Raw genomic sequence first — 116,603 nt, 5'->3', positions numbered from 1 at the left:
TGAAGCAACAGAAAACTCCTCCCTAGGTCCATCTAAGTCACCCCCTATAACCCCCCCCCAGTGTCCCCGGTAAATTGTGCAGCTGCGATCCCTCCTTCTCCTCCTTCTCAAAAGATGCTGACCGCATGCGCAGCCTGGGGTGCCCTCCGTTTTGGATCACCAGCCAAGGTGAAGCTGCCAGCTGTGGTCTGTAGGCTGCAGCCGTCTGCTTTACCCTAGCTGGTTACCAAAAAAAGGGGAGACTCCACGTCTTTTTTATTCATTTATTTTTGGGCTAAGTACAAGGCTAAGCACCCTTTCGTGCCACATTAAAGTCACAAATGAATGCAAAATTACAAAATGCAAAGATGATTAGTTCAGTTTTAGCCACAATGAGCTTTAGGAAGCGGGAGAAGGAGGATATGGCCTATAGACACTGGGATTCTGGAGAGTAGAGATGTGACATCTGGGCCAGAGAGGTAGATCTGAGTGTCACCAGCACATAGGTGGTACTGAAAGCCATGGGACGTTATGAGTTGTCCCAGGCCAAATGTATAGATGGAGAAGAGTAATTGTCCCAGGACAGGACCACTACTGTTATAATGTAGTGTACCCTTATAGTCACCAATGGGTGTATCCTATAAAAAGGGGGATTATTCCTTCCAGAGATGTCACTTTTTACGCTCTGTGCTGTTTCAATACAATGAGTGTTTTATCAGCAGGAGATTGTTACTGCCTGGACTAGGTCCTCAGTGAGCCCTGGTCTACCCTCACCTCCAGCCCTGATTAGCAGCTTATGCTCAATAGACAATGTATACAGAAAGCTGCAGTTGGTCGGGGTAGCTTTCTGAGCCCTGTTACATCTAAGAACTCTGATAGCTTACTGGGTGCAGCAGTAGTAGCACAAAGTGACACATCGCTGGAATCGGGGTCGCTTTCCATACATTATTCTGCTCTCAGATGAGGTAACAGGTAGTTTGTCACCAGGCTTTACCAGTAACAGATCTGTAAAAGCTGGCTGCTATATGGGCACCATCCAGATGGCTTCCAGTTTTTACCGATTCATTACGTTTTTTAATGTAGGAGTGTCACGAACAGGCGGGGAAGTCCCTCAGAAATCCGCAGCTGTTCACTGATTTGTTACACTCGACTACTCTCTAGCGCCCCCCTTGTCTGCAGGCCACTTTTGGTACTGCAGGACAATGCATAAGATGAGGCTGCTGAGCTGATAATGCCAAATATTGGAGGTCTCACAGCAAGGGTAAATGTATATCTCTGATTCCTGCTAATGGAATATTTATATACCTCGGTACCCTTACTGATAGCACTCCAATAATTCTATGCAATAACAATTACGCTGCCACCACCCAGACTTTCTACAGGTAGCTGGGGACCCGTTTCAGATAGCATAAGGCCCTTCGGGGTTTTGGATTCGTATATAAAGCATAAGGAAAGAAACTCTTAAATTTTTTATATATTTAATCCGAAAATAGGCAGTGTTTAAAGAATATACAAGAATTTACAAAAGGGAACAATACACATTACGGCATAACAGTTACATAAAATAAAAGGTATAAACGTGAAACTTACTAAGCTTGTGCCATAGAAGTGACGTCTGCTTAGGGAGTAGGAGGGGAACTCCAAGAGATGTTAGAATCGGCCAGCATCACCCTTCATGATGCCCTCCACGTGCTGACTGCCCCCCAGAACGAAGCTGTTCCTATTATACATTAGGTAGCCCCCCTTTCTCTGTGACATCATTTTATGGTCTCTGGTGGGCTGTGCTCTGATGTTCACAAAGTTCCATAATTCTAGGGTTTGTCATATCTTTGCTCCTGGGTCACACAGGTGAAAGATATTAGCGTCATATTTAATATCTCGAACGCCTCTAGCACAATTTTACTGGCCAATACTAATTTGTCGTGATTCTGACGATCTCCCCGTCAGGTGAGACGGTGCGCTGGGTTCCGCACGACGCAGGGATTCTGGCAATGTGTTTTTCATCTTTCTAGCATTAAAGTTGCACTTCAAAACCTGCTTTGGGAGTTTTCCCGCCAATATTACAAAGAATTGTCTTTCTCTGCAGCTTTTTGGCTTTAGTTCTACCATCACCCAAAGTCATAAATACCTTAAGCTTCCAGGCCGATCAGATAATCGCCATTACGACCTGTGGCTGGTGAAGAAGAGGGGGATGAAGACCCTTCAACAGTTCTACATGACACCTCCCCCTTTTTGAGGTAGCATGGGAGATTGATTTGCCAATCGTCTCCTAAGCCTACCTCGCTGGCATCCCCCTGTCGGGACAGCCCATCAGCGTTGCCATGCTCAACACCCTTCCTGTGTTGAATGGTAAAGTCATACTGCTGTAGTGCCAAGCTCCACCGCAGTAGCTTACCATTGTCGCCGGCCACCCGATGTAGCCAGCTGAGAGGGTTGTGGTCTGTCACTATGGTGAAGTTGCGTCCATATAGGTAGGGCTGCAGTTTCCGCAGGGCCCACACTATAGAGAGGCACTCCTTCTCCACAGTGGCGTAGGCCACTTCCCGGGATAAGAGCTTGCGGCTGAGAAACATCACCGGATGCTCTTCTCCCTTCCCATTTACCTGGCTGAGTACTGCACCAAGGCCAAACGCACTGGCATCTGTCTGAACTATGAACCGTCGGGTGAAGTCCGGGGCTTGTAGGATTGGGGAACTGGCGAGGGCAGCTTTCAGTGCCCTGAAGGACCGTTCACAGTCATCTGTCCAGGTGACTACTTGCGGTAGCTTCTTTTTGGTGAGGTCCGTCAACGGCTTAGCAAGAGCACTATAGTTAGGAACGAACTTCCTATAGTACCCTGCCGTACCCAAGAAGGACATCACCTGCTTCTTTGACTTGGGGGTAGGCCAGGAGGTGATGGCATCAACCTTCCCTGGCTCTGGTTTCAGGGTCCCGCCACCCACTCTGTGTCCAAGGTACTGTACCTCAGTCATGCCGATCTGACACTTCCCTGGCTTTATAGTCAGACCAGCGCTTTGGATCCGCCTGAGCACCTGCTCCAGGTGCCCCAGGTGTTCCTCCCAAGTGGGACTAAAGATGGCAATGTCATCCAGGTAAGCTACTGCAAACCCTCCTAGTCCCTCGAGCAGCTGGTCGACCAATCGCTGGAAAGTGGCAGGAGCATTTCTCATGCCAAAGGGCATGACAAGGGATTCATACAGCCCGAATGGGGTGATGAAGGCGGACCTTTCCTGTGCTTCCTTGGACATAGGAATCTGCCAGTACCCTCGACTCAGGTCCATGATGGTCAGGTACCGGGCCCCGGCTAAGCAATCCAGTAACTCATCGATGCGTGGCATTGGGTACGCATCGAGTGCTGTGATTGCATTTAGCCTCCTGTAGTCCACACAAAACCGGGTTGTCCGGTCCTTTTTTTGGAACCAAGACTACAGGCGAGGCCCATGCACTTTTGGACCTCTGGATCACTCCCAGGACTAGCATTTCATCGATCTCCCTTTTTATGTCTTTTTGTACCTCTAGGGAGACACGGTATGGGGGTTGACGAACTGGGGAATGACTCCCTGTGTCCACCTGGTGGGTGGCTAGGGATGTCTTCCCTGGGACATTCGTGAAGGTCATCAGGTAGGGCCGGAATACCTCCCGCAGCTGGGACTTTTGGTCCAAGGATAGCTGTGGGTTGAATGCCGCCTCCTCGATAGACCCTCCATCCCGGGCCGAGGCGAGCAAGTCCACCAAGACTTCACTTTCGCCTTCCTCGGGAAGACTACACACAGGAAGAGCAAAGGCTTCCCTGTCATGATGAGCTTTCATCATGTTGACATGGAAGACCTTTTGCCTCTTCCTGGCATGGTCGATGGTGACCACATAGTTTACGTCATTGAGGCGCTGATGCACCAGGTATGGACCCTCCCAGGCCGCCTGAAGCTTGTTCTGGGTCATTGGGACTAGGACCCACACCTTCTGACCCACTTCGTACACCCGCTCTCGAGCGTGTTGGTCGTACCATCGCTTCTGGCTGGCCTGGGCTTGCGCCATATTCTCATGCACCATCTGCGTCATTGACTGCATTTTGTCACGGAGCCGAATGACATACTCCACAACGGACACTTCTGGGGAGTTCAGTTCCTCTTCCCAGGATTCCCTTACCAGACCAAGAGGCCCCCGGACTCGTCTGCCATACAGGAGCTCGAAGGGGGAAAATCCCGTTGAGGCCTGTGGTACCTCTCTGTAGGCAAACAGCAGGTGTGAGAGATACCGCTCCCAGTCGCGTCCATGTGACTCAACCAGCATCTTAAGCATCTGCTTAAGGGTACCATTAAATCGCTCACACAAACCATTGGTCTGTGGGTGATAAGCGCTTGATATCAGATGCCGCACCTGCATTTTCTTACAGAGAGCCTCCATTAGACGAGACATGAACTGAGTCCCCTGGTCGGTAAGCATCTCCCTGGGAAATCCTACTCGGGAGAATATGGTCAAGAGGGCATCTGCCACCTTATCGGCTCCAACTGAGGACAGAGCCACTGCCTCCGGATACCGGGTAGCATAGTCTACCACAGTAAGGACGAACCGTTTTCCAGAGCTGCTGGGGACGGCCAGAGGCCCGACAATGTCCACAGCGACCCTCTGGAAAGGCTCTTCTATCACCGGCAAAGAGATCAGGGGAGCTTTGGGAGCAGGCCCTGACTTTCCCACTCTTTGACATGTGATACAGGAGCGGCAGTAGTTGGCAACATCTGTCCCCATTTTGGGCCAATAGAAGTGGTGAGACAGCCGGGCCTTGGTTTTGCTGACCCCCAAGTGTCCGGCAAGTGGGATCTCATGGGCAATCCGCAGCAACTCACTCCTAAAGCGGTGAGGCACCACCAGCTGTCTTTCCTTCAGCCACTCTTGTTGGGGGTTACAGGGAATTGTCTCCCGGTACAACTTTCCCTGGTCCCAGAACACCCTCTCCTTATCGGTCTCGGAGGAGGGCTTCTCTGCGAGGTCCCTTAACGTCTCTAGACTGGCATCAGTTCGTAGAGCCACCTGGAACTCTTGGCTAGAGGCAGCCAAAAGTGACGTTAAGGTTCCAACCTCACCGGGACCCTCTGGGTCCATAACCAGTTCCGTTATCCCTCTGGGTGAAGAGGTGTCAGAAGGCAAGGTTTCATTTGCGTTCTGGGCACTCTGACTGCGGGTGACAGCACCAATGAAGGCTGTCTCCCCGGGGAATAACCACTCTTCCCCATCAGCCTGACAGGTACTACTGGCTGTGTCACTGTCCGCTGTGACACTGCTCAGCTGCATTTGACCACTGTCCTCGTGGTTCTCATGTCTGCCTCCATCTCTGTCAGCACAGACACTTGCTACCTTGGGGTTGTCCTCAGCCACGTCACCCTGCCGCGTGGCATGGCTGAGTTCCCCTGTACAAATCTCCACTTTATTACCATGCACAACATTTGTAATTACGTTCTGGGTATCCGCATTCGGGTCGCATGACTTATCAACAACATTTGCATCACATGATTTAACAACACTTGCATCACATGACTGATCAACAACATTTGTATCACATGACTTTTTGGATTCGGGAGGATCATCAGGGAGAAATTGTGCAACTAATCGCCCCAGATCAGTCCCCAATAAAACATTGGTTGGTAGATGTTCATCCACCCCCACTTCCCTCCACCCTCTCCCAGCACCCCAGTCGAGGGGAATCAGGGCCATTGGGAAGGATTGGTGGACACCCCCCGCCAAGGCGACAGTCAGGAGTTTTCCCGGGATAAAGTTTTCAGGGGGTACCAGTTCAGGGCGGACCAGTGTTCTGTCGGCCCCAGTGTCCTTGAGCCCCACAGTGGGGGTTCCGCCTACGGTGACGGGGTGTAGGTTTTCGCAGGCCCTACCACCCGCCTTCCTTGCCAAAAGGACAGTTCCAGTAGGCCCTTGGGCCTTGGATGTGGGGTTCCTCTTCTGCCTCTCTGGGCAAACAGAGCTGAGGTGTCCAGGCTGGTTGCAGGAAAAACACCTGCGAGTGTCAGAGGTGGGCCGGGCACTGGTGGATGAAACAGGACCTATGGGAGGTCGGCTGGTAGGGGCAGGGGTGGTTGTAGTTGTCATCTTACCCCCTTTCCAGCTGGTGGTGGACGGCTTCCGCACCTCCGTTGCACGGTTAGCCACATAGGCGTCGGCAATCTGGGCTGCTTTTGAGGCCTCCTTGGGCTCTCGGTCCATAACAAACTGTCGAACCTCCACAGGACAGACATGTAGGAGTTGGTCCTTCACCATGAGATCCTTTAACTCCTCAAAGGTTGTAACGGACAGTCCTTGGATCCACTGGTCAAAGGTGCTCTGGAGCCCACCCTCCAAATCGCTGTAGCTGTCATGAGGTCCGAGCTGGAGGGTCCGGAATTTTTTTCGGTACACCTCTGGAGTCAGCTGATACTTCCGTACTAGGGCCTGCTTGATGGCCCCATAGTCTCCACTCTGCTCTTGAGGGAGACTGGCAAACGCGTCCAGGGCCTTGCCTCGCAGCCCTGGGGTTAAGTATCGTGCCCATTGTGTTGAGGGCAACTGGTACTGCAAGCAAGTCTTTTCAAATCCCCTCAGAAAGGTGTCCAAATCCCCGTCCTTTTCCATCACAGGAAAGTGCTCCGGTCGGGGCTTAAAGCTGCTGGCATTATTGGACTCACCGTTTAGTGAGGAAGATGTCTGCTGCCGGGCTTTGAGGATATTCAATTCATGGTCTCTCTGGGCTTGGCGCTCTCGCTCGGCTCTCTCAGCCTCTCGCTCGGCCTGAGCCTGGCGCTCGGCTCTCTCAGCCTCTCGCTCGGCCTGAGCCTGGCGCTCGGCTCGCTCGGCTCTCTCAGCCTCTCGATATTGCTGAATGAGGTTTAGCCGTCCCTGCCGGTCATCTGCAGCGAATTGTTGTAGAGCCATCTTCAGGAAAGAGTCCATGTTGCCCCGGTCACTGCTCTGGCTTGCAGTTGATGATGGGGACTCTGCAGAAGCACTATCCTGGGCTTGGCTTGCCTCCTCTTCTCCAGCACTGGGGGAATGAACGTGCTCTGCGTCCCATTGTAAAAGTTCTTTAATTAGGTCCTGCCTCGTTTTGCCATGGCCATCAATCAACTTGGATCTGCAGAGTGCAGCAAGAACCTCCTTCTTCTGCTGATTATACCAGGCTTCTGACACAGCATCCATAATTGCCAAATAAAAGATAGGATAGAAAACAAGAGAGAAAGGGAGGGGGTAACTGCTACACGTACAGTATTGTTCCAGGTATATTTAAACACTGAGTTCGATCCTCAAAACCTTTGCAAGTTTTTAGTGACAGGGATGATTGCTCAAACCAGATCACTAATGCTTTATATATCCCACCGCTGCCAGCAATTTGTCACAAACAGGCGGGGAAGTCCCTCAGAAATCCGCAGCTGTTCACTGATTTGTTACACTCGACTACTCTCTAGCGCCCCCCTTGTCTGCAGGCCACTTTTGGTACTGCAGGACAATGCATAAGATGAGGCTGCTGAGCTGATAATGCCAAATATTGGAGGTCTCACAGCAAGGGTAAATGTATATCTCTGATTCCTGCTAATGGAATATTTATATACCTCGGTACCCTTACTGATAGCACTCCAATAATTCTATGCAATAACAATTACGCTGCCACCACCCAGACTTTCTACAGGTAGCTGGGGACCCGTTTCAGATAGCATAAGGCCCTTCGGGGTTTTGGATTCGTATATAAAGCATAAGGAAAGAAACTCTTAAATTTTTTATATATTTAATCCGAAAATAGGCAGTGTTTAAAGAATATACAAGAATTTACAAAAGGGAACAATACACATTACGGCATAACAGTTACATAAAATAAAAGGTATAAACGTGAAACTTACTAAGCTTGTGCCATAGAAGTGACGTCTGCTTAGGGAGTAGGAGGGGAACTCCAAGAGATGTTAGAATCGGCCAGCATCACCCTTCATGATGCCCTCCACGTGCTGACTGCCCCCCAGAACGAAGCTGTTCCTATTATACATTAGGTAGCCCCCCTTTCTCTGTGACATCATTTTATGGTCTCTGGTGGGCTGTGCTATGATGTTCACAAAGTTCCATAATTCTAGGGTTTTTCATATCTTTGCTCCTGGGTCACACAGGTGAAAGATATTAGTGTCATATTTAATATCTCGATTTTACAGTTACATTGATACCAAACACAACGCCTCTAGCACAATTTTACTGGCCAATACTAATTTGTCGTGATTCTGACGATCTCCCCGTCAGGTGAGACGGTGCACTGGGTTCCGCACGACGCAGGGATTCTGGCAATGTGTTTTTCATCTTTCTAGCATTAAAGTTGCACTTCAAAACCTGCTTTGGGAGTTTTCCCGCCAATATTACAAAGAATTGTCTTTCTCTGCAGCTTTTTGGCTTTCGTTCTACCATCACCCAAAGTCATAAATACCTTAAGCTTCCAGGCCGATCAGATAATCGCCATGACGACCTGTGGCTGAAGAAGAGGGGGATGAAGACCCTTCAACAGTTCTACATGACAAGGAGTTTGATCCAAAACAACTAATTATAGGTCATGCTGCATTTTTTATGTGAACGGTTGTCTCCACACATACTGTTCTGTGTAATCGGATATTACCCCAGTAATCCCACTACTCAGCCAGAGGTCTCCCTGTATACCGGGGCTTCTGGTCAGCAGCAGGTGGGGGGCTCCCTATATACCGAGGCTCCATGTATACCGGGGCTCCTGGTCAGCGGCAGGTGAGGGGCTCCCTGTATACCCGGGCTCCTGGTCAGCAACAGGTGGGGGCTCCCTGTATACCAAGGCTCATGGTCAGCAGCAGGTTGGGGGCTCCCTGTATACCAGGGGTCCTGGTCAGCAGCAGGTGGGGGGCTCCCTGTATACCAGGGGTCCTGGTCCGCAGCAAGTGGGGGGCTCCCTGTATACCAGGGCTCATGGTCAGCAGCAGGTTGGGGGCTCCCTGTATACCAGGGGTCCTGGTCAGCAGCAGGTGGGGGGCTCCCTGTATACCAGGGGTCCTGGTCAGCAGCAAGTGGGGGGCTCCCTGTATACCGGGGCTCATGGTCAGCAGCAGGTGGGGGGCTCCCTGTATACCAGGGGTCCTGGTCAGCAGCAAGTGGGGGGCTCCCTGTATACCGGGGCTCATGGTCAGCAGCAGGTGAAAGGGGGACAAGTACAATAATCATAAATAATACAAGACATAGACTGGGACAGGAGGAGAGAGGTCCCTGCCCGCGAGGGCTCACAGTCTACAAGGGATAGGTGAGGATACAGTAGGTGAGGGTAGAGCTGGTTGTGCGGCGCTATATCAGACTGAGGGTTACGGCAGGTTGTAGGCTTGTCGGAAGAGGTGGGTCTTCAGGTTCCTTTTCAAGCTTGTCAAGGTAGGTGAGAGTCTGATGTGTTGTGGCAGAACATTCCAGAGTATGAGGGAGGCACGGGAAAATCTTGGAGTACCAGGAGACTAGGTCACAGATGTAGGGAGGAGACAGCTTGTGGATGGCCTTGTAGTTCATGGTTAGGGTTTTGAACTGGAGTCGTTGGACAATGGGAAGCCAGTGAAGGGATTTGCAGAGAGGAGAGGTCAGGGAGTAACGGGGGACAGATGGATTAGTTGGGCAGCATAGTTTAGAATTGATTGAGACTGCACTGAGCAGGAGGTTGCAATAATCCAGGCGGGAGATAATAAGGGCATGCACTAGGGTTTTTGCAGCTTCTTGGGAAAGGAATGTACAGATCCGGGAAATATTTTTCAGTTGGGGAGGCAGGAGGTGAAGAGGACTTGGATGTGTGGCTTGAACCGGCTCTCCAGGTCAGCGGCGGGTGAAAAGCTCCTGGTTGGCAGCAGGTGGGGGGGGCTTCCTATATACCGGGGATCCTGGTCAGCAGCAGGTGGAGGGCTTCCTATATACCGGGGATCCTGGTCAGCAGCAGGTGGGGGGGGGCTTCCTATATACCGGGGATCCTGGTTAGCAGCAGGTGGGGGGGCTTCCTATATATTGGGGATCCTGGTCAGTGGCAGGTGGGGGGGCTCTCTGTATATCGGGGCTGCTGGTCAGCGGCAGGTGGGGGGGCTCCCTGTATATCGGGGCTGCTGGTCAGCGGCAGGTGGGGGAGGGCTCCCTGTATATCGGGGCTGCTGGTCAGCGGCAGGTGGGGGGCGGCTCCCTGTATATCGGGGCTGCTGGTCAGCGGCAGGTGGGGGGGGCCCCCTGTATATCGGGGCTGCTGGTCAGCGGCAGGTGGGGGGCGGCTCCCTGTATATCGGGGCTGCTGGTCAGCGGCAGGTGGGGGGCGGCTCCCTGTATATCGGGGCTGCTGGTCAGCGGCAGGTGGGGGGCTCCCTGTATATCGGGGCTCCTGGTCAGTGGCAGGTGGGGGGCTCCCTGTATATCGGGGCTGCTGGTCAGCGGCAGGTGGGGGGCTCCCTGTATATCGGGGCTGCTGGTCAGCGGCAGGTGGGGGGCGGCTCCCTGTATATCGGGGCTGCTGGTCAGCGGCAGGTGGGGGGCTCCCTGTATATCGGGGCTCCTGGTCAGTGGCAGGTGGGGGGCTCCCTGTATATCGGGGCTGCTGGTCAGCGGCAGGTGGGGGGCTCCCTGTATATCGGGGCTCCTGGTCAGTGGCAGGTGGGGGGCTCCCTGTATATCGGGGCTCCTGGTCAGTGGCAGGTGGGGGGCTCCCTGTATATCGGGGCTGCTGGTCAGTGGCAGGTGGGGGGCTCCCTGTATATCGGGGCTCCTGGTCAGTGGCAGGTGGGGGGCTCCCTGTATATCGGGGCTCCTGGTCAGTGGCAGGTGGGGGGCTCCCTGTATGTCGGGGCTGCTGGTCAGCAGCAGGTGGGGGGCTCCCTGTATATCGGGGCTCCTGGTCAGCGGCAGGTGGGGGGCTCCCTGTATATCGGGGCTCCTGGTCAGTGGCAGGTGGGGGGCTCCCTGTATATCGGGGCTCCTGGTCAGCGGCAGGTGGGGGGGCTCCCTGTATATCGGGGCTCCTGGTCAGCGGCAGGTGGGGGGCTCCCTGTATATCGGGGCTCCTGGTCAGTGGCAGGTGGGGGGCTCCCTGTATATCGGGGCTCCTGGTCAGCGGCAGGTGGGGGGCTCCCTGTATATCGGGGCTCCTGGTCAGCGGCAGGTGGGGGGCTCCCTGTATATCGGGGCTCCTGGTCAGCGGCAGGTGGGGGGCTCCCTGTATGCCCGGGCTCCTGGTCAATGGCAGGTGGGGGGCTCCCTGTATATCGGATCTGCTGGTCAGCGGCAGGTGGGGGGCTCCCTGTATATCGGGGCTCCTGGTCAGCGGCAGGTGGGGGGCTCCCTGTATATCGGGGCTCCTGGTCAGCGGCAGGTGGGGGGCTCCCTGTATGCCCGGGCTCCTGGTCAATGGCAGGTGGGGGACTCCCTGTATGCCCGGGCTCCTGGTCAATGGCAGGTGGGGGGCTCCCTGTATATCGGATCTGCTGGTCAGCGGCAGGTGGGGGGCTCCCTGTATATCGGGGCTCCTGGTCAGCGGCAGGTGGGGGGCTCCCTGTATATCGGGGCTCCTGGTCAGCGGCAGGTGGGGGGCTCCCTGTATGCCCGGGCTCCTGGTCAATGGCAGGTGGGGGGCTCCCTGTATATCGGATCTGCTGGTCAGCGGCAGGTGGGGGGCTCCCTGTATGCCGGGGCTCCAAGGCGCCATCTCCACGGCTGGGTAGACAATGTGTCTGTGCTGCAGAGGCTTATGACAGAACACTGATTGTCAGGAGGGACAGAGACAGCAGCTAGTGAATGTGCGAAGGAGGACACTACACTAGGGGGTCTGGAGGCGAGAGGCGGAAGCTGCCATAGTGTTACTATGGAAACGCTATGCCTGACACCAGCAATGTCGTGGGACAGAGGCCATTAGTGCCGCCGGCAGCAGCGCAACATAACATGGCTCCGGCTGGAGAGTGGAGACACGAAGTCAGCGGCTACCTCGCTCTAGACACAGACTCGGTTTCCTTAGGAAGTGACGTAAGGCACACCCCCAGCTCTGATTGGCTGCGGCGGTTCAGCAGGGTCATCACGCCGGTCAGGGAGGACTGCAGCCCCGGGCAGCGGAGACCAGGTAGTGACGTGGGAGCGCAGCACGCTCGTGAGCCGGTCACCGGCGGGGCCTACTCGGTGAGAGCCGGCTGTGCTGCTGTCATAGATCAGTGCAGCGCCCCCGTGTGTCACAGTGCTGCCGTGCGGGGTCTGGGCACGCTGGGAGTTGTAGTTTCTCTTCAGCTGCTAGTTGCAGACTGCTCCTGTGCCGGAGGCTCCGCACTAGTGAGTGATCAGGTTACCCCTCCCCCGTCCTCTCCGCCATTGACCTTTCACCCTTCCATTTTCCTACCTCATTCTGTCCGGGTTCTCAGGAGTTTGTGTTCTAGAATCCACAATAGGAGAACATGGCGAATCCTGAGTCCTCTGCAATGACCAGTCCTAGTGCCGGTCCCCGCTGTTCCCGGAGTCGGTAGAAGGGGCTCGCACTTATACACTGGTGTGCGCTTATATGCATTGCGTTTCTATTAGAGGGGGTTTCCATCCACCGCGTCCTATAACGTTATGTGGGGGTCTGACTGCTGTGCGCTATGTGGGGGTCTGACTGCTGTGCGCTATGTGGGGGTCTGACTGCTGTGCGCTATGTGGGGGTCTGACTGCTGTGCGCTATGTGGGGGTCTGACTGCTGTGCGCTATGTGGGGGTCTGACTGCTGTGCGCTATGTGGGGGTCTGACTGCTGTGCGCTATGTGGGGCCGCTCATCTTGGTTTTTCCCTGTGCAGTAATAATCCCAACCTCTGAAAAAGAGGTTCTGCAGGAGCTGCAGTGTGTTATACATTCCTGTGCCCCGGTTGCAGGAGGATAGAACAGCCAGTGCGAGGTGTTTTCCCTGCAGCACAATTCTCTATGGGTATGTACACACATCGCAGAGTAGCTGCAGAAATATTCTTCACTGAAAAACGCACCAAATATGCATGTGTTTTCCGTGCATTATTTTGGGGTGCGTTTTTTTTGTGAAATCAATGTCTGGAAGGGCAAAAAAATGCACCAACAACTGACATGCTGTAGATTTTTTTTTTTTCTGCCCCCAAAACCAAGGAAAAAAGAAGCAACGTGTGCACAGCACTTACGAATTCTCATTGAGATAAGGATAGACATGCAGATTTGGGCAACAAACAGCACGGTAAATTGCACCAAAAAACTCAGCGTGTGAACAAGACCTATGATTGCATATTGGGCACCATCTTGTGTCCCTCCACACAATTGTGCCATGCCTGCCTGTGGCCCCCGCAGGCGGGGTGTGTCGTGGCCTGCCTGTGGCCCCCGCAGGCGGGGTGTGTCGTGGCCTGCCTGTGGCCCCCGCAGGCGGGGTGTGTCGTGGCCTGCCTGTGGCCCCCGCAGGCGGGGTGTGTCGTGGCCTGCCTGTGGCCCCCGCAGGCGGGGTGTGTCGTGGCCTGCCTGTGGCCCCCGCAGGCGGGGTGTGTCGTGGCCTGCCTGTGGCCCCCGCAGGCGGGGTGTGTCGTGGCCTGCCTGTGGCCCCCGCAGGCGGGGTGTGTCGTGGCCTGCCTGTGGCCCCCGCAGGCGGGGTGTGTCGTGGCCTGCCTGTGGCCCCCGCAGGCGGGGTGTGTCGTGGCCTGCCTGTGGCCCCCGCAGGCGGGGTGTGTCGTGGCCTGCCTGTGGCCCCCGCAGGCGGGGTGTGTCGTGGCTGCCTCTGCCACTGCTTTCATTTTCTGTTACTATTTCAATTTGTGATAAAGTGAAACTGAGACCTTCCTCTACAGAGCTCCTGCGTTGTCTGGAGTCATAGCTGACACAAAGGAGAGGTCATCAATATGCACCAGCTCATAATTATGGCCGATCTGTGTATAATTAGATATCACCACTGGGCTCAGATTGGCTGCAGTGGTCACGTGTGTTGTAGAGTATTGAAGTCACTACTATCAACAAAGTCCAGCGTGCAGGGGATGGTATGGAAGACTTTGTTATTTTTAACCCATGGAAGTGTTTGGGGTTTCAATGTAATTTTTCTCTGAAAACCCCCTATAATGGTGAGTGTTTAAGACCACGTTCACATTTTCCAATCGCCATGCGTTTTATTATGGTAACTTTACTGTGCTTTGGAAAAATTTCAGTAAAGAACATTTGTAATGTGTTAACATGGCCTGTCGGTAAGCACCGTGCACTCTGATGGGGTCTTCCTGGGATCGGCCACAACCCAGATTTGGTCATCAGACAGCCAGATGGTAGACTGTGGCCCGTCTGATAAAGCCCGGAGGCAGCATGCTTTACACTTGGCAGTGCCTGAGGTTCTGGACCAGGACACCCTGTATGAAGCTGTCACTGTGCCGGTCTTGTGCTGACGTCACTGGTCACACTGGGTGTAGTGGTAGGTTATAATACCCCATTGCTTGGGCACTCGGGCCGCTGCTCTCCTGCTTGGTAGCTCAGCACTGGTTACTCCATGATTACATGTACAAGTGACCGGTATGAACTGACATGACAAATGTGGCATCCTGTGACTGTGGCACATTTATCAACCCAATCTACCACTGATTTCTTTGTGTTCCTGGACATTGTTACCAGAGGTGATAAGCTTTCTGCTGGATTCTAGTAGAACATCGGTAAACTGCCCATTTATGTTCAGTATGCCCAGTTGTCAGGACATGATCCCAGTCTACAAGACTAAGCTCTTCCCTTAATCCTGAGGATTTAGCTTTTCTAAAGTTCCAGGTTTTTGTGTTTCTCCTTTTGTAATGTTTTGTCCCATATTACATTGAAGTCCTGTGGTCGCGGCTGCCCAACTGTTCCCGGACCTGTAGAGCTCATTTTATTTGCTCCATTTGACAGGACCAGTCTTCATGACGTGGCACACATGGATAACAATTCATTGCACAATGTGCTCCCCCCTATTAGCCTTCGCTTATTAGTGGCCTGCAGTCACATCTCTGTTTTAGAACCGTACTTTGGCTGCTCAGAGGGACCTAACAGCTTGCCCAGGTCCTCCAAACTGCCCCATGCATTTTATAGCTAGGGCCAGAAAAATGTGGACAGTGACACAAGTTTAGGCATTTTAGCTGTTTACCACAATGTATAAAATATATAGTAAAATAAATTAAAGGGTTTAAAGTGCATATTTTCAGTTTTAATTTTTGGGTACAGTATTCACATTTTAGTTGGAATAAGGGTTTAGGAGTTACATCTCTTTAAGGCCTCCTTCACGTCCGTGTTTCTGGTACATGTGAGGTCCATTTTCACAGGTATCAGAGACAGACACACGTAGACCCATTAAAGGGAACCTGTCACTAGATTTGGCGACTATAAGCTGCGGCCACCACTAGTGAGACCTTATATACAGCATTTTAACATGATGTATATAAGAGCCCTGGCCGCTGTGTAGAACGTAAAAATCCCTTTATAATATTCACCTGAATGGGCGGTGCGGTGCAGATGGGTGTCTGGCGCCTCCTCATTCGGCCAACCTTGTCCTCCTTCCTCTGAAGCCTGGGTACATGACACATCCTACGTCATGCACACAGGCCGGTATTGAGGTCCTGCACAGGGGCACATTCATCTGCCCTGAGCAGGGCAGAACAAAGTACTGTAGTGCGCATGAGCGGGACCTCAATACTGGCCTGTGTGCATGATGTAGGCCACAGCTTATAGTCACCAAATCTGGTGACAGGTTCCCTTTACAATTAATGGATCTGCGCAAACCTCCATGTTTTCACACAGACCATATGTCCATGTGGAGCACACACGTGCTACACACGGCGACATATCTGTTTATCACATGGACCACACATTGATGTGATCAGTGTGACGTATCCCGGAGAAAACACGTGTCTCTGAAATAAAATGGTTTTCCATACTCGCCTGTCTCAAGCGCTGCCGTCTTCAGCGCTGCTGTCACTTGTTTCCAGACCCGCTCAGTATGCTCATGAATATTTGCTGCACTGCAGACCAGGAAGCAACAGCAGTGCCGGGGACAGATGAGTATAGAAGTTCATGCTGTCCGTGTGCTATGCAGATGTCACACGGATAGCACACTATAAAAACTGAAATGACAAAGGCGCAGATGGTGTCTTACCAGATAAAAAAATTCCCAGATATACTCACTTGATGTGGTTGTGTGAGACACAACCACTGTAGGGCACATGGTCAGTGCCGGCTCCTGCAGATCCCAGGGAAAATGCTGATAATACCAAGAAGATAGAAGGGTTAATGTGCACTCAGTGGAGGAGATAATCACTGAAGGTCAATTTAATTAAAACATGCGATTTTATTATTGTTCGAGTTTCGGAGTCAATCATACTCCTTCCTAAGGAACAAAAATCGTCAATGGCCAGTAAAACGTCTGCTTTTTTGCGCCCAAGCTCCTAAGCTTTCACATTGCAGCTCCATGGTCTGTATCTCTGCATCTGGTGATCCATGGACTGGTTATTGTAAAATAAAAATCTGTCTTACACCGGGCATCCATGTTCAGTCTGAGACTATAATAGATTAGAAATGCAGCGCAGTTCCTGGGATATTACACAGTGCGATGATCCACTTACATTCTCTGTCATCCGTCAGCACTAAAGGGTAACACTTATTGTAGAGGGTGTCAAGATGGCGTAAGGAGACTTGTATGCCTTGCAATGTTCCTATAGGAATTGAAATGTGCAACTGGCCCCTTTAGAGTGCAGGAGCTCTAGCACCATGTGTTAGATGTAATAATCTTAGGAGCCTTTCTACATGACTTAGGAGAAGAAACCAAACCAGAAACTATATTTTCAGACACATGCTTCGGGTGTTTGCCCCTCATGAGTGCAAAGCAGGATTACAATGTATAGCAGTCAGTATGACGTTCACTAGAAAGCTTCCCAGATAACTCCAGAGACATCCGAGTGAGATCTGTAGCTGTTAGCCTGTGGTACTGTGCTATGAATGCATGGAAAGCCTGTTCTTCCATACAGAAATGCTGACTACCTTGTAGTATGTGACTGTTCGGATTACTCTCCTCCTCGCTGAGGTTCTTGGGCGTCTGTATGGATCAGTTGTAGTTTTAGCTGTAGTAGTACAGGTCTACATCTTGGATGTCCCCGCGCTGTAAACGGCCCAGTAATGTACAGCAGCGGGTGATCAGGAATTTCCGACACTGTGTGACCTTCATTCTCAGGGACAGAAAGGCTCTATGTAAGTAGTAAACAGTGTCATGTGTCAGAGCCATCGCAGAACCCAGATGTCAGTGACGTGGAAATCTAACGGTGTGCTTGGAAGACTTGTCATTCTGTGAGACGCCAAACCTCATAACTGTTACATAAACCTTCCCAGCACAACTCGATCATGTCAGTGTATGTACAATACAAGGACGGTTTTCAATGATTTTAAGTAATTTCTTTTTTTTCTTGCTTTGCATTAAAGACATGGAAGAAAAGGGCGTCTCTCCTTTAAAGCACTTTGTGCAAGCGAAGAAAGCGATCACATCGATCTTTGACCAGCTGGTAGAGTACATCAGTGACGGCGTGATATTCGTAGAAGGTGAGAGGATCTTCTAATACCTGATTTAAAGGGAATCTTTCAGCAGGTTTTTGCTCCCCCATCTGAGAGCAGCATAATGTAAGGACAGAGACTCGAATTCCAGCGATATGTCACTTACTGAGCTGTTTGCTGTCATTTTCAGAAAATCAATGTTTTCTCTGCTGCAAATCTAGCAGTTATACAGAGCGCATGAATATGCTAGTGCACTTTGAATTCCAGAGCCAAGCGAAGACCCTCAGAACCTGCCTTAGGCCTCTTTCACATGTCAGTGAAAAAAACACAGACGTTTCTCACTGACGTGTTAACTGTACGTATGTCCCTCCGTGTGCCATGATTTTGGCTCACGTGATCTCCGTGTGCTATTTGTGATAATACACGGAGATCTACTCACCTGTCCATGCCACTGCTGTCCGTGGTGCTATTATCTCCAACGATGCTGCCTCCGGCTGCTGAATCTCACTGCTGCAGCTACTTCCGGGTCAACTGTGCAGTGTATAACTGCATATGCATGAGCATAATTAGCCGGCCTGGAAGCAGCGGCCAGAGACAGCAGTGGCTGGAGACAGCATCGCTGGAGACAGGTGAGTTTAAAAAGCTTTTTATTTTCAATGTGCGTGATTTTTCTGGTAAGTGTTTCACGGATCATGTCTTCTGTGGGACATCAGTGATGCCAGAAAAAAACAAACTTGTCTCCTTGAGGAGCACACGGACATGCATGTACGCCACACGGAGACATCACTGATGTGTGCGCAGACCCATTGATTTTAATGGGTCTGCGTATCTCCTTGATTCTGGTACATGAAAAAAACCCAGTACCATGTATCACAATCACGGAGTCTAAAGGAGGCCTTACACATAATACAGTTGATTAGCTTTGGTAAGGGGAGGGTGGTTCCTTTAAGTTGGTCATATTAGTTCTAATCATCCACTCTTTAAATTAGAGAAAGTCTGGCCTGCATCTCTTGATATTAACTAACAAAGCAGTGCTCCCGTCTGTGTCCTTCCGTCTGTGTCCTTCCGTCTGTGTCCTTCCGTCTGTGTCCTTCCGTCTGTGTCCTTCCGTCTGTGTCCTTCCGTCTGTGTCCTTCCGTCTGTGTCCGATCTGTGTGGGGTTTTTTTTTTTTGTGCAGTTTCCCAATCTGCAACAATTTTTATATTTTTTTTTTTTTATTTATTTTTTTTTTTTCTGCCATAGGAACGTATCGAAACCCAGAATTAAGAAACATAACAACTGAAGATGACCTAAAGGAGATACAGAGCTATAAAAGAAAGCTGGCTGGAATTGGCGAAGTTCTGTCACGGCGGCACATGAAAGTGGCCTTCTTTGGCAGGTATTCCTGAAATGTTTAAATATTCTTATACTGAAGCTTTGCATAAAAAAAAAAAATCAAGACACCCTTTGGCATTTTTTTTATGCATATACAGTGGGAATGGAAAGTATTCAGACCCCTTTAAATGTTTCACTCTTTGTTTCATTGCAGCTATTTGGTAAATTCAAAAAAGTTCATTTTTTTTCTCATTAATGTCCACTCTACACCCCTTCTTGACAGAAGAAAACAGAAATGTAGAAATTTTTGCAAATTTATTAAACAAGAAAAACTGATATCACATGGTCATAAATATTCAGACCCTTCGCTCAGACACTCATATTTAAGTCACATGCTGTCTATTTCCTTGTGGTCCTCCTCGAGATAGTTCTACTCCTTCATTGGAGTCCAGCTGTGTTGGATTAAACTGATAGGACTTGATTTGGAAAGGCACACACCTGTCTGTATAAGACCTCAGCTCACAGGGCTTGTCAGACCAAATGAGAAGCACGAGGTCAAAGGAACTGCCCAAGGAGCTCAGAGACAGAATACTTTCCGTACCCACTGGGCAAACAAGGATTATCCAGCAACTCATCCGGTGTTTTTCTTTAAAATTAGAATCCAGTGGAAATGGAGCATAAGGCTATGTGCCCACGGGGAAAGTGTCCTGCGGTTATATCCGCAGGACATTCCGCAGGAGCTCCCAGAAAACCGCAGCACAACTTTGTCTGTTTCCATGCTGCGGTTGTATTGCGGAATGTCCTGCATTGATGATACAGTACCTTGGCTTGGGCACTGCATCCTCAATGCAGAACAAGTGCTGGAGTGATTGGGAGTTCATACTTACCTCCATCACACAGCACTTCACTCTCCGGCCGTGTCTGTCTGCACATTGCCGGAGAAGGTGGGCGGGCCTGAACTAGCTCCGGCTGTCACATGACCGGAGCTCGTGCAGGCCCCGCCCACCTCCTGCTCCTGGCTCCACTGCGCTCCTCCAGGTGTCTTCTATCAAGGCAGGTAAGTATGGGATCGTGCGGAAAAATCCGCAGGAATAATGACATGCTGCCGATTTTTCTGCAGGGAAATCCGCATTATTTCCGATGCGGAAAAAAACGCAGCATGGGCACAGCACTCCCCAAATGCCATAGAAATGGCTGGGGACTCGCTGTACTGCAGATTTTTGAAAAATCTGTGGAATTTCCACAAAAAAATCGCAGCAAATTCTGCGAATTTTCCGCAGCGTGGGTACATAGCCTTAGGGTGAGCTGAAATCTTTTTTGTTTGTTTGGGGTTTTTTTCCGTACGCACTGTATATTTGCAAAAATGACTTTTACTCAATTGGATTTCATCCAATAGTGTAACAGTTTGGCTCTTTACAGACTTTTTTTTGCCAGCTGCTAAATCTGCTTGTTCTGAATTTGTAAATCTCATCTATCTTTTTAGTGCGCTTTTCTCATCTGATGTGAAACCACAAAGTTCGGCTCAACTTTGGTGTGGTGTGTGGTCAGAAATCATTAATAAGGAGCTCAGAGAAAGAGATGAGAATTGCAAACTCCGGGTCAGAACTAGTTCCCTACATTGCCGCCCAACATATATCATACCAAGTCATCATATGTCAGAAAGGTGTTAAACAATATGGACACATTTTGGGGTGTTTTTTCTTTTTTTCTTTTTTCTTTCTTTCTAAAAAGGTGGCTCAGTGGTTAGCACTGCAGTCTTGCAGCGCTGAGGTCCTGGGTTCAAATCTCACCAAGGACACCATCTGCAAGGAGTTTGTATGTTCTCCCCGTGTTTGCGTGGGTTTCCTCCGGGTTCTCCGGTTTCCTCCCACACTCCAAAAAAACATAGTTAGGGACCTTAGATTGTGAACCCCAATGGGGACAGTGTTGCCAATGTATGTAAAGTGCTATGGAATTAATAGCGCTATATAAATGAATAAATTATTATTAATTAAAATTACGTATTTTGCGCTAAATAAATTGTTGAAAGTGGTTTAATTGAAAATTGACACGTTTTGGCTTTTTTTGGTGCATAACTCCGCTCTGCTGTATCTCTCTCTACACAGTAGCTGCAGAGATCAGTGAGAAGAGGAGGGCGTGTTCATTTCTCCTCTGTATGTTGCTGCTTGTTTGATTGGTCAACTTCATGCAGGCGAAGAACTACACGCCTCCAGTGACCATTCTTTGGTAACGCCCAGTTGCTCTTTAAAATAAATCATAATATTAACATTACAAGCTATTGTCTCCACAACGCAGAGGAGAAATCCCAAAATAAAACTCAGGTCTGCAGCCACTGTGCCATGATATGGCCAGTTTGATATGCTCAGACTCTTGTAAGGTCCTTTTTAACTCCCAGACTGCAATGAGCAGGGAAATAAAGAGCCTATGAAAGACGAAAGGTGCAACATTTTTAACAAACTAATTTTTTATATAATTTCTTCATCGTTCCTTATGGGAGACCCAAACCATGGGTGTATAGCTTCTGCCTCCGGAGGACACACAAAGTACTACACTCAAACGTGTAGCTCCTCCCTCCGGGCCATATACACTCCCTGGATGACAATCTACCCAGTTCAATGCTTTGTGTCAGGAGGATCACACACACACATGCATTCTCTGATTTTTTCATTTTTATTTTGATTTTAAAGATATGGAAGAAAAGCGGGTCCAGTCTTGACTCCCGGCATGTCCCTTCTCACCCCACTGTGTCGGCGGTGCTGTTAAGGTTGACTTTACAAGGCTGGAGCCTTCACATGCCGCGCTCCTTCACATCCTCTGAGAGGCTCTGGTTTGAAGTGGGAGCCGTCTCGGTCCTCTCTGCTTGCAGGAGACCGGTCTCCATCCGCAGCCCTGTCTGGTTCCTGCTGGAAGGAGCGTATAACCCCCCCCTCAGGGACTGGCCCTGCGTCTCAGAAGCTAAGTATTGAGACGTTTTTCAGGGGTCCCGGGTACTTTTATTAAGGGGAAAGAGTGTTTTTTATCTTTACTGTAAATTCCGGCCGGTTCTGGGGGTTTCCCCTGAGAACCGCGCCGAAGGTGCCTGCTCGTCGGCCGCATGTTAAAATCTGGGCCCCGGCTTCTGTTTGGGCCTAGTTTCGGTTTCACCTCTGCACGTCATTCAGGCAGGGGAATAGAGTGGCGCCGCCCACAGGCCAGCCAGCAGAGGGGAGGACACTCCTCTCTGAGGAGATGTTCCCCTCCCCTGCATCTCTCTTAGCCCTCCGGTTTCCCGCTCTTGGGCTAATCCCCGCCCCCCCTCCTCCTCCCAGCGCCATTTTCTCAGCGTTTATCACACTGATCGGCGCTGGATGCTGCAGCTGCTGCTGTTTAGGAAGGCTGACGCTTCACTGGGGGTCTGAGCTGTGGAATCCGGAGGGCACACAGAGAGCGGTCTGGTAAGCCACAACCTCTGGTTGTGGGCTTTATTATACACTCTCAGGACATTCTACAGGAGTGTATTTTGGCTGCAGAGCTTCCTCCTCAGCAGCATGTCTGTCACCCGGAGCAAGGCTGCAAACATGTACGCTATATGCACTGCATGTAAGCTCATTCTGCCAGAGCCAAGCACATACCCACATTGTGATGCCTGTGCTAACATGGTTGTGTCTCAGCCTGGAGCCTCCTCAGGGGTCCCTCCGGCTGCTCCGGCCCCGGTGGCTGAACCCCCGGCCTGGGTAGCATCCTTTTCACAAGCTATTTCCCAGTCTTTTGCCGACTCCATGGGGCAGCTGTCCCGGACACTGCTGACCATGCATCAGCCCTCTTCTCAGGGTGCCTCTGCTGCTCCGAGCTCTGCAGAGCCCTCAGAGCATGTCCTAGGACCCCGTCCCCCTAAACGGAGACGCAGGGATCCTTCTCCTTCCTCTTCCCACGGCTCTGATTCACGTGCCGAGGTGCAGGGCGAGGAGGATTCGTTTACTGTGGGCTCAGACGCTACCTCTATGTACCCCATTGACTTGTCTGAGGGTGATGCGGATGTTAGTGACTTGATTGCGTCCATTAACTCCGTACTGAACCTCAACCCACCAGAGTCAGAGGAACAAGCCTCTCTGGTAGAGATACACCAGTTTACCTCACCTAAGAGACCTAGGAGCATGTTTTTTAACCACTCCAGTTTTCAGACCACTGTTAACAAGCCCAGGGCCTGTCCTCACAAACGTTTTCCGAAACGTAGTTCTGATGACCGTTTTCCTTTTCCACCAGAGGTGGTTAAGGAATGGGCCCAGTCCCCAAAGGTAGACCCTCCGGTGTCCAGAATCTCAGCCCGCACAGTCGTTGCTGTGGCTGATGGCACTTCTCTTAAGGATCCCACTGACCGCCAGGTTGACCTTCTGGCCAAGTCTGTATATGAGGCGGCAGGAGCCTCGTTCTCCCCGTCTTTTGCGGCAGTGTGGGCTCTTAAGGCAGTCTCTGCCTCTCTGGCGGAGATACATTCCCTCACCAGGGACTCTATTCCTGAGATGGATGCCTTAACTTCTCAAGCTTCGGCTTTTGCATCCTACGCCATGTCTGCCATCCTGGAGGCTTCTCACCGCACGGCGGTGGCCTCCGCTAACTCCCTCGCGATCCGCAGGATCTTATGGCTTCGAGAGTGGAAAGCAGACGCTTCCTCTAAGAAGTACCTTGCGAGTCTTCCTTTTGCTGGGTCCCGGCTGTTTGGTGAACAACTGGATGAAATAATTAAGGAAGCTACTGGCGGGAAGAGTACTTCCTTGCCACAAACTAAAGCCAAGAAACCTGTCCAGGGAAGGAACCAATCGAGGTTTCGTTCCTTTCGTTCCTCTAACTGGTCATCCTCTAAACCCTCGACCTCGTCCACTACCGCAGCCAAGGATCGTAAATCCAACTGGCGCGCGAAGCCGCGTCCTCAAAAGACCGGAGGAGCCGCTGCCACTAAGGCAGCCTCCTCTTGACTATCTGGCTGCGCCAGCAACGTCCTTGGTCGGTGGCAGGCTCTCCCACTTTGGCGACGTGTGGCTTCAACACGTCTCCGATCAGTGGGTGCGGGATATCATCTCCCACGGCTACAGGATAGAATTTTCTTCCAGCCCGCCAAACAGATTTTTTCTGTCCACCCCCCCCTGCTCCAAAGCCACCGCCTTCTCTCAGGCCGTGGCATCCCTGCAGGCCAACGGTGTAATTGTTCCGGTTCCCGCCCGGGAACGGTTCAGCGGTTTCTACTCAAACCTCTTTCTAGTCCCCAAGAAGGACGGTTCCTTCCGGCCCATCCTGGATCTCAAGCTTCTCAACAAGCATGTCCAGGTACGGCACTTTCGCATGGAATCTCTGAGATAGGTCATTGCTTCAATGACCCAAGGAGATTTTCTGGCATCCATCGACATCAGAGATGCCTATCTGCATGTGCCTATTGCGGTTTCACACCAGCGTTGGCTACGCTTTGCAATCGGAGAGGAACATTTCCAATTCGTGGCTCTCCCCTTCGGCTTAGCCACGGCCCCTCGAGTATTCACCAAGGTCATGGCAGCAGTGGTCGCGGTCCTGCACCTCCAGGGGTTGGCAGTGATCCCTTACCTGGACGACCTTCTAGTCAAGGCCTCATCCAGTGCAGACTGCCAGCGGAGTGGCTCGCTCACTCTCGCCACGCTCGTTCAGTTCGGGTGGCTTGTCAACCTGCCCAAGTCCACTCTGTCCCCGACCCAGGTGCTTATGTACCTAGGGATGCAATTCGAGACTCTGCCGGCACTTGTCAAGTTGCCCTTAGTCAAACAGCAGTCCCTTCGTCTGGCGGTGCGCTCTCTGCTGAGGCACCGCCGTCATTCCATCAGACACCTCATGCAGGTGCTGGGTCAGATGGTGGCGTCAATAGAAGCGGTTCCCTTTGCCCAGTTCCATCTGCGTCCCCTGCAGCTGGACATTCTCCGCTGTTGGGACAAGCGAATCTCTTCCTTGCACAGGCTGGTGGCTCTGTCGTCACAGACCAGGAGCTCCCTTCAGTGGTGGCTTCGGCCCCTCTCTCTGTCACAGGGACGCTCCTTCCTGACTCCGTCCTGGGTGATCCTCACCACGGATGCCAGCCTCTCCGGTTGGGGAGCAGTATTTCTCCATCACCGAGCACAGGGCACTTGGACTCCGTCCGAATCAGCCCTCTCGATCAATGTGCTGGAGATCAGAGCTGTGTTTCTAGCTCTCCTAGCCTTTCACCACCTGTTGGCGGGCAGGCACATTCGAGTTCAGTCGGACAACGCGACAGCGGTTGCCTACATCAATCACCAGGGCGGGACTCACAGCCGTCTGGCGATGTTGGAGGTTCAACGAATCCTCCAGTGGACGGAGGACTCCAAGTCCGCCATATCTGCAGTCCACATCCCAGGCGTGGAAAACTGGGAGGCCGATTATCTCAGCCGTTGAACCGTGGACAGCGGCGAGTGGGCCCTGCATCCGTCAGTGTTCAGATCAATCTGCCGCAAGTGGGGCACTCCGGAAGTGGATCTAATGGCATCCCGGCACAACAACAAGGTTCTGGTTTACGTGGCTCGCTCCCACGATCCTCAAGCCTTCGCAGCGGACGCACTGGTTCACGATTGGTCTCAGTTCCGTCTGGCCTATGTGTTTCCCCCTCTAGCTCTCTTGCCCAGAGTTCTGTGCAAGATCAGAATGGAGGGCCGTCGAGTCATAATCATTGCTCCGGACTGGCCCAGGCGAGCTTGGTACCCAGACCTGCTCCGTCTGTCCGTAGGGGTGCCGTGGCATCTCCCGGACCGCCCAGACCTTCTCTCTCAAGGTCCGTTCTTCCGCCAGAATTCTGCGGCTCTCAGATTGACGGCGTGGCTCTTGAGTCCTGGATCCTGACGGCTTCAGGCATTCCCTCTGAGGTCATCTCCACTATGACTCAGGCTCGGAAGTCTTCCTCGGCCAGGATTTACCACAGGACTTGGAGGATTTTCCTGTCCTGGTGTCGCTCTTCCGACCATGCTCCTTGGCCGTTCTCCTTGCCGACCATCCTGTCTTTTCTACAGTCCGGTCTACAGCTAGGACTGTCCCTCAATTCCCTCAAGGGACAGGTGTCGGCTCTGTATTGTTCCAGCGGCGTATCGCCCGACTGGCTCAGGTGCGCACCTTCATGCAGGGCGCATCTCACATCATTTCTCCTTACCGGCGGCCCTTGGATCCCTGGGACCTTAATCTGGTCCTCACGGCCTTACAGAAACCCCCCTTTGAGCCTCTCAGGGAGGTTCCTCTGTTCAGACTTTCACAGAAAGTTGTTTTTCTAGTAGCCATAACTTCTCTCAGGAGAGTTTCTGATTTGGCTGCGCTCTCTTCGGAATCCCCCTTTTTGGTGTTTCACAAAGACAAGGTGGTTCTTCGTCCGACTCCGGACTTTCTCCCTAAGGTGGTGTCTCCTTTCCACCTTAACCAGGACATTTCATTGCCTTCTCTTTGTCCGGCCCCTGTGCATCGCTTTGAGAAGGCGTTGCATTCCTTAGATTTGGTGCGGGTGCTCCGAATCTATGTGTCACGCACCGCCGGTTTTAGGCGGTGCACCTCACTTTTTGTGCTAACCACTGGTCAGCGCAAGGGTCTCGCTGCTTCTAAACCGACCCTAGCTCGTTGGATCAGGTCGGCTATCACCGATGCCTACCAGTGTTCTCAGGTGCCTCCTCCGCCAGGGATTAAGGCGCACTCGACCAGAGCTGTCGGTGCCTCCTGGGCTTTCAGGCACCAGGCTACGGCTCAGCAGGTTTGTCAGGCTGCCACGTGGTCCAGTCTGCACACTTTTTCGAAGCACTACCAAGTGCATGCTCTTGCTTCGGCAGATGCGAGCTTGGGCAGACGCATCCTTCAGGCGGCTGTCGCCCATTTGTGAAGTTAGGTTTTGCCTACTTCTCAGTTTGGTTTATTTCCCACCCATGGACTGCTTTGGAACGTCCCATGGTTTGGGTCTCCCATAAGGAACGATGAAGAAAAAGAGAATTTTGTTTACTTACCGTAAATTCTTTTTCTTATAGTTCCGACATGGGAGACCCAGCACCCTCCCTGTTGCCTGTTGGCAGTTTTTTTGTTCCGTGTGTTTCACCGGCTGTTGTTAGTAGACAGAGTTCCGGTCTTTCCGAGTTTTACTCTATCTCTACTTATGGGTGGATGTCCTCCTTCAGCTTTTGCACTGAACTGGGTAGATTGTCATCCAGGGAGTGTATATAGCCCGGAGGGAGGAGCTACACGTTTGAGTGTAGTACTTTGTGTGTCCTCCGGAGGCAGAAGCTATACACCCATGGTTTGGGTCTCCCATGTCGGAACTATAAGAAAAAGAATTTACGGTAAGTAAACAAAATTCTCTTTTTTTTTTTAAGCCCAAAATGAATACATTTAGTTTAAGGTTTGGTTTTTTGTTTTGTTACTGATGTATTTATATCATTTAACCCTTTCCCAACACATGTACTGGAATGTTATACAGTATGTTGGGTGGCAATGTATGGACAAGCTCAAACCATACCTGGAAGATGTTGACTGTGTAGACATTAAATTATTATTTATTATTATTATTATTATTATTATTATTATTATTATTATAGCGCCATTTATTCCATGGCGCTTTACAAGTGAAAGAGGGTATACATACAACAATCCTTAACAGTACAAAACAGACTGGTATAGGAGGAGAGAGGACCCTGCCCGCGAGGGCTCACAGTCTACAGGGAATGGGTGATGGTACAATAGGTGAGCACAGAGCCAGTTGCGCAGTGGTCTACTGGACTGAGGGTTATTGTTGGTTGTAGGCTTGTTGGAAGAGGTGGGTCTTGAGCTTCCTCTTGAAGCTTTCCACGGTAAGGGAGAGTCTGATGTGCTGAGGTAGATCTCAATGTCTTGTCACTGACAGCGCCATTTAAATAGCAGGAATGACAGTGCACCCCCAACAATGCCATTGTGAGGTGCCAATGTGTTGTCATTGCAGCTGTGGGCTTGCTTAAAACCCCAATGTCTGCAATGTCTCTCCTGTAAAACCCAGCTTGTGGCTAGGCTTACTAAAATGTCATTGTGTATATACTACAGTACTGTTGTATTGCAGTATATAGAAGAAATCATTACAGGGTCAAGACCTTTAAAGATATAAAAAGTTCTTAACCCCCTTCACCCCAGCCGATTTATTCCCCCCAATTTTTTCGGGGTTTTTTTTTTTCCTCACCTTCTAAAATCTATAGTTGTGGGTTTTTTTTTTTTCTTTTTTTCCATCAATATAGCCATATTAAGGCTTGTTTTTTGCTTGACAAGTTATACTTTTGAATAACATTTGTTCTGCCACTTATTGTACTGGAAAACATTCCAAGTGTGGTGAAACTGCAAAAAAAGTGCAATTCCACAATTGTTTGTTTTTTATTTGCCATGTTTAGTATATGGTGAAACTGATCTGACAATCTGATTCCACAGGCCAGTACGAGTAAGCAGATAACAAACTTGTATATTTACTTCAAGCGGTGAAAAAATACTGACATTTGTCATTTTTTTTTTTAGACAAATATATTTTTGTCGCCATTATCTAAGACCCATAACATTATATTTCGGGATCTGGGGCTGTGTGACAGCTTATTTTTTTGTGCCCTGAGCTGTCATTTTTACTAATACCATTTTTGGGGGTAGATATGATATTTTGATCGCCTAATTTGAGAGAAGCATAATATAGGGCAGAGATTCTGATTTCAGCAGGGTGTCACTTACTGGGCTGCTTAGTGTAATTTTGATAAAAATAAGTGTTTAATCATCAGTAGATTATCATTACAGGACTACTTGGCGTGATGTGCGTAGTCCAGCATATTCATGAGCTCTGTATAATTGCTAGATTTGCAGCAGAGAAAAAGTTGATTTTATCAAAATGACAGCAAACTGACTTGAATCTGCGATTGTCCTTTCGCCTGTGCTATGCAGATCACTGCTCTGTATAGCAGAAATCGTGATCTCCTATGAATGCCAGCCACGAGCAAGCATTCACAGGAGGATAATGATGACACGGGAGTTCCTCAGCAGGCCGCGATCACATGACTTGTGTGCTGGTGGGAGGGACAGTGATGCTCTTTCTCTCTGTGCATGTTACATCCTGTTGTCAGTGATTGACAGCAGCATTTAACTGGTTAACAGCCGTAGGTGCAACTTGGATCCTCTGCGGCTGTTGGTGGCACTTGATAGCTGATTAATCAGCCATCAAGTGCGGGGAAAGGCAGAGACAAGAGCAATGACGTAAATATAAGTCATCAGTCGTGAAGGGGTTAAGAATATTAAAATTCAAATCAAACCCCCACTAATAAAGAAATAGAAGCATATTTGGTACCACCAAGTCCACAAATTGCACTTTATCAAAACAAGGGTAGAAAAAACAGCAGTGCAAGAAGATAAAATTATTGATCATGCAAATGTCAGCGACGCATAGAGTGTGGGCAGCGTGCCGAAGGCTTTCTACCACAGGAACAATGCCTCTATGGGGGAATATCTCATGTATAAAGCACCTGATGGAGCGTGCCACCATTTTTTATCTTTCATTTCATATAAATAGGCTCAATTCTATTACAAGTGGCTGGTTTACAGTGAAGCTGCAGAACCTTAATGCTCTGGATGATGCCATATTATTAATGCTGTTTGCATGAAGCCATCTGATGATGGGCAGGGTGATCTTGTGTTACTGGGCCTAAAATAACATTCTCGCAGTCCTCTTGTATATAACATGGTATATCTGTCAGTGTTCCGATATGAGAATTGCTTCATTGTTGCCTCATTTCAGAACGAGCAGCGGGAAGAGCACAGTGATCAACTCCATGTTGTGGGACAAGGTCTTGCCCAGCGGGATAGGGCACACCACTAACTGCTTCCTGAGTGTGGAGGGCACGGACGGGGACAAGGCTTATCTGATGACGGAGGGCTCCGAGGAGAAAAAGAGCGTGAAGGTGACTGTGCAATAAGATTTTGAGAAAAACCCCACTACACCCAACACAACCTGATTCTGACCACTGTCATTTCAGGAAACCTATTTTATCTGAAACAAATCACCAGCCAAAGTATCCAGTGATATGGATTAGTGATGCACTACCTGCAATTTGAGAAGATTTTATTATTTTTCTTAAATAAGTCTGTTTAGTCATAAAGTGAGAAAAGAACGTGTAACCTACAATGTAATAATTTTACACATAATGTATGTTGGAATTGTTAAAGGAGTTATCCACTGCTTGGACAACTCCTTCTCGTTACCTATGATCGCCACCATAAAGATAAAAAAAAAACCCTATACTCGCCGCCGGTGTGATTTCAGCAATGTCGGAACTTCCGTTCCCAGGGCTGCCATTCACTTCCTTTTAGTAACTTAAAGGGGTATTCCCATCTCCAAGATCATTTCCCAATATGTAGTAGGTGTAATAATATTGGCAAATCCCTCCAATCAGAAATGTAGTATAGTTCTCCTAATTCACTGTCACTTACCTCCTGTTCAGGGCATTGCAGGACCTTAGGTATCCATGGTTAAAACGACTCATATAGTCAGTCAGTTGGTAGTGATCGTAACCATGGATACCTAAGATCCTGCAATGCCCTGAACATGAGGTAAACGACATAGTGAATCAGGGGAGCTATATCACGTTTCTAATTGGAGGTATTTACCTACTACATTTTGGGATAAGATCTTGGAGAGGGGGAATACCCCTTTTAGCATACAAAGGCAGGAAAACAGAAGCCAATGCTGATTGGTCACTGGGCTCGCATGTCATAACGTCAAGTGGGCCCCGGGAATGCAAGTTCTAACATCTCTGGCACCAGGTGGAGTATAGGCTTATTTATTTTTATGGGGGCAATCATGGGGAATGAGAAAGGGGAGTCCAAGTATTGGACCTTCCCTTTAAGTTTAGTAAGAAGTGATTATACGTATCTATCCTTGATGTAGCAGAATAGGAAGCTCCATGAGTGACACCAGTGGTGCCCAGTGGACCTCATTGACTATAAATGTGTGGTCAGGTTTCCACTATGGTGTCCATTCTCTAACATCAATGCATACAACACAATTTTTTTTTTACTAAACTCTTTACCGTATTTTTCGCTTTATAAGACGCACTTTTCCTCCCCAAATTTTGGGAGGAAAATGGGGGGTGCGTCTTATAAAGCGGTAGCGGGGGGGGGGGGGTCCTGTCTGAAGCGATCGGGCGGGTGCCTGTGGCTGCATGCAAGCGGCCGGGTACCTGTACTTGCATGCAGCGGCAGCCGGGTACCCGTGGCTGTGTGCGGGCGGCAGCGGGTGCTGTGTGGGGTCGGCAGCCAGGTACCTGTGCTTGCATGCGGTGGCAGACGGGTACCCATGGCTGTGTGCGGGCGGCAGCCGGGTGCTGTGTGCGAGCGGCAGTCGGGTGACCGTGCAGGTACCCGGCTGCCGCCCTCACACAGTCACCCATCTGCCGCCCGCACACAGCCATGGGTACCCGGCTGCCACCGCACGCAAGCACAGGTACCCGGCGGCTTGTACGCAGAGTGGGCGGGCAGCCTGCTGGCTGCCACTCTGTGCATGCGGGGCGGGCGGCTGTGCAGCTTACCAGTTGTCCGCGGTCCCACTTTCAAATGATGGCGCCGGTGGAGCTCTTGGATGAGAGCTCCATCTGCGCACGCGCTGCTCCGGGAGTCAGCGCGTGCGCAGATGGAGCCCTTGGATGAGAGCTCCATCTGCGCATGCGTCGCTCCGGGCGCCATTACTTGAATCGGGACCGCGGACACACTCCACCACTGAGCCGTCGCCGCCGCTCCCACCACTGAGCCGCCGCCGCCGCCGCTGCCACCACTGAACCGGGACCGCGGACACACGCCACCACTGAGCAGTCCCTGCCGCTGCCACCACTGAGCAGTTGCCGCCGCTCCCACCACTGAGCCGCCGCCGCCGCCGCTGCCACCACTGAACCGGGACCGCGGACACTCACTGCACCGGCCTGCTGCACGGCTCTCATGCCACGGCTGCTGCCGCCACCACGGACCCCACGGATCCTGCCACCGCGGACACCACCGCGCCTGCAACCACGGACGCCACGGCACCTGCAACCACGGACCCCGCTGCCACTGACCTGCCGCGCCTGCCAGCACAACCTGTGCCTCCTGTGACCCCGCTTCACCACCACTGCTGCCCCCCTCCGGTAAGAGAACATCGGAGTATAAGACGGACCCCATTTTTCTTTTTTTTACCTTTTTTTATGTCTAAGTTTGGGGTGCGTCTTATATTCCGGTGCGTCTTATAAAGCGAAAAATACGGTAAATCTTTTAAAACAAACTATAAATTTATAAGGATGTTTGTGAATTTGATATTTTTTGTTGGGATTTTGAGCCCTTGATGTGACTTCCTTACAGTGAATTGACTCAAAGTAGCCACCCCATGTTACAATAAGTCCATAAATGTGCTTTTCTTAGTATTTCTTGTGCATAGCGCTAGCAGTGCTTTCTTTGTGTAGACTGTGAATCAGCTGGCTCATGCCCTGCATATGGATAAAGATCTGGAGGCTGGTTGTCTTGTACACGTCTTCTGGCCCAAGGCAAAATGTGCACTCCTTAGAGATGACTTGGTTCTTGTGGACAGGTGAGTCTTGATGATGTGGTTTTGGATTTGGAACTATTCTGTTGCACAATCATTGAAAACTCAAAGTATATTGGGTTGTGTAGCCACAGTAGGAATATAGCAGTTGCATACAGGTGGCGTTACCGGTCTGATTTTACTTGTACGGAGTGCCTGGCATTTCGGTGTGTGGCGTTATATGTCAGCGGGTGTGCTGTACAAGCTGCCGCGTCTCTCCTATTACATGCGTTACATGGCACCGTGTACATATAATATCGGGATCGGTTCTGCGTTCTCAGTGGACTCTGCCATTTTGTTGCAGCCCAGGAACAGATGTGACTACAGAGCTGGACAGCTGGATCGACAAGTTTTGCCTTGATGCTGATGTCTTTGTTCTGGTGGCCAATTCAGAGTCTACACTGATGAACACGGTAAGACACGAGTGTACATCTACAAATTTAGAAAAATCTCTGCAATTAACTGGGGATGTTATCTGCATTGGTACACAGCTCACCTTTTTTTTTTTTTTTTTAAATGGCAACAAAGATTGGTCACACATATTAGATGTCAGTCAATGTGTATGGGGAGTATCGTATCTAATGTGAAAGGGGAGTTTAACACTCTCAATGGCAAATCTAAGGAAAAAAGGATCTACCGTGTTTTTCCAAAAATAAGACAGTCTTTTATACTTTTTATGCCCCCCAAAAAGCAGTAGGCTTGTTTTTGGAGGAGGTCTTATTCTTGGAGAAACACGGTTAGGGGGTAAGTTTACCACCCCCCCCCACTTCCCAGGAGACTCATGCTTATCAGACCCGGACATCTCCATGGCTCCCTGGTCATAATAATAATAATAATAATTTTATTCATTTATATAGCGCTATTAATTCCACAGCGCTTTACATACATTGGCAACACTGTCCCCATTGGGGCTCACAATCTCGAGTCCCTATCAGTATGTCTTTGGAGTGTGGGAGGAAACCGGAGTACCCGGAGGAAACCCACGCAAACACGGGGAGAACATACAAACTCCTTGCAGATAGTGTCCTTGGTGGGATTTGAACCCAGGACCCCAGCGCTGCAAGACTGCAGTGCTAACCACTGAGCCACCGTGCTGCCCACGTCATCCCTGTGATCTCCGGTGGGTGCTGCATGCCGTCCTCCCCTGCTTCTGGCTGACACACTCACACACAGCAGATCACTGACACACTCACAGCAGATCGCAGATCACACACACACATACACACACTCATTCATCACATCCATTGTTACAGAATGCATCCGGTCGCAGGGAATGATGGAAGGAAGTCACGAGTCCACAGGTCCTGTAAGCTAGCATTGTGGCAGGTCCTTATGCTCCACTTCACAGCATCTCAGGATTCTGCCGACGAGAAGAAATCAGTGTTGCTGGATGTGGTGTGTGTGTGTGAGCTGATCGGATGGGAGTGTGAGCTGATCGGATGGGAGTGTGAGCTGATCGGATGGGAGTGTGAGCTGATCGGATGGGAGTGTGAGCCGATCGGGTGGGAGTGTGAGCCGATCGGGTGGGAGTGTGAGCCGATCGGGTGGGAGTGTGAGCCGATCGGGTGGGAGTGTGAGCCGATCGGGTGGGAGTGTGAGCCGATCGGGTGGGAGTGTGAGCCGATCGGGTGGGAGTGTGAGCCGATCGGGTGGGAGTGTGAGCCGATCGGGTGGGAGTGTGAGCCGATCGGGTGGGAGTGTGAGCCGATCGGGTGGGAGTGTGAGCCGATCGGGTGGGAGTGTGAGCCGATCGGGTGGGATTGTGTGGGAGGTGCCCGCTGTATATAATGGATTGTCCTGAAGTATCTGTATCTTTTTTTTTTTTTTTAGCTGCATGGACACTTCATTATTGAACCGCGACTACGGCTTATTTTCGGGGGAGGGCTTATATTTAAGCCTTGCTCCGAAAATGCTGAAAATCCCCGCAATAGCTTATTTTTGGGGGGAGGTCTTATTTTTGGAAAATCGGGGTAGCAGGTGGATTGAAAAATGACAGACAAGTGTGGGTGTCTCGTCAGTAATGAGGGGAGTAGGCCACTGCTAGTCCTTCCAAATTCCAACGACCACCTTTTTAAATGGGTTTTCCGTTTTCAGGAAACTCGTGTTCCATGAGCATTTTGCTGTGAAACAACAAAACAAAAAAACCTGTGCTTTACTCGCCCTCCTTCAGTCTATTGCCAAGTTTGTCACTGCTCAGAGTGTTTGGCTGCAGCGTTATTGAAGTGACAGAGGTTAGCGGCTGACTGTGTATACAGAACAAGGCTGTGAACTCGCTGTGTGCCGCACTAAAGTCACCTCAGCATAACAGACACTGGACCTGGGGAGGGTGACTAAGGTGTGTAAAGTGTGTGTGTGGGTTTTTTTTTTTTTTTTTTTTTAAAATATTATTTCTTTTTCGCTCCTAATTGGGAGACCCAGACAATTGGGGTGTATAGCTATTGCCTCCGGAGGCCACACAAAGTATTACACTTAAAAGTGTAAGGCCCCTCCCCTTCTGGCTATACACCCCCAGTGGGATCACTGGCTCACCAGTTTTGTGCTTTGTGCGAAGGAGGCAACACATCCACGCATAGCTCCACTGTTTAGTCAGCAGCAGCTGCTGACTATGTCGGATGGAAGAAAAGAGGGCCCATACAGGGCTCCCAGCATGCTCCCTTCTCACCCCACTTCATGTCGGAGGTGTTTGTTAAGGTTGAGGTACCCATTGCGGGTACGGAGGCTGGAGCCCACATGCTGCTTCCTTCCCCATCCCTTTTTACAGGGCTCTGGGTGAAGTGGGATTCTATCGGTCTCCAGGCACTGAGACCGTGCTCCATCCACAGCCCCTGGTATCTGCTGGACATGGAGCGGAGTATCTTCAGGGACATGGCCCTGCTACATGGAGGTACTCTGTGTCCCTGTGGGGACCGCGCAGACACACGGCAGCACTGCTGGGTGTGTTAGTGCGCCAGGGACAGCGGCGCTGTCCGCACTAGTGCCATCGCACACCACAGCGTTGCTGGGTGTGTTAGTGTATTGGGTGACTACTGCGCTAACCGCCGCTGCCACTTTTATTTAAGGCGCCGCTGGGATTTGTGGTGCGCCGGGGACTTCCGCGCCGGCCAGCACTGATATGCCGGCCGCGCTTATTAACTCGAGTCCCCGGCTTCTGGGCCTAGTCTCCCTTCGTTACCGCCCACAGGCCTGACAGTCAGGGTAGGGGCGTGACGCTGCATAGCACAGCAGCGCTGAGAGCTGGAGTATGTTTTGCATACTCCACCCCTCTCACTGTGTGCACTGTGTAACCGGATTCCCGCACTTTCTCAGGCACGCCCACGGCTTCCTTCTCTACAAGGACGCCGGCAGCCATTAGTGTCAGTTTCTGCACGATACAGAGACAAGTGTGGAAGACCCTGGCATTCTGATAGTCACACAATCGCTGCAACAGGCGTTAAGCAGCACCTGTGGTGCTAACCCCACTAGTGCAGAAGTGCACTTATAGATATGCTTGTACTATATACATTGCACTGTTTGGTCGCACGTTGTATATACCCTCCTGGATTGTGCGGAGGAGTTATCAGCATATTCTCTGTGTAAAACAAAGGTGCAGAACCACATGTTTTTCTATGCAGCTGGTACAGCATGTACGGCTATACGGCCGGCAGGTTACATAGACCCCCATTATGTCTAACTCAGCCGGAGTCTCTGCTAATGGCCAGAGGATGAGGACGGTGTCTGCAGTATTTACTGACAGATTTTCTGAGACTATGGCTATGATACTAGAAGCCTAGCAGTCCGGACATGTCTCTCACAACATGGGCACTGTTGAATCATTGATCCATGGCCCCCCTCAGTGTGAACAACTAACAGCTCCGGGAATGTCACACGCATCCCAGAGTCACGGCTCTGCACAGACGTCAGTCCCAGACAGCCTAAGCGGGCTCACTATGAGCGGCCCTCGGTTTCATCAGGGTCCTAGCAGAAGGACTCTCTGTGTAATGAGGCGGAAGTAGCGGCTCAGGATTCTGATCCTGAGACCGCTCTCAATCTGGATACACCTAATGGTGACGCCATAGTGAATAATCTTATAGCGTCCATCAATAGAATGTTGGTTATTTCTCACCCAGCTCCTCCAGTGGAGGAGTCAGCTTCACGTATTTTTCTGGACCACTCTGCCTTCAGAGAGGCAGTCCAGGAACACCACACTTATCCAGATATGCGCTTCTCCAAACGGCTTAGGATACACGTTATCCCTGCCCCCTGACGTGGTCAAGGACTGGACCCAGTGTCCCAAGCGGCATCCTCCAATCTCCAGGCTTGTAGCTAGATCCATAGTTGCAGTGGGAGATGGAGCTGCACTTAAAGATGCCACTGACAGACAGATGGATCTCTGGTCTAAATCCATCTATGAGACTGTCGGCGCACCGTTGGCCCCAGCATTCTCACCCTTGGGGCACTCCAAGCTATTTCAGCTTGTCTTACACAGATTGACACGGTTACACGTACATCTGTGCCGCAGGTGGCATCCTTAACCTCTCAAATGTCTGCATTTGTTTCTTACGCGATTCAGGTTGCCCTAGACTCTGCGAACCGTACGGCAGTAGCCTACGCTGCTCCGTGTTTTTAAGCAGAGCCTGGTCTGCTCGTTAAGTGAATGGAAGGCAGATTCTGCTTCCAAAAAAGGTTGCTTAACCAGTTGCCTTTTTCTGCTGACCGACTGTTTGGTGAGCGTTTGGATGTAACCATTAAACAGTCCAGGGGTAAGGATTCATCCTTTCCTCAGCCCGGACACAACAAACCCCAACAGAGCAGGAGGCAGTCGTGGTTTCGGTCTTTTCGAGGCTCGGGCAGGTCCCATTTTTCCTCGTCCAATGTGGACTCAAAAGGATCAGAGGAGCTCAGATTCTTGGCGGGCTCAGTCACGCCCAAAAAAGAGACAGTCTGAAAACCCGCTTCCAAGGCGGCTTCCTCATGACTTGCGGCCTCCTCTCTCCGCATCCTCGGTCGGTAGCAGGCTCACCCGCCTTGGCGATATTTAGCTGCCATAGGTCAATGACCGTTGGGTGTGAGACATTCTGTCTCACGGGTACAGGATAGAGCTCACTTCTCGTCCTCCAACTCGATTCTTCAGAACTTCTCCACCTCCCGGCCGAGCCGCTGCTCTTCTGCAAACAGGGTGCACTCTATAGGCAGAAAGAGTGATGACCCCCGTTCCTCTTCAGGAACAAGGTCACGGTTTTTACCCCAAATTATTTGCGGTGCCTATAAGAACGGCCCGTTCCGTCCCGTTCTGGATCTAAAACTGCTCAGCAAGCTCGTGGACACCAGGCGGTTCCGGATGGAATCCCTCCGCCATGTCATCGCCTCAATGTCCCAAGGAGATTTCCTAGCATCATTAGGCATCAAGGACGCTTATCCACACGTGCCGATTGATCCAGAGCACTAGCGTTTCTACGCTTCGTTATAGCAGACGAACACCTTCTGTTCGTAGCTCTACCTTCCGGCTAGCGACAGTCCCACGGGTCTTCGCCAAGGTCAGGGCAGCAGTAGTCACAGTCCTGCACTCTCAGGGTCACTCTGTGATCCCATATTTAGACGATCTACTTGTCAAGGCACTCTCTTAGGAAACATGCCGACACTGCCCGAACGTTGCGCTGGAGACTCTCTAGAGTTTTGGGTGGATCATCAACTTTTTGAAGTCAGATCCGACCCCGACCCTATCGCTAACATATCTAGGCATGGAGTTTCATACTCTCTCAGCGATAGTGAAGCTTCCGCTAGACAAACAGCATTCACTACGGGCTGCAATCTCTTCTTTAAGAACCAGTCGCACACATTGAGACGCCTCATGCACTTCCTACGTAAGATGGTAGCAATGGAGGCAGTTCTTTTCGCGCAGTTTCATCTGCGTCCACTACAATGTGACATTCTCCGCCAATGGGACGGGGAGTCGACCTCCCTCAACAGAGTCGTCTTTCTTTCTCAGGCGGCCAAGGAATCTCTACGGTGGTGGCTTCTTCCCACCTCATGGTCAAAAAGAAGGTCCTTCCTATCCCCATCCTGGGCGATAGTTACGACAGACGCGAGTCTATCAGGGTGGGGAGCAGTTTTTCTCCACCACAGCGCTCAGGGTACGTGGACTCAGCAAGAGTCCACCCTTCAGATCAATGTTCTTGAACACAGAGCAGTGTATCTTGCCCTACAAACCTTCCAACAGCAGCTGGACAGCCAGCAAATCCGACTTCAGTCGGACAACTCCACAGCGGTGGCATACATCAACCACCAAGGAAGAACGCGCAACCGGCAAGCCTTCCAGGAAGTCCGGCAGGTTCTGATGTGGGTGGAAGACACGGCATCCACCATATCCACAGTTCACATCCCAGGCGTGGAAAACTAGGAAGCTAACTTCCTAAGTCGCCGGGGTGTGGCCGAAAGGGTATGGTCTCTTCACCCGGACGGGTTTCAGGAGATCTGGCGCCGCTGACAGAGGCCGGACGTCGATCTAATGGCGTCACGGCACAACAACAATGTGCCAGCTTCATGGCACGGTTTCACAATCATCGAGCTCTGGCGGCAGACGCCTTAGTTCAGCATTGGTCGCAGTTCCAGCTACCTTATGTGCCACCTCTGGCATTGTTGCCCAGAGTGCTGCGCTAGATCAGGACCGACTGCGGCCGCGCCATCCTCGTCGCTACAGATTGGCCGAGGATGTTGTGGTTCCCGGTTCTGTGGTGCCTCACGGTAGGCTAACCGGGGGCACTACCAGACCAATCAGACTGGCTGTCTCAAGGGCCATTCTTCCATTGGAATTCTACGGCCCTCAACCTGATGGTGTGGCATTGAGTCCTGGAACCTAGTGTCGTCAGGGTTACCTCAGGACGTGGTTGCCACCATGAGACAGGCTAGCATACCAACGTCCGCCAAGATTGACCACAGGACGTGGAAGATATTCTTATCTCGGTGCTCGGCGCAGGGTGTTTCTCCCTGGCCGGTTGCATCGTCTATGTTTCCTTCCTTCCTGCAATCTAGGTTGGAAAAAGGGTTGTCGCTCAGTTCCCTTTAGGGACAAGTCTCAGCGCTATCTGTATTTTTTCAGAAACGACTTCCTCAGGTACGCACGTTCCTACGGGGAGTTTGTCGTCTCAGCACTCCATACAAGCGGCCGTTAGAGCCCTGGGATCTGAACAAGGTTCTAATTGCTCTCCAGATGCCGCCTTTCGAGCCTTTGAAAGAGGTCTCCCTTCCCGCTTTTCTCGGGAAGTGGCCTTCTAGTAACGGTCTCGTCTCTTAGGAGAGTTTCCGAGCTATCAACGCTCTCATACAAATCTCCCTTCCTGGTCCTTCACCAGGACAGGGTAGTTCTGCGTCCGATTCCGGAATTTCTCCCTAAGGTGGTATCCCACTTTCATATCAATCAGGATATCACCTCACCTTCTTTGTGTCCTCGTCCAGTCCATCAATTTCAGAAGGATTTGCATCTGTTGGTTCTGGTGAGAGCACTCAGGTTCTACTTCCCGCATGGCGCTCCTGCGCCACCCGGATGCACTCTTTGTCCTTGTCGCTGGTCGGCGTAAACAGTCGCAAGCTTCTGAATCCACCCTGGCTCGGGGGATCGAGGAACCAATTCTTGAAACCTACAGTTCTACTGGGCTTCTGGTTCTCTCAAGGCTGAAGGCCCATTCTACCAGAGCCGTGGGTGCATCCTGGGCATTACGGCACCAGGCTACGGCTCAGCAGGTGTGTCAGGCACCTACCTGATTGAGTCTGCATACTTTTACCAAGCATTTTCAGGTGCATACCTACGCTTCGGCAGACGCCAGCCTAGGTAGATAAGTCCTTCAGGCGGCGATTGCCCACCTGTAGGAAAGGGCTGTTTGACGGCCCTATCACGAGGTATTCTTTTACCCACCCAGGGACTGCTTTTGGACGTCCCAATTGTCTGGGTCTCCCAATTAGGAGCGAAAAAGAAGAAGGGAATTTTGTTTACTTACCGTAAATTCCTTTTCTTCTAGCTCCAATTGGGAGACCCAGCACCCGCCCTGTTTTCTCGGGGTTTTTCTGTTTTTTCGGGTACACATGTTGTTCATGTGGTATGGTTCAGTTCTCCGATGTTTCCTCGGATTGAATTGGTCTTTAAACCAGTTATTGGCTTTCCTCCTTCTTGCTTTGGCACTAAAACTGGTGAGCCAGTGATCCCACTGGGGGTGTATAGCCAGAAGGGGAGGGGCCTTACACTTTTAAGTGTAATACTTTGTGTGGCCTCCGGAGGCAATAGCTATACACCCCAATTGTCTGGGTCTCCCAATTGGAGCTAGAAGAAAAGGAATTTACGGTAAGTAAACAAAATTCCCTTCATTTCATACACACACACATTTTACATACTTTAGTTACCCTCCTATTTGTATTCCAGAGATTCCATTACAACTCATTTTATTTTCAGTGCTGACATAAGACCTATTTCCCACGCCTTGAGTCTGACGTGCTTTGAATACGCTGTGTCCTACACTACAAAGTGATACGTCATAAAATTTATCTTTTCTGCTTTAGGAAAAACATTTTTTTCATAAGGTGAATGAGAGACTTTCTAAGCCAAATATTTTTATCCTAAATAATCGCTGGGACGCGTCTGCATCTGAACCGGAGTACATGGAGGATGTAAGTTGTCACACTGTAATATACCTCTGTATTATGTACACTACAGTTGAAAAGTTTGGGGTCACCCAGACAATTTTGTCTTTTCCATGAAAAATCATACTTCTATTTACCAAATGAGTTGCATGATGAATAGAAAATATAGTCCAGACATTGACTAGGTTAGAAATAATGATTTTTACTTGTAATAATAAATTTTCTTCAAACTTTGCTTTCATCACAGATTGCTCCTTTGCAGCAATTACAGTTTTGCAGACATTTGGCATTGTAGCTGTTAATCTGATGAGGTAATCTGGAGATATTTCACCCCATGCTTCCAGAAGCCCCTCCCAGAAGTTGGATTGGCTTGATGGGCACTTTTTGTGTATCATATGGTCAAGCTGCCCATACAACAGCTCAATAGGGTTGAGATCTGGTGACAGGGCTGGCCACTCCATTACAGATAGAATACCAGCTGCCTGCTTCTTCCCTAAATAGTTCATGCATAATTTGGAGGTGTGCTTTGAGTCATTGTCCTGTTGTTGGATGAAATTGGCTTCAATCAAGCGCTGTCCACAGGGTATGGCATGGCGTTGCAAAATGGAGTGATAGCCATCCTTATTCAAAATCCCCTTTACCTTGTACAAATCTCCCACTTTACCAGCACCAATGCAACCCCAGACCATCACATTACCTCCACCATGCTTGACCGATGGCGTCAGGCACTCCTCCAGCATCTTTTTAGTTGTTCTGCATCTCACAAATGTTCTTCTGTGTGATCCAAACACCTCAAACTTCAATTCGTCTGTCCATAACACTTTTTCTCTTTCGTTTCATTGGAGGACACAGGACCGTGTGCTGTGTCCCCCAATGAAGACTTAGAGAGATTTTATGGTGAGTACACAAAAATCCTTCTTTTCCAATCTTCCTCTGTCCAATGTCTGTGTTCTATTGCCCATATTAATCTTGACCTTTTATTAGCCGGTCTCAGATATAGCTTTTTCTTTGCCACTCTGCCCTGAAGGCCAGCATCCCGGAGTCGCCTCTTCACTGTAGACGTTGACACTGGCAGTTTGCGGGTACTATTTAATGAAGCTGCCAGTTAAGGACCTGTGAGGTGTCGATTTCTCAAATTAGAGACTTTTATGTACTTGTCTTGTTGCTCAGTTGTGCAGCGGGGCCTCCCACTTCTCTTTTTACTCTGGTTAGAGCCTGTTTGTGCTCTCCTCTGAAGGGAGTGGTACACACCGTTGTAGGAAATCTTCACTTTCTTGGCAATTTCTCACATGGAATATCCTTCATTTCTAAGAACAAGAATAGACTGTCGAATTTCACATGAAAGTTCTCTTTTTCTGGACATTTTGAGAGTTTAATGGAACCAACAAATGTAATGCTCCAAATTCTCAACTAGCTCAAAGGAAGGTCAGTTTTAGGCTAGGTTCGCACACACTGCGTCTTTTTGACGCTGCGTTTTTGTACGTTTTTGGCCGCTAAAAACGCACAAAAACGCACCTGCGTCGAAAAACGCATCAAACGTATGCGTTTTTGCCGCAATTTGGTGCGTTTTGCTGCGTTTTTTATCTCCTGCGTTTTGCTGCGTTTTTCAAATGCATTGCATGGGCGGACGCAGAAAAACGTAGAAAAACGCAGGAAAAAACTGACATGTCCATTTTTTTTTTTTTTTTACTCAAAAACACAGGTAAAGAAAACAGATGTGTGCGGACAGCAAAAATGAAAACTCATAGACTTTGCTGGGGAAGCAAAGTCCTGCAGTTTTGAGGCCAAAAACGCACCCGAAAAACGCACTGTGCGCACATAGCCTTATAGCTTCTCTAATCAGCAAAACTGTTTTCAGCTGTGCTAACATACTTGCACAAGGGTTTTCAAGGGATTTCTAAACATCCATTAGCCTTCTAACACAGCAAACACAATGTACCATTACAACACTGGAGTGGTGGTTGTTTTTGAATGCAATATCTACATAGGTGTATAGAATCTCATTTCCAACAGACATCTGAAGCTAGAATAGTCATTTACCACATTAACAATGTATAGAGTGTATTTCTGTCTGTCATTGGAAAAAAAAATGTGCTTTTCTTTCAAAAATAAGGAAATATCCAAGTGACCCTAAACTTTTGAACTGTAGTGTACGTACCTTATATGAGGAGTCCTGGATGAATAACTATGTACCTCTAATATCCTCATGGTGACACTCGTGTGCTCAGGATTTCTGTACTGACGTTGTATTGTGTCCATACGAGCAGGTGCGGAAACAACACACGGAGCGCTGCCACTCATTCTTGGTGGATGAATTGAAAGTGGTCGATCATTCAGAGGCACAAAATCGCATATTTTTTGTTTCTGCGAAAGAAGTTCTGAATGCCAGGATGCACAAGGCACAGGGGATGCCGGAGGCTGGTAGGTGGAGCTCAACCTCCATGCGGGACAGTATGCGATGTCTTCTACATATCTTACAATCCAGTCTTTTCAATCACTTAGTAATTTTAACCAATATTTTACTGCAAAGTTTTTTTCCTATGCTAGATGAATTCTGATTCTTACTGCTTTTTTGTACTGAAAGGTTGGGGAAGAGCAAATCAATTCACAGGACCCTTGTTGAGCAGCCATGTCAGTAGTCTGTGGCCAGGAGCCCTGCGCACTAACTCTTATCTACCAAAATCATTGGCACTTTTTCTGAATACTGATGTGATGTAATGTGTGCGTCATACCGCAACAATGATGTCAGGCTAGTCAGATGAGAAAGTAACAAAAAACCAGTTCCAGCTCACCTTTCCTCTGCATAGAATTCCATTTGGGTCGGTGCACGGTATCCGTGGTTGGCATCCACAGCTGACATAATCATTAGAAGGAAAAACAGGGAGGGAAACACATCCAGCACCGTTGTCTTTAAAAATTAAGTATTTGCCTATGATTAACCCCTTCAACCTCCGGGCATTTTGTATTTTTCCGCTTTGTTTTTTTCCTCTTTCTTCCGAGAGCCGTAACTTTATTTTTCTGTCAATCTTGCCATATGAGGGCTTGTTTTTTGCGGGACAAGTTGTACTTTTAAATGAAACCATACGTTTTACCATATAGTGTACTAGAAAACTGCAAAAAAATTCCAAATGCGGAAAAATTGCAAAAAAAATTGTGATCGCACAATAGTTTTTGGGATATTTTATTCAGCGTGTTCACTATATGGTAAAACTGATATGTCATTTTGATGCCTGAGGTCAGTGTGAGTTTGTAGACACCAAACATGAATAGGTTTACTTGTATTTAAGGGGTTAAAAAAAAATGCACAAGCTTGTCCAAAAAAAGTGGCGCACATTTTGCGCCATTTTCCAAAACCCATAGCGTTCTCATTTTTCGGGATCTGAGGCTTAGTGACGGCTTATTTTTTTGCGTCTCGAGCTGACGTTTTTAACGGTACCATTTTTGCGCTGATGCTACGTTTTGATCGCCTGTTATTACATTTTGCACAAAATTTGCGACAACCAAAAAACGTAATTTTGGCATTTGGAATTTTTTTTGCCGCTATGCCATTTACTGATCAGACTAATTGATTTTATATTTTGATAGATTGGGCATTTCTAAAAGCGGCGATACCAAATGTGTTTATTTTTTTTAACCCTTTAATTTTGAAAACTTTTAGTTTTTTTTTTTATTTTTATTTTTTTCCGATCGCTCTGCCCTATCTGCAGATCACAGCTACAGAGCTCAGAACTGCAGATTTGGTGCTTTTACTTTCAATGCCGGCTGTATTCTGGCATTGAGAGGAAGTGACTCATGTTAGCTACAGGCATCATCACATGACCCTGTGCTACCATGGCAACCACCGGAAGTCACGTGATCATGTCACGTGACTTCCGATGGGGGTGGGGTAAGTCATTGTAATGGCGGCGCGCATATACATCTCTCGGCCAGATTTTGGCAGTGAGATGTAAGGGGTTAATAGTCGCGGGTGGAAGCGATTCCACCTGCGACCAGCAGGCATACATGTCAGCTGTTGAAAACAGCTGATATGTGCGCGGATCGCCGCCGCCTGCCCGGGGCGGGGGGCGGGGATTAACCTCACACGATCCATGACGTACCTAGTACGTCATGGGTCGTTAAGGGGTTAAGGAGTTTTTTCTCTGAAACGCGTAAGGCGTGAAAAGGCATATGGAGACATTTTGTTGATCCATTAACATTTTTTTAATGTGACCCAATAAACTTCAAGATTTTTAAAGACAACGGTGCTGGATTTGTATCCCTCCCTGTTTTTTCCTTCTAATGATTTAATCAGAAGAGACACTAGGTAGGAGGCAGTTTTCAAAGCTCCCTACTGTCATCCATGGACTACTGTTTGGCCATTGTCTTTCGATTTGCACATCTCAACTGAATGGCAATCATCCCTGTGAAAGGTTCAAGCAAGCTCCTCCTTGTTACCATTTACCTATGTCTGATATAGTCTAGACATTTCTTTTGTAATTTATGCCACATGTTGCATAAAATATGATGAATTTGTCCTTGCTAAGCCGTGTCCCCTCCCTGCAAAGCTATGCCCACCTTTCACATAATTGGAGGAGCTGGCCAGAACTGGAGTCCTAAAAGTAGGATTTTTGTGTACTCACCGTAAAATCTCTTTCTCTTAGTCTTCATTGGGGGACACAGGACCATGGGTTATGCTGCTGTCACTAGGAGGCTGACACTAAGTAAACAGAAAAAGTTAGCTCCTCCCCAGCAGTATAACCCCTGAGCCGGAGGCGGGCTCAATCAGTTTAGTGCACAAGCAGTAGGAGGAGAACCAAACAATCCTGGATAGAACAAGGTAAAAAACTATGACGAACAGTCGTGTGACCAGTGACCTGGGAATATGGGCACTGGGGAAACAGGCATGTCATAAATAACAAAAAGCACAAGCAGGGTGGGTGCTGTGTCCCCCAATGAAGACTAAGAGAAAGAGATTTTACGGTGAGTACACAAAAATCCTACTTTCTCTGTCGTTTCATTGGGGGACACAGGACCATGGGACGTCCAAAAGCAGTCCCTGGGTGGGAAAAAACCATCACCGGAGATAGGAAGGAAGTCGCTTCCCCTTGCCGGGCTGACCCGGACCTACAAGCGCCTACGTTGTTACAGGTGTGGCACTGCCACCCGCAAACCTTACGCCAAGACTGGCCTCTGCCGAAGCTTGAGTGAGAACCTGTTAGAAACTAGTAACGGTACGCCGACTAGATCGGGTGGCGGACCAGAGGACCTGGTTGACCGACGTCTGGAGCCCAATCGTTCAAGGGTGCCCCTTGCTCGGTAGACCGCGGCGGAAGTCCGACCTTCATGCGATAGTCTTCACATATGGAGGACGGGATCCATGTGATATTCAGGCCCTTGGCGCCGGCCTATGCTTCCTGGGAAAGGGTGGAAGGATGGACTGACAGTCGGTGTAACCGACAAAAAAATGGTGTCCTGCAGACACGAAAGACTGAGGGCTCGTACCAGCCCTAGAACGAACTATGCCTCTTTCAGGCTGCGAGGGGAGCCTAGAACCGACAAAAACGAAACCTAAAGTCCTCTTCTGGAAGGAAAGCCGAGGTGTCTCGGACAGAAACGAAGGGTTCTGGCTGGAGCCCCCCCCTTATCCTGCTGGCGGAGCGGAAAAAGGGGGAGAAAAGACTACGAGAGGGCTGTCCGCCCTGATGCCGTCTGTAACAACCAGATGTCCACGAGGAGCCCACCTATCAAAACAGGTGGGAGCAGGGAAAAAAGGGGTACCTTGAGCAAACTCATCACTGGATTATGGTCCCACCTTTCTAGTGAACGATGAAAAAACGCCGAGCCAGACGGACGTTTCTCTGCGCGAAGGCCCTGATTGATGGAAAGTGAAAAGTCTCTGAAGATGCGGTCCTCACACCACAGGGGGAGCTCTTTCCAAGTGGAAATAAATCTTCGAGGGAACTGGATTCCAGGCCCTCCTCAATGTCTGTCACCATCTTGTTCACAGACCTGACCGAGCCAGCATCCGGGATCCACTGGTGAGGCCATGGAACCTGGGACTTCTGAGTCCTGGTAGAATCTGGCGGTCTGGAAGGAGCCACGGGGCATCTGCGAGGAGATGAGTAAGTTATGCGAACTATGCTCGCCTGGGCCACTCCCGAGCTATCGCCTGCCTAGGTCCCTCTTGAGAACCCTCGAGATCATGGAAAGCCGCGGGAAGATGCACGAGAGCCTGAACAGGCTACACGACCGGTCTAGGGCGTCGCCCTCTAGTCCAGAGCAGGTAGCGTACTCGACGCACCATTGACTTGAGAGTTGGATCGGAAGGCCAAAAAGTCACGACTGGAGGTCTTCCTTCGCCAGAGATCTGGCTGTTGATATCCCTGTTGGAGCCCTTTACCTACGCGAGACCTATCCTACCGCGGAAATCGGCCGTCCAAACGTCCACGCTCGGGAGGTGCTGCCGAGATTAGCGAATGAAAGAGCCCGTCCCAGAGCAAGAACCTCTTGGCCTCTTCCCTTGCCATGACGCTCCCTGCGTCTTCCTGGTGGATGATGCACATCACTGCTGTGGCATGGTCCGACTGGAACCTGACTGGACAATACGACCCAGAGAAGAAATTGTAACCGGGCTAACCGAATGGCTCTGAGTCCGGAATGTTGAAGGGGAGATGACACTCTAGGGGTGTCCCTCGGGACCGTGCCGAGGAATGGTGGGGTAGCCTACCCTAGTACGGGAGGCTGGTGACGGTTGATAATAAGCTCCAGAGGAGGAAAGGGAAGCTTCCCAGGGATGGTTGCGAAGATTGGTCCTCTAGGAGGAGATTGGCCGGTCACCCTCGAAGACGGAACCTTCCTGACCCCGTTCTTCAGTGTGTTCCGTTGGAGAGTCCGGGATGAAATCTGGTATGTGCACCATCGCTAACACCGCCACAGACTGTCGAGGACTCGCAAAGCAAAAAACCGAAGGGAAAAAACGGGAGCGGGAGGCAAAGAGCCGCAGGACCCTGTGCCAGGAGGGAAACTGCTCCTGCGTGAGTAGTAGCAACCCTTGAACGGCTCGAATACCGTGCCTGAGGAGTGATGGACCGGGCCGAGTCTGGGAGGACTCCTTCCTGTAGCTCAGCTACCCTAGTAGCGAAAAAGTGATGATGATGATGGTCTAAACCTCAAGGCGAGGATCCTTGAAGGGAGACTCTGGGTCTCCCGGTCGTTCCTGGGCAGAGAGAGCCTGAGGATGCGTAGGGATCGTGATCCCTGCAAGCACTGTTAGAAAGCTGGGACGGTCTGCAGCCACGCAAGGCGGAGACGGCTGTTGTAGGGATAAAAGCTCCCTGACGAACCTAGCGTGAGGGAACGAGTCCTGGTGCATCAGGGCCGATGCCGGGAAAGGGATGTACCCTTCCCTTACGTAGCCAGTCTACCCTGACGTAGCCTAGGGGATAAACTGAACTCGCCTATCTCCGAAAGGGCGATCCCGAGAGCCGGAAAGGAAGTCAGCGACTTCCTAGATGTCGAATCTGCGTTCCTGATCCCGAGTCAGAGCTCTCGACGGGTAGGTACACTGATGTTAGAGGCTCAGGCCGTGTAGCGGGCAGACACCAGATTCTGTGAAGAGAGGGTACTCACTGAAGCTGATAACCAGTCCTGGGTCGGCATAGGTGGAGCGCGGACCGCTGCGTAGAGTGTCCGTGGAGTCCCTGCGGAGCGCCACGATAGGGACGAGAAGCCAGGAGGAACCCAGGCGGGTGAAGTACAGGATAGCGTGCCCCTTCATCCCGGAGCCCTCTACGAGGAGGGGTAAGACAATATAAAGGACTTACCGCTGGTGAAAATTGTGTTTGGGGAATATCCGTGATCACGCCGTCACACGGCGAACTGGATGTCCACTGAAAAACCCCGCAGGGGCCCCCACCTTCCTGTCTGCAAGGTGCCATGCCCCCTCTCTCCAGAGCCCTCTGGGGGAATGATAATGACAATAACACGACTTACCGCAGGTAAACGCCGTGTCTGGTTGCTGTCTGTGATCACTCAGCGACTCCAGTGTGGCATGCCCATTCTCACCGAGACCCCTTTTTGGAGAAGGGAATAAAGACGATGACAAGACTTACCGCTGGCAAACGTCGTGTCTGGCAGTTGACTGTGAGCACGCGGTAACTCAGCGAGCTCTGGATGTCGTCTGAGCACATCAAGGGTCCGCTCCAAATGAGTTAAGGGGGACCTGCGTGCATGTAGATAAGAGGGCTGTCCGTAGCCTTACGGCCTGACTCACCAATTCCAGCGGGCCTTTAGTCATGCGCCAAAACATCCAGGTCCTGCTCGGAGTCCAGCAGAGGTGGAAAGCCTGGGCCATCACCCGAGAGGTCGGAAGACTGCCGGAGAAAAGGCAGTCTGGACCTGGGGAATAAGGTGGAAAACAGGGGGGCCACAAAAGACGAGACCTGTCGGGTCCGCTTCTAGCATAGGGAAGGTCCCTGGTACGAGACTCACCTTCCCGAGGGGATTGCGCTAGACCTATGGAAGGTATAACCGAGTATTGGCCGGGGACGCAGCGCATGCGCGCGAAGCCGAGGGACGGCGGCGAGGGGATCTATGGCCTGAGACAGGGCATTAACCCGCCGGAGGGGACTAAACTAAAATCTCGAACTGGGAGCGCGATATAAAAAAGGGTGGAGCAAAACAAGTGCCCGAAAAGTACTGTAAGAGTTAAGGTGTAAAAACTCATGTATGTAAAATTTTTAATAAAAATCGACCTAAAATAAAAAATACCCACTAAAGAAAAGTGTGTTTTATTTTCTCCCCCGGAAAAAGAAGGTGATGCTGCGGCCTCAGTAAACCCAGACTAGTAGTCTGGAATAAACTCCCATTCTCTTTTTTTTTTTTTTTCTCTTTCTTTATTTAAAATGGACGCTGTGAGCGGGAAAAAAATATCCCCCACCCCCCAAGTGATGCCTGGAGCACGGCGGAGGGCGGGAACTGAGAGGCCGGCGTCCAATAGCGCCGTGCGGGAGGCGGGCCTGGGGACGCCGAGGACAGGGCCGAAGCCGGGGGCTAAATTTTTAAGGTGCCGGGGCGGGCAGAGGCCGCGCCGGCGGACCCGGCCGCAGGCGGCGGCGGAGAGGATCCTCGGCGCGCTGTGCGGCCTGGGCACGCCGAGGACCGGGCCTATGCAGAGGTACCGTCGCGGGCAGAGGTAGCGCCGGGGGACCCGACCGCAGGCGGCGGAGAGGATCCTCGGCGCGCTGTGCGGCCTGGGCACGCCGAGGACCGGGCCTACGCAGAGGTACCGTCGCGGGCAGAGGTAGCGCCGGGGGACCCGACCGCAGGCGGCGGCGGAGAGGATCCTCGGCGCGCTGTGCTGGATGCGGCCTGGGGGCCCGAGGACAGTGGCCGAGCCGCGGTGCCGTTGCGGGCAGAAGCAGCGCCGGCGGACCCGACCTCAGGAGCGGCGGCGTTTGAAGCTGTTAAAGGTACAGGGGCAGCGCCGGCGGACCCGGCCGCAAGCGGCGGCGGCGCAGCAGCGATGCGGGGCCGCCCGCAGTCGGCAGGGAGCTCCACGGACGCAGCGGGGGGAGTCCGGCGAGTAGGCCCAGACCGGGGCCTAAATTTCTGCAGCCGTCCGAGGGGGGAGAAGGTAGGGGTCCTACCTGATCCGCGGTGCGCTGTCCAGTGTGCAGGCTGAGACTCTGCACATGCTCCTGTGTGCTCCGCTCAGCGAAGGAATGGCTGCGGGCACCAGGAAGCAGGCTGAAGAAGGCGGGGAGTTGGACGCCATTGGGGTGGAAGCCCCTAAATGTAGCAGCGTTGCGGGCCCCATCCAAAAAATCCAGATGCGCTGCGGAGGTCCAGTCCCTGCTGTATGCCCCTTGCGACCCTTTGGGGTGGTACCGCAGGGTGAATAGGGGTGCCCAGGAAAGTTCAGCCCCGCGTGCCAACCGGGGAGTGGTACCGTGGAATTGGACGGGGGAGAGGGCCCGACGACTCAAGCCTCTGCGACCCAGGGGAGTGGTACCCACACGGGCTGCGAGAGCTGAGGTAGAGAAAAGATACCTGCAGAAAAAGAAAATTACCACAGATGAGAGCGACGAGCGTCGCCGAGAAAAAATGAAAAAAATAACGCAAAAATCAAGTGGCTGAAGGGGGCCCAGTCGGCCCACATCAGCCTCCTACGACACTAAGCAAAAAACTGATTGAGCCCGCCTCCGGCTCAGGGGTTATACTGCTGGGGAGGAGCTAACTTTTTCTGTTTACTTAGTGTCAGCCTCCTAGTGACAGCAGCATAACCCATGGTCCTGTGTCCCCCAATGAAACGACAGAGAAATACCAAAAGTCACTAGTGTTATGCACCTCATACTTTTCAAACGATTTTGCGCCAGAAAGCTGCTTGATCATATCGAGGTCTTAAGTCTCATTTGCAAATGGGTTCCAAAGTGCTTTTTATAAGTTTCGCTCCTATTAATGGATTGCAGTGGTGCTGATCAGTCATAGGCTGTCTTTGGTTTGTCAGAAAATGGAATTGGGTTCATATGTTTGTAGCAGTGATCACCTCAACCTCAGGGCACTTCAGTGTAGGGATGTGGGCCTGGCAGACGTCTGACTTTTCCAGCAGTCTTCAGACTGTGTTGGGTTTACCACCGGTGCACAGAGCGGGATTATCGTTTTCTTGCTGAGCTTCCACCCAGGCCTGGCCGTAAACCTCTTTCCATGGACAATGAAAGAACTTTGGGTGGAAGGTGTAGACCGGTTGTATAACATCTTTCGACAAAAACCATAGTGTTTCCGTATCTTCTTTTGTTCTCTAGGTGGAGCTCTTGCTGAGGGATTTCAGATAAGGTTCTTGGAGTTCCAGAAATTTGAAAAACTGTTTGAGGTAATATTTCACCCCTTAGTATAAAACCTTCCTATAATTGGGTCCATCGGCCATTCCTGCAGGTCCACCCTCAGTAAATAACCTAACCTTCGTAAACTAACCTTAGTAAATCACGTCTTGTGGCTCCTAGTTTTGGCTTGAATTGTCAATAGGAATTATTTACTTCTGTCATAATGGAAAGCTAATGTCTGCTCACTTTCTGGATCATTACAAGCATATTATTTTGTAGAGGGGGGAATGTCTGGAGCCTAGATGAGCCTGTGTATTTGTCATGTGCTTCCTGCGGTTACTAACCTCTCTCCTGTTCTAGTTCTTCCTCCTTGTCCGTTCCTTTCTAATCTAGCTCTAGCATTGTGTGCTAACCTTTCGACCTGTTGTTCATCATTGCTGACCCCTAGATTCACTTCTTTGGGGGACAATAACCAGTTTCATTTACTTTTCTGCTTTCTTAACCATTTCATTACATTTTTGTTTTTCCAGTGAGAATTCTGTGTTTGTAGTATTGTCTTTACACCTAAACAGGCTTTATACACTCCTCAGCATTGAAATTGCAACACCAAGAGGGAAGAGATGTGGAATTATGGCGATCACAGGGACGATAGACATGTTAATGGTATGCAAATGAGGAAAAATAAATGTTTTAAATTCTTAACATCTCAATTATTCAGTATGGCGTGAGCGACGGACACACAAATCTATGCACTTACAGCCTTGATTGCCATCAATGATTGTCTGAGGAATGTTCTGCTACGCTAAATGCACTTGAGCACACAAATCATCAATGTCTGGTGCTGCCATCTTCCTATACAAGTGCCAACAGTGACATCCCAGATGTGCTCGGTATGAGACAAGTCCTGAGATTCTGTAGGCCATGGTAGCACATTAAGGCCCTGTGTACACTTGCCGGATTTTGCCGCGGATTTCCTGCGGATTTGCTGCATGTTTTGCTGCAGAAAATGTTCATAACATCTCTGCAGTGAATCACCAGCAAATCCTATGGGGAAAAAAAATGCTGTGCTCACTATGCGGAATTTGACAGCTGCATGTTTTGCTGCGGGATTCCCGCAGCAAAAACAATTGCATGTCACTTCTTTTCCGCAGGTAGCTGCGGGATTTCACTCCATTGACTGTAATGTAATCGTGAAATCCCGCAGGGAATAACGCAGGCAGCAAATTCTGTACGGTTCACTGCGTTTTCCTAAGTTATTCCCTGCGGCATTTCGCGTTTTCGGGACATAATGTTCATCACTACCTGCGTCTTGCAGGGAAGTTATGTCATTATGACAGGAAGAGGAAGCCGTACAGAAAGTAAACACACATATATCAGACACCGACATATAGTAAAAACACATATCGCACTCACACACAGACATATAGAATACACATACAAATCAAACGTACATATAAAAAAACCCGCGGGCTCCGATGTATTTTTACCGTCCAGCCGAGGTAAACACACAGCAGCGGCCCGGTATTCTCAGGCTGGGGAGAGCGAGGGGCAGAGTTAATGCCCCCTCCCGCAGCCGAGAATATCAGCGGTGACAATCCAGGTAATGAGTTAAATGGCAGCGGATCGCTTCCATTTAAGTCCAGGCTTAATCATGGCAGCATCTATGAGACAGCTTACATGATTAACCTGTAAGTAAAGTGAATAAAAACACACACACACACACACACACACACACACACACACACACACACACACACCGAAAAATCCTTTATTTTAAATAAAACACAAAAAAGCCCCTTCTTTCACCCCTTTATTACACCCCTCCCAACACACAGCTCCGGCGTAATCCACCAAGGTCCCACGACGCTTGCATCCAGCCACGACTGACACACTGTACAGAATGCAGCCTCGTAACGAGCCTGCAGAGGTAACCACAGGTCATTTCTCACGGTCGGTAATGTGAACACACTACCGACCGTGAGAACTGCAGTGTCCTTACAGGAACTCTATCTATCCTTCTATCTATCCTTCTATCTATCCTTCTATCTATCCTTCTATCTATCCTTCTATCTATCCTTCTATCTATCCTTCTATCTATCCTTCTATCTATCCTTCTATCTCAGAAGGAAATGGGGTTTTTTTTTGTTGTTTTTTTCCAATGTGCTTTATTGCATTAAATGCATTAAAACACATGTACCAACCCGCGGAAAAACCGCACCAAAACGCAATAAAATGCATGCGGATTTCGGTGCGTTTTTTCCACAGGTGCAGTAATCTTTCAGTGCCTGCGGAATTTTCTTAACAAAATTCCTTTTTCCAGTGCCCACAGGGCCTTAGACCACACAAGCAGTTCACACAAGCAATGTGCGGCTTTTTTTTTTTTTTTTGTTATTGGCTCTTTGGACACTTGCCTCTTCCTAGCATTGGTTGGGGGCCAAATGGGCAATCTCCGGCTATCATTGTACCCAAAGCAAAAGTAGGACTCATTTCTGAAGAGGATAGACCTCTATTCCAGCCTCATTGCCTTCTTTCCCTACACCATGTTATCCTTTTGCGTATGGGGGGTGTTGGGTCAAAGGAAAACGATAGCTGGACGTCTGACTTGTAACCCAATGTGCAAATGCCATTCTTTGAATTTGATGAGACTACATTAGCAGCAGCACAAAAGGTCTTCACAAGTGAACTTCACACTAGTCCCACTCCCAGGATTTTGGTAAAGAATGGCATAATGTTTGGTAGTCCTCATTACAGGAACAGCTCAGTGTTACATTGATTTGGTGGTGGAACCAATGGTACAGCCAGTCTACACTGTCTCAGAAGCCATTTTTCCACATGATAATGCCATGCTGCATGTTACGCATGTTGCTGTGAGCCTGTATTGCCTAAACCTGTAAACGTGCTACCCTGGGCTGCTGCGTCACAAGACTTGTCTACAGGGGTGGATTAAGAGTAGCCATGGTCATCCCCCCCTTCCCCTTCAGCATAACATTATCACTCTGACGCTTTACAAAAGAGGCAATGGGAGCTCTCCTGGAGCTGCACTGCTGTTCTGTAGGCCAGCAGCAGAGCTCCAGGAAGGCTCCTAGCCAGGAGCCACAAGTATAGTGAGGACAATCTAATCATGGGGCCCTGGGTGGTAGTCTGGATTGACTTCATTTTAAACCACCTATGCTTTTCTCCCATCATGCAAATCCGGGACATCATTAGTTGGCAATTACAAAAGGAACTGCCAGCAGTGGACCTTGTTGATTTACTTCACCAAGTGCAGTCAGCATGGCAGAGTATTTCTCAGACAATCATTGATAACCTCACTGACATGACAAGGCGTGTAAGAGTGTGTATTTCTGTGTCGGAGCTCACACTCAGTATGGAGATGTTTTCAAAATGTTGTTTCCTTTTTTTCCTTTTTTTCACTATTTGCATGACACAAACAGGTCTATTGATCCTGTGATTTCCATAATTCCATGACTTCTTGGTGTACTAATTTCATTGTTGAGGGGTGGACATTACCTAGATCATTTTGTCATAAGGGTATGCTCACATTGCGATTGGGCCACATATCTGTGACTACATCGGGGCTTCTAAAACAGACCAGACAGAGCACATAATGACTTCTAGCTGCCTAATTAAAGTGACTATCTCTTTTGGCGGTTTTGCCTTAATCCCCTTTTTCTGGGCTTCAGACAGAAGCCCCCAACAAAGCCACTGATGTGTAACCCAAAAAACAATGTTAACTTTATGTGATCAGAATAAGAACTGAAATATCTAGATCTACTTAGTGTTGGGCACAGGGCAGCTCCGGGCACATGCTCCTCTTTCACACAGCAGTTCTCTTCTAGTTTTCTTCTCATCCTCAGTACAGGTCCTCTGTCACAAGTTTTCATTCTGAAGTGGAGCTGTCCAGAGCTTTCTATGAGAAAAGCTTCATAAGGTCTGATTACTTCCTGACCTATCAACAGAATCAATTTAAAGGGATCCCAATAGCAGATACATGCTGCCCGAACCACAGGCACTGGCTGTATGATTCCAGCCAGGTATGTTACACTCTGAAACCACTGCAGCAGGTCAAAGAAAAACTGGAACCAAGTTGCATGGGTGCCAAGTCACATAGGCTGGTCTCCAGTGGCTTCTCCTTGTGCGCTGCTCTGGAGTGACAATGTTGCCTATACACGCACACAGGGCGACACCTATCATTCACAAGCATTGGGTGGGGAGGAGCCGCCAGGGCCCACCTGTCCAACTTGTCACCCGTGTAGCTCCGTTCCTGACTGCTTTTAAAGTATGTTTTCACTAGCACACAGCAGCGTTTGAGTCAAACATGCCTAACTGGATACATGCAGCCAGTGTCTGATACATTTTGCCCGTTTCTATTACTTGGTGCTAGAAAAGTATGGGCCTTATTCCTGTTCCCTTATCAAAATTGCTGTTTATGCAAATACTGAGCTGTGCTACAAGCCAGATAATTGACGGCTGAGACATTTAACCTTGCCATGCATATTAAGTGTAGTTGGCCAAACCTTCCAACCTTCTTATGGGTGTAGGGGCCTCTTTTGGGACCCCTTCATTCTCCAGATGGGACTGGTAGTGTATTACCCCAGAGAGAACATGTAAACTCTTAGTCAAGCATTCATGTACATGGAGAAGAAGTGTATGGGGACCGTTTTAGGTCCTTTTGAACATATAAACTCGGCGTGAGAGAGGAGTCTGTAGAATTATCTGGATACCATGGGCATGAGCATGTATTCTAGTCTAAATAACAACCCGAGCATAGCTACTTACCATTAAATAGGTTTCCCCATGAAAGATCTTGGAAGAACAAACATTTGCACAATTAGATGGGTTTAAAAAAAAAAAAAAAAATGTTCCTGCGCTGAGATACGTGTCCCTGCTATGTACTGTGTAATGGATGTGTCTGGGCGTACAGGGACATGGTCTGAGGTATGATCAGACTATGTCCCTGTACAGTCACACTGACATTACACCGTACATGGCATGGGCACATTTTAAAGATTCTCAGCACAGGAACTTTTTTTTTTTTTTTTTTTTTTTTTTTTTTTTAAAACACATCCAATTGTGGAAATCATCTTCATTATTATTCCAATATCTTTTGAGTTAAAATCAGTTGTTTGTGGGAACCCCTTTAAATATGCAGAAGACTAAATTGCAAACAATGGCATCATCCAGACTGGTTTTCTGCACCCCGGTCTTGAACAGTGCTTTGGTGGAAGATGCACCAAATTCAATAGGCGATGTTAACCCCATGTTTAAGCTGTCAGGTACTCCAGCCAGGACCGGAGTACATCCATGTAGTAATTTGTGCCGTCAATTTATGAATAATATGCTGCTCACACTTGACAACACAAACGTTTCAAAACATTTAAGGAACTGGCATTAAAATGGCAAAAGTTGCCGGTCTGGGTAGGAGGTCAGGGATGATTGTTCTTAGTGGTTTTATATCTTGCATCATCTTATGCCTCGTTCATAAATTCATTTGTTTATTTATTCGTTCATTCATTCATCTTTTTGTATTAGCTCTGTTTTTCTCTTTTGTACGAACACACATTACTGTGCTATGCAGCGTAGGAGGGGACGTAAGCTTGCTGTTTCATCATTCTTCATGTTTCTGTTGGATTCTGCCATGTTTTCTTTGGTTTGAGCTTTATTTAAGCAGCAGCAAGTCCTTTCCTCGGGCATCGGCTGGTGCCATCTGCCTTTTGCTATTCCTGCCTTGGTTTGGATGGGATCACAGTAATGTGTTGTGACTTGGGCCCCACAGGAATGTATCTCGCAGTCAGCAGTGAAAACAAAGTTTGAGCAGCACACTATCAGAGCTAAGCAAATTACAGACACTGTAAAAGCTATAATGGATGCCATTAACGTGGAGGCTGCGGATAAAAGGTAGGCGTATCTGCTTTTCTATTCTCTGTATAGCACAAGGGGGTCTGAAGTACCAAACTAGGGACAGTCGTAAAAGGATGAGCTGATCAGCCAGCATTTGATACTGTGCCACGCCACATCCGCATGGGCAAGCACTTGGCAGATCAGATTTAATGTTGATAAATGTAGAGTAATGCACCTAGGACGGAGTAATCCTATAGCTGCATATACATTAAATGGAAGTAAACTCGGGACTACAGAACAGGAGAAGGACTTGGGTATTCTGGTTACATATAGGCTGAGCAGCAGTACTCAATGTCAAGCAGCAGCTGCTAAAGCAAACAAGATTTTAGGGTGTATAAAAAGATTAGATCCCGTGATCCCAACGTATTGTTACCCCTCTATAAATCACTTGTAAGGCCGCATCTGGAATATGGGATTCAGTTTTGGGCTCCACATTTAGAAATTATAGATATTGGAAACCTTATAGGTAGTTCAAAGGTGGCAATTAGATTATTGCATGTGATGGAATAATGAGGGGTTGGGCTTGGTCTAGCTTGGGAAAATTATACCTCAAAAGATATCTCTTACATTAGTATAAATACTTATGTGGTCAATACAAAGGACTGGCTTATGGTTTATTCCTTCCAGAGACCTTACAGAGTACCAAAGGGTATTTGTTATGTATGGCAGAAAGTTGGTTCTGATGTCAATATAGGAAAGGGTTCTTCACAGTTAGAGCAGACAGATTGTGGAATGCCCTACCACAAGAGATAGTAATGGCTGACACTATAACAGCTTTTATGTGCTTACCTAATGACTTGGTATTGAGGGTATAAATAATTTTCTTTGTCGCTCCATTGGGAGACCCAGACAATTGGGTGTATAGCTTCTGCCTCCGGAGGCCACACAAAGTATTACACTTTAAAAAGTGTAACCCCTCCCCTCTGCCTATACACCCTCCCGTGGATCACGGGCTCCTCAGTTTTATGCTTTGTGTGGAAGGAGGCACACATCCACTCATGCATTCTCATATTAGTTATGTCGGTTGGAAGAAAAGAGGTCCCCCACGGGGCCCCCGGCATGTTCCCTTCTCACCCCACTACGTCGGCGGTGTTGTTAAGGTTGAGGTACCCATTGCGGGTACAAAGGCCGGAGCCTCATGCCGTCTCCTTCACCATCCCTTAGCGGCTCTGGGAGAAGTGGGATCCTGAGCGGTCATCCATTTACTGGGACCGTGCTCCCTCCGCAGCCCCTGTGGGAATCTGCCGGACCGGAGTCTATTCAACCTCAGGGACCGGGCCCTGCAACTCTAAGGTACTCTGTGTCCCCATTGGGGACTGTGCAGGGAGCGCACCTTCTTCCTGGACGCTGCGGCAGCTGCTGAATTGAGAAGGCCGGCGGACTTCCGCGCCGACCGTGCCTGCTTGTCGGGTGCGGTCTCAAATTTAGTCCCCGGCTTCATCGCGGCCTAGTCGCAAAAATCCCGCCCCCGGGCCTGCCAGTCAGGGGTAAGGGCGGGACTGCCGACCTAACGTCGGATGTGAGGGCCGGAGCATCCTGTATGTTTCCTCCCCCCTCACTGATCACTGTGGGGACCCCAGATTCCCGCACTTTCCTGGCGCCGCCCACGGCTCCACTCCTCCCCTGAGAGCTCCGGCAGCCATTTTTTGGTATTCTGCCGGTGGAGGATTCTCAGTGAAGAGCTCTGCAGCTCCGGGGGACCTAAGGCAGGGAATCTGGAGGACACACACTCCGCTTTTTAGCGGTCGGTAAGACACACCGGTCACCCGGTGCTGGTCCCCCTAGGGTGCCGGAAACAGATACGTGTATATATATATATATATAATTTCTGTTCGGTCGGGCTGTATACCCTTTTTTTGCCCATATACCCTCAGTGATCATTCTAGGAGACAACAGCATGTCGTTCACAAGGAGCAAATCTGTTAAGGCACAGGGTTTTTTTGCGGCCTGTACCTCTTGTGGGGCTATGTTACCTGCGGGTTCCACCTACCCTCACTGTGAGCAATGCTCGACCCCTGTTTCGCTTGCTCAGCCGGAGCCTCGGTCACTAGTGGGCCCCTCGGATCATGTAGACCCCCCTGCTCCCCCTGTCCAGGCGGCAGGGACAGAGTTCGCCTCTTTTGCTGAGAAACTCTGAGTCACTTTCACAATCCATGGCTCAGTCTATGGACAAATGGTCTGCCAAGCTGCTAGAAGCTTTGCAGTCCAGACCGGTCCTTACACAGGCCCCGGCCCCTGTTGGATCGTCGCCTCCAGGCCCCTCTCGGTCCGCGCCGCAGCGCGCTCCCAGGTTGGGCCCTAGGTCTCACGTGGAGGACTCCTGCCCGGACCACAGTCCTAGACAGGCTAAGCGGGCTCGCTGGGAATCTTCCCCGACTTCTTCACGCTGCTCGGGTTCCCAGCTTGAGGACTCGCTGGAGGACGAGGCGGACATCGCAGCTCAGGGCTCTGACCCTGACGTCGCCCTTAACCTTGATACACCTGAAGGGGACGCCTTAGTGAATGATCTTATCTCGTCCATCAATCAGGTGTTGGATCTCTCTCCCCCGCCTCCTCCTGTAGAGGAGTCGGCGTCTCAGCAGGAGAAACACCAGTTTCGGTTCCCCAAACGTACACGTAGTGCGTTTTTCGATCACTCTAACTTCAGAGATGCTGTCCAGAAGCCCAGAGCGGTTCCGGACAAGCGCTTTACTAAGCGCCTCACTGACACGCGTTATCCCTTCCCCTCTGAAGTCGTTAAGGGTTGGGCTCAATGTCCCAAGGTGGATCCTCCAGTCTCTAGATTGGCGGCTAGATCTGTGGTATCGGTTGCAGATGGCTCATCGCTAAAGGATGCCACTGACAGGCAGATAGAGCTCCTGGTGAAGTCCATCTATGAAGCCACAGGCGCGTCTTTTGCCCCGGCCTTTGCAGCCGTGTGGGCACTCCAAGCTATCTCAGCTTGTCTGGCTGAGATTAATGCTGTCACACGTAATTCTGCTCCGCAAGTTGCGTCTTTGACTTCTCAAGCATCAGCTTTTTCTTCCTACGCCATGAACGCAGTCCTAGACTCTGCTAGCCGTACAGCTGTGGCATCCGCTAACTCTGTGGCAGTCCGCAGGGCCATGTGGCTGCGCGAATGGAAGGCAGACTCGGCCTCCAAGAGGTTCTTAACCGGTTTGCCATTTTCTGGCGACCGCTTGTTTGGCGAACGATTGGATGAGATTATTAAGGAATCCAAGGGAAAGGACTCCTCCTTACCCCAGTCCAAACCTAAGAGACCTCAGCAACGGAAAATACAATCGAGGTTTCGGTCCTTTCGTCCCTCCGCCAAGCCCCAATCCTCTTCGTCCAGCAGGCCGGAGAAGGGCCAGAGGAACTCCTATGCGTGGCGGTCCAAGTCACGCCCCCAAAAGGCCGCAGGAGGCACTGCCTCCAAGGCGGCCTCCTCATGACTCTCGGCATCCCCGAGCCGCATCCTCGGTCGGTGGCAGGCTCTCCCACTTTGGCGACGCCTGGTGGCCACATGTTCAAGACCGATGGGTGAGAGACATTCTGTCTCACGGTTACAGGATAGAGTTCAGCTCTCGTCCTCCGGCTCGTTTCTTCAGAACCTCTCCGCCCCCCGCTCAGGCCGACGCACTTTTTCAGGCAGTGGACGCTCTGAAGACAGAAGGAGTTGTGATCCCCGTTCCCCTTCAGGAACGTGGTCGCGGCTTTTACTCCAACTTGTTCGTGGTGCCAAAAAAGGACGGATCATTCCGTCCCGTTCTGGACCTCAAACTACTCAACAGACATGTGAGAACCAGACGGTTTCGGATGGAATCTCTCCGCTCGGTCATCGCCTCGATGTCACAAGGAGACTTCCTAGCATCGATCGACATCAAGGATGCTTATCTCCACGTGCCGATCACACCCGAACATCAACGCTTCTTGCGTTTCGCCATCGGGGACGAACACCTTCAGTTCGTGGCATTGCCTTTCGGCTTGGCGACAGCCCCACGGGTTTTCACCAAAGTCATGGCATCCGTTGTGGCGGTCCTACACTCTCAGGGCCACTCGGTGATTCCCTACTTAGACGATCTCCTAGTCAGGGCACCTTCTCGGGTGGCGTGTCAACACAGCCTTACCGTCGCTCTGGCGACTCTCCAGCAGTTCGGGTGGATCATCAACTTCCCGAAATCCAAGTTGACACCGACTCAATCACTGACTTACCTCGGGATGGAGTTTCATACACAGTCAGCGGTAGTCAAGCTACCGCGGGACAAACAGCTTTCTCTGCAGGCAGGGGTGCAATCACTTCTTCGGGGTCAGTCACACCCCTTAAGGCGCCTCATGCACTTCCTGGGGAAGATGGTGGCAGCGATGGAGGCAGTGCCGTTCGCGCAATTCCACCTGCGGCCACTCCAATGGGACATTCTCCGCAAATGGGACAGGAGGTCGGGTTCCCTCGACAGGAACGTCTCTCTTTCCCTTGCAACCAAGACGTCTCTTCAGTGGTGGCTCCTTCCCAATTCTCTATCGCAGGGAAAATCCTTCCTACCCCCAATCTGGGCTGTGGTCACCACGGACGCGAGCCTGTCAGGGTGGGGAGCGGTTTTTCTCCACCACAGGGCTCAGGGAACCTGGACTCCGATAGTCTTCCCTTCAGATCAATATTCTGGAGATAAGGGCAGTGTATCTAGCCCTATTGGCTTTCCATCGGTGGCTGGAGGGCAGGCAGATCCGTATCCAGTCGGACAACGCCACTGCCGTCGCATACATCAACCACCAAGGCGGCACTCGCAGTCGTCAAGCCTTTTAGGAAGTCCGGCGGATTCTGCAGTGGGTGGAAGCCTCAGCCTCCACCATCTCCGCAGCTCACATCCCGGGCGTAGAAAACTGGGAAGCAGATTTTCTCAGTCGTCAGGGCATGGATGCGGGGGAATGGTCTCTACACCCAGAAGTGTTTCGAGAGATCTGTCGTCGCTGGGGAACGCCGGACGTCGATCTCATGGCGTCACGGCACAACAACAAAGTCCCGGCATTCATGGCTCGGTCTCAGGATCACAGAGCTCTGGCGGCGGACGCGTTAGTTCAGGATTGGTCGCAGTTTCGACTGCCTTATGTGTTTCCTCCTCTGGCGATGCTTCCCAGAGTGTTACGCAAGATCAGGTCCGACTGCCGTCGCGCCATTCTCGTCGCTCCAGACTGGCAGAGGCGGTCGTGGTACCCGGATCTGTGGTATCTCACGGTGGGTCAACCGTGGGCGCTTCCAGACCGCCCAGACTTGCTGTCACAAGGCCCGTTTTTCCATCTGAATTCTGTGGCCCTCAACCTGACTGTGTGGCCATTGAGTCCTGGCTCCTAGCGTCTTCAGGGTTATCTCAGGATGTCATTGCCACCATGAGACAGGCCAGGAAACCAACGTCCGCCAAGATCTATTACAGGTCTTGGCAAATCTTCTTATCCTGGTGCTCTGATAACGGTTTTCCTCCATGGCCGTTTGCCTTACCCACTTTTCTTTCATTCCTTCAATCCGGAATGGACAAGGGTTTGTCACTCGGCTCTCTCAAGGGCCAAGTATCGGCGCTCTCCGTATTTTTTCAAAAGCGCCTAGCCAGGCTTCCGCAGGTCCGCACGTTCCTGCAGGGAGTTTTCCACATAGTCCCACCTTACAAGCGTCCGCTGGAACCCTGGGATCTTAACAGGGTGCTAACGGCTCTTCAGAAACCACCTTTCGAGCCGCTGCGGGATGTCTCTTTATCACATCTTTCGCAGAAGGTGGCCTTTTTAGTGGCAGTTACATCACTCCGGAGAGTGTCTGAGCTTGCAGCGCTGTCATGCAAAGCCCCCTTCCTGGTGTTTCACCAGGATAAGGTGGTTCTGCGTCCTGTCCCGGAATTTCTCCCTAAGGTGGTATCTCCTTTTCATCTCAATCAGGATATCTCCTTGCCTTCATTTTGCCCTAATCCAATTCACCAATGTGAAAAGGATTTGCACTCCTTGGATCTGGTTAGAGCACTCCGACTCTACGTGTCTCGCACGGCGCCCCTGCGTCGTTCAGATGCGCTCTTTGTCCTTGTCGCTGGCCAGCGTAAGGGTTCGCAGGCTTCCAAGTCAACCTTGGCTCGGTGGATCAAGGAACCGATTCTCGAAGCCTACCGTTCTTCTGGGCTTCCGCTTCCTTCAGGGCTGAAAGCCCATTCTACCAGAGCCGTGGGTGCGTCCTGGGCATTGCGGCACCAGGCTACGGCTCAGCAGGTGTGTCAGGCAGCTACGTGGTCTAGTCTGCACACTTTCACGAAACACTATCAAGTGCATACCTATGCTTCGGCAGATGCCAGTCTAGGTAGGCGAGTCCTTCAGGCGGCGGTTGCCCACCTGTAAGAGGGGGCCGTTTCGGCTCTTTTTATTGAGGTATTCTTTTACCCACCCAGGGACTGCTCTTGGACGTCCCAATTGTCTGGGTCTCCCAATGGAGCGACAAAGAAGAAGGGAATTTTGTTTACTTACCGTAAATTCCTTTTCTTCTAGCTCCTATTGGGAGACCCAGCACCCGCCCCTGTGCCCTTCGGGCTGGTTGTTTTTTTGTGTACACATGTTGTTCATGTTGAATTGTTCTTTTGGTTCATGGTTTTCAGTTCTCCGAACATCCTTCGGATTGAATTTACCCTAGACCAATTTATAAGTTTTCTCCTTCCTGCTTTTGCACCAAAACTGAGGAGCCCGTGATCCACGGGAGGGTGTATAGGCAGAGGGGAGGGGTTACACTTTTTAAAGTGTAATACTTTGTGTGGCCTCCGGAGGCAGAAGCTATACACCCAATTGTCTGGGTCTCCCAATAGGAGCTAGAAGAAAAGGAATTTACGGTAAGTAAACAAAATTCCCTTCTTTAAAGGCAGAATTTGATGGGCATTTGTTGCTTTTTAACTTATGTAACTGAACATCTTACCCCTCTGAGTAGGAACTCTGCTTCATTAGCGTTTACTGTATTGTTAGACCATTTAGCCAGTATGCATTGAGCGTTTCTCTCTGCATTATTGGTAAAAGTGGATATTGACATTTGAGGTGTGTGGCCATTTTCAGGGTGAATGCAATAGAAAACCGAGAATACCAAGTGGACAGGCTACAGTTTATAGAAAGTCAGATGAAGATCCTTTCTGAAGATGTCCGGAAAAGAATCATATACATAACTGACATAGTGAATAAACAGGTGAGGCTTGTCTCACATGTATGGGATATTTTCATGTTTGCCCGAGCGTCCGGCTTTCCTGCGGGTGTATACCATGGTACTGTGGGTGGCCGAGCGGACTGCTATCCTGCGGGTGTATACCATGGTACTGTGGGTGGCCGAGCGGACTGCTATCCTGCGGGTGTATACCATGGTACTGTGGGTGGCCAAGCATCCGGCTTTCCTGCGGGTGTATACCATGGTACTGTGGGTGGCCGAGCGTCCGGCTATCCTGCGGGTGTATACCATGGTACTGTGGGTGGCCGAGCGTCCGGCTATCCTGCGGGTGTATACCATGGTACTGTGGGTGGCCGGGGGCTCTGTACTCAACTCTTTAAAGTACAGACGAAAACACGTTTCGAATTGTGTGACATGAACAGAAGATGGTTTTACCTTAGAACAGTATTTCCCATTCTCCGGTCCTTATGCCCTCAACAGGTCATGTTTTAAGGATTTCCTTAGCGTTGAATCATTATCAAGGCATCACCTGTACAATACTAAGGAAGTCTTGAACAGCAGTGATCACACAGAACACTCTATAGCAGTGCTCCGGACCTACTGTACAACCAATGCCCCTTTCTGTGTATGCTCATAATGGAACCAAATAGTATTTTGAAAAATGTATGTACCCTTTAAGAGGAATGCACAGAACGAGGTCTCTGTGGCACCAAGATTCCATGAAAATCTGTCCTTTCATGGATGTTACATACATATGGACAAGTGCTAGTATTTAATGCTTGCATCCTAGTAGTTATCTAAAAAAAAAAATAAAATCTGCTTTCCATGGTTTTTATGATCGTTAAGAACTTTGTTAAAAAGTTACTGTCATTTGATGCAATGAAGCTGTGGATCATGTGCACTGTCATTTTATGTTGGCAGGTTTCGGAAGCCATGATGGATGAGATTTGCCACCTCTCCCTTCTAGTGGACAAGTTTGATGGAGACTTCCACCCATTGCCACAGTTTCTGAAGCATTATAAGAATGTAAGCCATCATCCCCGCAGTATATAGATGTCTATATGCTATAGGCCCTGTGCACATTGTGTCTGAGGCCGACCTTCAGTGTGTACAATGAGGAAGCTCACCGCGTATAAACTTCTCTCTAGGGATCTATTCGCCCAACTGACAAAGTGGGGTTTTTGCTTTTTTGTTTTTTTTTCTTTGCCTCCTCCAAGCTGGTATCAAATCCACACTTTACTATAGATGGCGCTTCCAAAATGTATACTGTACACTAAATGATATTTTCTATAATGAAACCCTCTGGGGAAGGTTGGACACTTAAAGAGCACCAACCAGCAGGACCTAAATTATCAGTGTGGATTCCTTCCAGACCAACAGGAACTCAAGTTCATGTAGATGGCACTGAAGGGGTTGTCTGAAAATCTTATTTTCTGTGTATTGTGAGAATGTGACATTGATTTTCAACCATGGAGAATATACGACTTCTCATTTCGTTCTTGAATCTTTAGGAACTGAATGCGCACATAGAGAAAGGAATGGGCAGGAAGCTGGCAGACCGCTGTTCTTCCGCTGTGACCTCTTCTATATATAAAGCACAAGAGGACATCATAGGTAACCTCCAGCTGTCACTTATTTACCTGCTGACATAGGTAACCTCCAGCTGTCACTTATTTACCTGCTGACATAGGTAACCTCCAGCTGTCACTTATTTACTGCATAGCTGGGGACGTGTGTGTGTGTGTGTCTACATGCGTGTGTACCTGCGGAGTGCGGGAGGGGGCGGAGCCGAGCGGGGCCGTGGAGCTCAGGACGTCAGTGCTGCGGGGACTGCAGGGCTGGGGACAAGTGTGTGTGTGTGTGTGTGTGTGTGTACACATGCGGAGTGCGGGAGGGGGCGGAGCCGAGTGGGGAAGTGTCGGCCTCCTTGCACACGTATCCAGGGTAAATATCGGGTAACTAAAAGCAAAGCACTTTTTGCTTGGTTACCCGTTATTTATCTTGGATACCAGCGTACACTGCTTAGCGCGGGCTCCCTGCACCCGTAACCACTGTAAATATCGGGTAACTAACCAAAGCGCATTGCTTGGTTACCCGATGTATATCCTGGTTACGTGTGCAGGGAGCCAGAGAGAGCATGCGCAGCAAAATCCTACGGATTGCGCTGCTCAAAAAACGTTACAGGCTGCATTGCTCCCGCCCGGCGGTCAGTTAAAAAACGACTGACCACGACGCAGCGGATGCAACGCAGCATCATCGGTCACAATCCGTCACTAATAGAAGTCTATGGGGAAAAACAGGATTCCTGCAAAATATTTTGCAGGATACCGTAATTCCTCTAGGCGACGGATTGTGACTGATGCAAAACAACGGAAGTGTGAACTTAGCCTTAAAGGGAAGCCTTCATCATAAAATGTCTTGTTACTTGTATTATAACAGGTTTTTCTTTCTATCTCAGAATCTGTATTAATATGAGAAATATTTCTGCGTGGCGTTGTGGGATCCATCACTGCTTTCTAGCGATACTCAATATCTTTCACTTTTTTTTTTTTTTTGTATAGAAAATTTAAAACCTTTGCTGCCATCTGCTGTCCAAAGTGAATATAGCTCGTGCTTGCCATGCAAGAAATTCGATCTCAGCTATAACTTAAACTGTGAAAAGTTGTGCTGTGATTTCCAGGAAGACATTGAGTTTCGCTTTACTTTTGGTTGGACGTCGCTTGTTAATCGCTATTTAGGGGCCAAAAACGCTCGCATGTTGCTAGGACTCGCAGAACCAGTTTTTCAGGTTTGTGTAGTTGACTCATTATTTAATGAACAAATGTATAAAGAACAAAGTATTCTTATTGTAGGAAATTCTTCTTTGTCCTTAATTTTATATATTTTTTTTAATTTAAGATACCTCGGCCTGTAACCACCCCCACCACGTCCTGCAACCCTGCCCATACGCCTGATGCTTTATCACAAGACGAGCTCATGGTTACAGTGATGTCTGGATTGGCATCCCTGACATCACGAGGATCTATGGGTGTCCTAATCGTCGGAGGGGTGGTAAGTGATAATACTGTGTCTGTGTTAAACCCTAAGGCACAAGCCACAGGACAGCTTAGCATTAATAGGGTTCTCCATCTATGATAAATACCCTGGTGATCCCAATGTGGTGATGACATGCCAACCATCTATTAGCCTGCACGTATGGCACAAGACTGCTGAGGATCATGATTGGCTGCAGCAGTTATCCCGTCACTATCGGATCAATCCATTTAGACAAGCAGATTTATTCGGTTAGATATGTAATCAAATTCCATAATATATTATGGAATTTGATTACATCTCTAACCGAATAAATCTGCAGTGGTTCTGCTTGTCTAAATGGATTGATCTGATAGTGACGGGATAACTGCTGCAGCACACACATATAGATATATATAGATATATATAGATATCTATATATATATCTCCATCTAATATATATATATAATCTATATCCTTTTTTAACCCTTTAATGATCACCACTGCATTTTTTTTTTTACCTGAGATATAATAGAATATCACCCTCTGACAGCAGTTGTACACTATATCGGACACCCTGTAGCATCATCATCATCCACGATTGGTGATGGCAACGACTTTGGCTGTTTAACCCCTTAGATGCTGCTGTCTTTAGTGACATCGGCATCTAGATGGTTAACAGTGGTTGGGCTCCATCTTTAACAGCACATTGAAATCACTATTGTGCAATCCTGATTGTTGCCAAGGCCAAGTAATGGCCTTGGGGGGTCTGTCAGCTATAGGGGTCTGCTCGGAAGTTAGCAAGATTTTAAGTGGTAAAAATGTAATTTTTCATTCCGGTCATTCTATTTTGTGATAATTCCTGAAAAGCAGCTGAAGGAGTAATAAATTACCTAATAGCAGTTTAGAATATGGTGAGGGGCGCTGGTTTTAAAATGGTATCACTTTTGGGTTTATTCAATATATAAGTTCACCAAAATTGCTTGAACACTGAATTGGTCCCTAGAATAATGGTTTGTAAATCTTACTTGAAAAATTGCTGCTAAATGTTTACATCTTCTAACATTCCCATTTCGTAGTAGTTACTCGGTGGACTGCTTAATCGCCTGTTTTATATAAAAATAAAGAATAAAGTTCACCAGCACACACATTTGCATTCCAGGTGCAATAATCCTTTGAGAATAGTGTTAGAATGATTGAATTCCTTTGTGCTGATCTCTTCCTCGGCATGTACTTTTGAAATTGGATCCAAAGATGTAGGCTTCATCAGTGCAGTGTCCTCCCCACATGGTATTAAGCTTGTGTAATGTCGTCTGCAGGTCTGGAGAGCGGTGGGCTGGAAGCTGATTGCCTGCTCGGCTCTAGCATATGGAAGCTTATATATGTACGAGCGGCTGACGTGGACCACAAGGGCAAAGGAAAGGACGTTCAAGAAACAGTTTGTAAACTACGCTGCCCAGAAACTGCAGTTGATAGTTAGCATCACCAGCGCAAACTGCAGCCACCAAGTGCAGAAGTGAGTGCAATGGTGCCGGTAAATTTACCACAATGGATTCTCCATAAAATGTGTTCGGATAGCAGTCTCATGAAAACCTGATTTATCACTGTGGGTAGAGACCTGTCGCACTACCGTAGCCTGCATTTTCTGATGTGTTGGAATTGTTCTTTCTTATTAGGGAGCTTGACAACATCTTTACCAGACTCTGTCAGCAAGTGAATGTTACCCAAAGGGATCTACTGGAATCTATTAACAAACAGTCTGAAGAAATACAGCAGCTTGAGCTAGTTCAGAGCCAAGCTAAGGTCCTAAGGTATTCCTGTGCTTTCTCCATTAGTGACCCAGCCTTTCTCTTTGTTAAGGGTTATTAGTCGACTCACTGACATTGCTGGAATGCAGTGATCATAAATCTATTAATGTCTTGGGCCATCAGTGTGGGATTGGTGAGGGTCCAACACCTGGCAGCCAACACCAATCAATAGAAATATGCGGCCACTGCGGCCAGAGCAGATAAGCAGAGTATTGTCACTATCTCCACAGATGGCAGGTCATCCATTGCTAGAGGGAGCTCTCTCTCTTCCCCTCTCCATCTCCCCCCCCCCTCCCTCTCCTCCCCCTCTCCTCTCTCCCCCACTCTCCTCTCCCCCCCACTCTCCTCTGCCCCCCCCCTCCTCTGCCCCCCCTCTCCTCTCCCCCCCCTCTCCTCTCCCACCCCTCTCCTCTCCCCCCTCTCTCCTCTCCCCCTCTCTCCCCCCTCTCAATCTCCCCCTCTCTCCCCCCTCTCAATCTCCCCCTCACTCCCCCCTCTCAATCTCCCCCTCTCGCCCCCCTCTCAATCTCCCCCTCTCTCCCCCCTCTCAATCTCCCCCTCTCTCCCCCCTCTCAATCTCCCCCTCTCTCCCCCCTCTCAATCTCCCCCTCTCGCCCCCCTCTCAATCTCCCCCTCTCAATCTCCCCCTCTCTCCCCCCCCTCTCTCTCTCTCTCTCTCTCTCTCTCCCTCTCCCTCTCCCTCTCTCCCCCCCTCTCCCCCCCTCTCCCCCCCTCTCCCCCCCTCTCCCCCCCTCTCCCCCCCTCTCCCCCTCTCTCCCCCCCTCTCCCCCTCTCTCCCCCTCTCTCCCCCTCTCTCCCCCTCTCTCCCCCTCTCCCTCTCTCTCCCCCTCTCCCTCTCCCCCTCTCCCTCTCCCCCTCTCCCTCTCCCCCTCTCCCTCTCCCTCTCCCCCTCTCCCTCTCTCTCCCCCTCTCCCTCTCCCCCTCTCCCTCTCCCCCTCTCCCTCTCCCCCTCTCCCTCTCCCCCTCTCCCTCTCCCCCTCTCCCTCTCTCCCTCTCTCCCTCTCTCTCCCCCTCTCCATCTCTCCCGAAGGGGCGAAGCAGAGATAGAATTTTAGCAAAAATCACATTGGTGCTGACCTCCAATTGAAAACGTATCTAATTTGATTAATCGCCCAGCTTATGCTCCACCTTATACAGTAGAGTATATGTATAAGGTCTAGTCTACACTCTATCAATATTCCCCCATCATCGGGAATGGGAAGCAGCATAAAATATAATTCAGGCTGTGTCCCATTCCCATTCCACTGATGACGCTTTACGCATGCGACAAAATGCAATGGCCACAGAGCTCATAGGAAGGACAGTGTGTCTGCAGCATCATTGTGTGACACTGTATAATGGATGATGGACCTCCAGACTCTCTTTTAGAAGGAAAAAAGTTTCTCTTGATTTAATGAGGTTGTTGTCTTCATAGAAACAAAGCCGTACACCTTGAAAATGAGCTGGATCACTTTACCAAGATGTTCCTCAACCAGAGTAAGTGAATGTGATGGATGGAGAGGACACGTCAGACCTACCCATGCACCTGAAGATTGGTCTCCAGCACCTACACTCATCTGGCAGAACTTTCTGAGTTGTGGAGGACCTAACATGCAGTTATATGTGAGCTGATGGTGTTATCGCCTGCTGGACAAATCCACACTTGCTATATATCCCACGGTTTATTGCAGAGCAGTCGGATATTCACGTCTTTGCTACCAGAATATATTTCTTCATTGTTTTGTAAAGAAATTATTTGCATAACTCCAGATTTAAGAGAATATGAAGGTTTCATTTAAATATTTATTTTAATATATACAATGAGAGATGAGCAAAACTTTATTCGTTGTACCAAGAAAGTGGTAAAGGACTGAAGATTCACAGAGACCCCCACCATTTTGTCTACCACCCAGGGTCACTCAGGTAGAACGGCTTGAATGTGCTGTTCCTAAACTAAAGCTTGTATCAGGTTTCGGCAAAGGTGGCCTCCACTTTTTGGGCTACTATAGTGAGATCAGTGACGGGATAAAGGAGATTTGTTGTCTGGGAAACAACAAAAATTCTGATCTGTATTGGAAATGCTGCGGTCACGTCCTGTTAGCGGAGTTCTCCTTTAAATACTGTAGACTCAGTGGTAAATATGACAGATGGCAGTATGTATGAGTCTGCTTCCTTCTGTCAGCCGCAGATTGCCATCCCACCCTCCTATGTAAAGGGTAATGTCCTTTCAGTAGCATGTAAAGAGAAAAAGCCGCCTGTTATAAGGGCTCTCCAATTTCATCACGCGTTTACAGGTTTCCTTCTGTTGCTGACATGTAATAAGCGGCACTGATTTTCTATACATTGTCTATTAATGTATATAGTGGTTTGTGACAAATAAAAGTTTTGTATTTCTCAGCAATGATCCCTGTATTTATTCACTACGTACAAAGGGTGGTCAGTATTTGTGCAGATTTAGACAGAAAAAAAGCTGGTCAAACCTTAGCTGCTTTTTGACATCGTTGAGCAGTCTGTGATGGTCCTACTGGATCACTGTAGTCCACTCAACCTCAAAGTCTGGCTCCCGGCTACAAGCCCAATGGGGGCCATCTAGAGCCGAAACGACATGACCCCCTGCTGACTTCTTAGAAGTTATTTTTGTGCCTTTATGATGCTTTATGTAAGGCCAACTTCTCCCATCTAACATTGTTTGTGTATGAAACTCTATGTTCAGACAGATCACAAGTCTCCTCACCAGAATTCACCAGCTTCATAGGCATGAACGAGGCTGACACATTGGGGTCTGTTCCAGCCCATACACCACAGTCTGGACTCGGACCATGAATGTCAGATGGGTAAAGCAACCCAAAAAGAGACTACATTATCATGCTCTTACTACAAAATGGTGAACGTGCACAGCCATAAAATGTCCACAGGGCAGTTGCCAGATCTCATGCTGCATAGTGTACCCATTTTACATTCAGAGTCCGAGCACAGACTATGATGTACAGACAAGCCGTGGGTTTCATAACGCAACATGGTACTCATATGCTTAGGAGGCTGATTAATTCAGGTCAGGAGACGTGGCCAGTTCATCCAGTGATTTCTGCATTTTCACTGTCAATATGGGATGGATGATGCCAATCAATGGGGAATGATATTACAAGCATTTTTTTTGTGACATTTCCAGGCTCTCTCTGGCAACGTGCAATTTAGGCTGCAGTTTGTGAACACAAAAAGATGCAGCGTGTGCATGTAGACTAAGAAGCTTGTGTGTGAGGTAATATGATGCCAGTGGGGAGACGGATAGAGAGAGACAGACAGACCTGGGGAAAGGGACAGACCTGGGGAAAGGGACAGACCTGGGGAAAGGGACAGACCTGGGGAAAGGGACACAAATGGAAATACAGACAGAGAGACATAGACAGTTACTATCCCGGGCAACGCCCGGGTACTACAGCTAGTGTGTGTGTATGTGTGTGTATGTATGTATATAATATATATTATATGAATGAGATATTTATAAAATTGCCAAGTACTGTTGTGATCCAATATGTAATGTGCAACACAGAAGCAAAACTAAAGTGTATGTGCTAAACTGCAAATAAAACCAAACTTCAATCTCGTAGACTGAGCATCCTACTCTGTTGAGCCATTTGGGGAAGGGATCAACTCAAGGAGATGTATTCCCTGACTGCCCACTCATGCCCCGTGTATTTGCTCTCGCCCTGACAAGGACAGAACGCAAATGTGGGATTAGACAAATTGTCCCCCCAAAATTCAAAGCGATCCCTTCCAACATATTTCTCTCTCCCAGTAATGAGGTCATCAGAGGAGTGTACATACAAGGGGAAAATTATTGACAATCTATAAAAATGCCAAACATGACAGACTAGAGGATTCAAATGAATGGCCTTTAGAGGTGTTGCTGTGGCAAACACCTCCTATGTGGTGTACAGCATGTTGCACTACCTAATAATTGGTTTTACACATATGTACAGTGTACACAAATCTACCAATCGGTGCATGAATATGCTTGACTACCTGGAAACATCACTCATCAAAACTTCAGCTGCAGCCCAGTAAGGGACACATTGGTAGAATCAGGGTCTGTCTTTACATTATGCTACCAGGTTAGGTGGCAAAAACCTGGCAAGAGCTTTCCTTTCACAATGGTGTTGTGCACTAGTTAGGTAATAAACAGCACACAAGTAATTATCAAAAGAAGGGCACCCCCCCCCCCCCCCCAACCCTTAGTAATGAGTCCTTATGTGCAGGACAAGAAATGCCGGCTGCAAATGAAACACTTCATTGACAGCAATCATGCAAATTAATTGTCTGGAATCAGTGGTAAAAAAAATAACACCTTCAGGATATGAACTGCTTTAACCCCTTTCCAACCTTGGTCGTCCTATTTTGTGGCACATTCTGTCAGTCGTGTTTGCAAAGGGGCTGTGCTCGCGTGATTACCGTTGCGAGCTGGACTTGCATGACAGCTGAGAGAGTCTCCCACAGCCAGGAGCGGGGCCTGCACCACCCTTGGCCATTTACAGGGACACACTCACCAGGTTTTTGCTACCTAATGTGAGAGCAGCCTAATGTAGAGACAGAAACTCTGATTCCAGTGGTGTTTCACTTACTGAGCTGCATAGTATAGCTTTTATAAAATCACACTTTAATTAGCAGGAGATTGCCATTAGAGGACTATTTGGCCTGCTGCCAGGTAGTCCAGCACATGCAAGAGTTTGTTATAACCCTGCTCTGCATTCAAATGACTGCTAGATCTGCAGCAGAGAAAACATTTGATTTTATCAAAATGACAGCAAACAACTTAGTAAGAGATACATCGCTGGAATTGGGGTCTCTCTCTACATTATGCTGCTCTCAGATGGGGGAGCAAAAAACTGGTGAACAGAGTCCTTTTAACCCCTAAATGCCACAATTTATATTGAGCAACACATGTATGAGGCTGGGAGAGGGTATGCACTCCCTCTCCCGATTGCAAGGGCCTGATCGTTGCCATAGCAACCAGAGATTGTCATGACTACAGATCATCCAGCTACAGAAAGCCTAATTGACCATAGTAGGAGCATGGTCTAAAAGGCTTCTGTCACTGCCTCATTGACAGGTGTAGTGCATGGCAATGCATTATACCAGTTATCAAGAGTAATGAAAGTTAGTGCCATAGAGGAACTAAGTTAAAAGTTGTTTGGTTTTTTTTGTTTTTCTTTAAATCCCCAAATAAAGAATGAAGAAAAAAAAAACCATACCAATAAATATGTATATTTTACCTAAAAACAAAAATAAACAAAAAAATTTACACATTTGGTATCCCTGTGTCTAGAACAACCTGCTATATAATAATACTCTTGCTATTTAACCCCTTCAGTGAATACTACAAGAAAAAAAGGCATAAAATTATGCTTTTTCAAAAACAAAGGAACAAAAAGTGGAATGAAACGTGATCAAAAAGACAAATGTAAATAAAAAATGGAAATGTCATTTTGTCCTGCAAAAATAAGCTGCTAAATAACTCCAACAGAAAAATAGTTATAGCTTTCCGGATACAGTGATGCAAAGATTCATTTTTTTTATACAAGTTTTTATTGTGCAAAATATAAACTATATAGACATAGTATCGCTGTAATCGTACTGACCCGAAGAATAAAGCTGTCTTATCACTTTTACTATACACGGAACGGCATAAAAAAAAAATCCTGAATTGTTGGTTTTTGTTCATTCTGCCTACTAAAAACTGGAATAGAAAGCAATCAAAAAATGGAGAATGATGTATAAAAAAAATAAAACCAATACTTGACCTGCTGTTGATTTGTTCATTCTTCCAACCAAAAATCGCTGTAATGCTCGTCTCACACTGCTCTAGGCTGAGCAGTTACACCAGGAATTACTTGTAAATCTCTGAAATACGTGATAGAACAACTGATGGGGAAGATTTCCTATAATGTTGCAGGAGCAGTCACTGTGGGCTCAGTTTGGTATATGATCTAGCGGTATCCTTTTTTCTTTTTTGCACAAATGTGCAGTCGGCCAGTTTTGTGCCCCTCTGAAAAGCCGGATGCGCTAAACAGAGACCATTTTTATCAGTTACTCCACCTACTTCATTAGTGAATGGATCCATAGGGAGCTTCATCTGAATCACGTGATTCAGATATTTATCTGGAAACCCAGATTTAAAGGGAACCTGCCAGGTCAAAAAAGCGTTATAACCTACAAGCAGGAGCCTGTGTGAGCTAGTAACCCCTTCCTACCCATCCCTGTGTTGTGCTGTGCTCAGAAGACTCCTGCAGTTTCGGTCTTTTGCAGTGCGCGTCAGAAGCCGACATGTAAACAAAAGGATGAGAAGGCGGCGAGAATGGTGAGTGCGCACGTGCGAGATTCTGAAGGAGCAGACGTGAGGTCGCTCATGTAAATCCATGGTATCACGCCCACAGGGGCGTAATACCATGGAAAGCATGCAAACTCCCACGGGGCTAGAGACCTGCTCATTTACATAGGGAATATGTAAGTAATAAAATGTATTTTATTACTTCTATATTACACAATATTATAACAAAGGGATGGGTAGGAAGGGGTTACTAGCTCACAGACTCCTGCTTGTAGGTTATAATGCTTTTTTTGACCTGTCGGGTTCCCTTTAAGTCCTCAATGCAGAGCACCAGATACATGTGAACTGATACAAAATGTTCTGAACCCCAAAATGCAACCAATAAAAGCTTCAACTCAACCCACAAAAAACAAGCCCCCACTTAGCTGCATCCCCTGTTAACAGGAATGTAGGGAGCTTCCATGTTACTGGTAGCATATAGACTCTGGAAAAGCGACATTGCATCTACCAAAAGAAATCTGCACTCCGAAATCCAAATGTCCCCCCTTCCTTATGAGCCTTACAATGTGCCTAAAGCACACTTATTTACATTTGATTGTACTGTAGTAAGGAGAGCCTACTTATTTTTCCGGGTACGTGATTCCAGAAGCACAAGCTGGGCACAATAATACTAGGCACAACAATGGCATATTTGCAGTATTCACTCTACAACTTCTATTGTGTTTGTCTGGAAATCACCCATAGGGTAACAATAGTTACTACATCGATAGATTAATTTCTAGAGGGGTGTAAATTCTAATAAGGGGTCACATGAGTGGGGTAGTGGCTCCACTGTTTAGGCACATCAGAAGCTCTTGCAATGGAGTCAACAAACTATTCTAGAAAAATCAACGCTGTAAGTCAAATGGTGCTCCTTTCCTCCATAGCCTTGCCATGTGGCTAAACAGTACAACCTTAGGCCTCTTTCACACGTTCGTGTCTCCGGTACGTGTTTGGTCCATTTCCTCACGTACCGGAGACACGGGCACCCGTAGACCCATTAAAATCAATGGGTCTCCGTTCACGTGCGTATTCTGCCATGGACCGTGTGTACGTGTGGAGCATACGTGTGCCAGTGCGCTCCACACGTAGACATGTCCACGTTTTCTCCGGCATCATGGGTGTCACACGGAACACAAACGGACCACACGGATGTGTTCCGTGTGACACACGCCGGAGAAAACACATGTATCTGCGAGGAAAAAAAAAAAACCTTTACTCACCTTCTCCAGCCCTGCAGTCTCTGCCGCTGCTGTCACTTGCTGCCGACCGCCGCTCATTATGCTCATTGCATATTCACTACACTGCGGCCGGAATCAGCAGCAGCAGGGAGTCGGCAGGACCGGAGACCGAAGATCAGCACCACAGACAGGTGAGTAGAAAGTCCCCGTTCTCCGTGTGTTATCACAGATAACACAATGAGAGCACACGTGTGCCATACACACGGCACACCGAGGGCAATACGCACCTTTGACACATCTATGAAAAACGTGCGTGTTTTTCAGGGACGTGTGAAAGAGGCCTTATACAGTGTATTGATACGTTCAGCAGAAATTGTATAACAAATTGTAGGGTCTGGAGGTTTTTTTAGCCATTTACCCTTGCGAAAATAAAAAAAAATCTGGGGCTAAATCTAGTATTTTAGTGATAAAAAAGCAATTACAACTGCATCTCAATAAATTAGAATATCATCAAAAAGTTAATTTATTTCAGTAATTCAATACAAAAAGGGAAACGTATATATTTTATATAGAGTCATTACAATCAGAGTGATCTATTTCAAGTGTTTATTTCTGTTAATGTTGATGATTATGGCTTACAGCCAATGAAAACCCAAAAGTCATTATCTCAGAAAAATAGATTATTATATAAGACCAACTGAAAACATGATGTTAAACTCAGAAATGTTGGCGCCTACTGAAAATTATCTACAGTTAGGGTCTGTCCACACGTTGCGTTTTTTCTTGTGTTTCGGCCGCATTTTAAACTGCACTGTGTCAATGACAAAATGCATGCGTTTTGCTTCCCCAGCAAAGTCTGAGAAATGAAAATTTCCATCCGCACGTTGCTTTTTTTTTTTTTTTTGGGAGGGTTTTATTTGACAAATATTTGTCAAAATCTTTGCCTAAAACAAAGCAGCATGTTCATTTTCTTTGTCGCTCCATTGGGAGACCCAGACAATTGGGTGTATAGCTTCTGCCTCCGGAGGCCACACAAAGTATTACACTTTAAAAAGTCTAACCCCTCCCCTCTGCTATACACCCTCCCGTGCATCACGGGCTCCTCAGTTTTATGCTTTGTGTGGAAGGAGGCACACATTCACGCAAGCTCCACGTTTTAGTCAGCAGCAGCTGCTGACTATATCGGATGGAAGAAAAGAGGGCCCATAACAGGGCCCCCAGCATGCTCCCTTCTCACCCCACTCTGAGTCGGCGGTGCTGTTAAGGTTGAGGTACCCATTGCGGGTACAAAGGCTGGAGCCACATGCTGTTTTCCTTCCCCATCCCTTAGGGGCTCTGGGAGAAGTGGGATCCTATCCGGTCATCCAGACACTGGGACCGGTCTCCCTCCGCAGCCCCTGGGGGAATCTGCCGGACAGGAGACGGAGTATCGTCAGGGACATGGCCCTGCATCCACAGGTACTCTGTGTCCCCGTTGGGACGGCGCATAAAGCACCTTGGGCCCAGACGCTGCAGCGACTGCGGCGTGGGTATGGGTCCGGGACTACCGCGCCGACCGTGCACTGCCGGCCGGCCGCGGTTTTAACTTTAGTCCCCGGCTTTTGCGGCCTAGTATGGGATTCTCCCGCCCCCAGGCCTGCCAGTCAGGGAAAAGGGCGGGACGGTCGGTATGACGCCGACAGTGAGGGCTGGAGTACACTGAGCTGTCCTCCGCCCCCCTCACTACTCACGCTGGGGCACCAGATTCCCGCACTTTTTGTGACTACGCCCACGCCTCCCTCCTCCTCAGAGAACGCCGTCAGCCATGTTTTCAGCAACTTCTGGCTGCAGCTGAGGGAGACCCGGGGCAGGGAATCTAGTGGCCACAAGCCACATCCGCAGCCCCTGGGGGAATCTGCCGGACAGGAGACGGAGTATCGTCAGGGACATGGCCCTGCATCTACAGGTACTATGTGTCCCCGTTGGGACGGTGCATGAAGCACCTTGGCCTCAGACGCAGCTGCGACTGCGGTGTGGATTTTTTGTCTGGGACTACCGCGCCGACCGTGCCTGTTTGCCGGCCGCGGTTTTTACTTTAGTCCCCGGCTTTTGCGGCCTAGTGTGTTAAACTCACGCCCCTGAGCCTGCCAGTCAGGGAGAAAGGCGGGACGGTCGGTATGATGCCGACAGTGAGGGCTGGAGCGCACCTCGCTGTCCTCCGCCCCCCCTCACTGATCACTATAGGCCACCAGATTCCCGCACTTTTGTGACTACAGGGACAGAGCCCTGCATCATAAGGTACTCTGTGTCCCCTGAGGGACGGTGCATGCAGCATCTGTGTTACAAACGCCGCAGCGGTTGCTGACTGGTTTGTGAGACTGGGACTACCGCGCCGACCGCGCCATGTTTGCCGGCCGCGTTTTTAAATTTAGTCCCCGGCTCTTACGGCCTAGTGCCATATACTCCCGTTCTCGGGCCTGCCAGTCAGGGGTAACGACGGGACGGCCGACTGGACGTCGGCAGGGAGGGCTGGAGCATACGTTGGTATCCTCCTTCCCCCTCACTGAGCACTGGGGGGCACCAGTTTTTCAGGTGCTGTCCCCCCCTTGGTGCCGCAGTGTATATATATATATATATATATATATATATATATATATATATGTTTATTTATATGGTATATGATCTCACTGTTCGGCAGCATTATTTACTTTTGGCTGTATACCCTCACAGATTACTCTGCGGACGACATGCTGTTGTCTGCTCTTAAAGAATAAGGGTGCCAAGGCACTGGCTTATTTTACAACCGGTACCTCTTGTGCGGCTATATTACAGGCACTGCACAGATGACAGCGACAGAGTTTGCATGATGGAATCAGCAAATCTCTGAATAGCTTTCACATTCCAGGACTCAGTCTCTGGACAGAGGGTCTGCTAAGATACTGGAGTCCAGACCGATAACACAGGGCCAGGGAGCGGTGAGTTCATCGCTCCCGGGTCCCTCTGGGTCGGTACAACATCCTGGGGTAACACCCAGATCCCAGAACTCTGTCACGGACCGCGGCCTATGATAGGCTAAGCGGGCCCGCTGGGAACCTTCCCCGAATTCATCAGGAGTGCGTGTTTTCGATCACTCTAACTCCAGAGGGGCCGTCCAGTAGCACAGAACTTGACGGACAAGCGCTTACTAAGCGCCTTATTGACACGCGTTACCCTTTTCCCCCCTGACGGGCTTAAGGGTTGGGCTCAGTGTCACAGGGTGGATCCTCCAGTCTCTAGGCTGGCGGCTAGATCCGTAGTATTAGGGGCAGATGTCCATCTCTCACGAATGCCACTGACAGGCAAATACCGCTTATGATGAAATCCATCTATGAAGCCATAGTCGCATCTTTTGCTCCAGCCATCGCAGCCGTGAGGGCACTCCAAGCTATCTCAGCTTCTCTGGCTGAGATTATTTCGGTTGCACATACATCTGCCACGCAGGTTGTGTCCTTCACTTCTCAGGCGTAGGTTTTTTCGTTCTACGCCATGAACGCCGTTCCTGGACTCTGCGAGCCGTACAGCGGTAGCATCAACCAATTCAGTGGCAGTCTGCAGGGCCATGTGGCTACGTGACGGGAAGGCAGGCTCTGCTTCCGAGAAGTTCTTAACCGGTTTGCCATTTTCTGGCGACCGTTTGTTTGGCGAGCAATTGGATGAAGTTACTAGACAGTCTCGTCCTTGCCCCAGTCCAAGACCGATGGGTGAGAGACATTCTGTCTCACGGTTACAGGATACAGCTCTGCTCTCGTCCTCAGACTCGTTTCTTCAGAACATCTCCGCCCCCCGAGTGAGCCGATGCACTTTTTCAGGCGGTGAACACTCTGAAGCCTCGATGTCACAAGGAGACTTCCTAGCATCAATTGACATCAAGGATGCTTATCTCCATGTGCCGATCGCACCCGAGCTTCAACGCCTTCTGCGTTTCGCCATCAGGGACGAACACTTTCAGTTCGTGGCACTGCCATTCGGCCTGGCGACAGCCCCACGGGTCTTCACCAAGGTCATGGCAGCAGTGGTGGCGGTCCTACAGGGCCACTCGGTGATCACTTACCTAGACGATCCTCTAGTCAAGACACCCTCCTGGGTGGCATGTCAACACAACCTGACCATTGCTCTGGAGACTCTCCAGGGGTTCGGGTGGATCATCAAAATTCCAAGGTCAAAACTGACACCGACCCAATCACTGACTTATCTCGGGAGGGAGTATTATACTCTCTCAGCGATAGTGAAGCTTCCGCTGCATAGTCAGCGTTCACTACAGACAGGGGTGCAATCTGTCCTTCGGGCCCAGTCACCCCTTGAGGCGCCTCATGCACTGTCCCAGGAAGATGGTGGCAGCAAGGGACGCAGTTCCCTTGCGCAGTTTCGTCTGCGTCCGATTCTATCGGACACCGCAAATGGGACAGGAGGTCGACGTCCCTAGACAAGAACGTCTCTCTTTCCCTTGCAGCAAAACCTCTCTTCAGTGGTGTCTTCTTTCCACTTCCTGAGCGAAGGAAAAATCCTTCCGGCCCCCAGCCGGGGCTGGGGTCACGACGGACGCGAGTCTGTCAGGGTGGGGAACGGTCTTCCTCCACCACTCGGCTCAGGGAACCGGGACTCCGACAGAGTCCTCCCCTCGGTTCAATGTTCTGGAGATAAGGGCAGTGGATCTAGCCCTAAGGGTGTTCCAGCGGTAGCTGGACGGCAGGCAGATCCGAATTCAGTCGGACAACGCCAAGGCAGTTGCGTACATCAACCACCAGGGCGGCACACGCAGTCATCAAGCTTTCCGAGCAGTTCGGCGGATTCGGCTGTGGGCGGAAGCCACAGCCTCCAACATCTCCGCAGTTCACATCCCGGGCGTAGAAAACTGGGAAGCAGATTTTTCTCAGTCGCCAGGGCATGGACGCAGGGGAATGGTCTTCACCCGCACGTGTTTCTAGAGATCTGTTGCCGTTGGGGAACGGCGGACGTCGATCTAATGGCGTCTCAGCACTACAACAAAGTCCCGGCATTCATGGCTCGGTCCAAGGATCACAGAGCTCTGGCGGCAGACGCGCTAGTTCACGACTGGTCGCAGTTTCGACTGCCTTCTGTATTTCCTCCTCTGGCACTACTGCCCAGAGTGTTACGCAAGATCAGGTCAGACTGTCGCCGCGCCATCCTCGTTGCTCCAGACTGGCCGAGGTGATCGTGGTACCCGAATCTGTGGCACCTCACGGTGGGTCAACCGTGGACTCTCCCAGACCGACCAGACTTGCTGCCTTAAGGGCCATATTTCCTTCTGAATTCTACGGCTCTAATCCTCACTGTGTGGTGGCTCCTAGCGTCATCAGGGATATCTCCAGATGTCATTGCCACCATGAGACAAGCCAGGAAACCAATGTCCGCCAAGATCTATCACAGGACTTGGAGGATCTTCTTATCCTGGTGCTCTGATCAGGGTTTTACTCCCTGGCCATTTGCCTTGCAAAGGGTGGCCTTCCTAGTGGCAGTCACATCACTCAGAAGGGTATCTCAGCTGGCAGCGCTGTCATGCAAAGCCCCCTTCCTGGTGTTTCACCAGGATAGGGTGGTTCTACGTCTGGTCCCGGACTTTCTCCCTAAGGTATCCCCGTTTCGTCTTACCCTCTTTGGGTCCGCATCCGGTTCACCAATGTGAAAAGGATTTGCATTTATTAGATCTGGTGAGAGCACTCCGGCTCTACATTTCTCGCACGGCGCCCCTGCGCCGGTCTGATGCGCTCTTGTCCTTATCGCGGACCAGAGTAAGGGATTTCAGGTTTTCAAGTCAACCTTGGCTCGGTGAATCAAGGAACCGATTCTTGAAGCCTACCGTTCCTTTGGGCTTCCGATTCCTGCAGGGCTGAAGGCCCATTCTACCAGAGCCGTCGGTGTCCTGGGCATTGCGACACCAGTCTACGGCTCAGCAGGTGTGTCAGGCGGCTACCTGGTCGAGTCTGCACACTCTCACGAAACACTATCAGGTGCATGCCGATGATTCGGCAGATGCCAGCCTAGGTAGGCGACTCCTTCAGGCGGCAGTTGCCCACCTGTAAGAGGGGGCCGTTTTTCGGCTCTTTTTATCGAGGTATTCTTTTACCCACCCAGGGATTGCTTTTGGACATCCCAATTGTCTGGGTCTCCCAATGGAGCGACAAAGAAGAAGGGAATTTTGTTTACTTAGCGTAAATTCCTTTTCTTCTAGCTCCTATTGGGAGACCCAGCACCCGCCCCTGTTCCCTTCGGGCTGTTGTTCTTTTGTGTACACATGTTGTTCATGTTCAATTGTTCTTTTGGTTCATGGTTTCAGTTCTCCGAACATCCTTCGGATTGAATTTACCTTAGACCAATTTATAAGTTTTCTCCTTCCTGCTTTTGCACCAAACTGAGGAGCCCGTGATGCACGGGAGGGTGTATAGCAGAGGGGAGGGGTTAGACTTTTTAAAGTGTAATACTTTGTGTGGCCTCCGGAGGCAGAAGCTATACACCCAATTGTCTGGGTCTCCCAATAGGAGCTAGAAGAAAAGGAATTTACGGTAAGTAAACAAAATTCCCTTCTTTTTTTGCGTTTTGGGTCGCGTTTTGTAACCCATTGAAATGAATGAGATGTGTCCAAAACACAACCAAAATGTTAGCTGTGCATTTGCATCACTTTCTTCATCGTTCCTTATGGGAGACCCAGACCATGGGTGTATAGCTTCTGCCTCCGGAGGACACACAAAGTACTACACTCAAACGTGTAGCTCCTCCCTCCGGGCTATATACACCCCCTGGATGACAATCTAATCAGTTCAATGCTTTGTGTTTGATTTTTTTCAAAGATTTGGAAGAAAAGCGGGTCCAGTCTGGACTCCCGGCATGTCCCTTCTCACCCCACTGTGTCGGCGGTGTTGTTAAGGTTGACTTTACAAGGCTGGAGCCTTCACATGCCGCGCTCCTTCACCATCCCTCGGGCTCTGGCTTGAAGTGGGAGCCATCACGGTTCTCTCTGCTTTGCAGGAGACCGGTCTCCTTCCGCAGCCCTGTGGGATCCTGCTGGATGGAGCGTTTAATCCCCCCCCCAGGGACTTGGCCCTGCGTCTCAAAGCTAAGTATTGAGACATTTTTCAGGGTTCCCGGGTACATTTATTAAGGGGAGAGTGTGTCTTTTGACTGTACTGTGATTTCCGGCCGGTTCTCTGGATTTATCCTGAGAACTGCGCCGACGGTGCCTGCTCGTCGGCCGCATGTGAAAATCTAGGCCCCGGCTTCAGTTGCGGCCTAGTTTCGTTTTCAGCTTCCCCTGCATGTCAGTCATGCAGGGGAGCACTGCGGCGCCGCCCACCGGCCGTTCAGCATAGGGGAGGACACTCCTTTCTGAGGAGATGTTCCCTCCCCTGTATCTCTCCTTGGCCCTCCGGTTCCCGCTCTTGGGCTAATCTCCGCCCCCCCCTCCTCACTCCAGCGCCATTTTCTCAGCGTTCACATGCTGATCGGCGCTGGCTGCTGCAGCTGCACGCTTCACTGGGGGTCCGAGCTGTGGAATCCGGAGGGCACACAGGAATCGGTCTGGTAAGCCACAACCTCTGGTTGTGGGCTTTATTATACACCTCAGGCATTCTACAGCAGTGTATTCTTACTGCAGAGTCTCCACCTCAGCAGCATGTCTGTCACTAGGAGCAAGAAGGCTGCTAAGCTGTACGCTATAGGCACTGCATGTCAGCTCATTCTGCCAGAATCGAGCACATATCCACACTGTGATGCCTGCTCTAACATGGTGGTGCCTCAGCCTGGAGCCTCCTCAGGGGTCCCTCCGGCTGCTCCGGCCCCGGTGGCTGAACCCCCGGCTTGGGTAGCATCTTTTTCCAGAGCTATTTCCCAGTCTTTTGCCGACTCCATGGGACAGCTGTCCCGGACTCTGCTGACCATGCATCAGCCCCCTTCTCAGGGCGCCTCTGCTTCTCCGAGCTCTGCAGAGCTCTCAGAGCATGTTTTAGGACCCCGTCCTCCTAAACGGAGACGCAGGGACCCCTCTCCTTCCTCGTCCCACGGCTCTGATTCACGAGCTGAGGTGCAAGGCGAGGAAGATACTTTTACTGTGGGCTCAGACGCTACCTCTATGTATCCCATTGTCTTATCTGAGGGTGATGCGGATGTTGATGACTTGATTGCATCCATTAACTCCGTACTGAACCTCAATCCACCAGTGTCAGAGGAACAAGCCTCTCTGGTAGAAATACACCAGTTTACCTCTCCTAAGAGAGCTAGGAGTACGTTTTTTAATCACTCCAGTTTTCAGACCACTGTTACCAAGCCCAGGGCCTGTCCTGACAAACGCTTTCCAAAGCGTGGCTCTGATGACCGTTTTCCCTTTCCACCTGAGGTGGTTAAGGAGTGGGCTCAGTCCCCAAAGGTTGACCCTCCGGTGTCTAGAATCTCAGCCCGGACAGTCGTATCTGTGGCCGATGGCACCTCTCTTAAAGATCCCACTGACCGCCAGGTTGACCTTCTGGCCAAATCTGTATATGAGGCGGCAGGAGCCTCGTTCTCCCCGTCTTTTGCAGCAGTGTGGGCTCTTAAGGCAGTCTCTGCCTCTCTGGCGGAGATACATTCCCTCGCCAGGGACTCTATACCCGAGATGGTTGCCTTAACCTCCCAGGCTTCGGCTTTTTCATCCTACGCCATGTCTGCCATTCTGGAGGCTTCTAACAGCACGGTGGTGGCTTCCGCTAATTCTCTCGCGATCCGCAGGATTTTGTGGCTTCGAGAGTGGAAGGCAGACGCTTCTTCTAAGAAGTTCCTTGCTGGGCTCCCCTTTACTGGGTCCCGGCTGTTCGGTGAACAACTGGATGAAATCATTAAGGAAGCTACTGGCGGGAAGAGTACTTCCTTGCCACAGACCAAAACCAGAAAACCTGTCCAGGGCAGGAACCAGTCGAGGTTTCGTTCCTTTCGTTCCTCTAACTGGTCATCCTCTAAGCCCTCAGCTTCGTCCACTACCTCAGCCAAGGATCGTAAACCCAACTGGCGCGCGAAACCGCGTCCTCAGAAAAACGGAGGAGCCGCTGCCACTAAGGCAGCCTCCTCTTGACTATCTGGCTGCGCCAGCAATGTCCTTGGTCGGTGGCAGGCTCTCCCACTTTGGCGACGTGTGGTTTCAACACGTCTCCGATCAGTGGGTGCGGGATATCATCTCCCACGGCTACAGGATAGAATTTTCTTCCAGCCCGCCAAACAGATTTTTTCTGTCCACTCCCCCCTGCTCCAAGGCCGCCGCCTTCTCTCAGGCCGTGGCATCCTTGCAGGCCAATGGAGTAATTGTTCCGGTTCCCGCCCGGGAACGGTTCAGAGGTTTCTACTCAAACCTCTTCCTAGTCCCCAAGAAGGACGGTTCCTTCCGGCCCATCCTGGATCTCAAGCTTCTCAACAAGCATGTTCAGGTGCGGCGCTTTCGCATGGAATCTCTGAGATCGGTCATTGCCTCAATGACCCAAGGAGATTTTCTAGCATCCATCGACATCAGAGATGCCTATCTGCATGTGCCTATTGCGGTTTCACACCAGCGTTGGCTACGCTTTGCAATCGGAGAGGAACATTTCCAATTTGTGGCTCTCCCCTTCGGGTTAGCCACAGCCCCTCGGGTTTTCACCAAGGTCATGGCAGCAGTGGTTGCGGTCCTGCATCTCCAGGGGTTGGCAGTAATCCCCTACCTGGACGACCTTCTAGTCAAGGCCTCATCCAGTGCAGACTGCCAGCGGAGTGTTTCGCTCACTCTCGCCACGCTTGTTCAATTCGGGTGGCTTGTCAATCTGCCCAAGTCCACTCTGACCCCGACCCAGGAACTTGCGTACCTAGGGATGCAATTCGAGACTCTGCAGGCACTTGTGAAGCTGCCCTTAGTCAAACAGCAGTCCCTTCATCTGGCGGTGCGCTCTCTGTTGAGGCCCCGCCGTCATTCCATCAGGCACCTCATGCAGGTGCTGGGTCAGATGGTGGCGTCAATGGAAGCGGTTCCCTTTGCCCAGTTCCATCTGCGTCCTCTGCAGCTGGACATTCTCCGCTGTTGGGACAAGCGGACCTCTTCCTTGCACAGGCTAGTGGCTCTGTCGCCGCAGACCAGGAGCTCTCTTCAGTGGTGGCTTCGGCCCCTCTCTCTGTCACAGGGACGCTCCTTCCTGACTCCGTCCTGGGTGATCCTCACCACGGATGCCAGCCTCTCCGGTTGGGGGGCAGTATTTCTCCACCACCGAGCACAGGGCACTTGGACTCCGTCCGAATCAGCCCTCTCGATCAGGGCTGTTCTTCTAGCTCTCGTAGCCTTTCACCACCTGTTGGCGGGCAAGCACATTCGAGTCAAGTCGGACAACGCGACAGCAGTTGCCTACATCAATCACCAGGGCGGGACTCGCAGCCGCCTGGCAACGTTGGAAGTTCAACGAATCCTTCAGTGGACGGAGGACTCCAAGTCCACCATATCCGCGGTCCACATCCCAGGCGTAGAAAACTGGGAGGCCGATTATCTCAGCCGTCAAACCGTGGACAGCGGCGAGTGGGCCCTTCATCCGGCAGTGTTCAGGTCAATCTGCCGCAAGTGGGGCACTCCGGAAGTGGACCTAATGGCATCCCGGCACAACAACAAGGTTCCGGTTTACGTGGCTCGCTCCCACGATCCTCAGGCCTTAGCAGCGGACGCGCTGGTTCAAGATTGGTCCCAGTTCCGTCTGGCCTATGTGTTTCCCCCTCTAGCTCTCTTGCCCAGGGTTCTGCGCAAGATCAGAATGGAGGGCCGTCGGGTCATAATCATTGCTCCGGACTGGCCCAGGCGAGCTTGGTACCCAGATCTGCTCCGTCTGTCCGTAGAAATGCCGTGGCATCTCCCGGACCGCCCAGACCTTCTCTCTCAAGGTCCGTTCTTCTGCCAGAATTCTGCGGCTCTCAGATTGACAGCGTGGCTCTTGAGTCCTGGATCCTGACGGCTTCAGGCATTCCTTCTGAGGTCATCTCCACTATGACTCAGGCTAGGAAGTCTTCCTCGGCCAAGATTTACCACAGGACTTGGAAGATTTTCCTGTCCTGGTGTCGCTCTTCCGGCCATGCTCCTTGGCCGTTCTCCTTGGCCGTTCTCCTTGCCGACCATCCTGTCCTTTCTACAGTCCGGTCTGCAGCTAGGACTGTCCCTCAATTCCCTCAAGGGACAGGTGTCGGCTCTGTCGGTATTATTCCAGCGGCGTATCGCCCGACTGGCTCAGGTGCGCACCTTCATGCAGGGCGCATCTCACATCATTCCTCCTTACCGGCGGCCTTTGGATCCTTGGGATCTTAATCTGGTCCTCACGGCTTTACAGAAACCTCCCTTTGAGCCTCTTAGGGAGGTTCCTTTGTTTAGACTTTCACAGAAAGTGGTTTTTCTAGTAACCATAACTTCTCTCAGGAGAGTCTCTGATTTGGCTGCGCTCTCTTCGGAGTCACCTTTTTTGGTGTTTCACCAAGACAAGGTGGTTCTCCGTCCGACTCCGGATTTTCTCCCTAAGGTGGTATCTCCTTTCCACCTTAACCAGGACATTTCATTGCCTTCCCTTTGTCCGGCCCCTGTGCATCGCTTTGAGAAGGCGTTGCATACCTTGGATTTGGTGCGGGCGCTCCGAATCTATGTGTCACGCACCGCCGCCTTTAGGCGGTGCACCTCACTTTTTGTGCTAACCACGGGTTAGCGCAAGGGTCTCTCGGCTTCTAAGCCGACCCTAGCTCGTTGGATTAGGTCGGCCATCTCCGATGCCTACCAGTGTTCTTAGGTGCCCCCACCGCCAGGGATTAAGGCGCACTCGACCAGAGCTGTCGGTGCCTCCTGGGCTTTCAGGCACCAGGCTACGGCTCAGCAGGTTTGTCAGGCTGCCACTTGGTCTAGTCTGCACACCTTTTCGAAGCACTACCAAGTGCATGCTCATGCTTCGGCAGATGCGAGCTTGGGCAGACGCATCCTTCAGGCAGCTGTCGCCCACTTGTGAAGTTAGGTTTTGCCTACTTCTCAGTTTTGTTTATTTCCCACCCATGGACTGCTTTGAGACGTCCCATGGTCTGGGTCTCCCATAAGGAACGATGAAGAAAAAGAGAATTTTGTTTACTTACCGTAAATTCTTTTTCTTATAGTTCCGACATGGGAGACCCAGCACCCTCCCTGTTGCCTGTTGGCAGTTCTTGTTCCGTGTGTTTAACACCGGCTGTTGTTGTAGACAGAGGTTCCGGTTTTTCCGAGTTTTACTCTATCTCTACTTATGGGTGGATGTCCTCCAGCTTTTGCACTGAACTGGTTAGATTGTCATCCAGGGGGTGTATATAGCCCGGAGGGAGGAGCTACACGTTTGAGTGTAGTACTTTGTGTGTCCTCCGGAGGCAGAAGCTATACACCCATGGTCTGGGTCTCCCATGTCGGAACTATAAGAAAAAGAATTTACGGTAAGTAAACAAAATTCTCTTTTTTGTTGTGTTTTGGAACTGTTCTTCTTGTCAACAAAAATGCAGGTCACTAACTTTTGTCCATTCTGTCTCTTTCCGCTTGATACTCACCGATCACTGACTCATTTCATATGCACTGCTTCCCCCGCTCAACGCCACTATGGTTGCAGTCAAACGCGCCCCCACGCTGAGTTACACCTGTCTGCCTGCAACCAAACACAGTCGCCAGTAAGCAGGTCTATATCGTACAGTGAAATAAAAAAAATAAAAAATAATGGCGTGCAGTTCCCTCCCCCAATTTTGATAACAAGCCAAGATAAAGCCTCACAGCTGGGGGCTGGTATTCTCAGGCTGGGGAGCCCACGTTATTGGGAGCCCCCCAGCCTAAATATATCAGCCAGCAGCCGCCCGGAATTGCTGTATCCCTTAGATGCGACGACAGTCCTAGGACATTACCTGGCTCATCCCAATTGCTCTGGTGCGGTGGCAATTGGGGTAACAAGGAGTTAATGGTAGCCCATAGATGCCACTAAGTCCTAGCATAGTGATGGCAGGCGTCTATAATCCCCCAAACACCCCTCTAGGTCTGACATAATCCACACGAGGTCCCACGACTCTTCCAGCATTGCTACATCTGACATCTAACACGCAGAGCAAGTGCCATAGAACAAGACTGCCCGCTGTAAGCTAAACGCTGCAACTGAGGTGAGTCCCACTATCAGCAGTGACGTCACTCAGGTTAGCCACAGCTGGAGTCCTCCACCTGTGACAGCAAATCACCCGAGTGACTGAAGTGAGCAGCGCGATCAGCGGTGCCATCACTCAGGTGATTTCCGGTCACAGCTGGTGTCCTCCACCTGTGACCGCAAATCAGGCCGCAACACCGAGGCTGAGCTGCGAGATAACAATGAACTCAGGTGGACCTTTGACGTCACAGCTACAGGCCCCGCACTGCTACCTGTGTCGCGGCACTGACATCAGAGGTTCACCCGAGTTCATTCTCATCTCGCGGCTGTCTGTCTGCTGTCAGTGGGCAGTTATGCTCTATGGTGCTCACTGTGACGGGACAGGGATGTAGTAGAGCTGAATAGCCGTGGGACATCGTGTGGAGTACTTCGAACGTGCAGGGTGTGTTGGGGTTAATAAAGTGGCGAAAGAGGGTGTTTTTTGTATTGTATTCCAAATAAAGGATTTTGGGGTGTATGTTTATTTACTTTCACGTACAGATGAGTGATGGTGGGCGGGCTCTCATAAATGACTGCCATAATTAATCTATGACTTAGTGGCTGCTGTGGGCTGCCATTAACTCCTTATTACCCTGATTGCCATCGCAGCAGGTCCAGCACCAGAACTGGCGCATCTTATGTATGCGCCACTTCTGGGATGGCTGTGGGCTGCTGTTGTTAGGTTGGAAAGGGCCAAATAACGATGGGCCTTCCCTCCCTAATAATATCGTCCCCCAGTTGTCTGCTGCACCTTGGCTGGTTTTAGAAAAATGGGGAGGACCCCACGTTGTTTTTTTGGTATTTTTTTTAAAAAGAAATCAAATAATAAAAAAAAAGTGTGGGATCTCCTCTATTTTTCATAACCAGCCAAGGTACAGCAGACAGCTAAGGGTTGCAGCCTGGAGCTGCTGCTGTTCCCGTGCTGGAAATGAAAAATGGGGGTTACCCCATGTCATTTTCTTTTTACCCAAAAAAATAAAAAACAGCTGGCCAAGCCTCTGCTAGAGGGTGCATTTTTTTTTGTCAAATCAAGAACGCAGCATGCGGACATACCCTAAATGCACACAATACTTGGTTGGGGCTCCTTTTGAATGAATTACTGCATCAGTGCGGGGTGGCATGGAGGCGATCAGCCTGTGGCACTGCTGAGGTGTTATGGAAGCCCAGGTTGCTTTGATAGTAGCCTTCAGCTCGTCTGCATTGTTGGTTCTGGTGTCTCTCATTGTCCTCTTAACAATACCCCAAAGATTATCTATGGGGTTTAGGTCAGGCGACTTTGCTGGCCATTCAAGCACAGTGATACTGTGGTTATTAAACCAGTTTTGGTACTTTTGGCAGTGTTGACAGATGCCAAGTCCTGCTGGAAAATGAAATTTCCATCTCCAAAAAGCTTCTTTGCAGAGGGAAGCATGAAGTGCTCTAAAATTCCCTGGTTGACAGCTGCGCTGACTTTGGTCTTGATAAAACACAGTGGACCTACTCCAGCAAATGACATGTGACAATTGTAGTCCATGTCCTGGAAACGTCTGTGTGTGGTTGCTCCTGAAGTACTGACTCCAGCACCAGTCCACTCCTTGTGAATCGCCCCCAAATATTTGAATGGCCTTTTCTTAATCCTAACAAGGCTGTGGTTATCCTGGATAATTGTGCAGCTTTTTCTACCACACTTTTTACTTCCACACAACTTTCCATTAATATGCTTGGAGACAGCACTCTGAACAGCCAGCTTCTTTAGCAATGACCTTCTGTGGCTTACCCTCCTTGTGGAGTGTGTCAATGACCGCGTTCTGGACATCTGTCAAGTCGGCAGTCTTCCCCATGATTGTGAAGCCTACTGAACCAAAGTAAGGGACCATTTTGAACGCTTGGAAAGCCTTTGCAGGTGTTTTGTGGTATTCTAGTTTTCTGAGATGACGACTTTTGGGTTTTCATTGGCTGTAAGCCATAATCATCAACATTAACAGAAATAAACACTTGAAATAGATCACTCTGTTTGTAATGACTCTATATAATATATGCATTTCCCCTTTTGTATTGAATTACTGAAATAAATTAACTTTTTGAGGATATTCTAATTTATTGAGATGCATTTTTAGCTCTTCACCACAGAATGGTATAACATTCTTTGACACACCTGTGGTATCAGTTACCTCAATGCTTCATTATATGTAATCACTGAGGGTGCAGTTTGTAAAATGTGGTCCACTGTAGAGTTCTGATAGTCTGGCAACTCAGGGGCTCTGGCAATGTGACATGACCATTCAAGCAAAATCTGCATTTCAATATTGCATGCCTTCCCTTCTGAGCATTGCACTGTGCCTGAAAAGTAGGTTCTAACCTAATATATAATGTTGGCTAACTTGGTAGAAATTGCATAACAAAATTCTGTGATCCATTTCCTCCTAAAAGCCCTTTTTAAAATTAAAAACTTGGAGCTAAAACAACATTTTAGTGGAAAAAATGTAATATTTAATTTCTGGAACCCAATGTTACACAATTCTGTGAATCATCTGTGGGTTTAAAATGCTCACTATACCCCTAGATTAATTTTTCAAGAGATGTACTTTCCAAATGGAGTCACACTTAGTGTGATTATACAGCAAAAACTACCTAACGGCTCTTGAAATGTGACATGGTGCTTCCAATAGTCTATTCCTGTCAAATCTGCTATCGACTAGTGCTCCTTCCCTTCTGATTGTCTCTCCAGGAAAGGAGACAAACTCTAGCACAGCGCCACCTATTGGAAGTAGCGATCCTAAAAGTCAAAAGTGGATTTTTAACAATCCTTTGCATATGACTTAGGGTTTATGCCAGATCAGAATCCCAATTTGCAGACACGGTGTTTGGGGGTGCTTGCCCCTCATCAGTGCAAAGTATGGGGTGTCTGATCTGGGTCATGAGAAGCTTCCCTTCTGTGCACTCAAACAGTAGTTTTCCAACACATATGAGGTATTTGTGTACTCAAAAGAAAATAGACCTTACAATTTTATTCGGTGGTTTTCTACTGTTTAGGCACATCATGGGCTTTCCAAATATGACATGGCATCCACTAATGATTCCAAACAATTTTAAGTTCCAAAAGGCAAATGGTGCTCCTTTCTGTTCCGAGCCCTGCTGTGCACCCAAACAGTAGTTTTCCATCATGAATAGAGCATTGATATACTTAGGAGAAATTGCACAGCAAATTATATGTATTCCTGTTACCCTTGGGAATATGCAAGATTTGGGACTAAAGCAACTTTTTTTTTTGTTGGAAAAAGTAAAAAAGTAACATTTTCATGTTTTCTTTCCACATTGCTTTAATTTCTGTGAAGCACCTGGAAAATTTCTTAGATGTGGTTTGAGCACTTTTAGGGGTGCAGTTTTTAGAATGGTGTCACTTTTTGGCATTTTCTGTCATATAGGCCCCTCAGTCACTTCAAATGTGATACCTAAAAAATGTTGGCTTTGAAAATTTTGTTCGAAATATGAGAGCTTGCCGATAGGTTAAGCCTAACAAAAAAAAAATCTTTAAAAAAAAAATGATGCTGATGTAAAGTAAATGTGTGGTAAATGTTATTTAATTATTTTGTGTGACAACTCTTGTTTCAGGGCATAAAAATGTAAAGTTTAAAAATTGCGACATTTTCAACATTTTTGCCAAATTTCTACTATTTACACAAATAAAAGCAAAAAAAAATCATCATAAATTTAACAACATAATAAAGTACAATGTGTCAAGAAAAAAAAAAATCTGAATTATTGGGATCCATTGAAGCGTTCCAGAGTTATTTACATCTTAAAGTGACACCGGTCAGAATTGAAAACGTTTGCCTGGTCAGGAAGGTGAAAACAGGTTTAGGCTGCTTTCACATATCCGGTTTGAGCTGTGCGGTTCAATCCGGCTGTGAAATCTATGCAACGGATGCGGTGAAAACACTGCATCCTTTGCATAAGTTTTTTACATGCGGCCCGTCCGGTTTTTGCCGCTTGCGGCATGCTACTGAGCATGCGCAGTGGCAAAAACCGCATGCGGCGGCCGGATGCGGTTTTTGCCGCATCGCGCCGTATCCAGCATCCATAAGGATGCATTGGGAAAAGCGCCGCATCGGCCGGATGCGGCACGATGCAGTTTTTTTTGGCGCACATAAAACGTGCCAGGCAACGTTCTATCCGGCCGCCGCATCGGCTAAATCTGCCACATGCGGCAAAAACCGAACGGAATGCAAGGCCATGCGGCACAAAGCGGCACTGATTAAAGTCTATGCAGGAAAAACGCAACCGGCAGCAAAAAAAAACGGTTGCGTTTTTCCTGCAAAGTGCCGGATTGTGCCGCATAGCAAAAACCGGAGGTGTGAAAGCAGCCTAAGTGGTGAAAAGCATGAAACACTTCAAGCTGATTAAAAAATTAATCTATTATTTTAAGAGCGTCCCAAAACTTATCTGCTTCAAAAGAAGTTGTGTTAAAAAAAAAAAAGTTTAGGCATTTGCTAAGCAAATTATGGCATAAGTTTGGATAACACAGTTTTTAAAAATGGCTACAGGCAGTGACTACATGCATTATTTTGTCACAACATTGCGGTAAAGTAAACAGCAGATAAGTTGGTGCAAGGATTTGAAAATGGTAAAATATGTAGGACGTTGTGAAAAATATAACAGGCAACAGGTACCACTGATGAATTCTGCTGGTTTCATTAAGTTTTATGCCTCTAAATTTAGGACCATATTAATAAATCTGTCCCACTGTGTTTAGCTGGTGTGGACACTGTGTGCATGCTGCATATTTTATGCTTTTTTTGGTAGTTTTGTCTCAAAAACGCATGCCTATCCTATGCCAATTCTGAAGCGCGGTGCACGTTTTTTTTCTTCCTTGCAGACTTGGTGCAGAAAATAATTGTCAATTCTTCTTTTAGCCCCTCCACACCTTGACTACATTATGAAAAACACACAGCTCCAAAACACAGCTAAAACGCACCTTCTGCTTTGGTGTGTTCTGTTACCAGAAGATGCAATTTTGAATGCAGAAAATTTCTGCACCAAATACTCAGCATGTGAACACACAGTAGTGTTCAAAATCCTAGCAGTCCAATATGACCAGATTATTCACTGTTTTTGGTATAAATTATATTACCACGTCAAAAAATGTACCCGTTGGTGCAGTAGTTTCTTAGAAACCCCCCCAGACTCAGCATTCATTATCTGCAGGTTTTTGAGTCTGTGTATTTGAATAATTAATTAAAAGTGGGGGTGTTCAAAATAATAGCAGTGTGGAGTTACAGTAGTGAGGTCAATAATTCCGTGAAGAAACAAGTGTGAATCAGGTGGCTCTTATTTCTTATTTAAGGGTGAAGTCAGCCCATGTTGTACATGCATTTCTCCTTGAAAGCCTGAGAAATATGGGTCATTTGAGACATTGTTCAGAAGAACAGTGAATTTTGACTAAAAAGTTGATTGGAAAAGGTAAAACTTATTAAGGCCCTGTGCGCACACTGCGTTTTTACCCGCGGTTTTGCTGCATACATTTCTTGAGAAAAATTATAAACATTTCCCAGCAAAATCTATGGGAAAAAAGAATAGCTGTGCGCACACTGCGTTTTTTTTTCTCAAGAAAATTCTTTCTGCAGAATTTCTTGAGAAAATTTCTTGAGAAAATGTGCATGTCACTTCTTTTCCGCAGGTACCTGCGGTATTTTACTCCATTCACTGTAATGTAATCGCGAAATACCGCAGGTAGCAAATGATGTGCAATATACCCTCGGTCTAGCCGCGATTTACCTACAGTAATGTTCATCACTGCCTGCAGTTTGCAGGGAAGTGATGTCATTATGACAGGAAGAGGAAGCGGAGCAGAGTAAACACACACACACACACAGACACACACATCACACTCCCTGGACGCCGCACAGAAGCACTTCCATGTGACCTCCAGGTGCCCGTGCAGTCTGTGTCCCGCTCCAGCCCCACGGCTGCCTGCAATGCACTGCAGTGTCACTGTCTGCCCGCAGTATCAGCAGCTTCTCACGCCGCAGTGCTGGCAGCCGCGGGGATGACGAGCGCTGCTGTCAGGTTAGATGAGATCATTACCTGCTGTGACGATCTCCTGCTCTGCTGACGTCAGCGCTGGTCCTGCCCGTCTCGTGGGCGGCCCGAGACTGTTACTAGCGGTGACGTCACAGGCTCTCGCGATACTGCTGAGAACGCGGTGGGCATAGAAGGCAGTGACAGCGCTGACGTCAGCAGTGCAGGAGATAGTCACTGCAGGTAATGATCTCATCTAACCTCCTGAAGTCAGCGCTCGTCATCTCCTCAGTGACCTGGGCTGACCTATTGATGTTAGCTCAGGTCACTGCACTGCTCTACCAGCCAATGGGGACCATTTTGTTCTTTATTGACTGGGACAGTGACTATGGTATGGATTACGCCGGACCTGGAATTGATTGTTCTTTTCAATAAATTGGTGAAAGAGGGAATGTTTTGGGGAGTGTTTTTTCAAATAAAAAATAGACAACAAAAAAAGTTTTATTTCTTACTGACTGGGTTGGTGATGTCGGGTATCTGATAGACGCCGTGACATCACTAACCCCAGGGCTTGATGCCAGGTGACATTACACATCTGGCATCAACCCAATATATTACCCCCTTTGCCACTGCACCAGGGCAACGGGATGAGCTGGGGCGAAGCACCAGGATTGGCAAATGTAATGGATGCGCCACTTCTGGGGCGGCTGTGGCCTGCTATTTTTAGGCTGGGGAGTGTCCAATAACAGTGGATCTCCCTAGTCTGAGAATACCAGACCACAGCTGTCCGCTTTACCTTGGCTGGTGATCCAATTTGGGGAGGACCCCACGTTTTTTGTTTGAAATTATTTATTTAATGTAAAATAACAGCGTGGGGTGCCCTCTGTTTTGGATTACCAGCCAAGGAGAAGCTGCCAGCTGTGGTCTGCAGGCTGCAGCCGTCTGCTTTACCCTAGCTGGCTACAAAAGATAGGAGGGATCCCATGTCATTTTTTTTAATTATTTATTTTTTGGCTAAATACAAGGCTAAGCACCCTTTAGTGCCACATGAAAGTCACTAAAGGGTGCCAGCTTAGAATATGCAGGGGGGTGGGACATTATATATGTCTTTTTCATCTATTATCTATCTATCTATCTATTCATCTAACCATCTTTCCCTCTATCCATTATCTGTCTGTCTGTCTATCTATCATCTATATTATTTATTGCAGTTACAGCATAAAAAACCGGAGGGACCAACCTGCGGAAAAACTGCGGCAAAAACGCATGCGTTTTTCCCGCGGTTTTGGTGCGTTTTTTTACCGCAGGTGCGGTAATCTTTAACTCCCAGAAGTTTCTCAAGAAATTTTCTTGAGAAAAATCACTTTTCTAGTGCGCACATAGCCTTAGCGCAGACAATGATAGGTTGCTGTTCAGCTTAATTAATCTCCAATGCTTTAAAATGGAAAACAAAGACCGAGAAGCGAGGAAGAAAAGGGAAGACGACCATTCGGATGGATCAAAGAATAGCCAGAATGGCAAAGGCTCTGCCAATGATCAGCTCCAGGATGATCGAAGACAGTCTCAAGATACCTGTGAGCACTGTGACAGTTAGAAGACGCCTATGTGAAGCTGACCTCTTAGCAATAAGTCCCCGTAAAAGACATGCTGAAGCGGATACAATTTTCCAAAGAACACATCAATTGGCCCAAAGAGAAATGGAGAAACATTTTGTGGACAGATGAAAGCAAAACTGTTCTTTTTGGGTCCATGGGCCACAGACAGTTCATCAGACGATCCCCAAATAAGCCATTATATTACACAAACATTATACTCTGAAGGGGGCATGCCCTGGCTATGGAGGAGTAAAGACGTGCTGTGTCTCAGCTCCTGCCACCGGGCCTAATATCTACAGATCCTTACATCATACCGAACCAGCTAACAGGCTATGAACCGGAGGAGGCGAGGGAGATCACAGGGGAGCGGCATCAGAGCTTTGCGGTTGCAGGAGAGAGGGATTAAACACTTTCTCTCCAGGCCTGGTCAGCAAGAAGCCTCCCATGGGAGTTCCAATATGGCCACCACGGCTGCATGCGAGGGAGCTGCGGCGCACACCACAGTGTCAGCAGCCATGGAGACAAGGAGGGGGGCCCAGCAGCAGCTGCCGCCGAACGGACATACCCTGCATGGAGCGGAGGAGACCCGGATGGTGATCCCAGGCAGCGGGCAGACAGATCCGAAAGTACAGTGGCAGCGCAGCATGACGGCCACAAGGGAAATTCCCGCCAGTACTCACAGCAGATCTGAGACATGAAGGCCTCTAGATGTGGGGAAGGTGCCCTTTCTTCCTGCACATGTGAAGGACTGTATGGAGGTTCAGGTGGAAGACTTATACACTGCCTGTGTGATCCAGAAATCCAGCACCAAAGAGACCCTGTCCACACAGGGGCACAGCATGGGACAAAAGTCACCAGTTAAGGAGGCCTATACTGTAAAAGGGCCCACTATAAACAAAGGAAAAGCACAGGAGTCCGGACACAGCTTAATGAGCTCCGAGCACATATATCTGCTATACCCACCAGGGAAGATATGGAGGCCTATATTGCTAGATTGGAGTAGGCGTATCGTACAGAGTTGTCGGCCATGAGGGGGGAGGTGGAGAGTTGACACAGAATCAGATGCATGCGGTTAAACTACAGAGATTAGAGGACACTTCACAGGCCCAAGGGACTATTCTGGAGCAGCATTCCCGCCAAATACAATACATAGTGGAGGCTATGGATGATGCTGAAAACAGGGTCCGGAGAAATAACCTCAGGGTGTGGGGCCTACCAGAATCTGCTGACTCAAAGGACTTCCATGGTACCCTCCAAGTTATCTTTAATGGGATCCTGGGCGAACCCCCGAACCAGACTTTGGAGCTAGACAGAGTGCATGGGGCGCTGGGCCCTAAACCTGCGCAGAATGACCATCCTAGAGACGTGATATGCAGGGTCCACCGCTACGTCCTGAAGGAGGCTATTTTGTTTAAGATTCGGGGTGGAGCTTCACCAACATATGAAGGGAACCAAATTCAGATCCTACAGGACTTATGCCGCTTCACTCTACAAAGAAGAAGGGCCCTAAAGCCCTTGCTGGACATGCTCCGCTCCTAAGATTTCCCATATAGTTGGGGATTTCCCTTCCACCTGCAGGTTCGGCACGCGGGGCGCATGCACATCCTTCGGTCCCCGGCTGATATATCTTCTTTCACTGCAGCCCACGACATTCCAAGGCTGTAAAGGACTGGCTAGACTTCCCATTGGGAGGGGGAGTTGCTACACCCACAGGTTACCGGATGCGAGGCTCCCGCTGAGAAAGGGGAGGGATAACGGCCCCCCACCCCCCTTGATAGGGACGGGCTGATCTATAAGATGCTATGGGATCAATTTACTTGAGGAAGTTCATGCTAACTGAATCGCTGTTAACGGAAACTATCCCCTGGACTAGACGGAGTCTTTGATTTGTAAGAATATCTCATGTGCCCCACACTTTTATACGATATGATAGCTCCACAAAATCCCCTTTCCCTCCTCTATATGGAGTTCAGGTTGTAATGCAACGTAGATATATAAAAGTTGTTTTTTGGTCTGGGCAGGGGGCTCCTCCGTGGAAAGTTCCCTCCCTGATTGGGATAATACATCGCATAATAGTGACGTGGGTTTTACATCCCTGGTTCATTGAGTATAAGAATTTACTTTTCAGTTCGTATTTGTTCCAGTGTAAGGGCCACGAAAAGACCTTACAGGCAAGAGGTGATCTGACCTCTTTGTTTATTGTATTTCTTATTTCCCCGCTTTTTATTGTCGTAGTTTTTCTAAATCTAACTCTTCTACTTTGTTTCCTTTCCTTGCTTTCTCTACCCCAATCTCTCACACTTCTGCCCCCCTATCCCTTTGACCCTACTCCCCGGCTCCTCGCCGGTTCTCTTCCTCAGAATGACACAGATTAATTGGGGCTCATTGAATGTGAGAGGCTTAAATGTGCCACAAAAAAGATCCCAGGTACTCTTCGACATGCATAAGAAACAGATCCATGTATTACTGATTCAGGAAACCCATTTAAAACTGGTCAGCTCCCCAATTTTAGGGACAGATATTACACTAAATGGGTCCACAGCACCAACCAGGAGTCAAAATCAAAAGTGGTGTCCATAGGCATCCATAAAGCTTTAATTCACACGATCCTAGACACGAAAGTAGACACTGAGGGGAGATTTATATTTCTAAAATTAAGTGTTAATTCCTCTATTTTTACCATTATCAATTGGTATTTACCTAACAGAGACCCAGCTGCTTCCTGCTCCTCTCTCTTGTCCTCACTGGATGAATTCGCGGAAGGGACCCTGATCGTAGGTGGCAACTTAAACGTCACTTTGGACCCAAAGGTAGACACAACCTCGGGACACAATTACCTCTCCCTCCGGAAACTTGCAAGAGTTAATCGCTCTATACAAGATCACCGACTGGTGGATGTGTGGCGAACACTGCACCTTGATTACACTTACTTTTCCCCAGCTCACTCCTTGTATAGCCGAATAGACCTGTTTCTTGTGAGCCAAAAAGCTCTGATCTGGCAGGTACAGGCCTCTATTGGCAGTATACCTTGGTCAGATCACGCTCCCAAGATTCCTGAGTCTCACCATCCCTGATGGACTTAGGAAGCCATGGTCTTGGCGCTTGAACGATGGTTTGCTCAGGGATCAGATGTGTATGAAAGATTTACAGGACACAATTTAAGAGTTCCTGGAGGTACACTCAGGAGACCCCACAGCCCTTCCTGTGCAGTGGGAGGCACTCAAGTGTGTGTTGAGAGGGATCTTAATCAAGCATGGGGCTCGGCTCAAGAGGGAGGCCCAAACCATTATGTCTTTGCTTCAGAAAATCTCAGATGTGGATAGGGACCACAAGAAGACACTATCCCCTACGACGGTGCCAGAACTTGTTAAACAAAGAAAGGAGCTTAAATCCATTCTTAATCGACAGTATGCGCGCCATAGGACCAGGCTAAAGAGATTCTTTTATGAATACGCAGATAAATGTGGTAAACCACTAGCCAGGATCCTACACCCTAGAGAAGATCCTAGTCACATCCCCATGATCAAACGAGCAGACGGTTCCTCGACTCAAAACCCGGTCCTTATTGCAGAGCAGTTTCAAATGTACTATAGAAAATTATACAACATAAAGGGAAAATTCAGTGAAATGACTCAAGAAGCGTTAAAGCACAAAATAAACGAATATGTGTCGAGGACTGTTCTACCGGCCATGCCCAGCTTGGAGGTTGAAACCCTGGAGGTGGACTTCACGGAGATAGAAGTAGCGTCCCTCATTAAAGATTCCCCTTTGGGCAAGAGCCCGGGTCCGTAAGGTTTACCCTTAAATTTTATAAAATTTTCCAAACTCAGTTGTCCCTGTTCTTGACTAGGGTATTTAATTCCATCTCGGATAACTCCCAATGAGTAGCACAATCCCTTGAAGCCCACATTTGTGTTATCCCCAAGCCGGGAAAGGACCATATGCTAGTCACAAACTATAGACCCATCTCACTGATTAATTTAGATCTAAAATGTTTCTCTAAAAGCTCTAGCCAGTAGACTCGCACCCTCCTTGCCGGGGATAATCCATACAGACCAAGTGGGGTTTGTACAAGGTCGGGAGGTAAAACATAACACCAATAAACTGCTCGATCCTTTCCCATGTGTTTACTTTCAGTGGACTCGGAGAAGGCCTTCGACCGAGTCAGCTGGAGGTTCATGATGGCTGTCCTACGACAGGTGGGTTTGGGTACCAAATTTTTAGAACTGATTGTGTACCTTTATAAAGGGACCCTCAGCAAGAGTTAGAGCAAATGGGTTTCTATCTCCCTCATTTCCTGTCCACAACGGAACACGGCAGGGGTGCCCGTTATCCCCTCTGCTCTACGTCATCGTAATGGAGCACCTTGCAGTCGCCATAAGAAACAATGTTAGTATTAATGGGATCGAAGCGGGGGGAGGAAACCGCAAGTTAGCTCTATTTGCGGATGACCTCCTCATGTTTATCTCCCAGCCACATATATCTTTCCAGGTCTTGCTCAAAGAGTTTGAGGAGTTTGCCAATTTCAAAGTGAACTTCTCCAAATCAGAGGCCATGAATGTGACCCTGTCTGACGAAGACTTAGCCCGTAGAACTCAAAATTTCCCCTTCAAGTGGCAGCCACTGAAACTAAAATACTTCGGGATAGCAGTCCCACGTGACCCAACAAAAATTTTACAATATAATTTCCTATCTCTGTTGGAAAGGACATTCAGGGACCTGGAGAAGTACGACAAAAAGACTCTTTCATGGTTTGGGCAGATTAACGCCATTAGGCTTTGTGCGCACTAGAAATGTGAAGTTTCTCAAGAAAACTTCTTGAGAAACATCTGGGAGTGGAAGATTTCCGGACCTCCGGAAAAAATCCGCACCAAATCCAAGGTTGTTCCCTGCGAATTTTGCAGGCTGTACTGCAGAAATCCGCAGGTACCTGCGGAAAAGAATTGACATGCTCATTTTCTCAAGAAATTTTCTCAAGAAAATCATCTCAAGGAAATTTCTTGAGAAAAATCTGCAGCGTGCGCACATCTATTTTTTTTCTCTCATAGGATTTGCTGGGAAATGTCTGCACAAAGATTGCAGACATTTCTCAAGAAATGTCCGCAGCAAATCCGCGGGGTAAAACGGCCTAGTGCGCACATAGCCTTAAAATGGATGTCCTTCCTAGGTTTCTATTATTATTTCAGACGGTACCTATTCGGCTGCCGGGGATTTACTTTTCCGGAATAAGGACAGCTTTGTCTAGGTTTGTTTGTGGAAACCTAGGATTGGCTTAAAGACACTCACCAGACACAAAAACATAGGACGGGCGGGGCTCCCAAATTTTCAGTTGTACTACAGGGCAGCTATTTTGTCGAGGCTGTTGGGTTGGCATTTCCACAAAGGCTCGAAACAATGGGTCGAGATCGAGCAGGATGGATTGGAGACTCCTCTACATTTTTTACCATGGTTAGGCAGAGGGGAGGTCACGAACAGGGATGGGAATGGAGTTTATTTGTACAACATTGGGGGTTTAGGACAGTGAGGCTAGGAGGGGCTCTCTCGGGTATGGGTCCGATTACTCCTCTTTTTGGAAACCCGTTATCCTCGGGTCTTCACTCCAGGAAATTTATGGATTTACTCAGGTTGAGGAACCCTTCTTCCATGTGCTTCAAGGGAATATACTGCCATACTGGACACGGGGAGAGATGCCTCCTGAATAGAATATATGCAGCTGAAATCGTTCCTATCAAATCAGAACTGGGAGAGGAGGTTAAGAGTTCCCCCTACCTTATTTGAGAAATTGTTCTTGCAGAACTCGCTGCCTGGACATACCATTTCGCTTATGTACAAGTTGTTAAACCAGAGAGACACATCGGACAGACCTCAATTTGGCCATAGATGGTGGGAGGAGCGGGGAGTCGACATATTAGAGGTCGAGTGGAATAGAGTGTTTCTGTGGTCACATAATTAGCTATGGCCTGTGCCGCGCAAGAGAAAAATTACAAAATTCTCACACAGTGGTATCATTGCCCGACCATGCTACACGCTATCTTCCCTTCGGTGTCTAACGTGCTGGAGATGTGGTGCAGAAAAAGGGTCGATGTTGCACATATGGTGGAGTTGCGCTAAATTACAACCATTATGAGAATCAGTGTTTTCCTTGTATCAAAAAAATAAGTGGGAGTGAAGTGGAGGGATCCCCTCGGGTGACCCTCCTCTCTATCCTCCCAGGAACGATCAAGTCGCAAAAGAGCGTTCTGCTGCAATTTTGTTTAGCGGCAGCCCGTATAATTATTCCTAGATACTGGAAACAGACTAGATGCCCCACGTTGACTAACTGGGTGGAAGAGATGACAAACCTCCAGAGAACGGAGGAAGTAACAGCTGAATTGGATGGGTCCACCGCACAATTTATCAAGGTATGAATTATGTTCATGGAGTCTCCAGAATTCAAGGAGAGCATTGTGGATTTCTGAGGTGGAGGAACGGAGCCACGTCCTACCCTGCCCTCTCTCACCCCCTCAATCCTTTCCATGCCTTTCCCCCTACTTCGTTTCCCCTTTCTTAATTTTCTCTCTTATCTGTACTTTTTCCCCCTTTTCTTTGTTTTCTTTTATGCTCATCTCTCAACGAGACATAATTGACATTGACGTACGACATGTGTATTTCTATTTGTTATTAAAGAAGACAAGTGAAGTTGAAATGCTGATTAATATAGTTTGCTATAAAGAGTTTATTAGTGCATTCTAAGGTTAGAGAGAACCCATGAAACAGGTTTTGGGAGATTACCTGTTTCAATTTACAATTGAGAGATAATTATTCGTATTATATAAACTTTATAAATGTTTAAACTGTATCTATGCTTTACAAACTTTAATAAAACACAGATTTGAAACACATTACACTCTGAAGACAGTGAAGCATGGTGGTGCAAGTATCATGATATGGGCATGTTTCTATAACTATGGTGCTGGGCCTATTTACTTCATCCCGGGATCATAGACCAGTTTGCATATATCAAAATATTTGAAGAGGTCATGTTGCCTTATGCTGAAGACAAAATGCTCTTGAAATTGATATTTCAACGAGACAATGCCCCTAAACCCACCAGTAAATGATTTAAGTTAAGAAGTGTTGTTTGCTTCACAAATATGTATAAAACAGGGTCACATAGGGACATCTTTAGGAATCATGGCCTCCCTTACCCATTGATTTTTCGTGTTCACTTTCAACTTTCCTTAGCCTCTTTCCCCATGCCCTTGGTTGCGGTATTCTTGGGGATGCCTGCCTTAATCCTATTTTACGTGTCTACCTTATATGGGTGTTGTTGGTTGGACAACCTTAGTTAGCGTTTTTTTTACCTTCTCCCCGTTTTTGGGATTTGTACCCCCTCTAGCCTCTACAACATGGGGCTTGTTAGATATTGCCCCCCCCCCCCTCTCCCCCCACTTCACCTCTACCCCACCCCTACCCTCCTCTGACCCCATTTACCATTACTATTCATGCTTGGGGTTTACTGCCCTGGTTGGTAGATTTATTAATATATAGAACTATAGCCATTTACTATACTAATGGACTATGGCGCTATTTCTGTGCTATATATAGTCATGGTTGCGTCCTGTTCTCTAGCACAAATGTGCTGTTTTACACCTAGCATGGGCCATTGATAGTGGCCATGCAAACTACCTATTGCCGTAATCATGGGCCGTTACCATTCACACCTGGGGTGTTCTGCACTGGTTGGAAGATTTATTGATATATACAACCATAGCCACTTACCATATTAATGTATTTTTGTGCTACATATACTTATGGATGTGTCCTGCTGTGTAGCACAAATGTGCGTTTTACACCTAGCATGGGCCATTGATAGTGGCCAAGCATTTTGTAAACTACCCTTTTCGGTAACCATGGGCATCCCTTACATGTACTAACAGGTTTCCACGTTGTTAGTTACGGGTCACTGCTGGGGGCGGCACCCCCTATGTATCCTATGCCTTCTGGAGTATCACGTGGCCTCCTTGTTTGGCCACGTGACTATTGTGGGGCTGTACACATCATGGGTAGGCGGGACCCGATGTGCGTCCAGCGCTTCCATGGTCACTGGATCATCTGTGCGATCATGTGACCGGATATTGCGCTGACCGCACATGTGACCTGCTGGTATGTATATGAGGTCATATGAGGCGACCGTATGGGTGTCGCACAACAGGCATGCCGCTTAGCAACAAGCGGCCGTCTGAGCGTCAGTGCGGTGGGCGTAGTTCCCGTGACGCCCACTGCTTGCAGGCCTTGTGACGCGGCCGCGTTGTGGGTGTTCCTCCCACGTTGGTGCGACCGCGTCAGGGGTATGTAGTGCCCCTATGACGCGATCGCGGGGAGGGCTTTGCTCTCCATAGGGGAAATGATAGGGGAATAATATGCACCTCCTCCCACACACCCTAGGGGCGTTAACATTTCAATGGTAGGATCGTCCCCCTGCATATGGTGGATAATTGTCACTAGTTTCATTACCTTAAGTGGGGCGTTCCCCTACACACCCACAGGATATTTAAGGGTGGGAGGTTTGAAAGTCTGGTGCTATATGCCAAGGCCCAGACACAACATGCTGGAGGTCTACTATACTGAAGGTAAAAACATATGGATTCTTTGGAAATATACGATTTTTTTATGGTTTATTTGCATTTGAATAGCATCCTGACCCCCCTCTTGTTTATTTTTGCAGCTCTCCTTTGACCATAATCCCCTGAGGAATAAGCATATTATGAAACGCGTTGGGAAGTCTTAGAGCATATCAGGTCAGATGGTTGCCAAATGAGGGGTATTGTGAGGCTGTAATAGTTTGGCGCCCCCCTCTATATATTGGACAACTGTGATTTCTTAATATTTTTGAATGAGTCTACAGTGAGTGTTGTCTATATGACTCTAAACAAATCTATGTACCATAGACAATAATGTGTCTAACAACTTGTTGATTGTTGTCTTCTACTCTATCACCGCGGTGGGAGGAGTCTTTTCCCCAATCCCCCCGTGTGAAGTTTGTCCTTCCTTGGTGATTCTAGGAGCTCTACATCTGCTCCTTTTTAATTGGGTTGTTTTCTACAACCGTAACTGTTGTGTGGTTTGATATTTTTAACTATTAACCAATAAAGGTTATATTTTAGTTGTTACCACAGTTCATACATTACAATTGCTTGGCTGTATATGTGACGCCCTGGGCAAGCCAGGGGTCACAGGTCATCACACCACCACACCCTACACCCCAGTTAGGAACACCTAGGCTACCAAAATCCTTGTTGCCTTCCTCCAGGGGCTGGTGTTCACACCAGGGGGTGGGCCAGGCGGTTGGCTCCGCCCACCGAGGAGTTCACAGCCCTGGAGGCGGGAGGAACCAGGCAGATTAGCTCAGTTGGAGCTTGAGTGAGGAGCTAAGTGAACACAGATGAGTTAAGGAAGTGGAAGTGAGTAGTAAACGTGAGAGTAGTAAAGCCTGAAGTTGGTCCGGCTGTGTGCCCGGACAGTGACAGCAAGGTCAGCAGACGGCGGTGATAGTCTGGAGGGGGACTGCTCGGAGGTTGCTGGAAGGACCGCGGACGGGTAGTGACCCGGCGGTCTGGAGCAGTATACGAAGAACAGTCAGCACCAGGGCAGGGGCCTCTCGGACCCCGGCAAGGCTAGGAGTCGCCGTAAATTTGCCAAATCCGTCAGTGAAGGGGACGTCTGTCTCCAAACAACCAAGTCCCGATTGAAGGCAACAGTCCGACCGTTACAGAGAGACACCGCCAGGGCACCAGTTTCTCAGGGCCAGCGCCTGCGGGCAAGAGAAGTGGGGCTTCTCCGGCTCATATCCAGGCCGGGGAGTGGGGTAACCGGTGGGAATCCATCGCTACCAACAACCGTATCTAGGTGCAGGACAGAGGGACCGTCACCTACTGGGGAAAGCAAGTGCAGGCGTCCGTGGGAACAGTCTTTCCAGCCGTGTGTTTTACCGAGAACTGTGTCATCGTCTCAGGCTGAGTGAGTACCACAGTGCCGCAAGGCACAGCGCTGCCCCCGCGTCCCTGCGCCCACCAAGCCCTGCATCTCCCAACTCATCACTGGGCCCCGGGATCACCAACCCCTATCCACGGAGGGGCAACACAACAACTGGCTGCTCCATACCATCCCTCCCGGGATCCCCATAAAGAGCAGCGGTGGTGCCAACAAATCACCACAACCGTGGGTGGCGTCACGGACAATAAACAATCCCCACACCCAAAACAAACCCCCTTTCACTCACGGGCGAGGAACGCCGCTCGAGTCCCCGGGATCCGGCCCATCGCTTGAGCCACCGAGCAGCGGCAGCAGCAGGCCGCAGTGCCCGCCGGACCCGAGCAGAAGGAGAGAGCGGCGTCCCCTCCTCCGCCCGCGACAACTATCCACCAGTAAATGAGCAAAATCTTGGTTCCAGTTCAACAAAATTGAGGTTGTGGAATGGCCATGCCAAGCCCTGGACCTTAATCTAATAGAACACTTCAGGGGTGACATAAAAAATGCCATTTCTGACGCAAAGCCAACAAATGCAAATAAATTGTGGGATGTAGTCACAGCATCTTGGGCTGGAATAACAGTTGATAGGTGCCAGAAGTTGGTTGACTATGCAACATAGATGTGAAGCAGCTACAAAAAAAAACCAAACACCTGGTTATATAACTAAATATAAGGCAGGTTTCAGACCTCCGTGTTTAATCAGGTACCAGTCACACGCATGTTTATGGTCACACATGAAAAGATGTTCTATATTTACCTGTATCCAGCGATGCCGTCTTCTGCTCTGCTGCCTCCCGCTCCTAACCCCCGCTCATTAGTTTAATTGATTATTCACTGCCAGAGGATTTGGAGTATCGTGAGGACAGCATAGTCGAGGACAGCACCGCCGGTGACAGGTGAGTATACAGTAGTCTGTGCAACGACATTCAGAGAGTCATTGGAGTTCCCAATGAACTCTCATGAACCCTGGAAGTCACCATCATGACACTCGCTGTAGCACAGTTGTCGCAGGGGTGTCATCAGGAGGTCATCAGAGTTCATTGGGAAACCTGATGATGTCCTGGACGTCCCTGCATACACAATGCTGGCAGGATACTCACCTGTCACTAGCGATGTCTCCAGTGTTGTCACCGCAATGACCCTGCTCCCAGCTGCTCACTGCAGTGAATAATCAATGAAAATAAAGAGCAGGGATCCGGAGCAAAGGCAGCATAGCTGGAACAGGTAAATATAGAAAATCTTTTTATTTAAAAACCCATGTTTTCTCCCGTCCGTGTCACAAGGATCACATCAGTGTGCGGTCCATGTGACACCCGTGCTGCCGGAGAAAAAAAACAGGCAAGTCTCCGTGTGTAATAGCGGGGCCAGATGGTCCGTGTGAAAACACGGCCGTGTGAGTACACAATAGGGTAACGTGGATACGTGTGACATCCGTGTTAAAAACAGATGTCACGTACCTAAAACACGGACGTCTGAAACCAGCCTAAAAGGAGAGTGATTCACAGGAATGCTAAATCCTAAATAAAAAGGACAGATTTTGGAGTACGTAAAGACAAAAGCACACACTGCTATTTTTTGAACAGTCAAATGTTCATTTTTTTATATTTTCTATAAAGCAGTTAAAAATTATATATTCTCTGCAGCTTTTGATTTAGAATACTGTGCAATGTTCCCAATGCATGGTTAAAAAAACCCAAAAACCTATTAAAGATATTGGGCTTAACATGTTTTTGTACACACTGCTATTATTTTGAACACCTGGGAATCGGTCACCAGGATTTTGAAATGTAAGCAGGGTTCAGCATGCTGGGATGGTTAAAAGAAACCACCTGTGTTTCTCTTATCTGTGTGGGAACTATTATTTACTCATACTAAAGGGTTTATTACCCTGTGATTAGCATTGGTGGGACTCCTCTGCAGAGCAGTGCAGCACACCCCCTCCTGTGATTGACACCTCAGTTAATGTACAATATCTATTGAGAGCCAGGTGTGGGCTCTCAATAGAGCCAGTTTGCTAAACTGAATTCTGAAATAAAGTCACATTACAGGGTGCAACCATTCTAGATTAAACATGGTTAGTTTCAGAATCTCTGCCTACATTATGCTGCTCTCAGATGAAGTAGCAGAAACGTTGTGACAGATTTCCTTTAATAGATATTACCAATTGTGCTTCATTCACAATAGCAGCCAATAATGCTGCTGTAGCACAACTTGAGCAGTAGTCCAAAACAAAAGCGGACTTTAGCTTTGCAGCATGGGTGAATTTGAGCAAGTAGTGCACCCTGCAACATGCTAAGCTCATGTCAGTGGTCACCATGCTGTACTGCACCTAATTACATTTGAGCAAAAGGATTAGTACTCTGTGGTAGCTGGACATGTGGCAATGGAAGCTTTGTAAACAATCATGTTTCAATCAATAAACATCATTGTAAGCAATCATGATGTTGCGGGACGCAAGTGCCCAAGATGGCAGACGATGTTTGCACTGCCCTGGTGCAGCTGCACAGAGTACCGACATGGACCTACAAATCTTTTTGCTCAACTCTATACCTAACCTGTAAATTGTGGGGAAAATGGACTTTAAAACAATGCATTAACTCTGGCCTGTATGTTTTAATGTACATTCCAAATGAGCTGATGGAAGCTAGTGATGAGCGAGCACTACCATGCTCGGTACTCACAACAAGCAGTAAGATGGATTTGACTCGTTTACAGAGTATAATGGACATCAATGGAGAAAACTCATTCTGGATGATCTTTGGAGTTCCCCATTGACTTCCATTATACTAGGTACTAGTCGAGCCCTTCCAAAATGTCTGACCTGTTTCTTACGCGTACAGAGCAAGGTAGTGCACGCTCATCACTAATGCCAGTACATATTGGTGACAGGGAGGGCTGTGGAGTTTACAGACATGATCCAGGGTAAGATCACATTACAGAAATGAGTAAGTTTGTTTCCTTAATATTTTATTTGACATGCCCTCTTACTGACACCTACGTATAAGCCTACCCTTATGAATCACTCAGTACAAAGTACCAAACTTGGGAGAGATCAAATGAGCATTTCTGTCCCCATGCTCAACATTACTGAATCCTCACAGGCGTATCATAAATTAAATAACAGGTTACCGTTAGTTGAGGCTTTGTCCACAGCTGCATCCGATGCTCACAGAATCCGCATTATTAATTTGTAAGATGAAAATAATCTGTCACCAGGTTTTTGCTACCCCATCTGAGAACAGCAACATATCACTAAAAACTGCAGCAAATAGCCCATTAATACAATCCCAGTTTTATCTGCTGCAGCTTGATTGGTTCACTGAATATGGAGCCCTATATAACCACATCCACACCACTGATTAGGAATATTCTGTGTACACTGTGCCAATCAGTGGTGTGGGCGGTGTTATATATAGAGCTCATGAATATAGAGGACTACCTAGCAGCAGGGTTACTAGTCCTCTAGTGATAATCGGCAGCTGATGAAACGGATTTTATGAAAACTACAGAAAGCCACCTAGTAAGTTAAACATCACTGAATCAGTGTCTGTGCCCCAGAAACCTGGTGAGATTCGCTTTAAAAACTGCATGCAGTGTGCCCATGAAAACAGCAAATCTTAAAACTCTGTTCACAGGTCTGTTATATGATTAATTTTCATATTTATTAACCAAATGCATGTTTAAATTACAGGACTTACTTATTTGACTCAGGTTTTTAGAATTCCCAAAAAGCATTTGTTGCATTTATCAGTATGTGTAATTTGTACAACCTTTGGCCCATAAACACCCCCCCACCCCAAAAAAATATAATTGTTTTTTAAATGTAAAGCAGGTCTGTGGAGTCTGAGTCATAGTTTGTGTTCATTCTGGGAGTCAGAATAAAATGGACAGACTTAAAATCCTAAAATATAGAATAAATTGGGTCCAGCAGTTCAATACATTATGTGATGAATATTTTTTTCATAAGACTTTGGGAAAAGTTATGAAATGTCTTATGTCTGTTCTATTCCTGATCAAAGAATGTAGGCTTTTAGTTGATATGAATCTGTGCTGCACTTCAACTACATGATATACAGTCATATGAAAAAGTTTGGGCACCCCTATTAATGTTAACCTTTTTTCTTTATAACAATTTGGGTTTTTGCAACAGCTATATGAAACTGAAATATCTAATAACTGATGGCCTGAGTAATATTTCTGGATTGAAATGAGGTTTATTGTACTAACATAAAATGTGCAATCTGCATTTAAACAAAATTTGACCGGTGCAAAAGTATGGGCACCCTTATCAATTTCTTGATTTGAACCCTTTGAACTACTTTTTACTGACTTACTAAAGCACTAAATTGGTTTTGTAACCTCATTGAGCTTTGAACTTCATAGGCAGGTGTATCCAATCATGAGAAAAGGTTTTTAAGGTGGCCACTTGCAAGTTGTTCTATTTGAATCTCCTATGAAGAGTGGCATCATGGGCTCCTCAAAACAACTCTCAAATCTGAAAACAAAGATTATTCAACATGGTTGTTCAGGGGAAGGATACAAAAAGTTGTCTCAGAGATTTAAACTGTCAGTTTCCACTGTGAGGAACATAGTAAGGAAATGGAAGAACACAGGTACAGTTCTTGTTAAGCCCAGAGGTGTCAGGCCAAGAAAAATATCAGAAAGGCAGACAAGAAGAATGCTGAGAACAGTCAAGGACAATCCACAGACCACCTCCAAAGACCTGCAGCATCATCTTGCTGCAGATGGTGTCAATGTGCATCGGTCAACAATACAGTGCACGTTACACAAGGAGAAGCTGTATGGGAGAGTGATGCAAAAGGAGCCATTTCTGCAAGCACGTCACAAACAGTCGCCTGAGGTATGCAAATGCACATTTGGACAAGCCAGTTATATTTTGGAAGAAGGTCCTGTGGACTGATGAAACAAAGATTGAGTTGTTTGGTCATACAAAAAGGCGTTCTGCATGGAGGCAAAAAAACACAGCATTCCAAGAAAAGCACCTGCTACCCACAGTAAAATTTGGTGGAGGTTCCATCATGCTTTGGGGCTGTGTGGCCAATGCCGGCATCAGGAATCTTGTTAAAGTTGAGGGTTGCATGGCTTCAACTCAGTATCAGCAGATTCTTGACAATAATGTGCAAGAATCAGTGACGAAGTTGAAGTTACGCAGGGGATGGATATTTCAGCAAGACAATGATCCAAAACACCGATCCAAATCTACTCAGGCATTCATGCAGAGGAACAATTACAATGTTCTGGAATGGCCATCCCAGTCCCCAGACCTGAATATCATTGAACATCTGTGGGATGATGTGAAGCGTGCTGTCCATGCTCGGTGACCATCAAACTTAACTGAACTGGAATTGTTTTGTAAACAGGAATGGTCAAATATACCTTCATCCAGGATCTCATTAAAAGTTACAGGAAGCGACTAGAGGCTGTGATTTTTGCAAAAGTAGGATCTACAAAATATTAATGTCACTTTTATGTTGAGGTGCCCATACTTTTGCACCGGCCAAATTTTGTTTAAATGTGGATTGCACATTTTCTGTTAGTACAATAAACCTCATTTCAATCCAGAAATATTACTCAGTCCATCAGTTATTAGATATATGAAACTGAAATAGCTGTTGCAAAAACCCAAATTGTTATAAAGAAATAAAAAGGTTAAACATTAATAGGGGTGCCAAAACTTTTTCATATGACTAAGTAGTGAAGCCCCTCTACAGATAAAAAGTTTAAAAAAAGCAAAAAAAAAAAAAAGCTTGTACTCCTCTCAGTCAGAACTGCTAGAGACTTTACAGTCTGACAGAAGTTCTGTTGCTTATCCATGTTATGGAAATAAAAGCTTATAACCTGACTTTAAATTCATCCATCAGTTTCATAAATTACTCTTTTGCAAGCTGAAACCCTCCCAAATTTAGTTTAGGTTATGAAAATAAAGTTGGTGAAATATTGATCATTTAATCAACACAAAAGGTCAGATTTTGGGAAGACAAAAGTTGTGTCGCCTTGTCATATAATGCACACAATCCTAGTTTTCATCCTCACCTGTGCTCACTAAATGATCGGTTAATTAGTGGGTGTGTATCAAAAGAAACCCAGCACCCCAGACCTTCAGTTGAACTGCAACTTGACCTCTGACATGCCAAAAATCCACCCTGTGACCAAAGCCTTGATTATCAAAAGGCTGAATAACAGATCCACTGCAGAGGTGGCTGGCATCTTTTAATGTGTCTCCCCATCAAGTGCAAAAGAACTAAAAAAGAAGGGAATTTTGTTACTTACCGTAAATTCCTTTTCTTCTAGCTCCTATTGGGAGACCCAGACGATTGGGTGTATAGTACTGCCTCCGGAGGCCACACAAAGCATTACACTAAAAAGTGTAAGGCCCCTCCCCTTCTGGCTATACACCCCCAGTGGGATCACTGGCTCACCAGTTTTAGTGCAAAAGCAAGAAGGAGGAAAGCCAATAACTGGTTTAAACAAATTCACTCCGAAGTAACATCGGAGAACTGAAAACCATTCAACATGAACAACATGTGTACCCGAAAAACAACCAAAAATCCCGAAGGACAACAGGGCGGGTGCTGGGTCTCCCAATAGGAGCTAGAAGAAAAGGAATTTACGGTAAGTAACAAAATTCCCTTCTTCTTCGGCGCTCCATTGGGAGACCCAGACGATTGGGACGTCCAAAAGCTGTCCCTGGCTGGGTAAAGAAATACCTCATGTTAGAGCTGCAAAGACAGCCCTCCCCTACGGGGAGGCAACTGCCGCCTGCAGGACTCTTCTACCTAGGCTGGCGTCCGCCGAAGCATAAGTATGCACCTGATAATGTTTGGTGAAAGTGTGCAGACTCGACCAGGTAGCTGCCTGGCACACCTGTTGAGCCGTAGCCTGGTGTCGTAATGCCCAGGACGCACCCACGGCGCTGGTAGAATGGGCCTTCAGCCCTGATGGAACCGGAAGCCCAGCAGAACGGTAGGCTTCAAGAATTGGTTCTTTGATCCATCGAGCCAGGGTGGCTTTGGAAGCCTGCGACCCTTTGCGCTTACCAGCGACAAGGACAAAGAGTGCATCCGAGCGGCGCAGGGGCGCCGTGCGGGAAATGTAGATTCTGAGTGCTCTCACCAGATCCAACAAATGTAAATCCTTTTCATACCGATGAACTGCATGCGGATAAAAGGAAGGCAAGGAGATATCCTGATTAAGATGAAAAGAGGATACCACCTTAGGGAGAAACTCCTGAATGGGGCGCAGCACTACCTTGTCCTGGTGGAACACCAGGAAAGGAGCTTTGGATGACAGCGCTGCTAGTTCAGACACTCTCCGAAGAGACGTGACCGCTACCAGAAAGGCCACTTTCTGTGAGAGTCGCGAAAGTGACACATCCCTCAGAGGCTCGAAGGGCGGCTTCTGGAGAGCAACAAGGACCTTGTTTAGATCTCACGGATCTAACGGCCGCCTGTACGGAGGTACGATATGACAAACCCCCTGCAGGAACGTGCGCACCTGAGAAAGTCGTGCTAGACGCTTCTGAAAAAACACGGATAGTGCCGAGACTTGCCCTTTAAGGGAGCCGAGCGACAAGCCCTTTTCCAACCCAGATTGCAGGAAGGAAAGAACGACAGGTAACGCGAATGGCCAGGGGGATACTCCTTGTGCAGAGCACCAGGATAAGAAAATCTTCCACGTTCTGTGGTAGATCTTAGCAGACGTGGGCTTCCTAGCCTGTCTCATGGTGGCCACGACCCCTTGGGGTAATCCTGAAGACGCTAGGATCCAGGACTCAATGGCCACACAGTCAGGTTCAGGGCCGCAGAATTCCGATGGAAAAACGGCCCTTGGGACAGTAAGTCTGGACGGTCTGGTAGTGCCCACGGTTGGCCGACCGTGAGATGCCACAGATCCGGGTACCACGACCTCCTCGGCCAGTCTGGGGCGACGAGTATGACGCGGCCGCAATCGGATCTGATCTTGCGTAACACTCTGGGCAAGAGTGCCAGAGGTGGAAACACATAAGGGAGCCGGAACTGCGACCAATCTTGCACTAAGGCGTCTGCCGCCAGAGCTCTTTGATCGCGAGACCGCGCTATGAAGGTCGGGACCTTGTTGTTGTGTCGAGACGCCATTAGGTCGACGTCCGGCACCCCCCAGCGGCGGCAGATTTCCTGAAACACGTCCGGGTGAAGGGACCATTCCCCTGCGTCCATGCCCTGGCGACTGAGGAAGTCTGCTTCCCAGTTTTCTACGCCCGGGATGTGAACTGCTGATATGGTGGATGCTCTTTCCTCCACCCACATCAGAATCCGCCTGACTTCCTGGAAGGCTTGCCGACTGCGTGTCCCTCCTTGGTGGTTGATGTATGCCACCGCTGTGGAGTTGTCCGACTGAATTCGGATCTGCTTTCCTTCCAGCCACTGCTGGAAGGCTAATAGGGCAAGATACACTGCCCTGATTTCCAGAACATTGATCTGAAGGGTGGACTCCTGCTGAGTCCACGTCCCTTGAGCCCTGTGGTGGAGAAAAACTGCTCCCCACCCTGACAGACTCGCATCTGTCGTGACCACTGCCCAGGATGGGGGCAGGAATGATCTTCCCTGTGATAATGAGGTGGGAAGAAGCCACCATTGCAGAGAGTCCTTGGCCGTCTGAGAAAGG

General features: G+C 48.8%; 1 protein-coding gene across 4 annotated transcripts; it reads left to right on the top strand.

Moving 5' to 3' along the window:
* The first annotated feature begins 12,005 nt into the window (after positions 1-12,005).
* On the top strand, positions 12,006-72,032 carry MFN1 (mitofusin 1). 4 transcript variants are annotated; one of them, XM_075340601.1, is made up of 18 exons: positions 12,006-12,076; positions 17,398-17,514; positions 18,710-18,845; positions 29,547-29,709; positions 32,236-32,360; positions 32,659-32,767; positions 40,881-40,988; positions 43,229-43,382; positions 51,743-51,810; positions 57,537-57,658; positions 64,709-64,835; positions 65,733-65,837; positions 66,323-66,425; positions 67,373-67,599; positions 67,710-67,862; positions 69,143-69,339; positions 69,500-69,634; positions 71,067-72,032. In XM_075340601.1, the coding sequence occupies exons 2-18, from the start codon at positions 17,400-17,402 to the stop codon at positions 71,134-71,136; spliced, it is 2,217 nt and encodes a 738-aa protein (XP_075196716.1). In that variant the 5' UTR covers positions 12,006-12,076; positions 17,398-17,399; the 3' UTR covers positions 71,137-72,032. The 4 variants fall into 4 exon arrangements, with proteins under 4 accessions (XP_075196716.1, XP_075196717.1, XP_075196718.1 ...); XM_075340602.1 differs by having other exon boundaries at positions 12,038-12,132; XM_075340603.1 differs by lacking the exon at positions 12,006-12,076 and adding an exon at positions 12,149-12,279.
* Positions 72,033-116,603: the final 44,571 nt, after the last annotated feature.

This window comes from Anomaloglossus baeobatrachus, chromosome 3 (genome assembly GCF_048569485.1).
Source record: "Anomaloglossus baeobatrachus isolate aAnoBae1 chromosome 3, aAnoBae1.hap1, whole genome shotgun sequence".
NCBI lineage: Eukaryota > Metazoa > Chordata > Amphibia > Anura > Aromobatidae > Anomaloglossus > Anomaloglossus baeobatrachus.
Note: the sequence above shows the minus strand (reverse complement) of the source record. Positions and strands in the feature narration are given on the sequence as shown.

Bases quoted from the DNA above. Each gene is read 5' to 3' on its own strand.
- MFN1 (XM_075340601.1), top strand. From the start codon at position 17,400: ATGGAAGAAAAGGGCGTCTCTCCTTTAAAGCACTTTGTGCAAGCGAAG. The intron at 29,710-32,235 runs GTGACTGTGCAA...TTCTTTGTGTAG, and splicing joins AGGAGAAAAAGAGCGTGAAG to ACTGTGAATCAGCTGGCTCA. The intron at 67,863-69,142 runs GTAAGTGATAAT...TGTCGTCTGCAG, and splicing joins TCCTAATCGTCGGAGGGGTG to GTCTGGAGAGCGGTGGGCTG.